A 124334-nucleotide genomic window follows, 5' to 3' on the forward strand; every position below is an offset into this window, starting at 1 on the left:
GGCCTAGGTCGGTAAACGAAAACAAAAGGAAAAAATCTAGACCTGAGCGAAAGTACTCAATACAATACATTTTTCCAATTATATCGGGTGTTAAAACTTCTGTATATTTAAAGCTTTTATTATTAGTATTATTAGTATTTAAGCACTATTATTAGTATTGGAGAAACTACAATTAAAAAATAGCAAAAAGTGCATTTTGGGTTTGCTATTAAAGGGAAAAGAGGAGGTAACTCTAACAAAAATAAGAACTAACTGAAGATGGAAAGTGTTAATAGTACATAAAAAAGCTCAGAGGATCTGAATCATATTACAAAAGATAGGAGTCCAAAAGATTATATCTCAGCAGTGAGTTAAGAATTAGTAAACTAAGTAAAATATTAACATAGGTTTTAAATCACCTGCCTCCTATACGTACAGTACGTGCTGCTTTCTCAAAAAACAGATTAAAAAAGCAGCAGCAGAGTCTGCTGAAAAGACGCAGTTAATGGTTGAAAAGGAGATTTGTTCAAGAAAAGCAAACGCATTTTATAAGTACATAAACATGGATGTTTCTTATTCTGTTGTCCTTTGCTTTGATCTTCGACAAATTCAGCCACAATCAAAAAGTCCAATTCAAGAAGTTTATTACGCGAGACAAATTTGGTTTTATAACTTTTGTATTACTGATCTATAAACTCAAAACCACATGTTCTACACTTGGACAGAGAAGCAGGCAGCAAAAGGCAGTGTCGAAATATCATCGGCTCTCTTTAACTATTTGAAAGAAGCTGATTTTTAGGGCTGTTAAGGTTGTTTAGCAATGGTTGTGTTTCTGAAAATAAAAATAATTTATCCGGAGAACACTGATTAATTTTTTGAAAACACACAAAACATTAATCCTAAGGATTTTATTGTATTTCGGTGTGGGCGGACATAGTTTTTTACCATGACATCTATATTAGTATAGGCAAGGTAAGAACAGTAAGAGAAGATTGGCCACTTCTTGATGCTAAAAAGCTAAGTGAATACTATAAGAACATCCAGTCAATTAGTGAACTAAAGAGAATCGAAATATGCTACCGGATAGAAGAAGAAATTAAACACCTCCGAAGAAAGGGAAAAGGAAAGTCTTGAAAAAATATTGTATTGGTAACAGGTTTGAAACACTACAAGTATGAAGGAAAAGAATAAGAAAGGGAAAAGGAAAGTCTTGAACAAATATTGTATTGGTAAGAGGTTTGAAAACCTACAAGTATGAAGGAAAAGAATCATTCATATATTTGAGAAAGAATGTGCTGTGACTTCCATATTTAAAAAACTGTGGTTACCTGTTTTAATAATTTTTGGCTCTTCTTCATCTCTTATAACATAAAACAGTTATTCCAGATATCGTTATCGCGTTTCGTTTTTTGTCGATGATTATGCTGCCGTTTTCATCTTCTACTATTTTATATTAAGCTACACCTTCAACAACTCCAAAGTAAGAAAACACAAATAACACTTCGAATTATATAAAACAACTAATAGTCGAAAAACGTAGAACTAAAATACCGTCATACATTTTGTAACAGTAAAACAATTTCTATTATTATTTCTATCAAGTATACACACAGTATTGGACATGGATCTTTCCGGTTTTATACATATAGAATAAAGAAGATCGAGAACGATATGTGTCCCGAGTGTGGAGTGGTGGATGACGCGCATCATGTGGTATTCGTAAGCCCTGCATACAATGTGGGGCGAACTTTGCTGCAGCTGAGCCTGGGGTCACCTTTAGGCGAGCCACATGAACTAATGGATAAAGCGATCGAAAACAAAATAATTTTTTAATTGATCATTGATTTTGTGACAGAAACCATAAAACACAAGAAAAAGAAAGAGAGGAGACTGCACCATAGGTGAACTGTTTATTTTAATGTGTCGTATATGTCGCGTCATTGGGGTGAGCCACTATTCAACTCCCACTACGATGCCGAAATCTTAAATAAACTTTATGAATTTTAAATTCTAAATATTATTCTCAAATTTCACCTGTATACTTAAGTTAAGTTGTAAATATCTTAACTCTATAAAATTATAAAACTCGAAACCTCAGGTTGTCACACAAAAACCTTTGATGGTATTGGAACAGTAAATAATATTATAATTCATTTATAATACATTTCATACAACATATCATTTATTTCTACGTTTATACTTAAATGTCTTTATGTCAACTTGGGCAGCCCACTTACAGCCCCCAAAGAACTTGACTACACTGCACAAATAAATTTATATATATATATATATATATATATATATATATATATATATATATATATATATATATTGTTTTGTTTCTACTTGTACCTAGTGTACGGTGTGTGTCTTCTTTTGAAGCAGCCTATTACTAAGTAATGGGCTGTTGTGCTCACTTCACTCATCACCATAATAAGTTCAACGGGTATTTCGTTCGAACCTGTGGCCTTACCATTCTTAGACTGTTTTAAAGCTGCTTTCACCTCGCTTTCTAGCATTGATGGCCCTGTCATGCAATTTATTTTCGGAAGGTTACCTCGGTAGTCCCAGAAAAATTCTTCGATGTACATTTTCCAGGTCACCAACTTCTCCTTAACTGTCGTCGCCAGGTTCTCGTCTTTGTTTATGAGGAGATGTGTGTTTCTCCTCTTGTATTGACCAGTGGTTTCTCGAATCTTTCGGTGGATATTTATATGATCGTGTTTCACTTGCTTCGATTAGTTTACATTTCTCTTGCATCTATGTCTCCTTGGCTCTTTGTATTTCTTTTATGGTTGTTTATATGGGATTAAGCCATGATCGATTGTAATGGTAGTTACCATTTAGTGGTAGTTTTTAACTACAAAAATTTGACGTTTTGATTTCCAGTATGGAAATCGTTTTAAAAAAAGATTATTTATAATTTTGTTGAAAATAATCTATAATCGCCAAAGTTGTTTACGGGGTTATGTCATTTTACAAAAATTTAACATTAAAAATTGACACGCTAGGCCGTGGTATTATAGGCAAAAGCCATGCTTGGCTGAAAATATATGAAGGTGTAATCCGTTATTGTTGGTATATTCTCGTTGTTGATTTCTTTCAGTATTGGCAACCAAAGCCATATTCTGCTAATGAGTTTTCTATAGATTTTTCTTCATTGAGTAATATGAGGGTAGCTTCTATGATTTCTCTGTTTTTCATGTCTGTTTCTTTTATTATGCATCTTTCAATTGTACTCTGTGTTCATTGTCTAAGACATGTTTGCATATCTGTAATTTTTTATGTATTTTTCATGCTCGTTTATCCTGACACTTATGGTGGTCTTGCGGTTTCTCTCACACAGAAATTGTTGCATTTACTGGATTTTTAATAGATGCAGTTCTTTGATATCTCTTGTTTGTTGTTAGGTTTGTTATAGACCTATTTTAAATTGAGCCTTGAGTCCATTCTTGGGAGTGTTTCTGGATTGCTGTAGTGTTTTGTTGGGTTTTCCTTCTTTTTTTTTGGAATTCCTTGTTTATAAATGTTTAGTTATTTTTTGTTAAAACCTTTGTTAGCAGGTTTTTTCCTTACTAAACTGCCTTTTCATTAGGCTAGATGTTTTTGGCTCTATCATGATTTGATGATTCCCTTTTTGGTGTTGTGATTTGAGTTTTAATTTAAATATCTGTTGGTGAGAGTTGTTTTTCCCTAAACTTTGGTTGCAAATCCTCTATCCTCTTTTGTGATTAGCACATCCAGAAATGGAAGTGAATTGTGTTTTACTTTTTCCATTGTGGATTTAATTGATTCTTTTTTAATGTTAATGTCCGCCAGGAATTTATTCAATGCTTCTGGTCTGTAAGGCCAAATGAAGAAGAAGAACAGATTATCTCCATATTTCCACCATACTTTGAGTTGTTTGTCTTGTTTGTATACAATGTATTGTTCGAAATCCTCCATGAATATATTAGCTTATATTAGAGACCTGCGAAAACGGTTTAACTTAACCGCTACCCGACTTTTCAGGGCAACAGTCAATAAAGTCAGAATAGCCATCTTAGTGTCCAACATCCTTAACGGACAGGCGCCATAAGAAGAAGATATTAGATACAAGGATAAGCCCATGACTAATCCGAAGTTTTGCTCATAGAAAACATTATTAGATTAAACATAAGTATTGTCTGTTCAAATTGTTAGTATCTCCATCATAGCTGATACATTCAGTTTGGTTTTTGTTGTCAATGTATCGTATCTCTCAAATTTAACTCTTATTATTTTTAAACATTTCTCCAATGGCACCTGGGTGAAAAGTCTATTGATATCAAAACTGACTAGCATATTGTTTTTATTATAATATATATTTGCTAGGTTTTGTTAAGAATTGTTGTGAGATTTTTATGTATGTTGTATTGTGTGCTAGAGGGTGTATTATCTTATGTCTAGGAGAAACTTAAACAGTCTGCTGCAAGGAGAACCCTTGCCGCTGCTAATACGTCTGAGGGATATATTTTCCTTGTGAATTTTTGGGACTAAGTATAGATGTGGTGTTCTACTGTAGTGTGACGTTAATGTATTTCTTTAGTAGTTTATTAGATGTTCCTTGAATTTGTACAGAGTTTTATATATTTTGAGACGATTACTTCCTCTGTAAAAACCTCAATACTATTAAGTATGAGGAGAAAAATTAAAGAAGCGGCGCTCATCCTACTCAATGAAGAAAAATGTGTAGCAAACCTATCAGCAGAATATGCAGGCTTTGGTTGACAATACTGAAAGAAAACTTCAACAACAAGAATATATCAACAAAATCCGATTAAGAAACTCTAAGACACTCATCTTTAATCATACACAAACATATGCAACATACAACACACGTACGTAATACGCAAATACCTTCTCACACATAAACGCTTATGGAATATAATAATAATGCAGAACACTCATAATAATCAGAATTTGAAGTTCGATGGGGCAAAAAATCCATTCTTATAATGTACCTCGGAGGTAAAAAACACTAGGTCCATTTTCTTACCTTTTCACGAGAGCAGTTTTAACATTTTTAAAATTTGTAATCACTAAATACTCAAATCTTTCTTATATTTAACCAAGATTAATATATTATTATTGTTGTGTATACCCATAATCGTTTTGCCTTCCATGAAGTGTTATATACCTAAAGTTTACCGTTCATTATATAATTTTTTTTTTTAATGTGTAGTTAGACATAGTGTTGTTTACCTCTAACAACTTTTTTAAATAATGTGATATTGCATGTTATAGTCTTTACGAAATAAACAAGACAAACACATTAAACAACCTATACTATCATTTTATTAGATACAAATATTATAATTTTATAATAATTAAGTAAAATTATAAACAAGTCTTAAAATTGTTATAGAGGCTCCATATCATCTTCATCTTCTTGGGGCTAATCGTTTGTGGCTACATCACTATGTGTTAAATTTTGATAAAACGCGTGACAAACCGACGGAACAAAAGACAATAGTGCAATTAAGTCATTGTACTTTTATTTCGTAATTGGTAATGGGATTACTGAGACTTGATTTAATTGGGCTGGAAACGTTACTTACTGTCTTCGATACCTCATAAAGTCCACCTCATACATATTTTGATTATTGAAATCGGTCTTATAAAAGAGCTTTCCAATGTGTTCTTGTTAGATTTGTAGGAAAACACGTCATGTGGATAGAGGAACAGGCTCTATGTGAACATTCTTTTTTCTCTTTACAGAAAAGGAGGTTTAGGTGACAGTTTCTAATCGAACAGCGTTTTGAAGTTTTTGACATCTGCAAGTTCCATATTGTGCACTGTATATTTACCTGATGTTTGCCTAACTAGCTGTTGCCAGTCCCATGGTGTTAAAATGGCCCAATTAGAGAGTTTCTTTCTTTTTCTCTTGATCAAAGCATGAACACTGTCTGCTTCCATATGTGTGCCCTTTCGGTAAAAACTTTTTAGTGATCCTCTTTATTTGAGGGTACGTATGCAGTATCCAAAAATAGCACATTATAATACTTATATTTTTATTTTGTCTATAGCAGTTATCGGTCCAAAGAGTGATGTCCTCTACTTGACTACCTGGAATCTTATTGTCAGCCCATTTCAAAATTGACAAGGCAATTTCATTTGCATCACGGGCCCCTTTCGATTCATGCCACATAACATTGTACAGAAGAATCACTGGCATCATATAATGTAAAAAAATTTAATGCCTAAAGCTTTCTTTTGTAGAAACTAATACAATTGTTTGTTAATGGTAAAGGCAAACATTTTTGGAAATCACCAGATAGTACTTTATGTTTTGGTGACTCTTTAGTAATTATAAAGTCCAATTGTTTTAAGTTATACTGAGTTTTAGATTGAATTAGGTGGATCAGCCTGTACACTGGTTAGTTCATCTGCAGTAAAATTATTTTTCAATAAAGCTGTGAATCTACTGCATGTATCGAAAATGTCTATTTCGGGTGATTTAAACGACAACTTAAAGTCTTTAAATTTTTAAAAATTAAAAATATCTGCGTACAACCACTTTTTTGCTCTTAGCTTTGGATCCACATGTCTTTCATTGCATTTATCAGTGTACAGTTGATACATCTTTTCTATTATAAGTTCTGTGTCCAAATAATTTCTCCTGCTCCTTTCTCTGGAATGATGACTCTCGTACTTTGGAAAGGAATTGATATGTTGATGTATACTATTTAAGGTTTCGGTAGGAGTTTTATTGATTGGTGTTTGTATGTATACCTCTTTGATCAGCTTTTATTTAAGCTGGCTAAATTTTTTTAACATATTCACTACTACTAAATTGGATATACAAAGTGTGTTTAAAAACATAACCTTGCACTCGCTGATTGTTCACTGTAAAATGGTAGTGTAGTATATTATTTTTAGATTTTGTAGAGTTTCGGAATCTTTTTCTTGATCAAAGAGTAGATTGGATGTCGTCACATAAGAAGATAAATTGCTTTTAAACATCTGAAACGTTTGTCTCAGTCCAGTATGAGTTGAAGATGTTTTCGCTTTCGTATTCTGGCAATCTTTCACAGCATTTCATGCAATACATGCAAGGAGGCTTTTACATTTTTTCCAGGCATATTTTCGCCTTTTTTACTTAGTAACTCTTTTCAGTTACTCTTTTAAAATAACTTCAGTATGTTCATTGGAATTGCCTGTATCACTGCTTAGAGATAAATCATCCTTAAGAAGATTTTTTCTTATTGCCCCACTAGTCGTAGGAGTAGTATTAGCTTTCTCTTTTACCTTTGTTTGCGCTGGTTTACCCATACGTCTCACATCATTGTCGTCTGGTTGTGAGCTTTTACCTCTTAGAGGTTCGTAGGTTCACTTCCTTACCATTACCTTGAAAGTTACTGTAGTGATAAGGTGGTTCTAAAACAAATCCAGCCTTGTAATAACAATTATAGGGTAATTTTGCAGGCCTATCATTGGCCAACACAAAAATAATCCTTATAATCAAAGACCGGAATTTACCGAGCAATTTCTGTTACTCTGTTTGAAATTCTATGACCTATACAAAAGAATATACAATACTAAATATTTGAGGTTAGCAAAATACTAAATCAGTGTTATTAAACAATAGTTTACCTGTAGGTGTTCTTTCATTAGTATTATTACATGATAGTAATTATAGTATTTTTTCCCACCAGTTCGGAAACATTTTGTAATTATTTAACAACTGATGTATTGTACAACTTTTAACAATCTAACACTATTGCGAACTAAATAAAATGGTTACAATTATTTTAGTTCATGACAATTCCACCAGGTACCAGGGTACATAACACTATGTCCGGATGGTAAATAACAGTGCACACATTTAGTAGAGGTAAACAACACATGGTGTTGTTTACCTCTGACTGGAAGTGGACTTGATGTTTATTAAAAAGTCGGTAACTTGCCGTAAAATTGTCTCTAGACATAGTATGGTTTACCTTTGTGTAGAGCAAGAAAAGTTATATTCAAAAGTGCAATAATCCAAATTTTGATAAAAATGGACATAGTGTCCTTTACCTCCGTGATACAGATATATTTTCAGCCAAGCTTGGTTGCTGCCTATAACACTGCGGTCTAGAGTGTCAACTTTTAATTTTTAAATTTTGTGAAATAATATAACCCGGTAAACTTTGGCGATTGTACATTCTTTTCAATAAAATTCTCAATAATCCTTTTTGAGAACCATAAAAATGTAATTATCATTACAATTAATTGTGACTTAATCCCATATATAAACACAATATTCCTATTCTCAAGCTTAATCATCTGTTGTAGGTATATGAATGATTTGAAATTAATGGCTTCCACTCGAGATCACCTAGATCAGATGTAAAAAACTGAAGAAAGTTTTTCGAATGATATTAGTATGTACTTTGGAATAGACAAGTGCCGTATTCTAAATATATCCAAAGAAAAGATTTAGTATGACGGGTTCGATATGTAAAATGGCCAAAATATCGAGGACATGGATAAAAATGATATGTACAAATATCTCGGAGTAAAGCAAGCACGAAAAATTGATCACAAGTAAATCAACACCGGGTAACTTCAGAATTCCTATGAAGGGCAAAACGGTTACTTCGTTCACATCTTAACAGCAAAAATTTGTATAAAGCACTAAATACCTTTGCATGTTCCGCGCTTAGCTATTCATTCAAGGGTGTGCTCACTTTCTCATGACCTTTCTCAAGATCTTACGTTCAGTGGCCCTAATGGCATTACCGCCAACGTAACGCCATTAAGGCCACTGAACGTAAGATCTGGAGAAAGGTCATGAGAAAGCGAGCACACTTCCCGTCAGCACTCATTCATCAAGTAGCAAATACTTCCACAATCAAGAGTAAACTCCTTACTCTCAGCAAAACTACACAACTAGAACCATAAATAGCTCCAACACCAGAGCCAAAGAGGTCCTCAAGATTTCATGCCACCGCCTAGGACACATACTCACCAGGCGCCCAAAAGTTAAAGTTTCCTTCCTTCCGGCCAAATGTCTAAACTTCTGTGCCGTAGCTAGTGATTTGCTATGGTACCTCCTCCAGATTGCATGACTCTCGACACTATACCTCCTCCATCAACATCTACGGCATCTACGCACACAACACCAACAACACACACAACTGACTGACTACTGCTTCTCAGCACCACCACCACCACTTGTCAAACCACATTTCTCCACACTTACTAATTGCCTACGTAGACTGACGTCTACTCACACCATTTTTCTCCCTGGCCAGGAAGCCCACACCTTGAAAAGGCGCTCCGCCTAAGCGAGGTATAAATAACTTCATTCGATTCGAGCTATTCATTTGGTATTAATAAGTGGAATAAAAGGTACATAGAAAAACTTCAGCGAAAAGTACGAACACTTCTCATAAAGTCATCCTCGTAGTGCAGTACGAAGACCTGGTAAATACTGAACGACATTATCGCGATATTTAAGGGAAAGATGACTCATGGTTTTAAGTGAAAAATTTGAAAAAGAGATTGGTAATTTAAGAGACATATACTTTAGATTACGAAGTTTGCGCATGAGATGGCACGACAACGCTTTAACTGAAAGAACCAGAAATATGAATAAACCACCTTTCAAGGAAAATGGGTATGTGGATAGATAAAGCTCTGCATTAGTAACATGTCAATGAACTCAACCAAAATCTTTATGGACAATATAGCGTCGAACTATTGAATGCCATCAGGAAAAATATTCCTCGATATAGAAGGTTCCATACTCCCCATACTCCAACCAAAATATCGTCAAATCAAATATCATTATATCAATATCGTCATATCAATATCAAATAACTACCTGAAGTATATCGTCAAAGATCCTTAGATCCAAAACGACAAATGCTGATATGGATGTCAAGTCCAAGGCCTTACCTTGCTATCCATCTTACCGGAGGCTGACAAACATTTACTGTAACTGAAAATAACGAACAGCATGACTCAGTAGGAAAGATCCTTTATCAAGATATAGCTAATAAATCGGGACTTCTCCAAACCAACGATCTCCCATATTATCAATACGTCGCTGAGAATATGCTTGAGAATGACAACTACGAGCTATACTGGAACTTCCCATTTCTAAGTACAGAGATCTGGAAATACAAATAGGGAGACAATGGAGAATGGAAAAGGCCCAGATAGTATTTAGCCCTTCTCTCTTTAGCTAAATCTAAGTGAACATATTTATATAAGACCATGCAAAATGCTGTACTAGTATCGACGAGGTCCAGATCGAAAAGTTTTGGGAAATACTCCAGCATAACATATATCTAGACGGAAAGAGTACCACCAGCGCTTAATCCTTTTGATATCGTAGGTATCTGAGATGAACACATTCACTCTTTAGGGGGAATTTGTTTAAAAGAAGAAGAAGTACTGCACTGGTTTAGATGGGTTTAACTATTGCCATCACTTAAAAAATATTACCATATGTCATTACTTAAAACTTCAATCATCATATATATATATATATATATATATATATATATATATATATATATATATATATATATATATATATATATAAGTATATCTGTTTATTATCGTGTGAAAAAAAATCTTTTAAAACGTTAATAAATAGAAAACACACCAATTAGGTAAAATTTTTGTTCAGCATTTTTTAATTTTACTTGGCTTATATACATTTTTTAATACAAAACCAGTAATGATTGATTAGCCAAAATAAGTGATAAAATTCCTTGTCTGACAAGCATTAGGAATGAAACCGTGTTGCCACTAAACCAACAAACACCCTCTGTCTTACAGATGATCCACTCTTTTACCATTATATTTCTCTCACACTGCTCAAAACATGAGTTCCCGTAACAGCGAGATATAGGAACATTAGGGTTCTTTGTGTTAGTTATTTAATGCGAAATGGTTACCGGAATTCATATTATATAAAATCGTATCAGTGGCAGTCTACACTGCTGTAATTTCGGTAATGTATAATTATTATTTTTGTTATTATTTTTATTTGAATTTTACATCACATAAAAGTTTTTATTTTAATAACACAAAGCTGAATTAATTTTATATATAATTTTGTAGTAGTAATGTTCATTGTGTAATCGGTTAAAAGTAAGATGAAAGAGTTTAGAACAATTTATGAACAAGGTTTACTACATGCGAGAGATATTGTGGATCTTCAATTAACGGAACCGAAGTAAAATTTAAGTATCCGAGATGCGGTACCTTGATGCGGAAATTGAAGTGACGATACTAATCGGTTTAGACACGAAACAGTACTCGATACGTTTAAAGCATGATACTATAACTAACATGTTTGTTATACTATCATGCGTTTAAAGTGAAACTGGCATTAGCTAGGTTCCACTCTAAACAGTTACTGTGGTGCGTACATGTAGTAGTACACTTAGTACGACGGAAAGACAGCATAAAACTGAAAATATATTAAATTTGAGTAGCAGGCTGACCTGAATGGAATTCAAATTATTAATTAAAATATTTGTAAAAGTCAAAAATGTGATTTCTGTACCTTAGTTTATATTTATTGTTTTAATGTATAATTGGTTTAATTTAAACATTTTCACAACCATTCTCACATAGTAAGCAGGATACTAATTCATCATATATGTAAAAAATACCTAATAACTATCGTAGCTTTTCCTTAATAATGCCCATGAAAAGGCTTATATAGTCGGTTCGCTATTTCCAGTCCAAACTGTCTAGTGAATTTAGTAATTATTTTTTTGCCAAGTTAGTAGCTTCTTGACAGACTAGAAGTGTCTGGAAATTACTATAGAACCAAGCACACGTGCTCATAGCCCATATTAATAGTAAACAAGCGTAAATAAAATAGAACTTTACGAATTACCGAAAATCAATATTTATTTATTTATTTACACCATATATTGTATTAATAACAAATAATAAAATTATTTATTGTACAAAATAAAAATATTTTAAGGAAATAAATTCCACAAAATTAAGCAGTCACCAGTCAGAAAATTGTTGTTGACGTTTTACTAGGATGTAATCAACATATACTTTGGTTTTATTACCTTACAAAATAAGTATACTTCGCTATGCAAAGAGGATTTAGCAAGGCGAATACATGATTCTATAAAAAACAAAGCAAATATTAGTAAGATCAGTCTCCAACTAACCCTCAAATATATTAGCATCCATTTCTCCATAATAGTGTCTTTTTTTGGAGCCCAATTTAAAAATTAAAATTGATCATTTTATAAATCCAGTCTCTGAGCTTGTATGTAAAATTATGTACCTACAACACAAATAATTCGATCTAATAAAAACAAATCCTTTATAGGCAGTGGAAATATGCTCTCTGCAAAAAAATATAGTTTGTAAGTTAACTAAAGACCTGGAACAGAACAAAACAACTTATGTCAGTTAATTCAATTAATACTTCACTACTGTAGTGAAGTGAATAGTGATCAGGAGACTGAGACCTCGAAAGCCCTGAAGAAGACATCAGACAGGATGTCGAAAGCTCGGCGTAATGGAAATCAACGCGGTTCAACACCCGGAAGACTGGTGAATTTAATAATAATTTTTATAATAGTATTAATCTTAGCTCTAGGTTTAATTGTACTAACTGCGAAATTCTTTCCGAACATATATACACATATATATATATATATATATATATATATATATATATATATATATATATATATATATATATATATATATGTATATATATGTACATATATATATATATATATATATATATATATATATATATATATATATAATAGCAGATGAATGAAAATTACTGAGTTCTCGGGTAGAACCGCATTGAGAATTTAATACTCGATGTTTCGGCACCCATTTTGGAGCCATTTTCAAGAGAGATACGGTTCTGTCTGAGATCGAGGTCTCAATCTGCCTACTCTTCTTACTCGTGACGTACCAGTATCGTATTCTGTATAAATACAGGAACCGTCAAACGGCACTGAGGTCTCAATCTGGAAAGTCTTTCCTTTTTGGATGGAATGGGGTTTAGAAGTTGTTGAATGCTCCTATTGACTTGGGTTTTGTAGTAGCCGTTTTGTAAGAGTATTTGCCTTATTGAATTGATTTCGGGTGACCTGTGACTGTTGTCGCCAAGTCTTATGGAACGGGAAACAAGAGTGTTGATAGCTGAGGCTATCGGGCAGGGTGATAATGTGACTGGGCATTGAGGTAATTGTTTGTATGAGTAGGTTTCCGGTACACAGAATAGGAAAAACTGTGAGGTGGATTTTTCTGAATAAGAATATCAAGGAATGGCAAAGACGCTTCAGACTCAACTTCCATCGTGAATTGAATACTGGAATGTATTCCATTCAGGTGGGAGAGAAAGAGATCTAATGTGTCTTTACCATGGGACCAAATGACAAAGGTATCATCAACGTACCGTAACCAGCAGGTGGGTGTGAGATTTGATGAGGACAGGGCTAGTGTTTCGAAATGTTCCATGCAGATATCAGCTATTACGGGAGAGAGGGGGATCCCATTGGGACACCTTCGATTTGACGATAAAAATGATTTTGGAATGAAAAATATATATTAGACATGCAGTGTTTTATAAAGAGATGATGTGTCTGTGGGAGATAAAGAGATCTAATGTGTCTTTACCATGGGGCCAAATGACAAAGGTGTCATCAACGTACCGTAACCAGCAGGTGGGTTTGAGATTTGATGATGACAGGGCTGGTGTTTCAAAATGTTCCATGTAGATATCAGCTATTACGGGAGAGAGGGGGGATCCCATTGGGACACCTTTGATTTGACGAGAGAAATGATTTTGGAATGAAAAATATATATTAGACATGCAGTGTTTTATAAGAGATAATGTGTCTTGGGGAATTTTATGTTTAGAGTCACAGGTGGAAATGGTTTCATCGATGGGAATGTTGGTGAATAGAGAAACAATGTCAAAACTAACTAGTATATCTAGGGTGAAATAGAAATGTTTTTCAGAAGATCAATGAAATGAAAAGAGTTTTTGACAAAGGACGAGACGTTTTCGGCTAATGGTTGTAAGGATAAAGCGAGATGTTTTGCCAATTTCTGAGTGGGGCAGTTGTATGCACTGACGATGGGTTTTAGGGAAACATTAGGCTTATGGATTTTTGGAAGGCCGTATATCTTTGTAATTCGGGATGATTTTTCTCTGGATATAAGAAATTTTTTGATGTCTGGAGGTAGAGTAGATATATTTATAACGGATTTGGTCGTTTTTTCTAGATATGTACTGGGATCATTTAGAACGCGTTTGTATTTTGTGAAATTGAGAAGTTCGAACATTTTGTTGAAATAATTAGAAGACTTCAGAATGACGGTGGCATAACCTTTATGGGCCAGAAGGTTGTAAATGTCAGGGTTGTTATAGGTATCTTTGGGGGCCACGTCTTTCTGAAAAACTGATATTTGACGGTAGGGATTTGGAAGTACGCAGAATACTGGCGACTCTTGTCTGGCAACTTCGGCTTGGTCGGAAGGAAGATAAGAAATAACTTCTTCAGTTTGACAAATAATTTTCTCAGTTGGGGTGGAAATAGAAGTGACAGAAAAGCCTTTTGACCGAGCTTTGGTAGCTGAATCGGATATGTAAATATCTAAGAAATTGCGAACAACAGTCGAGGGTGTTGATTCGAAATGGGCTGTGGATTCTGAATAAGTTGGTCCAATTTGCATTTCTGGGTTTGGGTTTTTGTTGTCAGAAATGTATTGGGCTTTTTGGTGAGAAAGACGATCAAAAGTATCCCATAATAATGGATGGATATTGAAAGAGTGAATGTCAATGAAGGTTTTGAAAAGTTGGGAATTTGTTGTATCTAAGTTGCGTCGGGTGGAATGAATTGAATTTCTTCAAATTAAACATCACACTAAATCTTCATCGCTTCTTATAAAGTTAAAAATTTAAACAGAATTTATTATTAAAAAACCTAACTACACATGTATTTGCCTTTAATTTACATGATTAGAATTACTTGTTCTTGCAAGTAAATGCTCTTATGGCACTTAGAATTACAATTATCGCTCATTTTTTTACATTTGCAGCGTTTTTGAATTGCATTGACGACTTCAATTGACTGAAATAAGTGTTCTATCTATTAATATTAATATTCCTAAATGCCAAACTTATTTTTGTCACAATACTCTCAAGAAGATCTTAAGTACCTATTCAGATTACACTACGATTTATATAGATGGATCAAAATTCTTCTTTTTTAATTTCCATTTTCTATCAAAATTTGGAAACCATCATGGGTATGCGGACCCTGTTGACTACCGCTCTAAATAGTTCTGCACTACTGCATTCAAGCCATTCACTTAAGTTCTAAAACCACGATATTCTTCGTCTTCCCACATTTCACTTTAATCGAATTTTGCCTTGCATAATAAGCTGCAATAATGAGTATCTTTTCCCTTTCGTAACATGGCCTAAATACTCAAGTTTCTTCTTTTGATAGTCAATATTATTTCAGCTTTATTTCCTGATATTCGTAGGATTCTTCTGTAACAGCAAAATTCAAAGACAGCCAACTTATTCAAATGCACTTGTTTTAATGTCCATGCTTCCAAGCCATAAAAAAGAGTAGTAAATACGTAACACCAAAGCATTCTTAGGCAAAATCCTAACCTTATATCCCGACAACAAAGAAAATTTTTTGTTTACCGAATGATGCACCTGCTATTTCAATACGTGTCTTAATTTCTTTGGTTTGGTCTACATTTGATGTTATCCATGTTCCTAAGTATTTGTAGGTATCCACGCTCTCAATTACAGTATCCTCAACAATCAATTGGATGTATTGAATTAGTAACATGTAAAACCAGTGCCTAGTTATATATTATGTATATGTAATATATATATATATATATATATATAATATATATATATATATATATATATATATATATATATATATATATATATATATATATAATATACAGGGCTAACCATTCAAGGGCTGTATATATAGTACATGCTTCACCGGAAAAGTGGTTTGATTAATTATTTGGAGTAAATTCTTATTTAGATTTATCTTCTTTCTTCTTTCTTGGTGTACCATATTGTATATATATATATATATATATATATATATATATATATATATTACATATACATAATATATGTATATATATATATATATATATATATATATTACATATACATAATATATGTATATATATATATATATATATATATATATATATATATATATATATATATATATATATGTGTGTGTGTGTGTGTGTGTGTGTGTGCGTGTCTAATTATAAATAGACTCAATAAGCAGTTTTCTGTGGCACGCACCTGATTCGATTAATATTGTAAAGTGCTTGATATCATTTTACAGTGTGAATCTACATTTGGTGTGTTATTGTTTGGATAATTGCTAGTCCTTATTTCCGACCAATGGATTTTCATACGGGCTTCTAAAGGGAAATTATTAATTATGTTGCTTCACCCTACCCAGAACACAAATGACGTTTCATTTGCAATTTTATTATATAATTTTCAATTGTCATTTAACAATAGAAGTAAAATTTTGCAAATTTTGGGGGTTATAAAAATGTATATTTTCCTAATACGCAAAAAATGTATTATAATTTTATAATACAATTCTCATCGAAAGTTAGGGATATTGTTAAAACTTTATTAAACAAAACTAATTTTTAAAGTTAAATGGACAATACAATTTTTTTTTAGTAAATTAACAATACTGTATGTATTTTATCACAAATTACTACCATTTCAACATTTTTGTAAAATTTTAGTAAAAAAAAATAAATACGATAAAATTACTTCTAACAAGCGATTTTTTTAAAAAGTTAAACAATAACTGCTTGCCTATCTTATTTTATATTTTATACCAAATTACGAAAAATATCATTACCAATTTGCATTTAAATTGAAGATGTTCCATGTGCATGTAATGTTGTCCAAAAATTTAAACGATAGTTTAAAGCGAAATTACGCAGCAAAGTACAAAAAATATCATTATCAATTTGCATCTAAATGGAGGATGTTGATCATGTGCATCTTATGCTTTCTAAAATTTAAACGATAGTGGAAAGCACTTGTTGCACATGCAGCGAGTCAAAACCTCAGAAATTTAGAAAAATCTTAGGAAAGAATAGAAACAAGAAGAAGAAACATTTGAGAATAGAGAGTTCTGGTTGTGTTCAAAGATAATAATAAAAAGAGAAAATTATAAAAAGAGTGCAAGAAATGAGGCCAGAAACAGATTTTCAGAACTGTATATAAATGTACTGTTTCAGAACTGTTTCAGAACTGTAAATAGTGTCACCAAAAACGAAGCGGAAGTAGCAGTCTTCTTCTTCTTTACCTGCCATCTCCGCGACGGAGGTTGACAATCATCATGGCTATTCTGATCTTAGATGCTGCCGCTCTAAATAGTTCGATTGATGTGGATCTGTACTATTTCCTCAAATTACGCAACCATGAGAATCCTCTCCTTCCTACACTTCTCTTGCCCTGGATTTTCCCTTCTATAATTAATTGAACTATGTTGTATCTTTCATTACGCATAACATGCCCCACGTATTGCAGCTTTTGTGTCTTGATAGTTTCCAATATTTCCATTCTTTTGATGACTCTTCTCATGACTTCGTTGTTTGTTACATACTCGGTCCATGATACATTCAGTAGTAGAAAAGTATCTTGGAAAGCAGTAATAAAAAAAGATAAAGCAGAAGCGTAATCAAATCTATGCGATCAACTTGATACCAGGAAAGGTGAAAAGATCACTCTCTTCAATCCAGACGAATTATAGTGGTCAGCGTGATGTCGCACATTTGAATATGCCTGTAATTTGATCGATCCATATTCCTCGTAATCTTTGGCCTTCTATCTTTTCTTGGAATAAGTCTTTCCACGATTTCTGTGTCTGCTCTCATAACATGTCTAAAGTATTTTAATTGTTGATGATGGACAGTGCTGGATAGCCGGGTGCTGATTTTTAGCTCATTTAAAATTGAAATGTTTGTGCTGTGATCGGTCCACGGAATTTGTGAACCTACCATTCTTCTACAACAGAACATTTCAGTAGCGTCTATTTTTCTTCTTTCCGCTTGTCTTAGGGTCCAAGATTCACATCCGTATGTAGGTATTGGGAATATTAATCAGTTGATCAACCTCATTTTTAAAATTCGTGAAACTTGAGAGTCCTTCCATATTTTGGCCATCTTTTCTAAGACAACTTTTGCTAGATCAAATCTACGTTTTATTTCTTCACGTAGTGGTCCTGTGATTGTGATCAATGATCCCAAATATAAGTATGAGCTCACAACCTGAAGCCGGTCAATCGTGGTTCTAGTCTATCCACTATCATGATCTCTGCCTTTGATATGTTTAACTGAAGACCAAATATTTGACTTTCGTTTTCAATTAGTCGTATGAGATCAATTAACTCTTCTTGACTTTTTGCAAGAAGAGCTCTGTCGTCGGCAAAACGTAGGTTGTTTATTGTTCGGTCATTTATTGAGATGCACTTTTACGATAATTCAAGCGCTTTTCTCATAATAGGCTCCCCATTTATATTAAATAATTGTGGGAACAGTATACATTCTTGTCTGACACCTTGTTCTGGATGGAATTCGTTTGAGAGTGTGTCAAACACTGAAACATTGTTCCAGTGGTATATTCGTATAGTTCAGTTATAAGCGAAATTAAGTGCTATGGTATGCCTTCTTCTTTTAGTGTCTGCTATAAGTGTTTCCATTTGACCCTGTCGAATCCTTTGCAATAATCTATAAAACAAATGTATAGAGGGACATTGAATTTCCTACATTTTTCTATTATTTGTCTTATGTTCAGAAGATGTTTCCGAGTACCTCTACCTTTGTGTGTGTGTGTGTTTGGTGAGTTGGCTTGGAAACTAGTCCTTTAGCCACAGAATTGTAATGTAAGATATTAGTTTTTAAATAATGTAACCAACTTTAAATAAAAAGTTACATATTAGTTCGTATACTTCTCTACTATCTAAGGAGAGTAAATGGGTGATGTTTATGGGAGTCTGAATTTTAAGTTCTGATAGTTTTGAATACAGCTGATCTGTTTCATACCTATGTTTATCGCACTTAAAAAAAATATGGTTGATGTCACATTGTGATATATTTTCGCATGAGCATACCCCAGAAGGGATAATATTTAACTTAGCCAAGTGAGCTGGGAATGCACCGTGATTAGTTTTCAGTCGAGTAATTGTGGCTGTCAACTTCTTTGGCATTGCATATTTGAAAATATAGTCAACATCTTGTGGTAGGGTAGGGTGGATAGTATAATATTGATTATTTGAATTCGTTGCTATGTTTTTCCATTTTTCTTTCCAATTTATAAAAATTTTGTTATAATAATGTTGTTGTAAGTCCTCCAATGTAAATATGGGAATATAGAGTCCAACATGGGTCGCATCTTTAGCAAGCTGGTCAACCAGTTCATTTCCCTCGATATCTATATGACTTTTAACCCAAATAACTGTAATATCTTTACTATATATTTTATTTTTAATAGCACAAAGAATATTATTTCTTTTATGTTGAGTCATATGTGAGTTTAATCCTTTAATGACCGATAATGAATCTGATAATATTACTGCTTTATTTAAATTGTGTGAATCTAGCCAATCTAATGCTTTTTCGATAGCTACCGCTTCAGCAGTATATATTGAACAATGTGATGGAAGTTTAATTTTCAAAGATTCGCTTTTATGTGGAATGTAAACTGCGCAACCTGTGGCACCATCCTCTTTTTTGGAACCATCGGTATACATTATTACGTGATCATTATAGTCACTCAATATGGATCTAAGTAAGACAAAGTTTATTTGTGGGAATTCTGTGTACTTTGGTATAATGACTTTTGGTTTATTTAATGTTACCTGAAAATTAGCTTTATATATTGGTAATCTTTTTTCTTTGCCATAGATATTAGGATACTCATTAGTTTCTAAGAAAGCATCAGCAAGTGGAGGAGAATTTTTTATGCGCCAGTATTTATTTGAGAGGTTTTCAATAGATAACTCATACAGTTGACTAAGTAGATTATTATTATTTAATCTTAGCTTCAGGATATGTTTAATTGCCATAATTTCTCGACGATTTTGAAGAGGTATTTCATTACTTTCAGCAAGTAGTACAGGGCAAGGAGTAGACTTCATGGTGCCCAAGCATATTCTTAGACATTTAAACTGAATGCGGTCTACAGTTAATAAGTGTGTGTTACTGGCGGCACCATACAGAATGCAACCATAGTCTACAATAGATCGCACGTAGGCTCTGTAAAACATCAATGCAACTTTGGGGTCAGCACCCCATCTTCGATTAGTAACACATTTAAGAATATTAATACCTTTTTTACACCTACTTTTCATATATTCCACATGTTTTGACCATAAGAGTTTGGGATCAAGAAGAATGCCAAGATATTTGTATTCTTTGACAATAGGTATATCATATCCAGACAACTTTATTTTGTCAGGCGTACGAATCCTATGTCTAGTGAATATCATTGTGGCTGATTTGTCAGGGGAAATGGTCAGTCCATGATTTTTTACCCAGTTATTAACGTTTTGCATGATGAATTCCAGAGCCTCCAGGCAGTCAGTATACGAGTTACGCTCTGTATAGATGCATATGTCATCAGCGTATTGGATGCAATTGATTGTGTTGTCAAAAATGCCATGAATACTTGCTGAAAATATGTTGAACAATAACGGACTTAAAACTGATCCTTGTGGAAGACCTGTATGAGCAATTCTAGGACCGTGTAGTTGGTTTAAATGATCTTTAATATATATAACACGATTATTATAAAGATGAAGAGTCGCTATATTTTGAGGTAATCCTATATCATATAGTTTTTTGTGTAAAATGGTTAAATTAACAGAATCATATGCCCCTTTTAGGTCTAAAAACAAACAAGCAAGATAATTGTTTCTGGAAAACGTTATTTGAATGTCGGTAACTAAATGTGATATTGCATCCAGTGTACCAACACTAGCCCTAAATCCATATTGTGTACTTGGAAGGATACTATAATGTTCTATAAGCCATTCTAATCGAGTCTTAATAAGTCTTTCAAATGTCTTGCATATGCAAGACATTAATGATATCGGTCTGTAAGAAGAGGAGAGTGTTTTATCTTTATTAGGTTTAAGAATTAAACAAATAACTATTTCTTTCATATGATCCACATATCTTACATTGAAAAGCCAATCGTTGAAAATTGTTAGTAAACTTTGTTTAGCTATAAGAGGTAATTCATATATTATGTTATAAGTAATTTGATCGCGCCCCGGAGCCGAGGACTTTGAAGACTTGAGTGCAGCCTCAAATTCTATCATATCAAAACTTTCCTGGAAAATATTGTATTTACAAGTTTTACTGTTATCCTGAATAGGAAGGTCAACATATGGCGGAGCAAATTTGTCGAGCAACTCTTCTATTAGTTCATTTGGCAGGGGATATCGTCTTGTACGGTAATTTTTATTCACTAGTTTATTAACAAAATTCCAAATTTTACTGATGGGAGTATTTTTGTTTAAAGTATTTACAAAGTTAATCCACGAACTTTTTTGTTTGTTTGTAAAGAGGAGTTTACTTTTGGCTTGAATTTGTTTGTATTTAATATAGTTTTCAAAATTTGATGCTTCAATGTATCTTTTGTAAGCAACTTTTCGGGAAATGATCATATTTTTGCATTCATAATCCCACCAGACTGGAATTCGAGATTTTGGCTGAAAGGAATTTTTGATATTCATAGAAAATGAGGCAGCATCGTCAATTGTCTTTAACAGGAAGTCAAAACGTTCCGCTGAAGTGATATTATCGGTTATATTTTCGGATAATGTTTTTTCTATATGATCTTTAAAGATATTCCAGTTTGCTGAAGACTCTTTCCATTTAGATGAAGGAATTATTGTACATGGGTGATAGTCCAAGTCGATAGTGATTACTATAGGTAAGTGAGTTGAACCCAGAGTATCGGGAACAGGATCCCATGTGGTGTATCCAATTAGATTTGGTGTAACAAGGGATAGATCCACCATTGATGAAAGTTCATTAGGTCTTGTTACTTTGGTCGGTCTACAGTCGTTTAGCAGAACTAAATTACTGTTATCTAGCGCGTCTACTATACACTTGCCCTGAGCGGAATCCTTCAAGGAACCCCACCTACTGTGGTGTCCATTGAAGTCCCCACCAATGACAACCCTACCACTAAATTGAGTTAAAAGCTTTTCCCAATCTCTATTATTGACTATTACTTTGGGTGGTTTATAAATACAAACGATTACCAATTTAATTTGTTCTATAAAAACTGCACACGTTTCAATACCTTTATTAAAGTTTTTCTTTACATTAATTTCAGTAAAACAAAGGTTATTTGATATGAGGATGGCTACACCACCGTAACCATCAGGTCTATCGCTTCTGATAACGTTGTATCTTGGGAAAGTTGGTGTCTTTTTGATCGCAGTAGGAGAGATAGCTTTACGCTTGTTTCTTGTTTTTTTAATGGTAGGTTGATTTTGATTTGTACCTTCAGGGATGTTAGGGGTTAAGGCAAGGAAATTTTGTATAGTATTGAGGATATCGAATCTATCATTTGTAGTTACCTTGGCGTATGAAGGATTGTTAGCTATGGTTTCTGCCTCTTTAAAGGTAGTGTTTTCTAAAGCCATTATTGATTTTATTTTGTATTGGTGTTTAAATGCAGGACACTGTTTAGAGAGTTAGTGCATGTTTCATTATTATCATGAGTTTGACTACATTTTTTACAACGATTTGATGTTGATTTGCATTGCCGAGCAGTATGACCGAAACGAAAGCAATTAAAACACTAAACAACCGGATATATATATATATATATATATATATATATATATATATATATATATATATATATTGTTCAACATTAAACCTAACCAAGTCTAAATTAACAGTCTTAGGAATGCTATTTCCCTCAAATGTCAAAATGACCATCTGGCGAGGTACAAGGATTGTTTCATTATCCGAATCAATTATTTTCCGTTTTGCCCTTTTTACTTCGACAACATTTTTATCTGAAACAATATTTTCTAAAATATACTTTTCATCCAAAAACGTATCGACTTCCCTAATAATTCCCTTCTTTTGAGTAAAAAATGATGGAATATACGCTACAAGTTTATTATCCTTAATAAGCTCATGTTCAATTAGAGAATTTGCGCAAGTATAAGTTCTAAAAATTACTTTTACCTTATTTCTGCCAACAGTTTTAATGTCTAGTACATCGTGTTTAAAATATTGGTTTTTAAATAGATAATGACCGACACGTATTGGTGATAAACGGGACAAGTTTTTGTCTGTAGATTCTACAAAGACATTATAATACCCTGAATCATTCATTTTATATCTGTTATTTAAATTAATATACCTTTTGTCTTCCGTATCCATTAATGATATATTATTCTGGGGTGGCTCAACACCACCCCCCGATTCACTCATAATAATAAATAATTAGATCCTACCTTTTTTGAAGATCGGTTGGTTTATTTTCAAATTAAATACCTATTAATTTGATAATAGCACTAGTTAAGGACCCGGCACAGATTTATCGAACGATGTTCACCTGTTAACTGTCCAACGAATACTGTACCTCTACCTTTGGTAAATGCAGTTTGCTCTTGGGGATTTCTCTTTGTAGGAAAGTTTTCAGTTTTTCATTGATTATGTGTACCAGTCGTCAGACTATTAATTGGAATGCCCTATTTTATTACAGAGCAAGTGAATCAATTTTATACGGGTTTCTTCTATAGCTTTGAGCATTTCTGCTGTTATCAAATCTGAACCTAGTGCTTTGTTATTCTTGAGTTTACTGATCACCAGTCTTATTTCATTCTCGAATATGTTAGGTTTCTCTTTGATTTCTTCAGGAGTTTGGTGAACAAGTTCCAGGCGTTGATCGTCTTTATATAGATCCCGGCAATATAATCTCCATGTTTCTGCTATATCTTCTCTGTTGGTTCTCAGCGTTCCTGTGTGGTCTCCAGCGGCCTAAGTTCTGGCTTTAAAGTCTCTTGTTATGTATCGTATTTTTCTAAATAGATCTCTTGGCTGATTGTTTTAATCGTGGCTATCAATTCCTTTGCATATATTGTGATAATATTGTTGTTTATCAGCCTTGCATCTTTGGTTTATTTTTTTGTTGAGGTCTCTTAAACTGGCTTTTTTCGTTTCACTATGTACACCACTTTGACAAAGATTTACAAAATCTTTGTTTTGTAAATTACTTTAAAAGTTTTATCTATTATCCAGTGTTTTTGTTTGAGTGAAATATCTACCTTTGGGCGATTAATTGGTGTTGTTACACAATGTTTAATAGTCTCCCATATTTCTTATGATGTACCCTTATCAATAGAGGGCATACTTTTTGCACTTCTTAGAGAAGATCATCTTTCTTTCTTAGTTCTATCCTCGTTGTCTCCCTCCGTTTGTAAGGCGCTTTAAGTTTAAGCTTTACTTTAGCTACGAGAAGAGTATGATGTGATCCACATATAGCCCCTGGGTCTGATCTGACTGGATTAATGATTTACAGCAAATATTTGTAAGGATGTAGTCGATTTAATTTCTAGACCTATCTCCACTTATCCAAGTATAAAGTCGGCGTACATGGTGCCTAAATCGAGTAATTATAATGGAATGGATATTTTTGATAGCAAACTCGATTAAGCGGTCTTCCGTTTCGTTTCTTTCACTTAGTCCAAACTTTCCGAGTACATTCTTCAGGTGGTCATTCTGTGTAGTGTTGTATATATATATATATATATATATATATATATATATATATATATATATATATATACATCATACGTGCTACACTTCTCACGTTGTTTGATTTGATTTGTCATATGCTAGGATTTGGCTATTTCTTTATTTGTACTAAGTTAGAGGCCTTCTTAAGCTTATTAAAGCAAATTTACCATATGGTAGGTTACTTATCATCCAGTGTCATGTAAAATCTCGTATGTTGCTATACGTTCTATAAGAACGAAGATGCTGTGTAGTACCCTTTTGGTAGTCACCTTGTTCATTTTTTTTATCTTTATATATTTATTATATCCTTTGTCTCTGTAAAAATTTGTCTTATACTTAATTTATTTTCATCCATAGTGCCCTACGATATTTCGTAAGTAGGGCATGTTAATCGTCGAGACGTTAATCACACAATACGAAGAATTGCTGATATGCAAGTTCCTGCGAAGAGAATGAGAGAAAGACCAAAGAAGATCTAGGGGAAACGCTTAGGTAGAATATGTCGCTAAAGGAGATGGCTATTGGTATGGATTAAGATAAATACATATGGAGATGTTTTATTGTAATTAGCGAAGCTGAGTCTGCATAGGAATACAAGTATGTAAAGGCAAAAAGAACAATGATCTGTATTTAATCAAATAACAGGAAAGCTATAGAGTAACATTTTCTGATGCCTAATGTACGCTGACTACGCCTGTAGTGGTAATAGGAAATATAGGAAGGGATTAAAAACAAAAACTGGAACGTTGCGATAAAAACAAACTCTTAATAAAAAAACATTACAACTTAGTATGTCAACAACAGAGTTTCTGGAACATTTATGATAAGCGGAAGCTACTATTAAAATAAAATTATATCATTGATATGTGTGAAAAATAATAGTTTTACTAGTTTTACATACTTAGGCTCTGCATTACTAGTATTATTGTATATGTGATAGTACTATTGATATATATATATATTGATAAAGCTGCACATGATGATGATGATATATATATGTATATATATATATATATGTATATATATGTATATATATATATGTATATATATATATATATATATATATATATATATATATATATATATATATATATATCAATAGTACTATCACATATACAATAATACTAGTAATGCAGAGCCTAAGTACTCTACTATATATATATATATATATATATATATATATATATATATATATATATATATATATATATATATATATATATATATATATATATATATGTATATATATATATATATATATATATATATATATATATATACATCTAATAAGATTATGTAGAATTCACAGCTTTAAGCCCAATTTCATCACGAATAAGTTCAGATAGGGATTTTAATGGAGTAGTGATGCGCCTCAAGTAACTTTTCCTACTTGTCAACCTCACCTTCACGTTGGTGAACCCTCTTATTACAAACGAGGCTATGACTGAATATAGAGGGATTTAAAATAGAAAGAGCTTCAAACAATTAAAAAATAAAGCTCCAAGATACGACGGTATAATTGCCGAGCTTTTAAAAACAAGCAAGACAGTAACAATCCCTATAATAACAGAGCTATTTAATAGATGTTTCTATAATAGCAAAATCCCTTAAGACTGGAACGAGAGTCTAGTAGTACTCTTACACAAAAAAGGAGACAAATGTGACCTAAACAATTATAGACCTATATTGTTGCTCAGTCAAGTATACAAACTGTTTATGACAATTATTAATAATCGGTTGACTTACAAAATGGATAATTACCAACCGGTTGAACAAACTGGCTTTCGCAAAGGATTTAGTACATCAGACCATCTGCTAACAAAGAAAACACTGATATAGAAGGCAAATGAGTATCAACTACCTGTTTTTTTTGCCTTCATAGACTGTCATAGACTGACATAGACTGAAAGGCATTTGATAGTATCGAGATGTGGGCTATAGAACAAGCTATTAATAATAGCAACTATTAATAATCGAGATATAGGCAACTAATACATAATATATATGAAAACGCAACTATGATAGTATAACAAGACAAAAATACTAATCCCATCCCCATTAAGAGAGGAATTAGACAATGCGACGCAATATCTCCAAAAATTTTTAATCTAGCCTTAGAAGATGTCTTCAAAATTACAAATTGGTCAACATATGATATCAACGGTAATGGCGACAAGTTTAACCACCCTAGATTCGTTGACGACATCGTAATTATAGCGAGAACATTCAAGGATTTACAAATTATAATGAAGGAGCCCGCAGACAGCTCCCAATACGTTGGTCTTAAAATGAATAAGACAAAAATAAAAACAATGACCAACACAGACGATCTCAGACGTATATATAAGAAGTCCAGAAATATATCTACCTAGACCAAATTCTGAAACTTGACAGAGAAAATCAAAGTGCGGAAACCACAACAAGAGCAAGACTGGCATGAACAGGATTTGGAAAACTAAGTTGGATATTAAAGAACCGCAAAATATCTCAATACTTAAGAGCAAAGTGGTCAACCAATGCATACTTCTCATCATAAGATATGGATGCCAAACCTGGCCCCTAACCAAAGTAAATATGAATAAACTAGCAACAATAGAAAAGGCAATGGAAAGAGCAATGCTAGGTATACGACTGTCAGATAAAAAGAGGAACGACTGGGTAAGATCAAAAACAAAAGTTAAGGATACCACAACAAAAATTTCCCAACTCAAATGTAGCTTCGCAAGTCACACTGACAAAAAAGCAACGTTGGAACGCCACAGTACAACATTGGAGACCTTACAACGGTATACGACCAAGAGGAAGACCACACATGAGATGGGTGGACGACATCAAAAAAGAATAGCAGAAACAAATTGGAATTTTGTTGCTCAGGATAGAAATCGTTGAAAGGTGTTTGGGGATGCTTATGTCCAAAAATGGACTAAAAAGGGTAAGAAGCAGTTCAAATATAATTAATTGTATAAATGTAAATTTTTACATCTAATGTAATCATTTTCTTAGATGTCCTAAAGAAGAAATAAATAAATTTGAAAGTGCAGGAGTATTACTAAATTCATAAGCCAAAACCATTGACTGCCCTGCTCTACAAAAAACATAAATTGCATTAAATTAAATGTTCGAAATGACCTAATACAATATGTTTTTAAAGCCACTTCGTACATTTGCAAACACATCCGTTGTCAATAATCGGCATTCTGTCACAATTCTTTGACGCAACTCTGCAAGATCTGCAGGCGAAGTGGCGTATATTTTTGACTTTAGGTATCCCCATTAAAAATCCAAAGGCGAAAGATCCGGTGACCTGGCCGGCTACTCTATTGGACCCCTTCTACCAATCCACCGCTTTGGAAAACTTTGATTCAAGCATTGTCTTACGTGTATATTATAATGTGGGGGTGCCCCGTCCGGTTGGAAAGTCAGTTCATCCTCTAAAAGATTATTATCAGATTCCAATGTGTCAGTGATAATATATGTGTCAGTGATCAATAACGTCTTCTAACAAATTTAAATAATTTGTTCTATTAAGATTTCCTTCAAGAAATAATGGTCCAATAACGTGACTTCCTAAATTGCCAACCCGTACATTTAATTTCTGAGGTGTTTGTGTATGTGTCTCTATGAATAAATGAGGATTACTGTTGCTCCAATAACGACAATTATGTCTATTTGTACAATAGATGTCGGTTGTTATTTATGATTTCAGTAAATTCTTCACAAAATTGAAGCCGACGATCAGGATCATCTTCGTTTAATTGATGAAGTAATCGTATTTGATAAGGGTGAAATTTATTGGATTTTATAATTCGATAAACACTAGATGCTAATGCACCGCTACATGCCGAAAGAATTTTTAAGTCCCGCATTCTCGCGCAAAACTTGGTGAACTCATCGACTCATGGGATTCTTTTCTTATTATTTTATTCAAAGGCAAATTCACTAATATTATCCGCAAACGTTGGGAGAATAGTACAAACGAATCGCGTAATCCAGCAATTAAACAAATGATGTCGTTTTTAAATAGAAAAGCTCAACTCGAAAACATGCTATCTCAGTAACCTACTGCTAAAAACAATCCATCAAATAAATCAAATCATCGAATACGGCTCAGTAGTCGCGAAATAAACAAGCTGCTACTGCAACTACTTCACAAAAGAGTTGTATTTTTTATGAAGGTTACCATTATGTTAATTCCTGCAGTGAATTCACATAGTTGTCGCCTGTTGAACGTTATGAAGTTGCTAAAAAAGATGGATAGTGTTTTAATTGCTTACGCAAAAATCATCGCGCCTTGCAATGTACCACTTTTAACTGTCGCCTATGTCGTCAAAAACATAACACCTTGTTGTATTTCAATAAACCAAAAAAAGCTTCGAACAACAATAACAATACAAACGCAGACCCACCTATTGCTAGCGTAAATTTACAAGCATTATTAGCTACGGCAGTGGTAGATATCGTATGCGCTTCTCCAAAAAACTTAACTTGGATGGATTTTTGCTAGTGAAATAAATAATGCGTCTCGATTGCTAAATATTTCGTGTAATTTTTCATTAAATAGTTCAATATCGCACATCAATTTAACTCGCTTCTGGAAAATTTGAGAAATTCCAAGCCTCAAAATTTTGTCACCTAAAAAAAAGGTATGCGAAGAGAATTATGAGTGTCACACTACTCGGGATATTACTGGTCGATACGTCGTACGGTTGCAATTTAATGACAGAAATTTAAATTAGGTGATTCATGCAATAGCACAATAGCCAAGATCCTGCTTTGCAACAGGCCTATTCTACTTTTTTACCTAAGTATGATAATTTTAATCACATGTGTACAAATGATGAATATGATAGAAAAAATCGGATTTTATCTACCTCATCACGCGGTATTAAAACAAGATACTCTTACAACAAAACTCGCGTAGTTTTTGACGGCTCTGCAAAAACGTCAAAGGGAATATCGCTTAATGATACCTTAATGGTTGATCCCAAGTTGCGGGGTGAATTATTCTTCATTTTTCTTCGTTATCGTCAACATATATTCATATTGGCAGCTGACGCAGAGAAAATGTTTGGCAGCCGACAAGAACCAATAAAAACGTTTATATTTAATACCGTCACGTACGGTAGCGCTCCAGCATCTTTTTTTTATTTTTTTTTTTATTTCAAATTACATGTCTCGGCTGCTGTGGCCATTGACACGAGGAACTGTATTACAGAAAACAATAAATTAAGTTAGATTGATATCTAAAAAAAAGAAAATAAAAAACAGAACTACAACAGGTGATATAATTTACAGTTTTTAAGGAACTCTATGACATTAGACATATTGTTTTTGGATGTTAAGATATCACATAAACTTCCGTGGATACCATGTTTGATCCGTGCTGCTGCGTACTGGTTACATTCCACAAATATATGGTGTACACTTAGACGGGAGTTGCAATATTGGTAGTTTGGAGGTTCTTCGGGAACCATCAGATATCCGTGGGTTAGCAGGGTGTGCCCAATTCTAAGCCTTCTAATGATGGTCTTCGATTTTCTTTCCGTAGTAAAAATTCTAGGTCCTAAAATGTTTGGTTGGATGGACTTTAATTGGGTAGTGCACCTGTTCCATTGATTTTGCCACATTGAGGTAGATAACTTTTTAATTTCAATGATTATATCTTGAAACATTTGGACTTTTTCATCTGTAAGGTCAGAGCGACGTGCTTCATTTGCTGCGTGGTCAGCATTCTCATTTCCTTTAATACCAACATGTGAAGGATTCCATATCATCGAAACCGAAATGTTTGACTTAGCAAGTGCTGTACATCTTTCGTGGATCTCATTAACTAAAAGATTTGATGTGTAGATTTTTCTAATCGAATTTATGGATGATAATGAATCTGTGCAGATTGCTAAGTTTTTGGTACCCTGCATTGGAACCTCTAGAGCTTTAAGTATGGCGTAGAGTTCTGCTGTGAATATACTGGTCATCCTGGGTAGTCTATACATTCCTAATCTGTTATTTGTGGAAGTAACAGCACATCCGACACTTTCTTCGTCTTTAGATGCATCTGTGAATATTATGTTATCAAACTTGCCTCTATTAATTATGTCGTTAAAAGTTTGTTTCATGAGTATCGTAGAGGTTTCCATTTTCTTATATCTGCACAAATTTACGTGTCAGATAATATTTTTAGCCAAGGTGGAGTATTGGGCTGAATAATGGGGGTGGTAAGATTTAGGTCAAAATTTTCTAAGAGTTGCAATAGAAACTGTAGTGATGAATTGGCAGTAGCTCTACTGTGTGCTCCTGTTAATTGAAAATTTTTAATAAGTTGGAAAGATATATTATTTGGGTTTGCAGAGACCTTAGCAAAATAGGAGTTTAGTAGACGTTGTCTTCTAATATTTAGAGGAGGTTCACACGATTCGACATATATGCTTTCTGTAGGGCTAGATCTGAAGGCTCCAAGGCATATTCTTAATGAAGTGTTTTGAATTGTATCTAGTGATTTTAAATAAGTTTTAGGGGCAGACATATATAATATCGATTAATAGTCTAACTTAGATTTTATTAGGGCTCTGTATAAACTTAATAGGACTTCTTTTTGGCTCCCCATTGTCGATTGGCTAGTGATTTTAAGAGATTTATATTTTTTGAGGCACTGGCTTTAGCTTTTTCTATATGTCTCTTCCATGTTAATTTTTTGTCGAAAATTACCCCTAAAAATTTGTGATTTTCAACTACTTGTAGTGGATGCTCTTTTAATTTTATGAGTGGAAGAGTTTGTTTATATTTTTTGCTAAAGGTAATCACTTTAGACTTTGTAGGCGAGAACCTGAAACCAATTTTTTAGACCAGTGAGAAATGTTATCAATAGTATTTTGCAAAAGAGTGCTAGTGGAGCTTGTTACTTTACCCGAGCAGTAAATAACTAGATCATCCGCATAGATATTATGTTTGACAGGGGGTTGTACTAAGGAACTAAGGTCGTTAACAAGCAGTAAAAATAAGGTTGTGCTGAGGACTGATCCTTGAGATACTCCTGTCTCCAGGATATATGAGGGAGACATTTTACCATTTGCAGAGACTTTGAAACTTCTGTTAGTTAAAAAATTCTCAACAAATAGATATATGTTTCCAGATAAATTAGACTCTTTAAGTTTTTCTAGAATTGCAGGCCTTGATGCTGTGTCAAAAGCACTTTCTATATCGAGTGAGACAGTTATAAGGTCGTTTCTATTAGAGAATGATTCTATGATATCAGATTGAAGAGTGATAAGATTATCCATCGTGCAACGATTTGGACGAAATCCTGATTGAGCGGTATTGATAATATTATGTTTTTCAAGATACCAAAGTAAGCGTTTGTTGACAATTTTTTCCAGGAGTTTGCAAAGTGTGCACGTTAATGAGATGGGTCTAAATGACATAGTTGTATTGGCAGAAGTATCATTTTTCTTGAGTGGAATTGTTATAGCTTGTCGCCAAAATATTGGAAATTGGTTACCTAGCCATATGTTGTTGTAGAATTCTAGTAACTTTATTAGGGTATCTTCATGTAGATGTTTTAGGAATATCGATGGAATGTCATCCGGCCCTGCAGCACTGTTCTTTAGGGAGTTAACAGCTTCGACTAATTCATCGATTGTTAGTGGGAGATTGACAGGATGATCATTGGAATTTGGATTCTTATGTACAACACATTTATTTGTTATGTTTGTTGGTCCAGTACAGTTGTTATCAAGTTTAGATTTATTTAAATAGTATTTGGCAAGTGTGTTTACAATCTGCTGGTCATCAGTTATGACATTGTTATTTTCTATAATGGCTGGAATTTTGTATGTTGTATATCCACCTTTCATCTGTTTTATTTTAGTCCATATTTGACTAGAAGGTGTGTCGGAAGTTATGCTACTGATGTATTTGTTCCATGAGTTCTTTTTGCTTTCTTTAACAATTCGCTTAGATTTAGCTCTTAGTTTTCTAAGATTTATTAGGTCCACTTGGTTTCTAGTTTTACGATATCGGTTTAATGCTGTTTTACAATCTTTTACAGCTAGTTTACATGATTTATTCCACCACGGAACATATTTTTTGGAGGGATCAAAGTAGTATTTACCGATGCATTTTTCAGCGGAAGTTATAATACAATTAATCAACATGTTAAGATCTTCATCAGCAGAATTCATAAAGGAGATTTCATTTGTTTGTTCCTTGACAATTAAGTTAAATAGATCCCAGTCAGCGTGAGCAATTTTCCACTTAATTTGGCTTTGTCTTTGTGAGTTATCATTGTTAGAAATTAAAATGGGAAAATGATTACTGCCATAGATACTTTCCAGTGTTTTCCATGTAAGATGAGTAGATAATTCTGGATTACATATGCTTAAATCAATGGAAGAGAGAGTACCTGTTTGAATATGAAAGTATGTGCTGCTTCCACTGTTTAGAAAATTAAGGTTGGAATTGATTATGATATTTTCAATCATTTTGCCTCTACCGAAAGTATTACTGGAGCCCCACATAGTGCTATGTGCATTAAAATCTCCAACTAAGATAAATGGTTCAGGAAGTTGGATAGTTAGGTTTGTAATTTCGAGAGCTGTCAGGGTGTAATAGGGAGGGATATATACATTGCAAATTACGATTTTATTTGGACACCAAGCAGTAACGGCAACGGCTTCTAGAGTTGTTGTTAAGTTGAATTCTTGGTGGAATATATCTGTAGAAATAAATATTGAGCTCCCACCACTAGTTCGTGCGTGTGATGTTCGTATAAAGTGGTAGCCAACGTAATTTTTAAGGTATGGATTATGGTTTTTAGAGAAATTGGTTTCTTGCAAACAAATGAAATCGGGTGAAGTATCAGCAACAAGCAGTTGGAGATTTTCTAGATGGGGGTAAAACCCATCACAATTCCACTGGATTAAATTGAATGAGAAGAATATTAGAAGGGGGGATTTTTCAGTGCTGCGACCTTTGGGATCGATCGGAAAGGCACTCATCGTCAGTTAGTTCGCTTGATGAAATTGGGTCTGATAAACTTGTGGCTTCAGAGGATTCTAGTTGTAGTTGTTTTTTGATCTTTTTACTCAGACGGGTAAATCGGTTTTTTAGGATCTAACTGAAAGATTTGGATATATAGTATGCAGGTTTAAAAGTAGACTTTTTACATCATCCGTAAGCTTTTTCGCTTCCGAATAAGGATCAGAATGTCCAAAACTATTTTCAAGGAAGAAAAAGAAATTGTCTATGGGTATTTTAAAGGTTTGTGGGTTCTTTTTGTATGCTTCTTGGATTGTTCTCTTGGTGGTTTCGGTTAATACTAATTCTGTTGGAGTATCAGGTTTGTGCTTTTTTTTTTTAGCTTTGAGATCTTTTTTGGGGGAAGCTGATAGAGGGGGAGGCATATCTAACAATGGTTGAGCTTCTTTCTCAGGAATTTCAGGGCTTGTTAGTTCACTAGAAGTTTCTATTTCAGAGTGTCCTCGTTTTTGAGATATTTGTGTTATGGCCATTTGGTCTGATTGTGTTTCAGTGTTGGATTGAGTTTCAGTGTTGGAGTCTTTATTTTCGATTTGTGGCTCTTTGGCATTATGTGTAGAGGGAGATGAAATTTTTACGGATGAGTTGGGGCTTGTTGGTATATATTCGGTTGGGATTGTATTGTCTGTTGGAGGATTTGGACAGTTGGAGGCTATATGTTCTGTTTGTTTACAGATAAAGCAATGTACTTTATCTGTAGAAAGGAAGATTCTGTGTTCATTCCCTTCAAAGGAAATAAGTACTGATGTTTGTAATTCAAAATCTTCGGAGTGATGGTATACGTAAACTTGGCGTCCGAAACTTAATACATGTAAATATTCGTCCCCAGGAATGCCTGCTCTTAAATAGGATATAGGAGATGCGATGCGAAGTCCAAGATTTTTAATGCTATTTTCAACTATGTCATGTGGTAAGAACGGAGATACATTAGATATAATTATTCTTTTAGCAGAGGAAATAAGTCTTCGGATATTTAAAGAAACATCTCCTATCTGTAGTATGGGATGTGAATCTATGAGCTGGTCAACAAGATTAGTGTTAGAAAGATAGATACAAATGCGATTGTTTGATATCCTAGAGGCAAAGGAGACTTGTTTAGGGCCTATTATATCACCTATAGCTTTAACGTAATCGTACAATTTCAGATTTTCTTCGGCATGCATCCCAATGGCTTGATGTTTGCTTGGGAAAGTTGGCCGTGGAATTGTTTTCGCTACTGATACATAGGATAAAACTTGGTTTTGTGTTTGAGACATATTTACTATTTTGGTATTTGGTACGCCACTGCTCACGTAGTCAAAAGAAATTGCGTTTTTAGTTGAAATTATAATTTAGCTTCTATGTGTTATGGTAAAGTTTCAGCTTTTTATTCATTTTAAAATAAAAATAGATTGCCGGCTCTAAGGCAATCCTGTTTAAATTTTTTCTTTTGTGATTTTATTTAGTTGAAACAAAAAACAAACCTCAACTAGTAATGAGTAAATTATACATACATTTATTTGTAGTTGAAGGTACACTTATGTTAATTATTTTTGCACTATGTTTTACTAAGCACGGCAAAATATAAAAAGATTTTACCCATTCGACACCTCGTAGTGGAATCTCCAGCATCTTACTTCGCATTAAACAGAGACTTTTACGGCGATGATCTTCTCACTGATGTAAAGACTCGCATAGGAGGTTCATATAAGATCGCATTATTAAAAAAGGGCAGTTTTCTTCTTCGAAGATGGGCATCAAATAAAAGCTCTTTAATAGTTTATTAAAATAAGCACGCTGAAAGTACTCACATGTCTCTTGACTATGATGCACCGTCAAGGCATTAAGAATTCAATGAAGTTCTCGCGAAGATACGCTATGTTATAGTTCCGGCATTTCAACTATCGAATCTATAAAAAAGTGTTCTATTTTGTCACAAATCGCAAAATTATTTGATCCACCGGGAGTGTTGGGCTCAGTTATCGTATACGCAAAAATAAATATGCAAATTTGCTGAAAATCTGAAGTAGCCTAGAATGAGTCGCTTCCGCTAGAAATTTACGACTTATGGTTGGCATTTCAGGCTCAATTCAAAATCTGATCGAAAATTTAAAATTTTCTCGTTGAATTACAATACCAAATCCCGTCGATATCCAAATTCATGGATTTTGTGACGTCGGCGAAAATGATTACGGCGCCTGTCCTTATTGTAGTTCTTTTGATGCTCGGGAAAATATTATCGTGCGATTAATTTGTGCAAAATCTCGTGTAGCGCCCATAAGCTTAATATCGTTACTGCGATTAGAGCGCTGTACTTCTTGCTGTATATTATGTTTATGATGCGGCGCTGTACTTCCTGCCCGGCTATATTCTACGCCTTAGCAGTCTCTTTTACTGGAAGTTAGCAGTACTTACTTTTGGTCGGACTCGACAATCACTCTTCACTGGATAAATATCCAGCACTATCTTCTTCGCAAATTCGTCGTCAACAGGGTTGCGGAAATACAAAAATTGACTAGTCGGTGGCATTGGCGGCACGTTTCGTCTTTGGACAATCCGGCCGATTGTTTATCGCGAAATCAGCTTCCCTCAGAATTTATAGAAAATAACATTTGGTAAATTGGTCCGTCTTGGTTATCGCGAACACAATCTTCATGTCAGATAGGAATTTTGGATTCGATCGAAATTTTCGAATTAAAATTGGTAAGGCCTTAATCAATAAATTGTATGCAGGTTTTGTTAGATATTAATAATATTTTAGAAAAATACGTGATTGCCTATGTTCGTCGATTTATTTTCAACGTTAAATTGAAGAGAAAAATAAGCGCAATTTAAACGAACTAAATGCTCATGAATTAGCTGCCATCCGGGGTTAATGTATTTTAATTTCTTTCTCCCCTGAGGAAGTTTTGTGAGGGATGAACAAAACTCTACGTACTGTCTCTGAGGCCTCTGGGCTTCGGTCAGTAATGTCTTCTGCTGTGGTTGTATTCTGCTTATCTTTGTTGTTGTTGTTATTATCAGTTGGCGTAGCTTGAGAAAACTGAAAATTAAAAGGATTGTGACCAGGATATATATCGGTGGTGTCCATATGCAGCTGTGGTCCATTTTTGTAGTAAGAATATGGACTGGAATCTTTCTTCTTCTTGTGTTAACTTGTGTAGTTTGTCTAAAGGAGCTCTGATATTAGGCGTTGCTTTGGAACAGTGCTGGTCTTGACTTTTGCCAATGTTAGTGGTTCTTCTTTAATTGTTGTTTTGGAATTCATGTAAACTTCATTATTGGTCCGTAGTTCATATCCTGGCGGTTATCAATTAGATAGGTGCCTTCGAGTCCTATTTTAGTGGTGGTGCAATAGGTAGATACTTTCATGGCCTTTGCAAAAACAACATGATTATTTTTGGATGATCGTTGTAGTGACAGTGACGGTAACAATTTGGCATTGGGCAGCATCATTGATTAACTGGAGAATTTGGATGCTGCATTTGGTTAGGCTGCTCATTAGTCTGGTCATTCTCTTGTAGAAATTTCTCAGGACAGATGAATAATTTGGATTCGCTTCTTTTATATGGTAGGTACATATATTAAAAAAGGTCCGAGTTGTATACTAGGTATGGACCAGGAGGAATGATTATTGTGTGATTATTAGTTGGGAGTGAGTATAAATGGAAGTACGTGAACAACTTGAAATAAAGGATGGGAAAATATTAGTTGAAAATAAGGGTGTGATTCGTACAGTAACCATGAATGTCTATGATTTCGTAGTATTTGGTTTAGTCGTCGTCTTGAATATAGGGAATCTGTAATGCAAGGTGGCGTTCAATCATTTTTTGTACAGTCCGTTTTATTTCTTCAGGTCTGATGAGACCGTTCTGTAAAGTTTTGATTTTTACAAGTGTAATTGCGGTTTGTAGATTCTAAAGTATTTTTTAATTGTTTGCAAATTAAGATTTATCTTGTCAAAGATATTTCGAACTTTCATATAATAACTTAAATTGAAAAGAAATTGGTCTATCTCTGAGCTAATTTTAGTCTTTTCGATTATGATTTCTTGAATGTGTGTAAATAATGAAATTGTTTGGTTAAAATTGATCATTCTTCTCTTATTCAGACTGACTTGGCTATTGATGTTGATAATTATATTCTGTTGGTGATTTTCAAGTAATTTAACGGTAGCGTTGTATCTTTCAGCATCTTTTTGATCTAGATTACCAGAAATGGACTGTATTACACTTCCGAATCCATTTATAAGTCGTCTTCTGCTTTCATATATTGGATATATAACTTCCTCTTTTGCTCTTTGGAGTAGGTACAGTTTTATCAAAGTTTTGTAGGCTGTCAAAATATGGTTGACTAAGTCCATTTTCTATCACCCTGTTGGTGGTAATGTACTGAGATTCGATGGATTTAATTTCTTCTGCGATCTGAGTTCCAAATAGAAGTAGTGAATGAAGTCATGAGTGCTGATCTGTATTTTTGCTTGACCAAATTTAACTGATAGGATCCCTGGATTCAGATTTTGAATTTAAACTTGTTGGAATGCAAATAAGGTGCATCTCTAAAGCAATTTTAGTGTTAGTCTTTGGCTTGTGTTTGATGTTGTTTGTATGTATCGACGTATCTTTGATATCTATTGTCACCAAATTGTTATTTTTTGCAATGCGGGAGGAAAACCTCTGAAGAAGTTTGTTTCTTTTTACTGTTTTTCTAGTGTAAACTTTTGTGCTGGGTTTATAAGTTATTAGTGTTTGTCTTTTTTCAATTATTTTCTCGATTTTTTTCTGTTTGGTTCCTCTAGTTTTTTGTTTATTTCACTGTAGATTTTTTTGTATTTTATCTGTGGTTCTGTGTATAGTTATTTATTAGTATTCCATTAATATCAATATCAAATGGATTTTGAGGATCGATATGACCATTGAGAATTTCGATTGGCCTTTGTTTAGACGATGAATGATATAGATATTCCAATAGAATGATAGATATATCCCAAAATAGCTTATACCATATGTTCTTTAATACCCACAGTCTTCCTTTTTTTCTCTATGTATCCGTAGGTGTTAGGTATCCCAAAATTGTAGAGTGAAAACGTTCTATCATTCCGTTCGATTGTAGATTATTGGATGTTGTGTAGTGAATCGAAATTTTGTGTGTATCGACAAATTCCTCAAAAGACCGTTCTTGAATTCGGTTTCACTATCTGCGATTATCATGTGTGATAGTTCGTGGTAGGTTATGAAGATCATGAAGGCATTAAGCACATTTATTGTGTTGGATCCTTCTATGGGATATGCTTGGTCATCTTTCGAGAATGCACCAATTATTGTAAGAACTTTTTGTCCTTTAGCTTGGAATGTGTCCATATGAATGATTTCTAATGGTTTTGTTGGAGTTGGTGTTACCATAAATTTTGGCTTAATTGGATTTCTGTCATACTTGTTGGCTTGGAACGTATCCCTAAGGTTGATAACTTCTTTGATGACTTTCTTTAGCGTAGGTCAGTAGTAGCGTTTTCTTATTTAAGCTTCGGTTTCGTTAATTCCTCTGCGGTTGGTGTTCCCTTGGTGGTAGTTTTCAATGATTTTGCAAAATATTGTCGCTGAATAGTTTTAATAATGAAATCATAAGCGTTCGAAATTTCTTTACGTGTCAAAGTATTGACTTTTTCATTACTATGTTTCATGTTATATACAAACCAAAATACGTAAGCTACTGCGTTTTGTAAGTTTTAAAAATGTAGAAAATCTGTCAAACATAGTTATCCAATTATTTGGTGAACTATTAACAACTAACAGAGCTATTTTCTTTACTTCAGGTAAATTTTCAATTTGCTCAAAGGTATCAATTCGATAGAAATATATTTTGGGCTTTAGCAAAAACTCAGGTCCCTAAAATTAAAACGAAAATGTTTTTTGATTAAATACACCGCCGGACAAGAGACCCGCAGGACTTAATTGTGATATTCTGGATATTGGCCAATCTATTCGAGACAAAAGTATTATAATTATAGAATTAATCTTTGCATGGTTTTTAAAGGTTATCATCTTTATATCCACAGTCAAAATAAATTTAAAGGTCCTAAACCAACAAAGAATATCAAATAAATTATTCTGTACTTGATAACCCTTTAGTATAAGATCATTCAGCGAATATCCCGATGTAGATTTGGCAGAAAAGTCATATACGACGCGAAGTTTCGTGGATGTTGCCTGCTCTCTAATCACTGCACGATATGGTATAAAGTATTTTACTTCCTTAGTGACATTGTTATACAAGTTTAAAGGTATAACTTTTGCGTGTTTAACTTTTTTATATTCATTATAAAAATTTTAATCATTTTTAAATTTTTTTTTGCTAATAAAAATCTTTGTTTTGCAGTAAAAAAGGAACTGCCTAATTTTTATTTTCCGAAGTGTCGAAGGGGCATTTCAACTTAATACCGCCCTGAATCCGAAATCCGCGTGGTGGTTGGGAAAAGTGTCTGCAATTTTTTCTTCATCAATATGAGACTGCGTGAATGGAAGTTATTCGACTTCCCAAAATTTTTCTAACATTGTGTCGATTTTTGCGTTATTTTATATTTTATTGAACAAGAATTATTAAATATTTTGAAAGGGTGTACTTGCGAATGTATTTCTATATCAATAATTTCACTACTTTTTGTTACAATATTATGTTTTAGACCAGAAATATTTAATTTTTGAAATCTTGTTCGTGCATATTTGACACCTGGACAAAGATTTACAGAAAGACACGATATGCAAACTACTTAAACAATTAGAACATAACGATTTGGCTTTAACAAATTTATGTCTTTACTGTGGAACTAAATTTAAAAATTGTTGACATATATATATCTAATGCGCTCTTTGCAAAAAAATACATGATTTACTATAAAAATTTGTGTCACGACGAGATTCCGCTGAATTTGTATGTAATGTCATATGTCATATGAAATGTCCTTAGTTCATGAAAATTACATTTAGTCATAGTTTTTTTATCGAATAATGTACAATACAAAGAATTTAAAACCTTATTTTTGTCTTCGTTATTAGTTTTAAGCGTTGCTATAGCAATTTCTAAATTTTGATTAGTTACAGATAGAGATTCAATTAATTGTAGCGATTAACCTCTCAGAAGCGTTTTTAAATAATAAAATTTTTGTTGTAATAAAATGTTGTAAACTTGTGAACCTCTTTGGAATTTCCAAAGCAACAATAGCTAAACCCTCCTCTGGTCGACCCAATGGTGATTAGCTGGAAACAGGTAATTTCTCAGGAACAATTCTTTAGTGGCGTAACTTGATGACTCAAATATTTATATCACTCACGACGCGATTTAAGTTTTTTTTGCAACTACAAGTTCTGAAATTAAATATTTAACCCGGCAATAAACAACTTTTACTAGAATGGACTTAAGTTTTATTTTTAGGGAAAGTTTTCTAATAAAAGCAAGATTTCACTCGCACATAAATTGATTCAACTAGTTCCTCATCCGTCTAAAAGTGACCAACAAAAATCAACCCAACTAGGTGAGAATAAAAGGAGATACAAGTATTAACAAATATGTAATGTAATGATCAACTTTTTTACTACAACTAAGTTAAGATCTAGCCAAAGTTTTAGCGCAAAGTTTTCTCAAATTTACACGAGTCCGCGAAACACCACACGAGAGCACTGTTACAGTTTAAATGTTTTACTAATAAAATTATCACATGAACCAAGGATGTATTGATATACTTGCTTAAGAATTAGCGTTTGTGAAACATATAACCTTTAAACTAAAAGCTATACAACAATACTCAATACTCAAAAGGTATACTCAATACGCGAGAGTCTAAAACTCTTAAACCAGAAATGCTTCGCATTTTTAGTCTTAAGTCTACAATAACATATTTACTGTAAGTCCATCTGGTAATTTTCAGGTGCCATTGTGTACATCCTATCGAGCGAAGTATGTGCTAACAATCACCAGGTTAAGTGATCTTGTTAGGTGTGCCATCGTCAATATGTTGTTCTCTTCCACACAAAGGCACAAAAAGAAGTGCAATTTGGCAAAGCAAATACAACTTTAAACTATATAAAATATTCCAAATATTGTAACATTCATTAAAATACGACGGCTGTGTTGGATGGGACATCTGGAAAGAATTAAATAAGGCAAAATACCAAACAAAATGTGATTTTCTAGTCAGTAAATTATTCCTTAGCAATTAGTCCTTAACTTTAAACCCATAAACATCAAAATATATTATCTACGTCTTAAAGGAAAATTCTTTAACTACAGCTTATTAAAAGTGTACTCGGAAAGGAAAGACGACGAATAAGACTAATTCTACGACACCTGAGACAAAAAATATGATCGATGTCCACGTCATGACGTGAAAATAGTTGCTTTGAACCTTAATGTAAAAATTGGCAATCAGCAATTTTTCCAGCCAACTGTAGGATGTGAGAGCTTGCATGAAGAGTCAAATGATAACGGGTTGAGACTAATAAACTTTGCAAGCACCAAGAACATGATAGTAGGAGGGAAAAGATTTCCCTATAAAATAATACATAAAGGAACATGGAAATCACCTGACAACGAAACCGTTAACCAGATAGATCACATCCTAATAGATGCAAGGCATTCCTCCGACCTCATGGATGTCAGAATCTACCGAGGTCCAAACATAGATAGTGACCACTTTCTTGAAATGGCAAAAATCAAAGAAAGAATTTTAAACCTAAACCAAAAAAGATAAACATTTGAAACAAGACAGAATTAACGTTAATAATCTGCGCATTGAAACCGTTGCGAGAGAGTACAGAAGACAAATGGATGAGAAACTAGAGAGTCTGGAAGCGGGGGAAGAATTGTGGACAAAATGTAGAAATATATTAACTGGGAAGGCATCGGAAATGTTTCGGAAAACCAAACCAGTTAGACAAAACGAATGATTTGACGAGGAGTGCCAAGAAGCAACAGCTAACAAAAATAGAGCATACCTAAAGACAAATCAAGCTAGGTGCACAAGAAGAGCAAAGAAGGAATACCGGACCCTAAGACGGGAAGAAAAAAGATTACATATAAAAAAAGGCAATTTAAAGAAAAGCAGTTACAAAACATAGAATAGCTAAGAAATCAAAACGAAACTCGAAAAATCTACCGAAATGTAAAAAAAAATGAGTAAAGACTATAAGTCAATAATAGGAATCTGTAAGAATGGAGAAAGAAATATCCTCAATTCAATCAAAAGTGATACGGCCTCAATCTTTAACCAATGAGTTGAGATTTCGACGCATAACTTAACGGCCATTATATAAAAGAATCAGATAACACCGTAGCAAATCGTAATTATTGGAATCTATTTAACCCAAACGAAAGACCACCTATCACTGAAGAGATTGCCCAAGCCATTAAAAAGCTTAAACATAATAAAGCACCAGGTACTGATCAAATTTGTAATGAGCTCTACAAGAATAGTGGTGACGCACTGGTACCAGCACTGCATAAACTTTTACTTCTTGTCTAATAAAATGAGATCATGTCCTGTGAATGGTCTCAAGGCGTGATATGCCCGTTATATTAAAAAGGCGATTAGCTTCATTGTGACAAGTACAGAGGTATAACCCTGTTAACAACTGCTTACAAAAAACTAGCAAATATTCTCTACGAAAGGCTACAAGTTTACACAGTTGGTATAGTTGGAAAATACCAGGCCAGATTTACTTAAAAAAAATCAAAAATTGACCAAATTCATTTAATAAGACAGATCTCCGAAGCAACATTAGAATTTAAAATTGAAACCTATCACCTATTCGTCGACTTTAAGGCCGAATACGACAGTGTCAAGAGAACAGTACTAAACCAATCAATGCGTGAGTTTGGTATACCACAAAACTTTATTTACATCCGATTTATGAGAATGACAATGTCTAACTTAAAAGCCAGTGTTAGGATATAGGGAGAAAATTCTCAATGATTTGAGATAAAGCATGGACTCAGACAAGGGGATGCCCTGTCTTGCCTCATATTTAACATTGCATTGGAAAACGCAGTCCGAGGCACACGAATTAGAGACGGCGGTACTATTTACAATATATCGATACAAATCTTAGCATACGTGAATGACATTGACATAATAGGGCATAGCAAGTAAGATGTTGAGCAATATTTTCTAGAATTTAAAACAACGGCGAAGCAGGTCGGTCTAACTGATGACAACGAAGACAAAACCAAATACATGTTGGTTACTAAGGATCCTATAGCAAATGAGGAACAGGAAACATCATACAAATAGGGCATACTATGGACTCCAAAAACAATTCCACTGAAGAAATATCCAAAGAAAAACCAAAATTATTATATACAAAAACTGCTGAGGCCGGTCCTCACATACGGGACGCAAACATGAACTCTAACGCATAAGAGTGAAAAACTTGGAAGACTGGGAATATTTGAGCCTAAGATACTCCCAAAATATTTGGAGATATAAACGATCAAGAGCAGTGGCGCAAAAGATTTAATTTCGAATTATACCAACTATTTAATGAACCAGTTATCTTAACGTTCATTAAAACACATCGACTTAAATAGGCCGGATACATTATACGAATGCATGACAACATGATTGCTGAAAAGCTAACGACAGGAATATCTAAAGGTAGAAGAAGCAGAGACCGACCACGAATTAGGTGATTAGATGGAGTTGAGACCGACTTAGGGATACTAGAGATCAGAAGATGGCAACACGTTGCCATAAACCAAACAGAATGGCAACTAATCTTAGAGCAGGCCAGGATCCACACAGGATTGTCGAGTCAAAGATGATGATGATAATGATGACCAAACAAAATAAACAAACAAGCACCTATAGGAAAAAGAACAAGAGGAAGACCAAAGCTGAGATACATGGAACAAATAGAAAATTATGTAATAACCTTAAAAATAAAAATAAATGCAAAAATAAGCAGGGAACAGATCAAAATGGAGAAAAATCGTGAAACAGCTCACGACTCAAAAAGGGTTGTTGAGCCAGATAAAATGATGATGACAGTTTTGCTGTTAAATCACCTTCTTATGCTTATCTATTCTTTTTATTTTTTTAATTTGTGAAGATTTTACTTTATTTTCCTTTATTTATATGATCTATCTATCTATATGATCTTCTTATTCATATATTCTTTTTAATTTCGGAATTTTGTATCGACCCTAGTGTAGGTAATAGGAGTATTTGTTGCTATAAAATTATATTAAAGAAATCGTATTTTTTGTAGTTAAGTTCCAATTAAATATTTAATATTATGTGTTTGAATTTAATTTCAATCTTTTTTTAAAAATATTGATTTTAAGACAATCTGCCGTTTAAATCTAGGTAGGAAAGGAATGAATATTAAAGCTTAAATTATTCAGTGTTAGATATTCTAAAGCTGATTCATTATAAAAATTTTTAGGTAAGTGGTAATCATTAAATAAGCATTACATAATGTTAAAATTGCCCTAAAATTAACAACCAGGAGAAAATCAAACCCATCCTATCTTAAACCAAATGATAAATGATGCTAATAGAAATTCGCGCCTATAATAAGGGTGGTAAACGCGTAAAAGGAAGTGAATAGGTGTGAAGATGAATTTTAGAGGCGCACAAACACGCAAAGTGCCAATCTGGTAACGAGAAGCGTCGTAAATAAGAAGTGGAGGGGAAAATGGGCGTTGCTTAGAGGTGTCAAGCAATATCTAATGGCCATGGACCACAATAATACTATAAGCTCAACTTCTACAACCACTGAGTTTTGTAGGGCTTATATTAATATGGAAAGGTTACAAAACGATGTTTCTGATGATACTGATGATACAGAAATTAATGACGATAGTGTTGATATCGTTTCGACTAATTGTAATGAAAGACATATAAGTGATAACAACAAATTTTCTATTGATAATATATTAGGAATCGGCAGAGGTAAAGACATGTGTGTGGGAAAAGATGGGAGCAGAGACATACAGAAGTGCTTAGTGACTAAGGTTAAATGTTTAAAACCGACAGCTATTCCAGCCTCGAGAAATACAGGTTTGTTAAATTTTATTTTCACTTTTAAATTATGCGTAGGGACTAATCCTTTAATGCTATAATAGTCCAGGCGAGATCTGTTTTAAATTTGACATTTTCCATAGTAGCCTATTTTTTGCTGGAATCACTTCAACATGTAGATTGTACATATGTACATACGTACATACTCACAATCACGATATGCGCCAATCGCAAACCTTGTGCTTAATTTTTTATTTAAGAAAATCTGAAAAAAATCAATAATTTTTGCTTGTTGTGCCCATATTTTTGCCTATCTTGAGAGATATTGCTCGTACAAAAAAAACTTTAAAAAGTAAAAGTTTCTCTTTTTAATTTTACGTAATATATGACTAGCTAGAAATTAAAAATTTAATGTTTATTGTTTAAAAAATGGCAATAAGTTACAGTTTTCATATTCTGTCTAAAAGAACTTTATGATACAACTGAAACGTGGGTTAAATGTGATTAAGATCAGTTTAACAATTTTTACATAATAGTTTTGCAATCCAGGGTCTGCAAAAGAAATTGCGAATTTTCAAAATTATGCTGGACCCAAAATTACATTTACAATTACTTTATACGGTTGACTTTTCTTTATATAAAAGACACAAGCTTTTAAATGCACTTGAAAAATTAAAATCGGTCAATTAGGCGAGCCTTGAGAATTAAAAAGAATTATTAAAAAGTAATAAATTATTTTAAAAAGGTAAAATTTTGTTCATCAAACCAAAATTTATATATATATATATATATATATATATATATATATATATATATATATATATATATATATATATACTGGGGTGCAAAATTAACCGGACACTCATAATTTGACTAAAAACTGACATTTAAAAAAATTTAAGATGTTCCCAATTTAGTATTACTAATAAACAAAATTTTAAAGTCAAATTTATTACAACTCAAGAATTTTACACAGAAAAAACAATAAACAATTCAAAAAATTTGAAAATATGCAACGAAATAAATTTTTTTTTAAATAAAAATTTTTTATGGAAAAGGATTTTTACTAGAGTGTATTACCTCCACGAGCCCTGATTACGGCTTTCATTCGATCAGGCATCCTTCGCATTAAGGCAGCAAAGTCTGCTTAAGAGACTTGCTCTCATTCGTCACGAACGGTTGCTCCAAATCATTCATGGTTACATACTCATCATGGTTACGTCGAATACGGCGTCCCAGAATATCCCATGCATGCTCTATTGGATTTAAGTCTGCATTCCTTGGAGGTCATGGCGAAAAACGAATCCCAACTTCATCAAAGTAATCCCGTGTTATTCTTGCGATGTGCGGACGAGCCTTATCTTGCATCAGACAAAAGTTTTCTCCAACAAATGGGGCAAATGGCACTACATGGTATTCCAAACTTTGCTGAATACACCATTAAGGATTGAAATTGTCCCCTTGAATTGTAACAAGTTCTGTATGAGCCTCTAGAGAAATGCCTGCCCACACCATTATACCACCTCCACCAAATTGAACTCGCGGAGTAAAACAAAATTGCTGATAACGTTCACCAGCACTTCTCCATATCCTAGGCCGCCCATCTGATGAGTACATGTTAAATCTTAATTCATCCGTAAAAAGCACAGTAATCCAATCGTCAACACCTTAATTAAGATGTTCGCGAGCGAAGTGTAAACTTTGCCTCCGATGATCTGCGGTTAATAGAAGTCCCGTGGGTATTCTGGACCTTAATCCACGTTCATTTAATCGTCGCCGAACGGTTTAAACGGAAACTGTGTTTCTATGAACAATCATTTAATCGTTGAATAAGTACGGGTGCTGATAATGTATGATCACGTAACGCTTGTAACCCAAGAAAGCGATCTTCAACTTGACATGAAGTTTTTCGTCTATCTTGACGTGGCCTCCTGGTGTGTTATCCTGTTTCCCAAAATCTTTATTGCACCAGACACTGTATTTCAAAAAATTCCTAAAGCATTTGCGATGTTACGAATACTCCGACCATCATCCTGTAAAGCAACAGCTTGTGCTACTTCTTCTGGTGTCATATTTTTTTAATGCAAGTTTTAAACAGGAGACAATACAAAAACCTACAGCTGAACTTATAATCAGGTACAGTACCAAAATAAACTTAAATTAATACTAAGTCACTATTTCACATTAATAATAAAACATATGTGTAAAAGTGTTAATGTTCGCACAAAACATCTAAACAGGTTCAAACAAGAAAAAAAACGTTTTCGCTAATAAGGCATAAAATACAATAATTCAAACAAATTAAACGTTTTAATCTAAACACCAACAAAAAACAAAAAAATCTGAGTGTCCGGTTAATTTTGCACCCCAGTTTATATATATATATATATATATATATATATATATATATATATATATATATATATATATATATATATAAATTTTGGTTTTTAAAAATAATTCTACCTTTTAAAATACACATTAAAATGAATTTATTTAAGTAGTTCCTAATAATTATTAACTTATTAAATTTGAAAATGTCGTGTATTTGTAAATGAAAAAATTCCCTAGGCTTGCGTTGTTGACCAATTAAAATTTTCCAAAGTGCATTTGAAAGCTTTAGCTTTTCTTATAAATAAAAAATTCATCTATTTAAAGTGCTTATTTTTGGCCCAGTGTAATTTTGAAAATTTGCAAATTTTAGCAGACCCTGGATTTCAAAATTAACATGCAAAAACTGTTAAACCGACCCTAACGAAATTTAGCACACGTGTTAGTCGTATTATAAAGTTTTTCTAGGCGGAATATAAACAAAGCTATGATTAAGTCGAAAATATTTAAAGGAAATACTCCTCTTTTTTGCAATTTTCTCCTAATTATTGCATTTTTTAAACAATAAACATTAAATTTTTAATTTCTACCTAGTCAAATATTATGTAAAATTAAGTAACGAACCTTTTACTTTCTATAAGTTTTTTTTTTGTAGGAGCTATGTCTCCCGAGTTATAAGCAAAAATATAGGCGCAAAAAGTAAAAATTTTCAAATTTTTTCAGATTTTGTTAAATAAAAAAAGGGCACAAGACTTGCAACTGGTGCATATCGTGTTTATTAATATGGACGTGTACGAACTCATCACTGTATATACCCCCATAAAATTATTAGACTCTCCGAGATATAGTAAACTGATCACCGGCATCCTTTGGAGATAGGTAAACTGATCACTGCAGATAGGTAAACTCATCACCAGTATTTTTGCCCCAAGACGCTGGTTTATAATGCGGAAGATTGCCAGTTACCTGTTACACTTCTTGTTTATGTGGTAATTTATTAAATTCAGAAATTATTTTAAGCAAATTGCTTTAAAATAGATATTAATATCGATTTTTTTACGGTGTGGCCTATTCGACGTATCCGCCAATCTAAGATCTGAAAATGCAGTTGTATAGGTTTTCGATAGTGACTTGTTTCCGTTTATATCGGAAATAGTCCTCAACTTATTAAATAATTAGAAATCTATTAATATGACAGAATGAATCAAAATATTTAAGTACAGTATCCTGGCTTTTATAAACGGTTAAAGCTTACTTAAAGAAACATTATGCTGTGAAAATAGTACAGATACATGTAAACTCTGCAGTTTATGTACACCATTGTTTAGTACTGTAGAAGCGTAGATACAAAAGTGAGGATATTGGGATGAGAATGTTAAAAATGGTTGGAAAATGGGAATGAAAGGATTCGCGTGGATTTATGATGCAATGTATATGGGTAGACTGGGATGCCCAAAACATTTAGAGGGAAAAGAGACTCATTACTTACGTAGTTTTCTACCATATAATCGGCCATTTTCATTAATGAAGTCAGGTTAGGGATATCCGCATGAAATCGTTGACAAAACAATCGCCGACTCGTTATGGGTCCAAAAATGACCAGCCAAATAAATGGTGCAGCCACTTGCCGTTGGAATCTCCCCTCTTATAAGTGATTACCAAACCAAGTTTTTGGTTTGGTTAGCTATGGATGGTAAATAATTGCAAGAAAAATTTTGGAACGTATTGAAATGTACCATCCAAGTGATATGTCTCTGCTTTCACCAAGTATCGTAAATTCTCAAGACTGCCAAAAATAATATTTTGTTGCGAATCGTTATCCAACACAAAACATTTATCGCGGTCCGTCTTTAGATTCATCTGTTGGATTTCTTGATTCGCTTTCTCATTGTCTTAGGTACAGGTGACATAAAAAGAAAACGATCGTTGCTTATATTCCTCCGTTGATGTCCAGAGATGTCCGTTGTTGTTATGTGTTCTTTGTAAGAAGAAGTTGCAATCTTTTGGTGAATGATTTTTGATGGCCTCTCTTGAGTTTTCATTTTGCAGGAGTTGCTGATGACTTGACGGTTTAGTTTTCGAAGGTTGTTACGTGATTGTGTTCCAAGACGCAGTGCAGAATATTTTCCGCAACTAAAATAATTATAGAAATATAAACACATACTGGTAATTTCCAGAAAACTGGACTTTATTACATAAAATAAAGTCTTCTTTAGCTTTAAAATTTTAATAAGTTCTTTGCATATTTTTATGTTTCATCTGAAAAATTACTTGATTGAATTCAAAAAATGATCCATTTATGGTTAAGTCAAAAAAATATTTGGATCTCCAGCTTGTATTGCAAAACTTATTACAAGAGTACAATTGCAATTGTACACAGAAATTAGTTATTTATACGAAATGATTTTCCAATCCTGGCACTTTGAATTTTTATTAAAAATATCTAGCAAGAGAAATGTAGAGTATTTTTTAAACTCTAAAGAACAATATTGACATACATTTGTGTTTGGATTTAAACTTCTAAATATGCAGGGTGTTTCACTCTATCACCGTTCACGAAACATGGAAATTTTATCAAGTAAGAAAAATAGTGAAGTTCTCTAGAATTAACTGGTCGATCACCAAAAATTATTTTTGGCTATGCGAGATGTTGCATGTGGCATGATTTAGGTAGTTTTTAATAGAACACTATCTTCAATATTACACCGACTCACACTTATTATTATTACCGTACTTTTCTGAAATGGATAATGCATAAGTAACATACATGTTTTATATACATACTTTGGTTTGTATCTAACAGTTTTCAGAGTCTTTCGCAATTGAAATTTAAAAGTATTGATATGATCATTTTTAGTCCGCGTTGGCTCAAAACGTAATGAGCAGCTCACTATCCATGTTAAAGGAACAAGGGAACAAGGGCAAATGAAGAGAAATTTTTCTAGGCGTATACTTAGTTTTAGCTATTAATAGAATTTTTGCAGAACTCCCAAATAAAAACCAATAAATTACATTTGCATTTAATACATCTATTTTAGATTTATTCTGTCAAACTACCAAATCTTAGCGGTTTGCAATGAGTTTATGGTCTATACCTGCCACGGGGTGCAGGTAGGCCAGTGATGAGTTTACCAATTTTTCGGGGTCTATTTGAAAATCCTTACTTTTATGGCAGTGATGAGTTTGTACTATGTACAAGGGTATTTATGGTAATTGGTGATGAGTTTACGTGTACCCATTAATAGGTACCCTATAAGGTACATTCTGAAGTAATTCTAGCAAACAAATAAACATAAAAAATGCCCATTATGGTCTGCTTTTCAACAGATCCCGCCTGGACTATAAATATATTATCTAATAAAGATGATACTACTACAAAAAAGCCAAAGGACCCGGAGGAATACCAAACGAACTAATTAAAAACGGAACGGAAAAGTTATTCCGCATGCTACATAGAATGTTCGAAAGAGGACTAAATGGAGAAGAAATACCTGCGGAATGGACACAAGCATACATCACATCCATACATAAGAAAGGAAACAGGAAAAAATGTGAAAACTATAGAGGAATTAGTATAATATCGTCGGTAGGTAGACTTTACGGAAAATTATTAAAGAAAAACTAGAAACTGAAATAATAGGAAAAATTGGAGAAGACCAAGCAGGGTTCACAGTAGGAAAATCATGCCTAGATCATACGTACACATTAGAACAACTGATAGAGAAGAAAATGGCAAAAGGTAGACCGGTCCATCTGGCCTTTGTTGATCTAAAGAAAGCATATGACTCAATACCTAGAGTCAAATTATGGGAAGCAATGAATGATCTCGGAATCCGACAAACACTAATAAAAGCAGTTAAAGCACTATACAAAGAAAACAAAGTAGCTATTAAATGTGGAAATAAAGCCTACAATCCATTTAAGACGACAAAAGGACTTCTACAAGGCTGTGCTACGTCCCCTACTCTGTTTAAAATATTCTTGGAAAAGACACTCAAACCATGGAGGAGAAAGTGCGAAGGAATGGGCATACCAGTAAGAGACGAATACCTATACACCTTAAGTTTTGCCGACGATCAAGTAGTCATCGCACAAGATGAAGAAGATCTCAGCTTTATGCTCAGAAAACTAGAAGAAGAATATAAAAACAACGGAATGGAAATAAACTTAGAGAAAACCGAATACCTAACAACAGAAAACAAGGATATGAGAAACCTAGAGATAGACGAGGGAAGACAAATAAATGGAACAGATAAATTCAAGTATTTAGGAACCATAATATCGAACTAGGGAACAACAGAAGAAGATATAAACAACAGACTGAGACAAACAAGAAACTGTATAAGACAACTAAACTCAGTGTTGTGGGATAAGAACATTACGATAAAGACAAAAAAGAGAATATATAACACCCTGACAAGAAGTATCCTGACATATGGGTCCGAAAACTGGACAATAAACAAGAGAAATAGAGGTAGAATAAGAGCAGTAGAAATGGAGTTCCTGAGGAGAAGCTGTAGACTTACAAAAAGAGACAGAATTGAAAACGCAGAGATTAAGCGGAGAATGGGAGTGCAATCAGACATAATCGACTATATAGAGGAGAAGAGACTATCCTGGTACGGCCACGTCAGAAGAGCGGACAGAGGACGCTGGATAAACAAAATCACAGAATGGAGCCCGATTGGAAGAAGAAAGAGAGGAAGACCCCGAAGGTCATTCAGAGATGAAATCGACGAGGCTATGGAGAAAAGAACCCTGCGAGATGGAGACTGGAATGATAGGGAAAATTGGAGAAAACGGTTGAGTGAAGGAAGACAGTGAAAACTGTGGAAATCCTTAGTAGTAGTAGTAGTAGTAAAGATGATACTGTTAATTATAATACATTATAATTATATACATTATGCATGTAACATAAATTATGTTAGATATATAAATAGGCTATTGATAATGTACTTTAGAAAGGAACTACATCGTTAAAGTGGTGCTACCATTGATTTAAAGAAGTGCGCTTTTGAGGTAGGGGTGAATTTGTTCCTATACACTAGGGTGCATTTAGGTCAGTGACGGACTAAGGCTAAAGCGGGCCCTAGGCAACATTGTAATAATTCTGGGCCTATTTTTCAGTCATGAGACATGTTTTGCGTTCGGTAGTTTTGATTCAAAGCATATCATGTAGTTCTATTTAATTATCTGATTTCAAGTAAAAAAAGGAAAAACATAATATACATGTACACAAATTAAATAAACATAATTTATAAAAACAAACAAATATACTCAGATTGCTTAGTTATATTTCCTTTTTTTCGTACTTTTAATTCTGAAAACTCGCCAATTAGTTTGTCATAATTAATAGAGTTATTTAATAACTTTTTTTTCTTTATTAAGTAATGATCAACTATTTATTTTTTATTGGCCTAATGTGAATCTTTCAGCACATTCCTTATTGAAAGGGTTAAATAAATAATTATCAGGATTGTCTTTAAATTTGGGAATGTTGTCCTGAATGTCCTGAATAAATGACAACATGAATACAGGGTAAATAATATTTTCTTTGCTTATAAAAGTCTTAAATTTTAATACTTAATATTTTTTTTATTGTAAAATAGTTTTATGTCCCTCAGATCTTTTCTTTAATATGGCTAATTACAGAATCGTATACAACAAAAGAGTGGAGTGTACCAGGAGACAACGAAAATAATCTGATAAGAAACCAAAAAGATTACATTCTCGTTAACAAAAGATTTATAAATGGGATTAAAGCATGAAAACATATCTTAGTGCTGAAGCAGACTCCGACCACAATTTACTTATTGCCAACTTTAACATTAAACTGAGAAAACAATAGAAAAAAAAAGTAAAATTAAGACCAGATTTGTCAAAGCTTGAGGGTGAAAAATGTCAAAAACAAATAAATGAAGCAAATGCACCAGCATTCACAGACGCTTAAAAAAAGATATTAACAGTGCCTGGAATGAAAGGAAGTCGGCAGTACCTAACGCTGGCAAAACGTTTGTGGGTATAAAAGAAGTGCCAAAAAGGATTAGATGACACCAGATATTATAAAGCTCATACAAAAAAAAAAAACGAAAATACAGAGACACAAATAGAGAAAAATACAAGCAAATGAAGAAACAGAAACGCAGATCAAGGAAGCTAAAGAAGGCTGGATGGATGAAAATTTCAAAGAAATAGAAGAATTTAATATGACATACATAACCTGCACAAGAAACTGAAAGAAATTACGGGTAATACATGGAAGAGAATACCACAAGTTTAAGAAACTAAAATGAAAATTTCCAATTATCTGATTGAAGACGCAATTTATAGAAGAAGAAACACAAAAAACTTAGGAGAAATAAATCAAGAATTTATTTACAGATAATATTGTAGAAATCAATGACACATTTTCAACTGATAGAAATACACGAATTCTAATATCAGAGGTGAAGCAATTAAAAACTCAAAAAGTGGTACAGCGCGAGGTCCTGATGAAATTCCGGTAAAAATATTAAAAATCCTGAATAACAAAAATATTAAGTGTCTAACTAAATTATTTAATAAAATATACCACGGTCAAATTCCTGATAAATGATTCAAATCTTTTTTTTTTACCCTTACATAAGAAAAATAATCCTAAATCTTGCGATTAATTAATTAGCCTCATGAGTCACACTTTAAAAATACTACTCAAAGTTATTCAACAGTGTATATATAAAAAATATGAAGAACAATTAGACAAGACACAGTTTGGATTTAGAGGTGGAATGGGAACAAGAGAAGAATTGTGCGCAATAACGGTACTATTACAAAAATGCAGAAATATAATAAAAACGTATTCATACGTTATATAGATTTTTAAAAAGTATTTGACAGAGTTTAACATTGTAAACTCATACATGAATTAAAACATATACACCTAGATTCCAAGGATATTAATTTAAAAAAAGTCTATATTACAATCAAACATTACCAGTTTTCTTACATTTACATCTACAGAAAAGTTGTTCAAAATTAAATTTCCTATCGAAAGGTCACCTTTTAAAGTTAAAAATGATTTTTTTTGACAATAATATATTTTAAAAAATTAAGCAAAAAAACGGGGAGGGGGGGATAAAGGTACGGGCATTGCTTTACAGAAAAATAGTGTTTACAGTATCCGACACACGATTTTTTAAAGTACGCCACTAACACCATTTTTGAGCCATTTTTCCTATTTGTGCCAAACATTGTTCTACAACTCATTTCTATACAGTTTTAGGTGTACATAATAGTATAATAAATAGAAAGAAAAAACAATTACCTTTAATGTGATCTACTGTAGAAGACTCTAGGACTAATTTTAAACAAGATAGGGTTCTTCAAGATTTTCTACTTTTAACGATTTTTGCTATTTACGGCAAAATGCAAAAATTGCGTACGAAAGCTGCACTTTTTATTTTTAAAACCATTTTATTGTTTGTGGATAGGACAATCTGAACAAAGGCTATTGAATTTTTGCCGTCGAGTTGATAAAAATTAATATTAAAAAATTGATTTCACATGCGTAACACGTTTAAAATCGTTGGCCACTGCAAGCGTTGTTTCTAAGAGTTGATCATTTTACAGAAAAAGTGTTTAATGCATTTTTGTTCAACGTCATCTCAGCTATATTTCTTGTTTGAAACATTTTTTTTTCTACGACGTACAGATTCTTGGTAAATCGATGTTTTTCTTCCTCCAACCCCCTTGCGAGGGGCAGTTTTATGGCGAAGACCGGGACTAGGAGTGGCAACTTGTTTGCACCGTTTTGATGGTCTCAATATTGACATTATCAGCATAATTCAGCTTGTTTGTATGATTTTTAGAGGTTCAGTAGCATTTTCGTTTCTGACGACTGCGACTGGAGTATCATCGGACATTTAGATATATACAAATCGTTGCAAGTATCACAATCTTAAAAACCATATCTTGATTACCGGTAGGATCAGAATATTTTACAATAGATAATTTTAAGGAAGAGACAATAAGTTTTCTTTTTCATTTGGTAATGCATATACCTAAATGTACAAGCAAAAAGGTTATAATGAGAAATTTAAAAAATAGCAGTAACATTTTGAAGAACCGCATGTTGCATAAAATTAGGCCTAGAACCTTTTACTTTAGACCATTTTAAAAGTAATTGATCTTTTTCAATTAAATATACAACTGTATGTACTTAAAGCTACGCAAAAAAATTATAGAACAATGTTTGGAGAAAAAATAAAACAAAATTGCCAAATAATAGTGTGAGTGACGAATTTTGAAGTTTTATTTCTGTACAGCATTGCATATACCTATACCCCGTAGAAAACAGAAAAAAATCGCGTGTATTCCTGTTTTTTTTGCTTCGTTTTGTGATAATATTTTTGTCAAAAAAATTATTTTTTAATTTAAAGAGTTAAAAATTAAATTTCGATAGGAAATTTAATTTTGAACAACTTTTCTTTAAATTTACATGTACGAAAACTGCATAGAATGCACCCAAATTTATCATAGTGCATAGGGAGAAATGAACACCTTTCTCTAAAATGCACTCCTTTAAATGGTAGCACTCTGCGGTTTTGTCAGATTTGGAGGTCCATTAACCATATAAAACTATAAAATCCCTTAAACATTGTAGTTCCTTTAAGCCCTAATTTTTTAAACATAATCAATAGCTTAAAATATATATTTTTTAGTATTACGCAAATCTTGTAGTAAACTGTATTTTACGAAGATTCTTAAATTGTTTGCTTATTTAAGTTAAAAATTATGTTCATATGAGGTTAAGTCACAATATATTGTAATGAAATTAAATGATTGTAACGTATTAACGTTCAAACTATCACTAACAAACTATACCTTATTATCAACAATATTCTTCTTAATATGGAAATCTTAATGAAATGTTTTTATATACTTGCATTTTAGAAATTTGACACGTCCTATGAATAGATCACTAGGCGTTAGTTTCATCATAATTACAAGTAATGTATAAATGAGTTAAAAACAGTTATGGGAATTAACATTTTAATTTGCGTCTAATGAAAATAAATATGTTTTATGATATTGTATAAAATACCTAATGTTACAGTACATTTTTTACAATGTGTTAGTGGTATGGCTTTACAATTTTCTCCTGGACATCGTATCTGCTCTTTAAATTTCTCCATGAAGTGTCCTTTCCCATTGAATTTTATGTCCGTAAATATTTTAGATGTTGATGTTCTCTATCTTTCTACTATCTTTGTACTAAGATTCAAGTTAAGGTAGAGAACTGCTACACATCGACGAAACTCTAATAAATCCATATTTGACCTATTGACTGGTTTTGAAAGAATCCATGAATTTACTACTGCCATATCAATCAATCGTGTGCCAACATGACAACGGAGTCGTTCGATACTACTAAAAATACATTACAAATGCCTAACAGAAATCCATAGTAGAGGCGAGGGGGTTAGTAAGAACTATATAATTTTCTTCTTCTTCAAGTGCCATCTCCGCGGCGCAGGTCGGCAATCATCATAGCTATTCGGACCTTTGAGACGACTGCTCTGAAAAGTTCATTTTGTACATCCGTACCACTCTCTTAGGTTGCGCAGCTATGACCTTCTACGTCTCCCTATGCTTCGCTTCCCTTGGATATTTCCCTGCATAATTAGTTGGAGCAAGGTGTATTTCTCTCCACGTGTATATACATATATATATATATATATATATATATATATATATATATAAATATATATATATATATATATATATATATATATATATATATATATATATAATTATATATGTATATATATATATGTATAGATATATATATATATATATATATATATACATATATATATATATATATATATATATATATATATATATATATATATATATATATATATATATATATATATAAGAGTTGATCAACCTGTACCTATGTGTAATAAAAAATTATTAAAACTTGTTTTATAAAGGATATCATAAAAGTAAAAAACTTAAAATTAAAAGTCTTTCCTATACAACTACATTCAAATGTTGCGTGAAGATGCGTTCTTGACTACGTCATGCGCGAAGCGAATCGATTTTGCAATATTATGTATCATACCTTGTGTTCATTGTACCATGATCGTGTTCTGAATAAATACAAGAAATGTCAAACGGCCCTGAGGTCTCAATCTGCCTACTCATCAATGTCGAGTGACGTGACGACCGGTCTTACCCTGTGTGGCTGCTACTCTCAGTATGCGCAGAAACGGTATGCGCTGACGTAGTCTGAGGTGACGTGGCCTGAGCGGTGTGAGCGGGAGGTCACTGAAGCAGGGGTCGCCATGTTGCCGGTAGTCGTTTAGCGTCATCGCGCGTATTTAAGCTGTTGGCCCGTTTTTTCAATTTCGATAGCTTCACGGATGATTCTTGATTTTAAGGAGCAGATGAGGGCGATGGTTTTTGCTTTTTCAAAATCTATTTTGTGGCCTGTCTCAATTTGATGTTGGGCTAGGGCTAAGTAGTATCGGAATGTTTGACTGACATAGAATGTTCATAAATACGGTTATGGATTCGTCGGTTTGTCTGTCCTATGTATGTACGTGGGCAACCGGAACAAGGTATCTCATTGACATCATGGTCTTTATTGGGGATTTGGTGTTTTACGGATCTGACGAGATTGGAAAACTTGTAGTGAGTAGTGAAGATGGTTTTGATGTTTAGAGAAAGAAGAGTTCTACTGATCTTGTCAGTGACACCTTTAATAAAAGGTAGAAAGATTTTGGATTGATCCGGCCGCAAGGTTTCTTTTTTGGTTGGAATGAGGTTTAGATGTTTTTGAATGCTCTTATTGATTTGGGTTTTGTGGTAGCCGTTTTGTAAGTTTTGCCTTATCGAAATGATTTCGGATGACCTATGATTGTTGTCGCTAAGTCTTATGGAACGAGAAATGAGATTGTTGACAACTGAATTGAGTTGGGCGGGGTGATGATATGACTGGGAGGTGGTTTTTTAATAAGAATAAGAACATCAAGGAATGGCAAAGATGCTTCAGACTCAACTTCCATCGTGAATTGAATACTAGGATGTTTTCCATTCAGGTGGGACATGAAGAGATCTTACCATGTGGCCAAATGACAAAGGTGTCATCATTGTACCGTAACCAGCAGGTGGGTTTGAGATATGATGAGGACAGGGCTGCTGTGCCGAAATGTTCAATGAAAATATCAGCTATTACGAGAGAGAGGGGGGATCCCATTGGGGAACCTTTGATTTGACGATAGAAATGTTTTTGGAATAAAAAGTATGTATTAGACATGCAATATTTTATAAGAGATTTTTAGTGAGAGAGTTTTATAAGTGTGTTTTGGGGGATTTGATGTTTAGAGTCCAAGATAAAAATGGTTTCATCGATGGGAATGTTGGTGAACAAAAAAACAATGCCAAAACTAACTAGTATATCGGAGGGTGAAATAGAAACGTTTTTTAGAAGATCAATAAAATGAAAAGAGTTTGTGACAAAGGAAGAAGCTTTCTCGGCAAATGGTTGTAAGGATAAAGCGAGATGTTTAGCCAATTTCTGAGTAGGGTAGTTGTATGCACTGACAATGGGCATTAGGGGACATTGGACTTATGGATTTTTGGAGATAAGAGATTTTTTGATGTCTGAAGGTAGAGTAGACTTATTTATAATGGATTTGGTGATATAGTTATATATATATATATATATATATATATATATATATGTATATATATATATATATATATATATATATATATATATATATAATTTGCGGTCAATGCATCAACGTTTTCCTTTGAACTTGTGATTCCATCCACTAATTTGTGCGAGAGGTTCTATATTATTAAAATTAGATGCTACAGTAACACACGTTCCATTCTACAAAAAGTATGTCTCCATTCATATCAAATCCAATATCATTTGATCCATGAGCTTATTTTCCAAAAGTTTTTATGTCTTGTATAGGACATTTCGCTAATCTATTTTGCCGCAAGGTTCTTGGTACTCGGTATTCACATTTTTCTATATGAAATAATAAATCTTTGCTGGTAAATAAATTATTAAAAAATACTCAGTTACTGCAAGTTCAGAAATGCAATCTAATGTATTAAGTATTATACTCTTGATCTTAAGATCAAATATTCTCGATCATTTTTGGCGATTGTCTTACTATCAGTATAAAAGTCAGAATTATAACAGTATCCACTACTTCCACAAAAACCCAAAAAATTGAGTTATGTCCATATGATTTCACAATCGGTTTTTTTTATATTTATTATTTTTTATATTTGTTAAAATATTAGTTACTGCGGAATAAATTCTAAATATGATAAAATATAAAACTGTTTATGCAAGTCGCAATAAACACATGTATAATTAAAAAAATGCAACGACTTGTGCATAGATTCACATTCAACTGTATACTGAAATACTGCACATTTTGATAAGGCTACATACCAGTGTCCTATTTACAGATCAGCAAAATTAAACTTATATTGACGATTTAGCAATTTATATTTCTGACTTTTTTAAATATAGTTTATAATAAACATTAATAACAAAAATAATGAAATTAAAGATAAAAAAGGGCTTATATGAAACTTTTATTATTAAATGTGTAAATCTAAACGAGGTCATCAAATTTGTTCGATGTTTATAATTATTTTTATTAAAAGGATATTAAAAAATCTATGGAAAATTTTTCCTTACATTTAAACAAATTTTAAGGGTTAAAAAAAATATATTTAAGTGATCTACTATAAAAAGGACGCTGACCTATAATGCGTTAAGAGCTTTCCTATTGTATGAAATATTGGTTTTGTAAATAATCAAGTAATCAAACAGATTTTCTATTAATTTTTCAATTAAAATTAACCACTAGCGTTCGATATACTTGCGTCATCATTATCGTATCACCGTTATTCTCTTTGAATTTATTTCTATGTCGGATCGGCATTCATAATACCATTTTTCGTAAGGTTTTATCTTGGCTCATGTCAATATTAATTGCCTTTACATGCATGTCTTATTTAACCATCGCTCACCAGCCCTTATTGGGTTTTCATATTCTACTTCTATCGTTAAAGTCACCGATTCTTCGTATTGCATGTTTATCATTCCTATCCATTTTAACTATATTTCCACATGCTTGTATCAATTTTTTAAACTTAGCCTTCTTCTGGTATATTCATTCTTAATATTATCCTCTTTTCTCACTTCACTTATCGATCTAAGATTCTTTCGTTGTTCCTCTTTGATTTTAAATACCCAGCGTACGGTACCGTATTTAGCAGTCCTTATAATAGAATTTACCTTTGAGTTTCATTGAAATTTTTCTGACCACTTGCTTACTTTCATTGTATCCATCTTACCCTAACTCTACTGTATGAATTTCCATAAATTTCTTGATTGCTTTGTAATATCGATCCGAAATATATAAATAATCATTATCATCGTGCTATAGCCCTTAAAGGACCTCGACTTTCTTAAGTTTTCTGATCTGTCCCTTGCTTGAACTTTTCAGTTAGCAACAGCGATCTCCTATGCATGCTGTGTTACTCCGTCTATCCGTTCAGCTTTGGTATACCCCGTTTTCTCATTCCCACTTGTTGCGCTGTTAGGATTTTGTTTATCATGGTCGATTCCGGTGCTCAGAATACATGTGCTGCCCACTGCAGACGGTTTTGCTTGATTATATTGGTAATATATTTTCCACTAAACTTATGCTTGTAGATATTCTGCAGTTCAAAGTTATATCTCCACCATATTCCGTTTTCACATACCGCTCCGAATATCTTGCTCAGTACCTTTGTTTCAAAAAGTAATAGAGGGGATTCATCTGTTTTTGTTAGGGTCGATGCCTCTGATCCATATGTAAAAACATGGACATATTTTATGTAATCCTATTTGTTCTGCCGTTACTACTAGCTCGGTTAGGATTTCACTGGCTCTCGCCCTGGTTCTTGTTTGATGTCAACGTCGAAGCGTAAATATAGTTCCCCTGCTATCGAAATTAGCGCCTCGTAAGACTTTTTCTAAGGCTTTAATGTTACAAATCTGACACGCCAACGTGTCTCTGCCTTAACTCCCTATATATTTTAAATGGGGTTGATGAGTTATTCTGAATTTTTACTGCTGACAGCATTTGTATATTATAAGCATATGAGTTTTATTTGTATTCCTAACTCATTCATAGCATTAAATCTAAAGAGATAAAACTACTATTTTTTAAAATTATTTTACCATTTAAAGTTACGGCCTTATTGGTAGTAGTAACACCCTCTGCAAAGGAACGTTTTAGATACTCATTTGTTCTACTAAACTTTAAATATATTTTTCAGGAGTTTGACTTCACTATTGAAGTTTGTGTTCTACTTTCCTTTTAGTATTTCTTAATTTGTTTTTTACTTTAATTATAACAAATAAGAATTAAGTACTGAGCAATCTTAGTTTCACATGAAATTTATCAGCTTATCCCACATCTCTCTTAACGCTAGTTTTTACTCCAGCGTACATATCTCTCACTTCACATACTCACTGGAAACTCCTTTTTTAATAATTGCCCATTACCAAATCTCTTGAGAAATCATATTATTTGCTTTCCTTAAGATCAACGAAAGAATCAACGGATTTTTGCCTTCCTTTTTATATTTTCAGATATCGAGGCATATAGTGAAAATGTCATGTGCTATCTTTCTTGCATTAATCACCATCATACTACCGCCTTATATTAGAGCTTCTACCTTCCCTTGTCTATTTTGCCAGTTCGTCCTATCCAGTTGCCTAACACTAACCGTTGCCAGTTTGCTGCACCTATTTTTTTAGCATCATCATCTCCACCATTTTTCCCTGTAACTTATGGCCTACCTACTACTTTATCTACTAAACTTTAGTCTATTTTTCATTTGCTCTGACATACGTATTCATTTAGAAGGGTTGCTCTGCTGTGATCTTGCTAGATGTCCTACCCAACGTAGTCTTCCCATTTTATGAGAGATATTACGTCTTTACCTCCAGATATCTGTTTGTATTTGTGGTACATTTTAGTAGTATTGAGTACTTGTACCTCTTTCTCTAAATACTAGGGATGGGAAAAACCTACCTAAAAAATACTAGGTTTTCGGTTAAAACCGGTTTTTTTACTTCGCAATAACCGGTTTTATCGGTTGTTTTTTGTCCCGGTTATAACCGGTTTTTAATTTTTAAAGTAAAAACCGGTTATTAGGTTTTTACGGTGATTAGGATTAGGTTAGGTATTATTTTGGATCCCAATCATAATTATTATTCTCAAGTAATTATTCCAAACAAAACTATAATTCAAATTTTATTTTGTTTTATAAATACAGAAGCAAACTTGTAACCTATTGGATTAAAAAAACCGACAACCGGTTTTTGCAAAAACCGGTTTTTGGCCGGTTATAACCGCCAGGATGTCACCGAATATTTCTCTTGGACCAATTATTATTAATTACTTAACCAGACCTAAAACCACTTTGATATTCCCCAAGCTCCCAATTCCTTTCCATTCCATATTGCCATTTGTTACAAGCTCTTATTATTGATTTTTCATTCAAATATGAGCAAGAGGTTTTCATCTTTCTTAGAGATCGTTCATGTTTCTAATCCATATGTTAGTACTGACAGTATAAGGGTTTTCTATCTTGTTATTTTTGTTTTCTGATTTAAGTTTCTACTTTTTATGTGCTTACGTAGCCTATAATAATTTCTGCCTAAGTATTTGGCAGAGGGGGACCGGGACGCCGTCGTATCTCGTGGTTGAAAAATCTTCGACAATGGTTTGGGATGACCTCAGCGGGGCTGTTTCGCAGAGCAGTCAACAAAACCTTGATAGCCTTGATGATCGCCCCGGACCGGATAAGACACTGAAGAAGAAGAAGTAGCCCAAAATATGTACCACGTTTGCTGGAATTATTCTTCGTTGGGTTTCTTCCGTTATGGGGTTATCATAAGTCATATCTGTTTATAATTTACTTTCTCCCAAATTTGGAACCTAAGGAACGCCAAGATCGCCAAGTATACAAGAAAGTTTTTCATTCACCCAGTTTAACAATTTGTCATGTTCTTTCGTACCGTACCTTAATTTCTCCAGTAGAAAGTTTTAAATAATTTGTAACCATGATGGTAATGGTCGACATAAAACGAAAAGCTTTAAAAATTTTAATTTTGTTTTTTTTTTAATTGAATTTATTCATGTTGTTCATTTCATATTTAACTTTTATTATATTATACGTCATATAACATGTTGTGCATTTTCATATTTAACTAATATGATATAATTTATATGTATCGCGGGAATAAACATATCTATGTGTATGCTATCGGGCGACTGACAAATCATCGGTCCAGAGAACCTTGCGTAAGATCGTTGGTTTCAATACGGATTATCTATTTACATTATGAATTTGTTTTTTACTAGTCTCCATTTATCTCTATTTTTCGTTTGCCTTCTCCTCGGTGGCCTCTCGCGAGTCCCAAAAGAGGTGAAGCAAATCCTGTCTGGTCTAACCTAACCTAACTTAATCTAATCTTTCGTGAACTATTCTAAGGTTACCAATTCGTACACCAATTTCCCATTTTTTTATTTTCGTTTCTAACTTATCCAACTACAACCTCTCATCTAATTCCAATACCTACTCAAAATGCCACAGGCGTTAGTAAAACAGGCTTGACCAAATGGTTACTTCTTAAATATAAAGTTAATTATCGTTTCCTTTACACTTGCAAATTTGTCGATGATGTCGTTATAAAATGATATGTATGGAAATTTTTGATAAGTTTGAAAGTCTATCTTTGGTCATTGTATTGTGCAGGTACGTTTTTTTTTTGAGGTACGAAAAATTCCCTTCTACTGTGACACTTGTGAATGGAATGATAACAATTAAGCACGTTAATTTATAAGATTCTTTGAAAATTGGACTAGTTTCATTCGAGGTTTTTAGAAGATTATTTCTGCTTTCGTTCCTATATACCTACTGATTGTCGTTATATATCTGCTGCAACTCATTCTTCAGCCATTGCAAATCAGTAAAAAAATCTAACATTTTTAAATTGTTAAGTGCATCTACAGGGAATTCTTTGGTATATTTGTACCTTTTAATATTCATTTACTGTATAAAAGGAATCTTTTCAAGATTTATTTCAAGGTTATTTGTTGATTCAGAGTATCTAGAATAAAATGCCTTATAACTATCGAAAACTTCTTCTTGTGTGGCTCTTATTCGTTTGCGTTCATTACCATTTTAAGTATTCTTCTTAACTAAGTTTGCCGCTTAGCAGGGTGTACGTATTTGATATCTGGCCAGTTCAAAAGTTTATATTGAAAGATTTCTTTCTGTAGCACTTCAAATAATATATCCTTATGGCCAAAGATATCATTTAAAATGACCACCAAGAGGAAAAACTCAAAATTCTCTAATCTACCCAAAAAGCCATCGCTTTATGTCATTTTGGATGGTTTTTGATTTACCTACAAACATAGGTGCTATTTTCTGTAATGTTCCTGAATATCTGCAGGAGGTATAAATATAAAGACTTCCAAAAGTACTTTCAAATTCACAAGGTTGCTAGCAGTGGCTTCTTTGTGAAACCAGTTTTGTTCAATTGTGCCCTTCCACTTTCCCATTTAAGTGACGAGACATTTTAAGTGGGAGGTCTCAAGTTGTTTAAAAAATCCTTCTTATAACAAGAATCATTTTAAACTATTTTTATTTCAATACTTATAAAAGTCTCGGAAATACAATATTCAATTAAATTGAATCAATAACAATTTGACATTCAACGGAATCAATTGCTGTACATGGAAGCCAGCGAAAAATAAGAAGTGACGTGATCTGAAATCGTGACGTTGCTATAGCGATCAAGCTAATGACGCGCTGAGGTGGCCAACCCAATTCAAATCACGTGTAATAAAAGCTTTTGACTTGTAGGTAAGTGGAAAATAGAATAAGGTACCCCAGAAAGGCTTCATTAAAAATAAAGGTATAAAGAAAAAATTGCGTTCTGCCAAATTTTAGCTGGTGAAGTCCCGTTTTACTCTCGTCATAGGACGAGCCGCCACTGCTCCACATTCAACCTGCAGTTTGATTAATAGAATTAATATAAGTTCTCCAAAGATCAATGCTTTTGTCTCGTCTTCCATTTGCAAAGCTCTCATTATTTTGTCTTAGAGCGTCTATTCTTTTCTTTCTTTCAATGACATTTTAGCTTTTATCTTTTTATTTCTTTGAATTTCCTTTAATTTAAGGTTTAAGTGCTATATGTCTATGTCTGGAACTGGCCGAAACATCTATTTAATATCAAGACAAAAAAAATAACGAAAACTTAATTAATATTCTATTTGTGTAGTATTACTCAAAATAACTGCAGTCTCTTTTCCATACTAAAGGTTTATATGTTAAGGCTAAAACTGTTCCGCAAAATATTTTCAATATATCTTAAAAAGATACTATGATCTTTTTTAATTGGCTTATTACTATTAAACACCTACATCATTGAAAAAATGTAGTGGTGTTTCATCATTACGCTTTTACATTTCCTATTTTTTTATGGTGGTAAATTGCTTTATTTGTATTTAATTTATATTCTTCAAAATCTTACACGTCACCACAGTAAAAATTTGCCTGGTCTATAAAAACACGGCGGTCATTAGACTAGAAGAAGTACTGCTTTGGAATTTTTTAGACATCACGCAAGCATTTAATAAAGCTTAGACACCCATCAGCATCATTATTATCTTTACTTTTATCCCTATACGGGGTAGACTTCTCTAATTACACTTCACACTAAGTATTTATCTTGGGTAAATAATTGCTTTTCTAAGCTTATTTGTCACTATATATTGGCTTAAGACTTATAATATTTTAGAAGGAAGTATTATCAACTTAATTGAGAAAAGTGTTTTCATTGGGGGAATGGTCTGTGAGATCTTGGGCTATGAAGGCAGAAGAAGGTATAAGTTCCAGTACAGACTTAGAAGTTGCCTCGAAACCAAAACGCAACGATATTTTTGAGGACAGAAGTTTTTTAAAATTATTTTTAACTGAGCTAAATAAACTTCCATTCCACTATTGTCGGAAAACTACAGATAGATTGTATCTGGAACAAATATTTCAGTTATGGGTTGAACAAGATTTACGGGAAACAGTGCAAAGATCAAAATCATAAAGTACTTTCTTTAAAGCTGTTCAAGAACGTGGCAAACCAGATGAAAATTTCTTTGTTTCAGCCTCGCAAAGATAAATGCGATATTTGTTTTATGTATAAAAATGGCAATTTCGAACAAGAAAATTACGAAAAACATATTTTAAAGAAAAATTTGGCAAGATCTGAAAAAGAACAAGACAAGGAAAAAGCATTAAAAGGAGAACGGCATTTAATAACTATGGATGTTCAAGCAGTGAAGTTGTCGCCACAAATACCTGCAAGCTCACTTTATTATAAGACTAAATTGTGTTGTCACAACTTTAGATTTACATATTGTATAACTCGGTAACAAAACAACTTGTTTGCTATTGGTTTAATCGGACAGAAGCTGAAGGCCAAGCTTCAACCTATGCCTCTTTTTTGCCTAGAGGAAGAATTTTTGAACAAAGATAAATTACCTATAATTATTATATTCGGACGGCAGTACTTCCCTAAATAGAAATTCAATACTTTCTAATGCCCTACTCTACCTAGCTGACAAATATAAGGTATTTATTGTTCTACAATTGCTTGAAAAGGGTCATACGAAAGTGTATAAGACCTTCAAGAACAAGTAATTCAGATTACCTAGTTACGGATATTCGTGCGATTAAGTACAAAGATGGTAAAATTTCATAGTGGACTTTTGTGATGAGTTTCAGGAAATACCAATCCGGCCTGATAAAGTTGACTTGGCAAAGATAATAATAGAGCGAACGCAAACACATGAGCCATAAGAAAGATCAGATGCATCACAGAAACTATAAAGTTCAACAAGGAGAGAATCATTAAACTTTACATTACGAGGTACCTCGAGATCATTTAATTAAAGCAGTTGCTCGTGAAAGGATAGTTATTAAGTATGAATTTGTAAAGGTGCCGATTGATATTACGGTATCAACCTTGCTTTTGTTAAATAAACTTCGTTTTGTTTTCCACCTCCATAATCCATAACTCCATAATAAACAACTCCAAAAAGGGGAACTAGTAACAGAAAATAATTCGAAAGAAGCGATATATAAGTTAAATGGACAACGGTGATAGTAGAGAGACAAAATATATTATAAAATTGATGAGTGTAATAAAAAACAAAAAGTGAGATTAGTACACCACAAAGCTAGCATTGACTACCAACTCACCAAAACTGTAACAAACCTGATTGAGACGTTCCCTTTGTATACAGAAAGTCGGATTAAATAGAATATATTTAACAAAAACATTTACAGAACAAAATAGAACGGCTAATTAATTTAAAGGCCTATATTGAAATTATAGAGGGTCAGGATTAATAGGAATGATTTCTCTGAACCATTGATGTGGAAATAACTCCTTTCGCAGTCCTGCTGCTTGCAAAAAATAGGAAACAGACTTACTAAGAGAAGTGCTAAGAGAAATAAGAAAAAATAGAGAATATAAAGAAGAGATAATATAATTAAAAAGTCAGAGCTGAAAATAAAAGAGAAAGTAGAAAATACAAAGAAACGTCTAAATGAGGTGGAAAATAGACTGAAAAGGCTTAAAAAGGAATAAAAAATAAACAATATTGTAATAACTGGGTTAAAGATTGATACAGATAAATAAAAAATAAAAGAAAATATGACAAATTATATAAAAATACAACTAAACGAGGAAGTAATTGTAGAAAGAGCAATGAAACTAGGGTATAAAACTTGTTTGCCACAAATAAGAGATCACGTGGAAAAATATAGAAATTTGCAAAAAATAGTCAGCTGAAAAATTTAAAGAGGGGAAAGGTATTTCTGAATGACGATTTAACAACAAAAAAAAAGGAAATAAAAAATGACATAACTAAAAAATGTAAAAGAAAAATGGTTGAAGGTAAAGAAATAGAACTAGTAGAGGATTTTGAGGCAGCAAAATTAAGTATACTAGCAATATTAGACCCTAAGAAAAAAACAAGGAATAGTAAATTTATTATATAGTGAATTACCATAAGACAGAAGAGCAGCTGCAGAGTAGGTAGCAGTGTAGGATATCAGCACTCCCCTGGAACATAGTTATAGACACCCTATTTGACCAACTCAGCAGCAACGGGTTCTACACAATAGCCTATTTAGATAATATTTAGATAATAAAGCGGTAAGTTTGAGAACATACTATGTGAGAGATTACAAGTACTCTCCGACTTATATAAACATGGTGCAAAAAACACTCACGATCTATAAATCCTAAGAAGACAGAAATGGTCCTATTCACCAGTAAAAAAAGGAAATCACGGGCTTAATATCCCCAAGGATTTGCCTTAATCGCCTTTATCTACACTACTGTCATTAGGCCAATGCTAACTTACGGAGCTATTAGCGGCGATAAACAAACTCCAAATCGGAGGATGGCTCCAAAATCGAAGAAAGATCAGGATACGGGATATACTTTAGATCGCTAAACCTAAGAATAAAGTGGGGTTTGGGCAAAAGTACCAGCGTAGTTAAACAGAACTGGCTGGTATCTCCATAGCTGCAAAAAAGATGACCCAAAAAGGTATAACCGTAAAAACTATAATAATCTACACAGATAGCAGACAAGCGTTATTAACCTTAAATAGACCAGGTGTCACATCAGGGTTAGTAATGGAGTGTCACGGGTCACTAACTCAAGCTTCCGAGGGTAATAACGTCATCCTTAGGTAAGTTAAAGGACACAAAAGTAATAAAGGCAACCGCATTGCTGACCAATTAGCTAGCAAGGCAGCAGGCCTAAGATTCTTATGAACTGGGGATCTTTTTGGTTGGTCAACTACAGTTGACGGTTGGTCACGTTGACAGTTGATTTTTTAACTGGTCATTGTCAACCAAGCAAACACCTTCACACACTTGAGCTAGTAGACACACCTCTATGCAGGAAGTGTGAACGAGAAGACGAAACTGTAGGGCATGTTCTATTTGAATGTCCGAAGTTATCGTTAATACGAGAGTACGCGTTCGGCGAGCCCTGGCCTAGGTATTTTCACATAGGGGAGATGTCCCACGGTGACTTCTCAATCATGCTAGAAATGGCAGGATGGACAATGAGATAAGGACGACAGCTGCCTAGGGAAATGCAAAATGGGTCAATTATGGCCTAAATGCTTTAAGACTTAATTCGTCCTCCCTACTCTAAAGATACAGATACATCCCGGTCAGTGTTAAAGACGAACAAGGATTGGTATTCTTCTTTCGAAGGAAGTTTGGTCGTTTGGTATCACGTTACTATTTTTATCTTGTAACAAAAGATACCGTCCATGACGAACCCATTTACCAAGATGTATAGGAAACATTACTTCGATAGAGGGAGCACATGCTAGAGTCCAACGAGTAAAAGTAAGCCATGCCAAAGCTATAATACCGCCAACTGGATTGGAGTAATATCCGAAATATGGTGGAGGAATTTGTTAAAAATACCGAAGTCCAGGTACTAGTCTTTTGCAACCCGCATAGTTACCGGTGCGGAGCAAAAACCGTTCTCCTTGCCAATTTTATACAACTTTAGGACATCGCGAGAAGCGGTGTCTTGATGATAAAATTCAGTTTTTTTAGAAAGAATATTTCGAAAATGATTTTACTATAAACAAAGGAAATTAAATTGTAGAATGTCAGTCGATAAAATAAATTTGTAGGGTTAAGTAAATAAATGTTATGAATTAATTGCGTTTTTACTGTTAGTGTTAGAAGACTGTAAATAAAGTAAAATAAGTGTTAGAAAACTGTAAATAAATTACAATAAACATTATAATTGTAAATAATTCAGATTTCTTTGATCAGCGGTGTAGAATTTAAAATTTATTTTAATTCATTTTTAGGTCTTTTATACCAATCAATACTTGATCTTCAAAAGTTTGACAGTGTAGAACCTTTACCATTGGATACAGAAGTACACGAGTATGGTCCTCCTAAAATATCACCTAGTGTTTCTTCAGATTCCTCGTTTGTTCACTATCACCTTCAACAAGCTGTATCACAACCGTCTTTACATTATACCAGTTGGTTAGGAACTCAAGAAGCAAAATCTACTAGTCATATTTTTGGCTTACAAGGTAACAGAACCATTCAGTTTAAATTTTATACTTTAAAAACTATTTTAATTGTTAACTTTTGGCCAAAATTTGGAAATTAAGGAAAAGAAAGGAAATTAAGAAAAAAGGGAAAAATTTGTATGTTTATGTTTATGATATAAATTTAAATGGCACTGGAATCGCCCATTTATAACCTAAGACTCCATAAATATCAACAAACTGTAAATGACATAACTGACAATTATTTTCTTATCTCCAACTATATTTGTGGAAAGCCTTGTTTTTGTATCCATTCATAATGTTGCTTGCATATCATCATACGTTTTTTATTGCCAGTTAATGTATCTTTGTGTCTTCTCCGAATTTTTTCGCGATGGGGTGTTTTGGTCTATTTCCTGTTTTGTCCTTCCTGTCTCCGATCAAGATAAATTCACATTGAGTTACCAACTACTAATAGTACGTTGCTTAGTTTGCCCTCATATAGATCTTTTTTACTACTACTCTTATCATTGTTTAGTGACTGTGCTGTAGAAGATAAGTCCTTTGTCTCTTTCATATGTGTTGATTTTACTGTACATATAAATAATCCAACTCAATCTATTTAACTCTTATTTTCTATTTCATTTTGGTAATAACTTAATCGATTTTGATATTTTTAAGTTCTTTTATAATCTCTTCTATTTTAACTCAAATTCCTTGGGCGTTTTAGATTGCAATTTTTATTAAACTTTTTTACTATCTTAGTAATATCTGTCAAATGTTTAAGAATAATAACTGAGATTTACGGTAATCCAATTAAGAATACAATTATGTTCAAACGAAGAGAACCATGTAATGTATTATCAAGGTATTTTCCCCTCTAGATAAGTAATTCCCTCTCTTTTGCTTTGCTAGTTTTGATAGAATAACAAGAAAAGCATAATTAATTACAATTATAAGAAAAACAAAACAACAACAATTAAATGGATTATATATTGATACTTCAAAAATAGCTGGCAGAAAGGATAAAATGATAATTAAAGAGCTTTGTATTTGATCAATTTAAAGACGTTTAAAGACGTTTAAAGAATTGTATTTACAGTTACCCGTCATAAACTCGAAATTTATATGTATACAGAAGACCACCTATTTTACCTAGAAAACAAATATCAATCCTACAAAATACACATAAATTTTCTTAGAACATTGCTGGGTGTGAACTATAAAAATCTTGGGTAAGCTATTAACTGCTTAAATAAATATACGCTTAGCCTGTTCGCATCAGTGGCTGCTGTAGACAATTTTATAAATTTCCTAAAAATTTTTGAGTAGTTTGTTTCATTATTTTAATGTCGATTTTAATAATTTTATGGAGTATAACTACTAACAGTAGGATTATCACTCAATATGATTTTATAACCGACAAAATATTCGGCGTGTTTGTTGTTAAAAGGTTAAAGATAAAAATATATTACCTAAGGGCAAATTTAATACTATTAGCTGTAGCTAACTAATGTAATTATACATAAGCATCATAAGAAAATATGAAAATGATGAAAATTTCAAATATTTAGGACCAAGAATAACTGATTTAATTTCCATTCAATTTGAGAAGAAGAAACTAAACAAAGCCGATAATAGAGCGTCTTATTGAGGAATGATCACCTTTCAATAAGCGAAAAAACAAAAAAAAAACGAATACTAACGCCTGTTGTCTTTTATAAAACCCTGACTGGCAATATCTACACCCTGATGCACATCATTATTCTGCACAATTAAATTCTGAAATCAAAACAATCTCAAGATTTAAAATAATGACAGATGAGGACCATAAAAACGAGAAAATGCACAAAGTTAAAACAGTTAAAAAAACGTCTAAAAAAAACCAATTGGAAAAATGATCCTGCTCTATATAGAGAGCCCGACAAATAAAATCAGCAGAGTTCTAAGAAAAAACAAAATAGAGTCTGGATTTAACTTCGACAGGAAAATCTCAACAATATTATCACCCGCCAAAAAAAAAATGAAAAGTCGAAAAGTATACAAGATACTCTTTGAGAACTGCAACAAATTGTACATCGTACATACCAACCAAAGAATACAGGGAAGACGAGAAGAACATCGACATGTCATCGAAAGAAAAGAGATGACCTCATCTTTAGATAACATATCATAAACACAGGACATAAAACAAACTTAAATGAAACAGCGATTCTAGCCAACATTGACAATAGGAACAAATGTGTAATTAGAGAAGCAATAGAAATTGAAAACCATCCAAAACATTTAAATATAAGAGATGATACCTAGCGACTCTCAACCGCATGGAAACTAATTCTGCAAAAAAAATCGTCCAATCGCACAACTAAAGACACACAACCGATCACAAGAGGCGCAGCAACATCTTTAAGTACTGCACACAACAGCCTAAAAATGTCCTGTCGAGGTGACGATATATATATATATATATATATATATATATATATATATATATATATATATATATATATATATATATATATATATATATATCTTTAAGGAATATGACTGTTTAATTTAATATAAAAAAAGTGCACTCGTAAGAGAATGGGATGTTTTCGGTCAAAGAGTTATCTTTAGTGCTACTTTATCTATTTATTGAAGACGTTTCGCCCACTGTTCAATGAGCATCATCAGTTCTAAAAGAGTGTTATTAGCGATACATCTAATATACAAAACAATTAAGTAAATGATCTTACCTTTAAAAGATCTGTAGCATTAAAATGTTATTATTGTGAAGAAACATTAAAAATTAATCTACTAAATACATCAGCAAAAACACAGAAACACAGAACGCCGGAAGATTCCCAATTTAAATTTTAAATTATAAAATCTATCAAAAAATGTAATTGTCAATTTTGAAATGTTATATTAACAACGACACGGCTAGGGTTCTTGATATGATCATAACAGTATGATCATGACAGTTTATTACAAATTATCTGCGATACATATTCTACTTAAAAATACAGATGGGCAAGTAAAGTCTTGCTTGATACAGAAATGTAAGGCATTAAGTCCTTGAGGTCTTGAATTTTTTTATCTGGTAGTGGAATTCTCTGATTGGTTAGTGGGATTGGCGTAACCTTGCGGGGATTACTGCTTGATGCAAGCCCAGACAGTTGAGCTGAACGTTTATCCCATGTTGCTTTCTTTCTGGATAATTCCATTACCTTAAAAAAATCTCAATCAAAAGAAGTTTTATAAGAAACTTTTGAAAGTGTGATAATGTACCCATCTTATGTGAAGCCAGGAAATATTTTCATTGTCATTCTTTAGTTTGCAATGCACGTAGTGAGTTTTTAGAATTTGTGACAAATTCAGGAAATCTTTTTGTTCCATTTCTATAAATTAAATAGAATGATTTCTCGGAACCATTCTAATTAATTTCGCCCAGTCTCTGGGTACTTCTATTTTGACAGTTGTACATTTCTTGACTTTTTAAATAGCTGTATGGATCATATCCGCTTCTTGATGAGTATGCCCCGGTTCAAGAAATTTATGATTAATAACAAGATTCCTTTTATTTCTGTTAAAATCTTCTAACAAAAGAGACAACATAACAGCAACATAAATATTTCTTGTTTGTCCTGAACAGCAGTCACCGTACATGTTAATTTTATTAATATTTGCCGGTAAGGATTTGTAATAAGGATATATTACCTCAAATAGTATGCTATTACTTGTCCCCCTCTAGCGCCTATTGATTCATCGCAAACGTAACAAACGGCATGTTTATTTTTATTTATGCAACTGTAGACAGTGAGATTTAAAGTCCATAATGATCTTTTTTAAAATAAAATATTGTTTTGAAGCATGGGTGTAGCTAAGCATTTTTCTAAATGACATGACACAAAGATAAGATCGGGAGATTCCCTGAGTCCTCTATTGTTCAACCTGATTATGGATGAAATAATAAAAGTAAGAACTAAAAAAGGATATAAAATGGGAGAAAAACAATTTAAAATAATCTGCATGCAGACGATGCAATACTACTCTCTCAAAGTGAAGAGGATTTACAACATATTCTGCACTAATTTTATATAACCGCCAGAAAATTTAACATGTTAATTTCCTCAAAAAAGACAAAATGCATGGTTATAACAGCAAATTTACTAAAATGTAAATTGGAGCTGGAAGGTCAGAAAAAAGAACTAGGCATAACTAGAATAAATATCTAGGGATCACATTATCTAGCAACGGAAAGCTCGAAACTGAAGGGATAGATCAAGTGAATAGAGCAAACAGAGCAAAATAGGTAAGAAATAGAAAAGTAGTATGGGACGATCATATAAGCCGAATGACAACAAATAGAGTAGTAAAGACGACAAGAGACAGTTCCCCAATAGGAAAACGATCAGTAGGAAGACCACAAAAACGATGGAACGACAACTTACTGGAGGCACATTGAAAAGCAGACAGAGTCATGTCTATATCAAAAGAAGAAGAAGAAATGACAAAAATGTAACACTTTTAGAATTACAGCTTCAGAATTTATCTTTTTTTTTTCTCCCTGTATGCTCGATCTGATATGGCAAGATGCTGGGTACAATTCTCTTTATGAATTGCTTGTTCTTGCAAATCAGAAGTTGTACCAATTAATAAATTATACCGATCGCACTTTGCACAAGTATCATTAGGAGGAGGGTGAAATGACAGGTTAAATTATACCGAACTTAATTTAATCACAAAAATAACTTTAAATCAATGGCAAAAACTAAATCACATCGAACACTTTATCTTCAAATTTGACATAGAGACTACACAAATCTCAAATATAAAATAACCCTTAAGCAAACGTTGCGATGTTACCGGTGCAAAAATCATACATTTAAACAAGAAGTGACTGTTACAAACTAGGCAGTTCTGACATTAAAAATTTAAATCTTAATAATGCCTATATTGACTTGCATTGACTTGAATGCATTTATTGTACAAATTTTCAGTTTAAACAGAAAACCTATGTGTACATAGGTATTTCTAGTACTAATTTTAAACGAGATTTTGAGAGATAGGTATTTCTTCATTTTATGAAAATGTGATTTATAATTGACTTAAAATTGACAAAACACACAATAAAATTAACTTTTTCAGTTTTTCATTCAGCAAATATCTTAATAATCTTAATTACAGACGCCAAATTTTAATCAGATGTTCAAATTTAATCTCAGAGTTTCTTTTTGAATGATAAAATACCTTTGCCTAATAATAATGTAAAAACATACAACAAGAGCAGGAGGAAATAAAAGAAATACCAACATGTTCGACACAATTAAAATATATTAATAAAATACAAATTTTATTACACATATAAATATCACTCCGTCTCTGTTCTGATAATTAAAAAACTACTCAGCCAAAAAAAAATTCGCTTTACTAAATGACCTATACTACCTTACATAGCTTATACAAACAAACAACTTTATAAATTTAATTATTTTCTGTTCCGTTTGAAAACTTTATATTCCTGTAATATTGTTCTCAAATTTTAATAAACCGATTCACTCTTAGTTTCTCTTTAATTCTAAAATTGACCCGGATACTCTCTTGTCAATTCGCTAGGTAAACTCTCTTCTTGATCTGCTCCCAAAAATGAATCTCGATCTCACGTCCTAACCAAAACTCTTATCACCTTTTGGATACTAAATTCTCCTAGCCTGAACTTCTCTCGATGCAATGATAATTTATTGAAACTTGTAAATGCTGTTAACATTAACTTCTGCAGTGCTACCATTCAGCATACATGGAATTGCCACTGCTACTACTGTTTTAAACACTTTCGAAAACAAAAACTACTTTTTAATTCTTACCATTTAATTTTCTGTTACCGTTCAAAATCACCGGCATTCAATCTCTTTTTTCTTCAGATGTTATTCCTTTTGCGACCAGGAACAAATAGCTTTTTCTCTGCTTTCAAAATTACATCAAACATACTTCTCCCCCCTCTCAAATTTCAACTAATGATCTTTTAGTATTACAAACAAACACAGAGTTCCTCATTTTGTTAAACGCCATTTTTTTTATAATAACTGTATATGTAATTGTTTGGAAAACTCACCTTACAATTACAGTAACCTATATTTTTAGCAATTTTGCGAAATCAATAATTACTGATGAAGTAGTAAAATTTTAGAGTAAGGATATTTGAATCATCAATTTGTAGGTTGAATTAGCAATAATTCAATTGTATTGTTTCAAGAACAAAATATGATTGAAATGTCATATGTTGGTAGTTTAGATTTCTGTCCTAGGTGGCGCTAGGAGTTATCGTCCCGGACAAATTTAATTTGCGTGACGTGTCATCCTAGCCTTTTATATAGTAAGATGTGGGTTAATGAAATTTTATAACTGCTTATTACCGAATTTTTACTATTTTTTTTTTAATAACACCACACATTTAAGTTCGTTAAAATTTGAAAAATCTTAATTTTTTCTTTAAAAATTATATTTAATGATTTTAGTAACTTTGAAAATGTGTTAATTAAATATAAAATAGAATTTACTCATCATTTACATTTTCATTATTATTTTGTATTTTTACACTTTTAGTGATTTATCACTTACTATAACTTTTGTGGCCACTTGATGATGATGATGATTTTTAATATTAAGCATAATTTTAAAATAATAATAATAAAATTTTAATATTAAGCATATTAAGTAAAACTTTCAAAATGTATTGTAAAATTAATTGATAAATAATTAAACATGCTATGCTAATCAGTGCTAAATTTTTTTATAGTATAGTATAACTATACTAGTTTGGTATAATATAACTGTGGTAAAATTTTGATTCTTAAATCTTTGATTATTCTATACAATAGCTTACTCTTTAACAACAATGAAATATTTTACTTTTGTTATAATAATATTTTTTTATATCCCAATATACGATATATCTGCATCGACACTGGCACGTATTTATAGAGTCACATTTTTTTAACATCTTCAGAAAACAGGTGTTTCCTGAACTGACCAGTTTAAAGTTGCTAATCATTAAAACACCAAACAGAAGCATACCGTAGAGAACGATTTGGGCTCAATTAGAATAGTATATGTGTAAATCTTAATTTAATGTTCCATAAACAAAAGAGAGATACCCAGAAAATGGCTCCGATCTTGCTAAAAGCTACCCGAAAAAAAATATCGGATACTTCGAATACAACCGAAATAACTAATGATCATTATTAGAAAGTGTTTGCTCTCATTGTTTATTACTATACAGGGCAATCTGTGAATTTGGACTGAAATTTCTATTCATTATAACTTAAAAAAACGGCAAGTTCGATGTGTCCCATGTTTTGGCGTTATAGTACTAGACTTGAACCTTGAAAATACGAATACCCTAAAAAAAATTATTGCTAAAATCAATGACTAGACCACCCAACTGTCGTGACCGACAACGTTGGGCCCGAAGGTTGGTGTGTGTGTAGACTTGTTGACCGAAAAAAAAAAGTTATCACGTCCCGACTTGACAGGTTGGATAATGGATAAGTCGGCTCTCGGGATGTCGGTAATAGCTATTTGTATAACAAGGGAGCAAAGTGCTACTTTTTCTACCGAGAATGAAGTTTACTACCCGACGCTTAAGGGGCGCAGTAATCATTCAAGGGTAGAAAATGCACTTTACTCCCATCTTATGCATATGATTTTTCCACCTCCCTCAAATAACAAGTCATTTTGTCATTTTTAAATAATTTATTTATGTAACTATCAAAATTTAATAGAGAACTGAAACTAACAAGTAGGTACAGTATAACTGTATTTTTACAATTGCATGGTTGGGCAATTATTTATATTAATGAACTTTGATAAATAAAGGCAGATATCGAGCACAGTTTTATTAATTAAATCTTGCCCAAGTTTTTCGCTCTCTAGAGCATCTTCAGGAGCATCTAAAATAAGTCAAGAAACGTTTTTTTAAATGAAGAAATTGATTAACCTCGATAAAAACTCGAAGTTAATGGATGATAAAAGTTTGTTGTGATTAACGTTTTAGACCTACTTCATCAATTTTGGGCTATCCCACCGATTTCGCCCACCGGTCGCGAATTCAATGCTTTTTCCACATCCAAAAGGAAGTGCTATGTAGTATATATGCGTTGCATGCATCACATACTATTTATATATAATACATAATATATCCCGCGGCGACGGTCGCGAGTTCAATGCTTTTTCCCCATCCAAAAAGTGCATAACGTCGCTAAAGAAGCTTTCACTTCAAAAATGAGCTGGAACGAAAAATAAAAACATGGGAGAAATAAGACTAGTACTATTCGAGATACTGCTATTGAAACACTTGAAAAAGTTAAAAAAATTTAGCAATTAAAAGACCTGTTGGCAGTCAAACGAAAAAGAAGTGTATTTGTTGAAGTCCAACCTTTGACTCCCTATAAAAGGATAAATAGTCCATAATATAATTACTTTTTTTCAGTCTTACAGTAATATTGTTTCTACATAAGATTTTCTTTATCTTAAAAGATACAGCTCTGACTTTCTCTATGAGTATTCTAGTTGCTCATGTCTCAATTCTGATTTAGATTACAACCAAGATATGTAATACTATTGGTTTTCTTCATTTGTTCTTCATAAGCTGTTATCACTTCTGGTAGTATGGGCGTTTTACTGACAACCATTACTTTTGTCTTTGTTGTGTTTCGCTTCAGTCCATATTCATTACACGTTGTGGTAATCGTATGAATCAGATGATAAGGATCTTCGTAACAATTTGCAATTAACACCGTGTCATCAGCGTACCTCAAATTATCAATATTGACGCCATTGGTTTTGATACCTCATTGAACGCTTTCCAATGCTTTATTGAAAAATTTTTTCGAATAAATGTTAAATATTAATGGGGACAAAATGCAGCCCTTTCTTACTTCTCTTCGTATTTGAAGTTCTTCAGAATTATCCTGGCCAATCTTAATGTTTGCTCAATGATGCGAGTAAATATTTTTTATGATAAGTAGGACTTTATCATCAATACCTACCTGTTGAAGAGTGGTTATCATTTCAGTAGGTGTATTTTACTCGAAGGCCTTTTCAAACTCAATAAAACACATAAAAACTAGATGGCCGACATCTTTGCATCTCTGTACCATAACCTCAATACTAAATAATGCTTCTCTAGTTCTGGCAAAGAGCATGTCACTAAATTATTTTTCTATTTTTTGGTACATCCTTCAGAACAAAATTCGAAGAAATATTATAGCTCAAGTTGGTGGTTCGGTAGTTATCTTTTCGCATTTGCCTTGTTAGGTATTGTCACAAAAGTTAATTACAGCCAATCCGTTGGTATATAGATAGTTTTATTAATTTTCAAGTTGAAATGTAAAAATGAAGACAAAACAAGTGCATATACAAAGTTTTATTAAAAAGATGAACGATACATCTTTTATCTGAAGTTTCGAAGAACTTTATTATTTCACTCGGTATTTTATCCAGTCTCGTCGCTTTTCAGGTCTTTTCAGCTAATACTATTGCTCGTTTAATTTCGTCCATAGTTATGTCAGGTCCTGCCACTACTTATTTAATTTTACCATCGGTCTTTCATCATTAAACCCTTCGCGGCACGGGTGCGTGTCTGTGGGACAAGCCAATCATATTTTTACAATTTGCAAATAGACCCGTCAGTTCTAACGCGCGGGCGCTTGAGTAGCTGCATGAATTACAGCCATGGTACAATGAATACACAAGGTATGATATTGCGCATGACATTTGACAGCTGACCCAGGAGTGTGACGTAGTTAAGATCGCCTGAACAACCTCGAACCCATTATTACAGCTTAACGTACACATTAATTTTGAAATTATGGTTAAAAAGTGATCTAATTTTTTTTTTAAATGTTTTGTTTTGGTTATAATTGAATAAAAAATATATTTTCAGTAGCGTAAAACCTTTACTTCTCCTAGAGATTTTGGCGAAATATTTATTTTTGTTTTCATACATATACTAATAATATAAGTACTCTTTTTGTATGCAAATCCCTTGAAATTTAAAAATTTTCTGCAGAGAAAATATTGTGAATAGGTAAATAGTAGTAGATTTGCTTATTCTGATTCACTGTCACTTACTTCCAAGCAGTTTTACTGAAATAAAAACAAAATAGAGTACAATAGAGAAAAATCTGTTTTACAATTCAATATGGTATTTTAGATGAGTTATAATGAAATTTAGTAAAATAAAAAATATACACATTACTATAACCTACCGATTACTTTAAGCAAAATTTACTTATCAAACAATATAATAATATGAAAATAAGACACAAATTAGTTCAAACGCAAAACACAATAAATATCGACTTCAGACGACTTTACACCGGCAAGACAGAAAGCTTGTATAAAAACAAAAGTTCAACAATAATATCGGTTATCAATGGTGACTATTGCAAATTGCAAGTTATGAGATAATAAATATATTTTAAAGTAACTCAATACTGACTGAGTCATGTATTTTATAATAGAAAAATAATTTAGATTTATGCTTATATATGTGTCTTTATACAAATGGTGTTTAGTTACTATTTATTTATACTGTATAGTATTTTTTTGTAAAACTGAAAGTTTTTATTTGCCATTGTATATCTGGTTTTGTACCTTTTTCAAAGTACCTACGCTGTGCAATTGCTTGTTGCAATAGTGACAATGAAGATAAAATCTTCGGGTTTCATACATTTCCTAAAGATAGTGTGACCAGAAAACTGTGAATTATATCTTGTTGTAGAAAGGATAATTTTAATTGTAATACTGCAAGAATTTGTTATACACATTTTAAAACTGAAGATTACCAAAGAAATCTACAACAGGAACTTTTAAATTACGTTTCTAAAAAGGGTCTAAAACTCAAACCTGAGGTAGTACCTAGTCTTTATTTGCCTAAATCAACTTCGGCTACCCTTTTAACCAACTAAAAGAAACGCGTACAAGGAGGCGAACACAGAGAGTCCAAAAAGTATGTTGAGCAGCTTCTTACTACTTCTAGGTCAACGACGTAAGTCTAAATCTTTATTTTTATTAATTATTAGTCATGAAACCTTAAATGGTTTTTTCATATCGATTTGTTAAGTAAGAAACTAGCCTCAGCCTGCTATGCAATTTGCAATAAGAACTGTTTCCGAGGAAATCAATTTAGCATCTTCCAAAATAACATATTTTTCTTTGTTAAATCATGTTATCATTATTAAAATATACAATGTTATCATTATTATAAACAATACCAAGATACTTTTAGGTGTGAATATTACACTGCACAAACTCTCAGAGACTTTAGAATCAAACTACGGCCTGGCGCATATGCTACTACGCTGTAATTCATGGTACAATGAATACACAAGGTATGATACATAATGTTCCAAAATCGGTTCGCTTTCGCATGCAGTGCATTTTTGTCCACGAGACACTACCCGAGCTTTGCAGTTACAATATCAAGAAGCGGTACTTTAACTCAAACTATTACTGTAACTTCTGTTGAGAAAATTTTATTATTTTAGGTAGTGAATCGTTTTAAAAATGAATCCTTATTTAGCAGAAATAGCTAAACTACACAAGTTGTATGATGAAGTAGAAGCTGAGGATGATTTAGAAGAGAAAGGCTTTTCTGATGAAGAAGACAACATCTATGAAACATTACACTATGAAAGTGACACAGAAGAAGAGCTGGATTTTAAAGATACTCCAAAAATTTTGGCTAGCACTTGCATCAGTAGACATATAGGCATCTTTATTATACAGCAAAAGATGGTATTACAAAATGGAATAAACATGTGACAAACCAGCAAGTGCGAACTCGAAGTCACAATATAGTGTCACATTTGCCTGGTCCCATAGAAAGTGCGAAAAACGCTAGAACGCCTACAGAAACTTTTCAATCTTTTTTTGACGATCAGATGACCAACCTAATTGTCGAAAATACCAATATTTATATCTCTACACTTGTAACTCGTTACAAAGACTACTATGACGTGAAATTGACGAACGTAACAGAAATGAAAGCTGTCTTTGGATTGCTGCTTTTAGCCGGAGTTTTAAAAGGAGTTAGATCATGTCTGAAGGAGTTTTGGTCAACACTAGCAACGAAAGAAAAAAGATTGATAATTTAGCACCGATTCGACAAATGTGGGAAACGTTTGTTGGCAATTGTAGGAATAATTACAGCTTAGGAGAGTATGTCACGGTAAATGAGTTGCTCTATGCATTAAGGGAAGATGTTCATTTCGCGTTTATATCCCAAACAAACCTGCAAAGCATGGGATTAAGGTATTTGCAAGGGTAGACTCAAGAACATTTTATGTGTCAAATTTAGAAATATACGCAGGAAAGCAGCCAGAGAGACCTTTCGCAATGAGTAATAAAACTGAATCCTTGGTACTCAGGCTTTGCGCTTCAATATTAGGATCAGGTCGCAATTTAACATCTGAAAATTGGTTTACCACCATACCTCTTGCCAGTGGCGCACCCAGAATTTGTCTTAGGGGGGGGGGGTTTTGAAATTTTTTTATGCTACCTCCATGTTGAGTCCCTACAATTTGGGTTTTAGTTTAATTTAAAGTACTCAAGATAGCAGTTCCAAAGATTTAGGTATCTATTATCCTACCTACCAACTAAAACCACCCTCTCTTACTTATGCGCAGTTGACTGTCGCACGTACCGTACTCCGAAAGTGGGATGGCTACTGTAAGGCTGACGACATTTTTGGAACACTCCCTTATCTTATCTAGATCTTATCTATTGTTCTGAAGCTATTTTCTTGTGGCATTTTAAAGTAATTACTATTTTAATGGAAATAAGCCAAAATTGAAGGTTAAAATAAGGTTATTGACGTTTGACATTAATCGAACTTGTAAATACAATACATTTTGAAGACGGCTATCGCCGTATTCCCGTTCTCCTCCGGGAATCCTCCCGGTGCAAGGCATGCTCCTTCTCCAAACCTGTCGATTCCATCGCTCTTCTAATTCCTTCATTTCAAGAGCGTCGAGGTCTACCTCTTTTTTTTCTTCCAGGGGGCTTCGATTTGTGAAGTTTTTGGGGCCAACGTTTGTCAGACATTCTCAATTGATGTCCAAACCATTTTGAACCTCTTCTTTCTATTCTGTCAATGACCGTTTGTAACATTTTTTTAATTAATATATTAAATTAATTTTACTTCCTTTTACAAATCTGGATGATACGTTGATGGTCGTGTTTACGATCAGAAATTTTTATTGGAAAACTACCGAAATATGACTGAAGAATCTACCTAAGTACTTATTTAAAGACGCCGGTCTGGCGAATCCTTAGTTAATCCTTTTCCGGGTTCTTTGTCATAAATTCGGTAATTGTCGTCGAACGCCCGTTGTAATGTTTTTCGGGAAAAACCTAATCTAGGAGATTTGATATTCCATCACGTTTGTAGGTAGAAGTATACCGTTATGTTCAATGTTAATTAGAACCTTATCTTCTTAGAAATAGATACAGGCTGGCCTATCATTTTTGGGGGGAAGATACCCTCACCTTTTCTTGGGTAGCTTGGTAAAATTTGAGAGGAACCAAGTCACTTATCAGTGGGCATTCGTCGAGTTAAGACGCCTAACTCACATTATCGTATCTGCTACCTTACCGTCTCTGTGCATTTTCTTTATAAGTGTGTATACACTTGCTTATTAGAGTTTTTTTATCTTACACTATATTAGTTTAAGTATAGTTGAAAATCACCTTTAAGGGTAATTAAATTCAGTGTTTAATACCAGTACAGTATTAACTTCAGTGACTTAAAGCAGCAGTCGCCAGGAATTACTGTAAGTTAACATAATCTTAATATCTCCACCTATCCGGGCAAGTCATATGGTATGTCATCATATCATCTTCCATTATCTGGACGTATCTAACGATAATACATGTCTTCAAATGTAGTTGAGAGTAGCTACTGAATTTTGCAGTCAATTAAAGAACATTCTATATTTGTTTTGTTACGAATCAAATAATCGACTTAACCAAGTGCGGTTTGGTTAAATTTTTATGTTTTCACTTCAGTAACTTTTTTTGTATTTTTGTAAATTTAGATTTTATTAATTTTTGTTATCTTTGGTTTTTGTTATAATTTTTTATTCATTTTTTTTGCTGTAATATCTCGAGATACGCCAAAACTTTATTTGTGCATGCTTGTGTTATACTTATATCTTTATAAAGATATTTTCTAATTATATTTCTGCCTATTTTTATATGTATACCTACCACCATTTCATAGTTGTTTGTGTATTTTTATTACTTGTGTTGCATTCAGCAGCGTCGTAATTTTGTTGTTGTTTAATATATTGTTATTGTTTTATGTATGTATTTTATTTGTCGACTCCTAACAACGTTCCCTGATATATTTGCTTTTTACCTTTAAATATAACTATACCTTTGACCAGTAGAAAGATCAGGCTTATTAAGTTTCGTAGGTAAGTAAGTGTAATACCTTGTATATTTATTTTTTGTTTATGTAGAGTGTTGACCAAATTTATTCAATAATTAACTGTGATATCTTTTCTTGGGTTTGATCTCTGAACCTAAATATCTTTCCTTATCTCTTTTCTTTTCTAAGGTTTCTTAATTTTCTCCTTAAACCCCAAAAAATTAAGTGGCCCCCTGTTCCCTATCTTATCTTATCTTTGGTAATTTTACCCATCTATCTTTTTGTTTATTTCTGTATCTTTTCCAATATCTCTTATCGTATCTTTACTTATTTCGTCCGTTGGACCCATCACATTTTTATGTCCCGGCCTTTTTACCTAATCATTTTCGTTGCTTTCTCTATACATTTATATACCGCCCAAGCTACGAGAACCCTCATCAGCTTCCGTGTTCTATTTCTATTTATTTCCTCTTCTATTTTGCTTTATCTCTATCTCAGTATTCTTTATTTTCTTCTTGCGTTCCGTCTGGTAAACACACTACAAAATTTTTCCAGATTTACGTATAAATTTTGGAATTAAACCTGATCTTTCGTTGGTATATTTGTACTATTTTTATATTTTTTTATTACCTGTAGACTTAAATTAAAAAATGAATAATTTTGAAGTCAATTTTCTTACTTCAGAGGAAATTAATTATGAGTTAAAAATCAGAGGAACTGTTACGAGTAGAAAAATAAATGAAAAGAGGAAAATCCTCAAGAGATTGTTAGTTAGGGATAACAGCAATCAATTATCTTTAGATACCTTAGATTATGATAACGAAAAGACTGCCATTAAAAATTCTATTGATAATATTTCAAAGTTAGTTGAAGAGTTTGAAGGTTCTTCAACAGATTCTTGTTTTCGCCAAGTCAAATCACGACTTATTCATTTGTTAGGTAGAATAGATCGTCTCCCTGTTCCCGAGCCTTATTCTGAGGAATCTATTTCTTTACGAAATGAATCTAATGCTACCTGTTTGTTATTGGAGCAAGAGATGAATGATAAAGTCATTCCTTTAGCTTCTAGTCCTTCTTCTGTCGAGTATGTCTCTCCTGCAGCTCCGCAGATAATACATGTTTCTTCTCCTGATTCAAATATCTCCAAATATTCCATATTTAAATGGAATGTTAAATTTAATGGTGATCCCAAGACTGTGTTTGATTTTATTGAACGAGTTAATAAGTTATCTGAGTCCCGTAATGTCCCGAAAGATATTTTATTTAATTATTTAATTATTGAATTTTTTTCTGGCGATGCCGCGGTGTGGTTTCGCAGTATTAAGTCCTCAATAAGTTCTTGGGATGGACTTGTCGAAGTTCTTAAATCCACTTTTTTATCTCCCGATTTCGACGAAGATCTTTGGGATCAAATCAAAGGTCGCAAACAAAAACGTAGCTTACCTGAGCATATTCCTCATGTCATTTTAAAAGACATTAATACCGTGAGTGAACTAACTCAAATTGTCAAGAAGTTGGAAGATGCTAACCCTTCATTGTCGGCCAAGTTCTTCCAAAATTCTAAAATCTCTGTTGTCGAGAGTGATACTCCGCAGTCGAAGCGTCATTCTCACAACAATGCCTCAAATGCCATATCGTCTCCATCTACCTCTAATCACGTATCTAATTCATCTAATTCGAATGATAAAAACACTTCGAAAATCTTTCTATTCTGTCAATGACCGTTTCTGCAGCATTCATGTTATTTCTTATAGATTCGTTAGTCTTCCTTTCCTGCCTTGATATTCTAGCACTTCTTACATTCACCAACAGGAACATCATATGTCCAAGAATTAGACTGAACAACATATTACTACCAGTAAAAACAGAAGTCAAATACCTGGGAATGACACTTGATCAAAAGCTCACTTGGAAAGCACACATCTTGGCAAAAAAAATCCAAATCAACATGAAAATACGTCAAATGAATTGGTTAATAGGCCGAAAATCACAGTTATCCACAGATAATAAACTTCTCTTGTATAAGTGCATAATAAAGCCTATATGGACATATGGGGTGCAACTATGGGGCTGTGCAAAGCCTTCTAATACCAAAATCATTCAGAGGATCCAGTCCAAAATACTCAGAATGATTTTCAATGCGCCGTGGTACGTTAGTAATAAAACACTACATGATGACTCTGGAATACCGTTCGTTGAAGACGAAATCAGCAGACTAACAAGAAATTATTTAGAACATCTGCCAGCCCACCCCAACGAGGAAGCAAGACAACTACACCTACAACCAGAAGTCAGACGAAGATTGAAGAGACAGTGGCCAACAGACTTTATTCACTAATTTTAATTTTAATTTTAATTTCCATTTCAATTCTAGTTTCAAATTATAATCCTACACTGATTTTATTTGTTAGTGTTAGTATTGGGAGTGTTATCAGTGGATAATTTCTCCTCTCATGTGTTTGCAATACTCACATTTACTAATAGCTTGTAATAGCAGATTGTAAATTTACAAATTTAATAATAAAAAAAAAATTTCAGTTTCTCCCAAGCCGTTCTTAGCAATGAGTGGATCTAAACATTTAAATTTTTTCACTTGTTTGATTTCCACGTCCTCGTCTATCAACACTTCAAACCTTGCATCTGAACCAATAATTAAGTAAATATTCTGTTTTCTTCATGCTGACTTGTAACCCCCATTTTAAATATTCTCTCTATAGACACTTTATCATAAATTCTAGATCATAAGAATCTTGAGCTAGGATGACTTGGTCATCCGCAAAGTTTAGGGAGAACAGTACGTCATTTCCTATGGGGATTCCCATTCGCTGGCAGTGGTTTTTCCAATTTTGGAAAAACACAACACACGGGTTGAACACAACTCGTGATAGTCCACAAGGCCGCCGCAGATACAGTCCTGTAGGCGCATGCTACTCGCAACAGACTCGTTCTGTCTAATTTTTTATAAGCCTAATATTAGGTATCTATATCTAAATATAATGAAAAATATTATTAATTATTGCGTATTTATACAATAATTATTGTGTTCTACATATTTAAAGTGGTAATTTAATTATTCAATCAGCGTTTTGGATTTTTTGTATTGTGTGTGAAAGACAAGTTACATTTTTCTACTATTCCTTATATATTGTTTACTTTATATGCCCTGGGGGGGGGGGATTTAACCCCCCAAAACCCCCCCCCCCGGGTGCGCCACAGCCTCTTGCTAATAAACTTCTAGAAGACCATAACATAACTGTAGTTGCTACCATCAGAAAAAACAGAAAAGAAATTCCACTGGAATTTTTAAACGGTAAATTACAACCAGTGAATTCTTCAATATTTTTTTTGGGAAAAATATTACCTTAGTATCACATATTCCAAAAAAAAGCAAAGTGGTTCGTGCTATCTACTCCCTACATACAGATGGAAGTGATTCTGAAACTGGTGAAAAAAATAAACTTAAAATTATCACATTTTACAACATCACAAAAGGTGGTGTAGATTGTGCTTATTAAAAACCAGCTGCCTACAATATTAGCAGGAACACTAGCAGATGGCCTATGGTAATATTATATAATATAATAAACATTGCCGGAATCTATTGACATGCAGTTTACAACGCAAACAATCCCGACGAAAATTTGGCCAGGAATATTCATCTCAAAAATGTTGGTCTTGATTTAATTAAAGAAAGCATTCATTCTCGAGCGAAAAACATGCACTTAAAACGAGAAACGCGTGCTATTGCACAGCGTTTAACGAGTTCAGAAGTGGCTATACGACAATCAACTGACGGTGTACAACATGGAAGATGCTACTACTATCTAAATCGGAAAACAAGATATTGTTGCAAAAAATGTAGAAAATGGTTTTGCCTGGAACATGTACAGATGTGTCAAGATTGTGTTACACAAAATTTTGAAGTTGGAGAAATATTTGCAAAAATTTACCATTGTTGTCTTTTTTTGAGGTTTGCTTGTATCAGTTGCAAATAAAGAACTTTTGTTTGTTTAAATTGATAAAATATGTTTTATGTTATACAAGAAGGTAGACCATAAAAATTGTATCATAAAAAATTGTTTTTTTTTCATTTTTTGTAAAATATTTAAATACATAATGTGTGTCTCTTAGACACCATCCGACCTTTGGTGTAAAACAGTTCTTCAAAATACTCTTTCTATTTTATCCAAATCAGTTATAATCAGTTACAACCCGTTACTTTTTATTTTTTTTATACGTTTTCCCTATAACTCTTTATTAATTTTCTAATATTTGTTTTCGAAGAATGATTAATTGCAGCTTGTATTTTAGGCCTTATTTCTTTATTATATTTTTTATGTATTTCGACGTTTTGATTATTCAATTTGCGTCTTTTGTCAATTACATTTAAAATCTCATCGTTTAGCCACTGTTGCTTTTACGTTTGATTGATTTTAGCTGGAGTTTGGAGTTGAGGTGTCTATAATCGTTTTCTCTAGATTAGATTACTCTAGTTTGTTTCAAGAACAAGTTTCAAAGGTCTAGTTATTTAAAAACAATTTTAACTTCCTTCTGCCATCAGTAGGTTGTTGCCACTCAAGGCGTAGGTGCTTTTTTCGAGCTAGGAAATTTTAGGTTCCCCTAAATAATGCAATCCCTTATCATTGACCTAGTGTCTTATTAATTATAATTTTAGTTACCCTAATTAAGGGTTATATTTAAGGGTAATTAAGGGTCTTTATTACTCTAATTTAGTTAATTTAAGGGTTATATTACCTTATTATGTGGCTAGTTCCAATTACTTTATAAACGGTTTTCACTGATGACAGGATGAAAAAAGATGTGAAAATTAATAAATCCGTTCAAATTTCCTGTAATTCATTCAAAGTATCTTTGTAATTTTTGTAATTGTTTATTCTGCAAAATTGACATCTGTTTTCCTAACTTTTCTATTTCATTTTTACACATCGCTAGTTGCTTCCTCAAATGTGCAACTTCAGATTCTGTAGTTTCGCTTCTGTGATCACTAGTGTCAAATCGATTTCTTATCTACTACGTATCTACTAGTACTTTCTAGTAGGACTATGTGACAGGCTTCTAAACGTCTTAAGTCACTAAAAATTTATTTAGAAAAAATATAGGCAATGATATTCCCCATACTTGGAAAATATGTGGAATCTTACAGTGTGGTTAACTCTATATGTTTTTTTAAAATTGTATTCTTCTCATAATTCTTATTCTTTTAGGGTCTTATAGTGCTTATATTGGTTTTGCATTACTATACAAAGTATTTAACCAGGTATGACCATTTTTATTTCGATATCTCTATGAAATCAACACCATGTAGGTATATAAAGAAGTAATACATAAACAATTATTTGTTTTATATAATAAAGCAAACAATATATTGTAGTTTTTAAATTAAGTTTAATTAAAACAATTAACAAAAATTTGTATACAGGATGAATTACAAAACAAATTTACGATTTTCTCAATTTTTCTAAATTGATTACCCTATATTTTAATTTTTAGAAATGTTGTATTTATGATACTCTTTCATTTTTATATGGCATTCCCTATACAATATTGTATTTCCCTATTCCAAATACATTCAATTATTCTAAGTAGAAATAAATATTGATTATTGAGTGATAATAAAACAAAATTATTTTTATTCAATAAGTAACTAACAAAAAATATAAACCATAACAATATGCAATGAATGTATTAATAAATGTGATATTATTATTGAAATATCATATTTCCTTAACCCTCCGTTAGTCGATGTTAGTCAGGAAAAACTGAGCAGCAAGAGTCGCTACGGTGTCTGTGACCAACAATTAAAAAAAATACTTATTCCTATAAAACTCATACAAGTATTTTATATTGTGTATAGGAATAAATTAAAAATATATTTGAAAATATTTTATTGAAAAACAACAGATACAAAATGAAAAACACTAGTATAAAAATATATTGTTATTTGTAATATAAAATTAAATTTAAAAAAACAGTTCGTAATTTTTAGGTAAGAGGAATATAGATTAACTAAAAAAATAACTCAGGCTTTTAACAAAAATATAAAGTAAGCATTTCACTTGATTTAGTAAATTTTATATAGATAGGGGCATTTTATGTTGTAGCGTCACTCGGGAAAGCTGACATATTCCGTGAATATGTTTAAGGCACATGAATTTTTTGCATTTTATGCATGAAAAGCGAGCAGACCTGTTTTTTTTTGGTAGTACAAAATGCACAACAACCCTTTGTTTAATTTATTTCTGAAATTGCAGGAGTTATATCTGTGATGCCGCAAATTTTACGAATTCGGCATTTGAGGCTAACTGGCAGATTTGTAGTAGTAACTCGACTTTTTAAATAGGGCTATATAAGCTCATTTGCAAGGTTTCTTAGAAAATCACGTCGTTTCACATCTTTCTCATTCCTATTGTTTTGTATTGAAGATAACCATTCAATTAATGCCAGATATATTTAATATGGTATAGAATATAACCATTGGCCAAGGCTTTGTGCTTCTTGAACAGTTGTAGTTAGCACTGAGCTGGTCTAACATGTCGACTTCTATTTTCGTTGAATCATCTAGGGCGATAATTTCTGGTTTATTTTGATTACTCCTACTATAATCAACTGCATCATCATGATGTAGTGATAATACAAGCAATACATTTTAATTTTTTTTTAGGAATATGAGAAACTAGTGTAATATGTTGATTAAAACCAAACATACTTAAATTTACATGGTGCTTTGGTTTTGTGGAAGCGACATAGTCAGGCGGAACATTTTATACTTGATCCATTAGTGTTCCAAAACTCATCTGGATTCACACGATCACCTTTCAGATGTGCTGCGTAATAAATCAGTCTATATATTTGTTCGAAGGTCAGTGCAAGAAATGAAAAACAATAAGTCCCCCGGAGGCGATGAAATGGCGGATGCCTTGAAAGTGGCTGGAAAAAGATTATGGCAGGTCCATGCCAAACTATTCACTAGATGTTTGCAGGAAGCAATAACACCAACCCAGTGGTATAACGCAGAAATTATCATACTTTATAAAAAAGGGGATGCTACCGACCTCAGGAATTACAGGAACATAAGTCTATTTTCACATATTTATAAACTATTTACAAAAATAATTACGAAACGACTAGAATAAATTGGAATTTTATCAGCCCATAGAACAGGCGGGTTTTAGAAAAGGCTATGGAACAAACGATTACCTACTGGTAATAAAAAATCTTATAGAAAAATGCACTGAATATAATAAACCACTAGCTTTAATATTTGTCGACTATGAAAAGGCATTCGACACCGTAAATCAACAAAAAATGTTGGAAGCCTTGGCAGAATGCCGAATTGACTATCGGTATATAAATATAATTAAACACATATACCAAAACGCAACAGCCAGTGTTAGAGTGGGTGATAGTCAAACCCAGAAATTCCCGATACAACGTGGAGTACGCCAGGGGAACACCATATCGCCGAAACTGTTCACTACGCTTTTGGAATATATATGTAAAAGGGCAAAACTGACCGACAAGGGCATAAACATAAACAGAGAAAAGCTTAGCCATCTAAGGTTTGCAGATGATATTGTACTAATAGCTGATGGGATAGATGAGGCCAAACAACTTTTAAATCAGCTTTACCTTCTCTCGCTAGAAGGAGGATTGAAAATAAATATATCTAAAACCCAGATGATGACAAATCTTGTAGTCAGCGAAGATATATGCGTAGGAACAAGATCCATAGAACAGGTAATGGCCTATAAATACCTAGGTCATGAGATTCGCATAGGAAAAGATAACCAAACCGTTGAGCTTCTCCGTCGTATAAGACTGACTTGGGAAGCCTTCGGAAAGCTGAACCATATTTTCAAATCGTCTGATATACCAATATGCCTTAAAAGAAAAACGTTTAATCAGTGTATTTTGCCAATGTTAACTTACGGTGCGCAAACGTTGACCATGATAAGGAGAACAGTTCAAAAGATCCGTGTGTGTCAAAGGGCGATGGAGCGTGCTATGTTGGGCCTTTCACTACGAGACAAGATCCCAAATCGCCAGCTACAACAAAGAACAGGAGTGACTGATGCAGTAGAGAGAGTAGCAACACTGAAATGGAACTGGACAGGTCACGTGGCCCGAATGACAGATAATAGATGGACAAAGCGGATACTGGAATGGAGACCAAGAGATCTCCCGAAGCAGAGGTCGTCTACCAACACGTTGGACTGACGATCTAAAACGTTGTCATAGGAATTGGATGCAAGAGGCACAAGATTGAAATAGATGGAAAATTATGAGGGAGATCTATGTCCAGCAGTGGATAAGCGAAGATTGAATGATGATGATGATGATATTTGTTCGTACTTTCCACAATCATTTCTAACATAGCGTTATTCACAAAATATTTCCAAATATCACTGGGAGTCTTTAAGTCACTTGTAGGTAATCTCGACATCGGCAAACGTACTACCTAATTGTCTTGTCTTGTTCTAACATTTCTCGGTGAAACGGCCTTTTTCCATCTGATAACCTCCATCTTTTTTAATAAACGCTAAAGTATTACTTCCACTTTCTTCTTCCTCATCTGTCACATCTTGTTCCGATTCACTTCCCTCATCAACAATATACTTTTCCTCGTCGGTAGGAACCATTTCCAACCAACAAGCGTTTTTGTTTGGCTTCAAAGGACATATAAATAAGAATTGACAAAAACTTACCGATAAAATGCAATAATAAGATGCTAAATACTTACCTGACCTGCAAGTTATGCCAACAAGTAATAGCTACACCGTTAGTCGCACCGAAAATATCTATAAAACTTGCACAATTGTATCCAGGTAGGTACACTAACTAGATAATTCTTTGGTCGGTGTGTGACACCGATAGCGACTAACGGAGGGTTAATGAAATACAAGATACCTAAAACTCATACAAGATTATATGTTTTGTATAATAATATAACAAGATTATTTTTATTCAATATATAACTTGAAGGAAAACATTATACACTTGACGTAACAATTTTTAGATTGTTATGTCAACAATATTCTAAGCCAGGAATATTTCATAAAACATTTCTAACTGCCGATTGTGACGCGCGCAGTAAATAAAAGGCCATTTGTATCAGTTACAAAGGTTAAATAGCAGGTTTTAAAAAAATGACAGTTTTTATATTATTACCCTTTTTATCGGTCTGTGTGGCTTGTCTTTATTGTTAAAAATGGATTTTCTCATAGAATAGTTAACAGATATGATCTGAGTATTAGAAAACATGTCAAGAAATTTCTTACTTGCATATATAATATATCACGAGCGATATCCTGAACGGAGGAAGCCAAACGCAAGAGCTTTAGAAAAATTAATGGATCGTTTTCTGCGCACTGGATTAGTGGTATATGAAAAAAATGAGAGAACCACAACTGTTCTAAGTAAAGAAAAGGAATATGATGTACTAATAGCTACTACTGAAGATCCTCACATCATCACTCGTAAAATTTCACGTCAACATGATAATATTTAAACTTCAGCGGCAAAAATCCTTCGTAAATGTAAACTGCATCTTTAACGCATACAGTTACATCAATCATTGACAGCCAATGATTATCAACGCAGATTAGCTTTTTGTCAATGGTCTCAGAAGCAAGTGGAAAAAAACCGATTTTTTTTTATTTTGTGCTTTTTGGAAATAAGGCTACCTTTCACAAAAATGGAACGGTGAATCGGCATAATTTTCATTACTATGCATCAAGTACTCCCTACTTTGTCAACACTCATAGTCAAACTAGGAAGTCTATAAATGTTTGGGTGGTATTGTTGGCAATTATGTGATTGGCCCACATTTTTTTGACGGTTGTGTGAATGATGCCATATATCTGGATTTTCTAAATAATCATTTGCCAATACTACTGACTGCGAAATGTACCGCTTAATATTCGACAACGAATGTGGACGTGGACCTCTCAAATTGTTATAACGCTGCTTATAAACTCCTCACGTGGGACACAGCACAACAAATCGGTGATTGGGTGATTAATTAACTCATCAAAGACTGCCCAATAGCATTTTGAGCTCAAATTCACCTCTCAAGAAAAAAAAATTGCCAGCTGAATCAAGAAGATCTGTGTTTTATCTTCTTCTTCTTCACGTGCCATCTCCGCGACGGAGGTTGGCAATCATCATGGCTATTCTGATCTTAGATGCTGCTGCTCTGAATAGTTTATTTGATGTGCATCCATACCATTCCTCAAGTTACGCAACCATGAGATTCTTCTTCTTCCTACACTTCTCTTGCCCTGGATTTTCCCTTGTATAACCAATTAAAGTAGGTTGTATCTCTCATTACGCATCACATGCCCCAGGTATTGCAGCTTTCGGGTCATAATGGTTTCCAATACTTCCATTCTTTTGTTGATTCTTCTCATGGCTTCGTTGTTTGTTACACGCTCGGTCCATGATATCTTTAGTTCTATACACCCACATTTCAAATGCTTCCAACTTTTTAGCAGTCGACGGTTAAGTGTCCATGCTTCTATCCCATAAAGCAGAGTCGACAAAATATAACACCTTGCCAGCCTAACTCTCAAGTCCAATTTTAGTTCTCTTGCACAAATTACCTTTCTCATTTTATTGAAGTTTGTACGTGTGTTTTATAAACAAGACTAAAAATGTTTATATCATCAATAGCGACGCAAAAAGGTTGAGAATATCTTTAGTGGTTTAACATGTATAAGTGGAAATGGAAATGCTAGAAAAACCTCAAAATTAACCCTAACAAGAAGATAGTGTAGATTATAAATGAGTTTAAAGGTTTAAAGGTAAAAAGTAGTTTACCAAGTTCAAATTCTTAGAATTTAGAACATTTAATATTTGCAGAATTATTTAATTACGACTTAAGTTCGTCCTAATTTCGTCCTTTCAAGATTTTAACAGTAGAAGATTTATAAGTGGAGATTATTTTTATTATGTACATTACGATCATTTCTAAGAAGCGGATAGAATAATGACAGCAATGTACTTGTGAACTCTTTATAATATAATAATTATAATAATGTATTGTTTTGTCCAAATAATTATTAGTTACTTAAATTATAAAAAGCCACTTCTGTATACCGAAAATGTTAATATAATGTTAGCGTAACCAAACAAATATTTAAAAACATTTTTCACGTAATTTATGTCTATTATTTTGCATTTAAAAAAATCGTCAATACCACATTGTTGCTAAATAAAAAAGATATTAAATTTATTGATGTTTCTATTCAATTATTAGATAGCAGCCTGTGTTTAAGTTGATAATTAATAAAGCAAATAAAAATCTTTATTTTTATGATTTTACGTTTTTAGGTATCACATAGATTGTTCACTTATTTAAATTTCAGTCAGAATAAATAATGTTATATTCAGATCCCGTATAAAAAAAATTACAAAGTAAGCATCAGTCTGGACGCAAAACTTCAATGGAAAGAAAGTATGAAAAAGAAAAGCAACTGGAATTAAACACAAGAAAGTATATTGGCTATTTTAACAATAATCGAAGCTATCCACCAATAATAAATTGCTCCTAATAAACAAATTCTCAGTCGGATTTGGAGTTAGCACGTACAAGTTTAGGGTTATGTCGCTGAAAGCAATATCCAACTAATTTCGGAATTCCAATTACTCAAATACATGCTTCATGGTCCATCAGAAAGTATTCTAAGATTTAGAAATTAATAATGTTCGTCTAAACATGCCTAACTGTATGCGTAATCACAAAGACCTAGTTAACAGCTCCACAAGCACCTGAAGATTGAGGCTTTCCAGCTGTTAGAAAATAAGAATCATAAGACTTAGAAAACTTAATAAAACCAAGACTTATGAGATCTGAAACTTTAAGGAGGGGACTACAGCCCCATCAACAACACTTAGTTTACAGTATGACGTCAGACAGAAAGGCATCGGTTTTATGTGGTTTCCCGAATTTATTGCACAGTTACATATATCCCTAGATAGGTAAGAAGCACAGTATACTGTACTATACTAAACGCATCTAATGTGCCTAACATATTTTCCGGATGAAGTTTTAACTTTAGTAGACCGAACCAATCCATCCTTACCGGGATATGTCTCATTCACACGAGCAAGTGATCAACAAAGAGGAGAAGAATTTTCGTCGCGTAAGATAACCATTGACCTGTATATTTCTAACAGGTTTACACCATTTAGCTCGATGTTTTAATCGATGAAGGTACTTACCTTTTCCAAAAGAGTTACCCAGCTTAACAAATTTTCTGGTATATATTTTAATCTATTTGAATTTTAGTTAGAAATATCCTTTTCCGGATGAGCAGTTAAAGCAGCCATAATCATTTGGTTCATTGTACTGTAATGAGAGAGGCCGCGAATTAAAAATTTCTCCTATTTGGGTCACGATTGTAAAGAAAACTTCATATCCAATGGTGAGATTTCTAATTAGTCGGTGTAAATGGCGCTTTGTGTTTTTACAGCGGCTTCTTGAAACCTGCCCAATTTGGTGCCTACTATAGTCCCAACTATAAATTTAAACTCTATTCTATTTGTTTCACAGAAATCCAAGATGCAATGAGAGTTTGCATTATTTACAAGGAAGTAATGCAATCCAATGAATCTGTTCAAAAAAATTTGTACCACTCTCACTCCATATAATGGCAGGATTGCCCCTAAGTAATATAAACCTTTTCAATGCCATTATATAGGACTCGGCTGACAAACTGGTAACAACTTCTAGATGTACAGCTTTTGTCACCATAAATATAAAAACACGGCGATATAACGCTTTTCAATAGCGGCTTTGCGCAATTTGGAAGTTTTTTACATGATCTGCATAGTCAACACTGATTTTAGAAAATGGTCTACAGATTTGAACTCGGTCTGATCTGCATAGTGGAGGACAGCACAGTACAAACAGCTGTAAACAGAACAAGAACACACCAGCTACATGTGCTGTATGTGGAGGAGATCACCCAGCTAACTATAAAGGATGCGAATATTATCGTAATTTAAATAGAAATAAAAATATAGCACAAACTACATATAATCATCCCCAAAATATGTCGCAAGCACGTAACAGAAACTTTATACCCAATACAGTAAGACCAAATGTAAGCTATGCTAATGCAGCGAGTAATAGACAACCACCTCCTGCTTCTCCTTCAGATAACCAAGATTCAAACACTATTCTTATGAAGTTTTTAGAAGAATTCAAAGCCATGTTTAATTAAATCTTGCAACAAAACAGCATGGTAATAAACATGCTAAGTAAACTCATATGCAAATAAAATTCTTTCTACGAATAGCTGAATGAAACGCAAATGGCCTGCTGAATCATAAGGACGAGGTGATAATATTTCTACAACAAAATTTTATAGATATATTATTAATAAGTGAGACACATTTTACAGACAATACGTATTTTAAAATACCTCATTTTCTAACTAACCATACTAACCACCCAGACAAGACAGCCCATGGAGGTACAGCAATCTTGGTCAAACAATCAATTAAACATTTCATGATGGAAAGTTATATAACAGACTGTATCCAAGCTACAGTAATTAAGGTGTGCTCATTACCTTACGAAATAACAATAGCAGCAGTATATTGCCCTCCACAACACAATATTAAAAAAACCGATTTCGGATCCTTCTTCAATACTCTAGGTCCAAAATTTATCGCAGCTGGTGCCTTTAATAGTAAACACACTTACTGGGGATCAAGATTAATAACAACAAAGGGGAGAGAGCTCTATAGCTTAATGCAAGAAAATAAATACTCATATTTATCAACAGGAATACCAACGTACTGGCCAACGGGCCCCAAAAAAAGACCAGACCTCTTAGATTTTTGCATCATAAAAGGAATATCTAACACCTTTATGGACATAGTTCCAAGTTATGATCTATCTTCAGATCATTCACGAATTATGGCAACAATTAGCACCTGCGTTATAAACAAACAACCTACTCCAAAACTGCATGGACCTAGAACAGATTGGAACCTTTACAGAAAAATACTGGATGAAAACATTAAACTAAATGTAAGACTAAGAAGCCTTTCAGAAATTGAAGCAGCTACAAACAACCTTATGACATTATTGCAAAACGCTGCAAAAGAAGCGACACCGAACGATACAGATAAAAATAAAATCAAGAATAGAATAGATATTCCACTAGAAATTAAAAAGCTCATTGCTGAAAAAAGAAGAGCAAGAGCCAAATGGCAACAAAGTCGGAACCTAGTGGATAAAACGTTTTACAATCGCTTAACCAATAAATTAAAAACACAACTAAAAATTGCAAGAGAAGAGTCAGTCAAAAAATATGTAACACAACTTAATAGATACGACCATTCAATATGGAAACCAATCAAATCATCCTTAAAACCTCAAACAATATCGCCACCAATAAGAAAAACCATAGACACACAGAACCAATGGGCAAGAAGCGATAAAGAAAAATCAGAATTATTTGCTGAACATTTAGCAACAGTATTCCAACCACAAAATAATGAAGAAGATCAAGAAATTATTAATTATTTAAACTCGGAACAACCATCAGTAAATCTAATAAAATTAATAACACCCAAAGAACTTAAAGAAGAAATCTTAAGACTAAATATCAAAAAGTCACCGGGAATTGACCTAATAACACTAAAAATGCTAAAAGAATTACCAAAAAAAGGGTATAATAATCCTTACATATATATTTAACGCAATATTAAGATGTAATTATTGGCCTAACAATCTCCAAATTACTAGAAAAACTTTTAATAAAAAAAATAGATCCAGACTTTACAGGTGCAGATTGGATACCAAATTATCAATTTGGATTTCGACGAGAACACTCAACTATCCAGCAATGCCACCGAATAACCCATTGCGCATTAGAAGCAAAGGAATATTGCTCAATGGTATCACTAGATGTACGTCAAGCTTTTGATAAGGTTTGGCATAAAGGACTTCTTTATAAAATTAAACAAATATTACAACCATTCTTTCGAATACTTACATCATACTTGGAAAACCGACAGTTTAGAACAAAAGTAAATGGAGAAATATCCAAAATGCATCCCATTAAGGCGAGAATTCCACAGGGCAGCGTCCTGGGACCTTTATTATATATATTATATACGTCTGATCTACCAACTTCACATAACGTAACAATTGGTACATTTGCAGATGACACAGTAGCACTTACAAGTCACAAACACATTAACATAGCTACACAATAACTCCAAGACTATTTGTATGAGCTTGAAAACTGGCTAAAACAATGAAAAATAAAAATAAATGAAAACAAGTCAACCCACGTAACTTTCACTTTACGACGAGAAACATCACCACCAATATATATCAACAATGAGGAAATACCCAGGACTAAAACAACCAAATACCTAGGGCTACACCTGGACCAAACCCTGTGTTAGAAAGAACACATCACCAAAAAAAGAAAACCAATACAACTAAGACAAAAAGAAATCAATTGGTTAATTGGAAAAAACTCCAAGCTGTCAATAAATAATAAAATTCAAATTTATAAAAGGGCATAAAAATATAAAAACTGCATACAAAAGCTAAACTCTTTACCTTTAAAACTTAAACTAGTCACTTGTATCAAAAGATATTGAATTTTTACCGTCGACCTGATACAAATTTTATTGAACATTGATTTCGCGCGAGTAACTGACATGCAAAATCAACGGTCGTTTCAAGCGTTGTTTCTAAGAGAACGGTTCATTCTACAAAAAAATGCTAATCAACATTTTTGTTTAGAAATATCTCAGCTATATTTTGTATTTAAAACATTTTTTTCTACGGTGTACAGATTCTGTGTAAATCGATTTTTTTGCGTCGTTTTTACACACTTGCGGGCGGGGTTTTAAAGGGAACTTTTTTGCATCTTTTTTGGGGTCCCAAAATTAGTATGGTCCACAAAATTTAGCTTGTTCGTGTCATTTTTAGAGTTTAGGTGGCATTTTCATCTCTGACGACTGGAGTATAATAGTCCAGTTACTGTGGCATTTTCCCTTTAAATTTTTTATAACTGCACCGATTTATCTGAAATTTTTACAGTGGGTAGTAAATTACTCAAAAAACATAAGTTATATGGTGCCGATGTGTGCTTCTACCGCTAGGGTGGTTGGCACCCCATCTAGGGGGTTGAACTTTTTACACTCAAAATAACCCCGGGAATTGATAGAGAGTCAAATTATAAACAAAAAATGTCATATAAATTTTTTTCGCTAAATCAATACTTTTTGAGTTATACGCACTTGAAAAAGTAAACTTTTCGCAAAAATAAAACATGTTTTCAAATGATTTTGTACGAATAACTCAAAAACAAAGCGTTTTATTGAAAAATCTATAATGAACAAAAAAAAAGCGTATAAAAAAACAAAGAGATTGTTTTATCAATAAGTTTTATAAGTACAATACTAAGCGATTTATAATTGTTTGAAGATGACTTTTTATTTTTGGGATACTATACTCGATGTATTTAATATCAAATATCAGAAAATGGACATCTTTTTTGATAAAAACTCATACAACACTTTTTAAAGAGCTAGAAAAAACCTGTAAAATGAGCTATGTTAAAAGCCATTTCGATTAAAACAAAGCGAAATACGAAGGAAAGAATTTGAATTACTCTAGCGTTTAAAAAAAAACGAGCAGTATAAGTAACACTATTTCGATCAGAATTGAAATTAAACGTATATTTTCTACAATTCATTTTTTTTAGTGTTATTTATAAGTTTTAAAAGTTTAGTCTGTTTAAAATGCGTATTTTTTGCAAAAATCATGTTTAAATTAAAAAATCTTTTTTTTTAATTATCTAAAAATTTACATTTTTTCAAAATAAATCTAAAGCTATAAGAGATACGTGAAAAATGGTTCTATACCAAAATGTAGTTTTTTTTCTTAACAAAAATTGATTTTTTTATTTTTGTTGTAACTTGAAAAATAATAAAGATATAGCCGATTGAAGTTTGAGATACAGCGGCTGACACACCTGTAATCAGCACTTTGGCCCTTTACTATTTCAAAAGAAAGAATTTTAACATATTTTATTCTACTTACTCTCGTAGCTTTTGGAAATAACCTTCAAAATATTTTTTTAATGGACACTGTAGCTTAAAAATTAACGGAGTTATTCTAAAAAAATTTTGAAGCATGTTATTTATATTTTGGAACATCAACTTATTTTCTGTATATATAAATGCTTTATTCAAGTATATTCGAAAAACTGGTAACAGACACACTAAATCTCACACAAATATGTATATAATACATACATACATACATATATATATGTTATGTATAATATAATACATACATACATACATATATATATATATATATATATATATATATATATTATATATATATATATATATATATATTATACATGTATATATATATATATAAATATATATATATCTATATATATATATATATATATATATATATATATATATATATATATATATATATATATATATATATATACATATAGAGGCACCTCTAAACTGAACATCTGCTTCAGAGAACTAACGAACACAGAGAAGCGACACTCCTTTGAAGTTGCGTGGGCAAGCCGCCAATGAGTGCCAATGACAGGAGTACTTCATATCTCGAAGACATTTTAGAAGCTGGGAGATACTGTACAATTTTGCTGTATGGCCTTGCCAAAGCCACCCACATGAACAAAATGAATAAGGTCGAAGATTATTCATCATTACTTGAACAAATGCGATACGAATCCTTTATTAAAGCCACAACTAAAAATAGTGCAGTTAAATTATCATCTCTTGTACCAACTGTAAGTGCCCTGGATGAGCATATCAAAAGAGTTTATTTACAAACTCAGATATGGCTTGAAAACAAAGAGATTGATATAACGGATTGGGGATGGTTCAAGAGTGATGATATTTTACAACCAATAAAAATAAAAGACTAGGTCTATTTTGCAATGCTACGTGTGGAACATGCTCTGGCGACAATTGTCAAAACTGTCCTGCAATAGACGAAGAGATGGAGTTAGAACACGACGAGAATGACGTTTCAGACAATGAATAATTTGATATATTGTAAATAATTTTTATTTTTGTAAATATATTTTGTATACTTTCTAATCTAAAGTATTTTCATGCATAATTTTTTACAATAAAAACATCATGAGTACACTTAATTTTTTTATTTAGACATTTACCAAAGGGGAATTTGTTTCGTGAGCATAGAGGTGGTTTTTAAGGGTTGAAAATAAGCAACCAATCAAAATATATTTTATTGATAAGAAAGGAATTTTTGAATATAAATGTACATTAAAAACTTTTGAAGTTGTTTAAAAAGATTTTTTTATATATTTTGACATAGGGGTAGTTTTTAAGGGTTGAAGTGTTGCAATCAACCAAAATTATTTTATATAAGCAGAGAATTACATTAAATAGATGATATAAATGCACTACAAAAGCGTTTGAACTTGTTAAACGATTTTTTACAATCATTTTTATTAAGACGGGTGGTTTTTAAGATTATTTAAGGGTTGAGAATGTACACAATATCCATTATTATAATTAACAATATTTCAGTTACCTAATTTAACACGATTTAAATCCATAAAATGCTTTAATATAAATTTTTTTCATTATTTTCAATAAGGGGTGATTTCACCCCTTAAAAATAAAAAGCTCACCTAGCGCGTATATAACTTTTGAAGAGGGAGGTAAGATAAGCCTAATTCCAAATTTTTAGCAAAATCGATTCAGTTATAAAAAATTTAGAGGTATTGACCTCTTTTCCTCCACAGTGATTGGAGTATAATAAATTTTATATTTTATAAATTAGTGTTGTATTATTTTACCTTGACATTTATTAAAGTGGCTGTATCTTATAAATTAATTGTTTTAAAAAAGCATTGTAAAAAAGCTGTAAAATAGGTATTTCAATCCATTAACTTCCACTTTTTTAATCCAATATTATAATACAAAAACGTTGAGGAAAAAGGTTTAGTGACCCTATCTAAATATCCAGAAAAATCAAGAAAAAATATTTTCGCTATTCCGGTTTATTGGCTATAGCATTCTAATACATAATATCAATTTTCATTAAAGAGTTTTAAATCGTTTTGAAGCAATTTTAAAAAAATTGGTTTTGTTTTGTAATTTTAACACCTGTGAGTTATTTTGGGTGCACTTTTACATATATGTAAGTTGGGGTAGGTCAGAATACAGACCAGGTCTACTATTGTCTAGATGTTCAACCTAAGTTAAAGCCTGGGAGCACGATATAGATATTTACCAAATTTTTGTAGAATTTCGATAAGCTTATGACAACATAATCATAAATAAAATTTACTTATTATATAATTATGTGAGAATTTAGTATACCAAGGAAATTGGTACAATTAGTTCAAGCTCACGACTCACACAGAAGCGCAAGTATGAGTACAAAACTAATTAAGATCCCTTCCAGATAATTAAAGGACTAAAACATGTAGATGGGCTGACTCCGACTCTTTTTATGTATGGAATATCTTAACAAAAATGTCTGTAAACTAAAAAACATAGATTTTTAGTAAGTCTAAGCAGATTATGATGTACGCAGATGATGTAAACTTGATGGAACGAACCGTAAGAGACATCATTGAACTTGATGTTAAGCTTAAAGAAAATGCGAAAGAAATGAGGCTAGACGTTAACGTAGATAAAACTAAAATCCTAATAAAAGCAGGGAAACACTAAAACTTGCGGAATTTGGCAATAGATGAAAAAAGTATAAACACAGTAAAATATCTCACATACTCGAGCATACAGATAACTGAGGACGGCAGGGAGGGGAAGGAAATATGGAAAACATAATGCTTGCTAACAAAGCATACTTCTCTTTGTCGCAGGTGTTTGGATTAAAAGAAATTTCTAGGAAAGTAAAGTTAAAAATATATAAAACCATCATATGACTAATAGCAACATATGGCACAGAAACATGGATTATGACAGAAAAGATAATAAACTTTATTGATACTTTTGAAAAAAAGATGTTAAGAAGAATATTGGGACCCATCTTCGACAATGGTATCTGAAGAATAAGGTTCAATCACGATTTATTTCAATATTACAAATATCTCTATTCAGGTATATTTATTCGGAAGGACAATAACAGAACACCAGATAATATACTTAGTGGAACTATGGTGGGACGTCGTCCAGTAGGAAGACCAAGGGAGAGATGGGTAGACGAAGTGAAAATCGATGCTAAAGAGATATTGTGGGTAGATAACAAAAGGAGAATAGCCAAGGAAGGAGAAGCTTGGAGGTGGATGCTATGGGAGATTAGAGTTGGCGTGTGCTGCAGCTTCATATTAGAGAGAGAGAAAAAGAGAGAAAGAGAGAAGTTAGGTCCAATCGGTCTTATTTTCATTCCTAAAAATGGTGGTATAATTTATGGCTAATCTTTTTGTGACATCCTGTATGCGGAGTTGACTTTATTCTGCGGAAATTAAAAAAACAGTGATATTTTTATGCTTTATGTTATGTGATTGTCAATTCTATAAATAGAATACACTTGCTGATTAGATTCATATTATTATCTTTAAAATATACTGTTTTGGCCCTCCAGTGAAAAAAAAAAAAAAAACGATAAAACAAATCAGAAAACTATATTTCATGAACAACGAAGATCGTAAAATATCATTAATAAATATAATTGGGAAACAATTTGTGGATTGTCCGACCGACACGTGACCATCAGCAACCCTATTAAATTCTGCACGCAATTCAACCATTTAGAGGATCCCCGTCTTCGACCATTCTTACATTTTCCTGAACTTCGTTTGTTCTCAGCTATAATGAACAAAAATGTTCCTATGTTACATTATTAATTACAAAACAGTCCTGTTTTGTTCACCTAAGGAGGGTTTAAATGATAAAATCCAGATAATAAATGGAACTATCAACGAGATTTAAGGAGTTCATTTGGAGAAGATATTGAGATAATTAATTCAGTCCTATGAGTGAGATTTTCAAATTAAATAGTATTATTGACTTTTGTTTGTAAAAGTTTACGGCGCCCTTATTTTGAATATATTATTAGTTTACAGGAAAAATAGGTGTATTCATAAAATTTTCCAGACGCATACGTTGGAAACCTCTTTGTAATAGAAATTATATGCAACGGGCATATGGTAACTTATACAGTGACTTTGTCAGCAAAATTTGTTTTATGGTGTTTATATATCCAATTTATGTTTATTTTTAAAGATAAATATTGTAGGGCCAGGGCAGAGATGTCAGTGCCTTAACCACGTTTGCAACTGTTCGGAAATATTATTGTTTTAAACGGCAAAAACAAGTCACAATTTAATATTTTATACCTCTACTACAATTTTAAGTGCCGTAGTTAATACTAACAATGTTATCCCAAGTGAGTACCACTTTATTTCGTAATATTTTTGTAATAAGACAAAATAACTTTCAAATAATACCTACCTAAGAGATAAGAAAAATTCCAATTATGTCTTGACAAGTTTTTGAACTGGCCACATGACTGGATCAATTCTGAAAAAAAAAATGAATAAATAAAACAATAATTCTACTTACAACTCTACTTAACAGACTTACTCAGAAGCCGTAAATTATTTTAAAAAAGAACAAGCCATAGTCTTGTCCAGCATTGAAGATAAAAAATGCATGATTATATTGTAGCTGTTAGATCACTAGTTAGTCCAATTAATGTAATTTTTGCCTCTAGATTTCCTAATAACAGGATATACACATACCTTTTTATCCAAAAACACTATTGATTTACTTCTTCCTGCTTATAAATATATTGAAATAAATGGATGTCTAGTCAAAATAAGAAAACTTATTATTCCAGCCCAGAGACTTGTTATATCTAATGCATATCCTATAATCCCGAATGAAATACTTAAACAAGAACTACAAAAACTTATACCACGCTGTTTCCACAATGATTTTTCTCCAAGTAGGTATTCATGAAAGCGAATACAGGCATGTTTTGAGGTTTAAAAGCCAATCGGTCATTACACCTTGTAAAATATATCCATTCTTGACTCTTTTATCACAACTCTTCTCGATTCCATCGCTGTTATAATTCTTTCATTCCATGAGCGTCGAGGTCTACCTCTCTTTCTTCTTCCAGGGGGCTTTCATCTGTGAAGTTTTTGGGGCCAGCGTTCGTCAGGCATTCTCAATAGGTGTTCAAACCGTTTTAAACCTCTTTTTTCTATTCTGTCAATAACCGTTTCTGTAGCATTCATGTTATTTCTTGTAGATTCGTTGGTCTTCCTTTCCAGCCTTAATGTTCTAGCACTTCTTCTCAAATAATCCATTTCAATTGCCAACAATCTTCTCTTCAGGTGTGCATTATTTGTCTATACTTCAGAGCCATAACAAAGAACTGATTCAACCATGGTTTGCCCTATTCTTTTTTTGTTCCTTTTGGAAATGTTGCGATCCCACCATAATGAGTTCAGATATCCTACAATTTTACGTCCCGGATTAATTCGGTACTTAATTTCGGTTTCTACCAAGCCGTTCTTATCAATAAGTGCACGTAAATAATTAAATTTTTCCACTTGTTTGATTTCCACGTCCTCGTCTATCAAAACTTTAAACCTTGTATCTGAATTGGTAACTAAATATTCTGTTTTCTTCAATAATACAAATTAAACTCCTTAAATTACCTCTTAGATTTAACTCAAACCACATCATCATTATCTAAACCTTGTAAACCTAATGATAAAATACATCAACCTATGGAAACTAACCCCATCCAAACTATATCTAAGGATAATCCAAACTCTTCGCCGTAATCAAAAATAGTATACACCAGGACATCAATAAACTCAACACTTCGTCTTCTGAAATTAACAAAGAAAATCTGAAAACGGGCTTACCAGTTTATAATATCTCTAAACAATCTAAACAAAAAAAGTCCAAAACTTCTTCCAAAACCTCCCGAGAAACCTATCTCTATTCGTAGTACATTTCAATAATATATAATTTTATTTAAATTATAAAAATTGTTTCACTGTTATATACAAAATTCTACATTAAAAATAATATAACCAGTGGTAAAGATAAATAAACTTAAAAAATGATCAAGGCATGACCAATTCGTTTATAGTTAAATGGAACATAAATTGGTTTCATACCCATTATGAATAGTTAAAACTAATAAACAGCGAACGTTCTTCTAGAATTCTTTATCTCCAAGAAACCTGTTTTAAACAAACCAACATAATTAAAAAAAATCAATGTTTTAAAAAAATAGAACAGCCCATCAAGCTACATTTGGTGGAAGAGCTACATTTACAATAATTAGTTGATTTGTAATCCAAACCAATCGCACTGAATACTAATTTTGAACGCTGTAGCAGTGTCTATGACCAAAAAATATTAACATATTTTATCGCAAGGTTTAGGATTATTTTTTTTTGGGTATGGGTAAATACTTAGATTTTACCAAGGAATTAGGAATTTTACCCTCGTGGTATATTTTATTAAATAATTTAGTTAGATACTCAATATTTTAATCATTCAGAATTTTTAATATGTCTACTAGAATTTCATCTGGCTTTACCACTTTTTTAGTTTTTAATTGCCTGTTTCAACTCTGATATTAGAATTTGTATATTTTCATTAGTTGGTAATATTTTATTCATTTCTTCCATATTATCTGTAAATAAGTCCTTGATGTATTTCTCCCAAGTTTGTTGTTTGTCTTCTTCTGATAATTGGAGATCTCCATTGTAGTTCTCCTTATAACTTGTGGTATTCTCTTCCGTGATTACCGGTAATATCTTTCAGTTTCTTATGTAGGTTATGTATGGTGTTTTATATTAACTTCTTCTATTTCTTTGCAATTTTTATCCATCCAACGTTCTTTAGCTTCCGCGATCTGCGTTTCTACTAGTTTCCTCTTTTGCCTGTATTTCTGTATTTTTGTTTTTCTTCGACGAGCTTTATAAAATCTGGTGTCATCTAATATTTGTTGATATTTGGTTCTTGTATACTTCCAAACGTTTTGCCAGCGTTAAGAACTGGCGCCTTTATTTCGTTCCAGGTACTGTTTTTTTGTGTAATATCTTTCTTTGAAGCTTTTGTGAATGCTGGTTCACTTGCTTCATTTATTTGTTGTTGACATTTTTCACCCTTAATCTTTAACAAATCTAGTCTCGATTTTACTTTAGTCGTTTCCTGGTGCACTCCAAGGATGCAGACTTCTTGGTGGTAATTGATTACAGGTGTTTGTGATGACTAGTTCTTTCTCTTGAAAATATTGTAGTAATCAGTATCCTTTTTCGTTTTTTATTCCTACATCATAATTTTCTACAATATCTTCTACTTTTCCTTTACCGACTTTGGCGTTAAAGTCGCCCAATATTACGTTTTTTAATGTCTTTCGTTAGATATTGTAAATTTGAATAGATGTATGTCATTATCGGTGCTGCTTGATGCTGTGCATATATTTTTTTTAAATTTTGTTTATTTACAATCTTCATCCTTACAGAGCATTAAGTAAATGTGTTTCAGATTTTGGGCCCGAAGGAGAAATATCCAATGATGTTTCATCTTATTCTATTTGGTTTAGTTTTGAAGTAGATCTTGGTGTCAAGTTCTATCTAGTCTTCTAGTGGCTGGACCGTTGTTAAATAATTTTCTTAGTAGCTCATTTTCATAGTGAATATTACGCTTATTTTGTGACTTCGTGGCTCGATGGATCTCTTATCTGATAAAAGGAATTTTTAAGTCGTAGTAAAGTGTTTGAATACTTACGTACCATGGTGTATCCACTATCGATCTTAACACTTTAGACTAGATCCTTTGGACAATATTCAGCGACGTTGGCTTTGCACAGCCCAATGGGTGAAATCCGTAAAACAAGATAGGTTTGAGTATGGCTTTGTATCAAAGATTTTTATTTTTGATGCTAAGTTTTGATTTATGTCCAAGGAGCCAATACATTTGCCGAAATTTTAAGTTGGGCTGTCTTCGTCTGTTCAGGATATGTTTTTTTCAATTGAAACGTTGGTCAAGATGGAGGCCAAGGTATCTAGCGTCTGTTACTATTGGTATTCTTACATTTTTCATTCTTACAGGTGGACTTTTGTTCTCCTCTTTGTATACCAATTACTAAGTATATTCAGATGATGTTGCAGGTTTTGTAAGGCTTGTATGAAATGTTCGGTTACAGCTAGTATTGATACGTTACGTCGTCAGCAAAGGAAGCCATTGTAGTATTATTAGAGTCTGGTAGATCAGCTGTGTAGAGTGAGAAAAGCAGCGGCCCTAGAACACTACCCTTCAGAACTCCGGAGTTAATAGGACAGAGGTTGGATTGTTGGTATTTGAATTTTACATATAATTTTACAGAGATTTGATATATAGGATTTGGGTAGGAAGAAATAGTTACTGTATAGTGTACTATTTTTACTTTGTAAAGCAGACCTCTATGCCAGAGTTTGTTAAAAGCTTGTGAGATGTCTAGAAATGTAGTGTTGCAGTATTTCTTTGTGTATGGTTTCTTAAGCTTCTTAGTCACCTTCCATAACGTCTGGTCATTTTCTGTAAGGTTCGTAACGTAACGATCGAAGGTTATGTTGTTTGCGGTTTTGATGACTACCCCAAGATGCCTACGTAGTCTATTGAATATATGTAGTTCTATGTTGTTTTTAGATCTTTGCTAGATTCTACTCGCACGATGTTTTTCAGCAGTTAGTTGGCGAATATTCAGGGCAATAATTGTGGTATGTTTTGGTTTGCGTTCAGTTCGTGGTGTAGATTGCCATGCCGCTTATTGTACAAGTGTGATGAAGTATTGAGCTGCTGTATCTATGTTATGTGTAGATTTTATCGGCAGATGAAGATTGGTGTTTTATTCTAGATATATGTTTGAATATCTGTCCAGTTGATGTTTTTTAGCGTGACTCGAGGAGGTGGTTGATTAGTTATGCAACTGTGGTACTTAAGATATTAATAAGTGGTGTACGATCCGATGAGGGATCATAGCTGGATTCTATTACAGTTTTTTCTGGGCAAACCTTTGCTTACGTAGTAGTCCAGTAAATCTGGAAGTTTTCTGGGGTCAATTGGCCAGTACGTAGGGATTTCGTTGGTATGGAAATCATAGTTATTGTCTGTCATTGCTTTAAGAAGATTACGACCTTTTGTTGTTGTAAGTCTTGGGCCCCAGTGTGTGTGTGTTTCACATGTCATTCTCCCTCGGCGACAAAATTTACTGCCAAGTAATTTAAAGGAGGCTTTGTATTTATCTGTGAAGATTGCTTGACGAGGTGGGCTGTATATTGCAGATATGTTAAAGTGCCATGGTGTTGCATTAACTTAAACGACTGCTGTTTGTATGTTTTGCATATTTTGGCAATTCATGATGTGATATGCAGCTGCGAATGATTACTGCCAAGCCACCATGAGCTGTACCATCGGGGTGAGGTGTGCTGTTTATGGTATAGAGTGAAATATTAAACGTAGTTAGATCGTTAAAGTAGGTTTCTGAAATAAGCAGAGCATCGATTTTATTCAGGTTGAAGAAAGTGATTACTTTTAGCATATCGTTAAGCAGGCCATTATCGATCTATGTGTCAACTCTAAGTATGTTTAAAAATTTCTTTGGTTAATAACTTGTATTAATAATTTTAATATCATACTATTTTGACTCCTGAGTTACGACATGTTTTTGAACTCGTTTAGGAATGTTATTAGTTTTTGTCTTATATTAATTTTAGGTTCTGATTCGTCGTTGCTTTGACGTGCTGTCACGTTTGCATATGTTCTTTGATAGTTTTGTAGGGTGATGTTTAGCTGATTTGTTTAAGTACATACTTGTGGGCTATTGAACGTAGTTATATCGTTCTCTCAAGCTGTTGGTTTCCTCTTTTTGGCGTATGTCTGTTTTCTACTAGTTCACTGTAAACTACACGTCCCTTATAGTTAGCAGGGAAATCTTGTCTGCATAGTGCATACTTAGCTGGAGTGTTTCTAGGTGATTTACAATCTTTTGTATCATGTGTTTCTCCACATTTGATGCAGTATTACGGTTTAGTGCAATATATTTTACTATGGTCGTATGCTTGACATCGCATGCATTGGATGATTGGGTTTTTCTTATTTGGTGCCTCGACTGCTATTGTGGTATTACGTAAGAATTCCAAGTTAAATATGTCTTTGTTGTTAGTGTTGGGTTCAAATTCTATAAAAAATAAAAATAAAGGTTCCTTTGTGTGTTGAATGTTAGCTTTTTCTAGTTTCTTTGTTATATCTGTTGTGGGTATCGAATGATGGATATGTCTTAATACCACTCTGTGGGTTGGTTCTGTCTTTATTTGATAAGTGTGATAAACGATTATTTTTTTCGTAACTTTTTTATCAGTTTACGATAGAAGTTATCGACCAAATCTTTAAAGTTTTTGATGCCATATACGAATCTTGGAGGTGCTTTTGGTATTTTCTGTTGTTTTTCTGTTTTAGTTTCTTCAGGGCTCTTGGCAATTGATAATGCACTGTATCGATTTTGCATTTTTGTTCATGGTGAGCTTGAAGAATTGGGATCGTCATTTTGTTTTCTACATTTACGTTTTTTGACTACTTGCCATGAGTTTTATTTTGAGTTTCTTGGTCGTTTCTGAATGTGTAATTGCAAGTTTTCGCTTTATGTTTGAGGTCTTTTCTACAGTAGATGGGTTGCTTAAGTTGTAGTAAATTGGTTGGGGTTGTGGTGGAAATTGTTGTGGTTGTGGTGAAAGAGCGAATTTTGTGAAAAATTTAAGAGAGGAGTATATGTAGTTTGGTGCATATTCGGATATGTATTCTTTGATTATAGGGAATAAAGTTAAATACATAGGATTGCAGTGTTTTTTTAATCATGATTCCTATATGATGTAAAAGTTTTATTGTGTTCTGCTGCAAATTAGCTTTTACTGGAAAATGCTAGATATTTGTTTTAAAGTGAAACCAACGCTAAGAAATATGCACAGAAATATGTACAGATGCACATACTTAACATTGTCGTTGAATATACAATAAAATAATTCGGTAGGAATAAAGAACTACGTGTAAATAAACCTAAAATTAATTTTGGTTTAAAAACTATTATTTTTGTTTTTGTTTTAGTTACACTATGGTGGGTAAGCGTGGGAGAACATTAACTTGACGGTGAAGCAGCAATGCAGAATACTATTAAGGCTGTATAAAGTGGCTGTATAAAAAACTAACTGATAATTTATCTGTTTTCATTGAGATACTAGTGGACCCGACAGACTTCGTTCTGTCAAATAGATTTCAGTCAAGAATAGGCGTTCACTACTGTACATCAAGAAATTTACTACCAACATCTTTGTCGCTAAATATATCACCAAGTACAGAGAAACCTATCCAAAACTTATCAAAACAGCTCAAAAAATGTACTATTAAAATCGTCTGCAAAGCTCTAAAAATATTGCAAAAGAAACTTGGTCCATAATAAACGATCTTCAAAATAAAACTAACACAGCTCAATTACTTTCTCTTCCAAACACTGAAAATCTAAATAAGTACTTCGTTAATGTGAGTAAAAATATTACATCAACTATTTTGCCACAACAAGATCCCATTTTCTATATCCCCAATTCAATACAGGTCTCGAATTCATTCTTTATAAGATTAGTTGATAAATCTGAACTAATTCAAACAATCAATAGTGTCAAAAACAAATCTTCCTGTAGTACCGATGAACTATCCATAAAAATCTATTTCCAGAGTGCCTGAAGATAGCAATTATTATTCCTTCTTATTAGGGTTGTGAAAAATCGAATTTCTGCAACTATACACCTGTTGCCTTACTACCTTTACTATCCAAAATTATTAAGAGACTTAAAAAAGCCCGGCTTATGCCACTTCTCGTTGAAAATAACATTTTATCACAAAGTTAGTTCGGCTTTTTATCTAATAAATGTGCTAGCAATGCTATGTTTTATGTACTACTTGAGGTCTATTAAGCACTGAAAAATAATCTTTACAGTGCCTTTTTTTTTTGACTATGATGAAGCTTTTGATTGTTTAAATCACGACATTTTGATAAAAAACTAACTTTCTAGATACTTCGAGGTAATTCTTTAAATTGGTCCAATCTTACTTGAGAAATAAGAAACAACTAGTTAGAGCAAATTATACTGACTCTAGTCACAAAAGCATTGTATGTGAAGTACCACAGGGTTCACTATTGGGTCCTCTACTTTTCTTTATTTTTATAAATGACATCACTAACTTAAAAAGCGATGGAAACATTTTTCTTTTTGCTGATGATACCAATATCACCTGAAGAAACTCTAATATTCCATTTCTCCATAACTTCTGATCTACTTAAAATAAAAACTTGATCCGACTCTAATTTACTCACTTTTAACGTCGATAAGACAGTAGTGTTATCCTATAAAGGAGCTCTTTAACCATTGCTTCTTAATAACAGCCAGATCAGTATCGTTGATTCTGTAAAATTTCTTGGTATTTTTATATCTAACAAACTTAAATGGTCCCTTCTTATCGATTTTTTAAGTAAGCAACTAGCTTCAGCCTGCTGGCTACAAGATCTGTTTCGAAGGTAATCAATTTAGCATCTTCCAAAATAATATATTTTTCTTTGTTCGAGTCTCTTAAATTACAAAAAAGAGCAATACCGTATCTTTTCGGTCTCAGTAGAATAAAACATTACAGAAGCTACTTCTGAAATCTCGAGATTTTAACGCTTCCCTCTTTATATAATTTAGAAACTGTTTGCTTAATTCGTAAACACCTACACAACTTTACAAAATGGAGGGCGGGCCACTTTGGTTGACAGCACAAAATTATTCCTTTTGATTGGCCAGATGCAAGTAACGCACTGTAAGAGATGAAAGTTGGCCAACTCTTCCGTCTAATTTAGTCTTAGCTGACATACACACCTAGCTGAATACACACAATTTCTCAATTTCGATAAACAAAAGAGAAGCTATATGGTTTGCAAAAACTAAGAGCATAGGTACATACCCAGATATTAGTATCAAACATCAGACTATTCCATACAAACATCAAATAAAATATTTGGGTGTAACTCTCACAGAAAATTTAAATTGGAACCCACATATTGATAACATTAAAAGTAAAGCCAGTAAAGGAATCAATATAATGAGGTCCATCTGTAAAGTTTGGTAGGATGGAGACCCTACAACATTCCTTATCGCATATTATAGACTGGTAAGATCTCATCTTGACTTTGGTAGTATATTTTTTAAGCCACCAAGCAAGCAAACTCTACAAAAACTAGACACCATACAATATCAAGCACTAAGGCTAATTCTAGGATGCATGAAGTCAACCCCCACTGCAGCCCTGATAGCAGAAACAGGGGAGATGAGCCTAGAATTTAGAAGGAGATGGCTAGCAACATAATTCATGTCAAAAATTTATGACTACCAAAAGCATCCACTGTTGGAGTTAACACATGAAGTAAACCAGGCATGTAATCACAACTTTGGTTACTGGGGACAGAAAGAGCGTCCATACTTAGTAGAAGTATTAAATTATTTAAAACCATATAAAAAAATAGTCTACAAAACAGATGTGATAGCTGACTTCATACAAAATTATGATACCTTATATTATGGTTAGATCCCTATAAAACAAGTATTATTCAAAATACAATATTTAAAATAGTAACTAAGAAATTGTCTAGAAAATATATTTTTGTTTACACTGATGCATCAAAATGCGCAATTCATTAGGAAACGTAAACTGGTTATGGAATGTATATCTCTGACATAGATTTTTTACTTTCATCCAAGCTGCCTTCAATTATGAATATATATGTACAGCAGAAATACTTGCCATTAATAAGGAGGTAACTGTATGCCTAAATAGGGGCATCAAAGATTGTATTATCTTTAGTGATTCTAAAAGCGCTATACAAAAATTAAATTGCACAAGTATTCATTCAAAATGTGATTATATTGCACTACAAACAAAAAATATTTATTGAGGCCAACTCTACTGGTAAAAACTATAGACTGTGCTGGATTCGAGGTCATTCAGGAATAGAGGGAAATGAACATGTGGATAATTTGGCAAACATTGGCAGGTGTCTTAAAATAACTCCGGAGATAAAAGTAAACCACACAGAACTCTGGCCAGCTCTAAAAATAAATATAAAAAATAAACACAACACTCATTGGAAATCAAAAGTTTAAATTAAAGAAAAATGGTATTCAGAAATACAATTAACGTTCCCAGAAAATGGTTTCGTATATTCCCATACATAGATAGAAGACATGTGATAAATATAATAAGAATAAGAACAGGACATTGTTGCACAGGCTCACATTTATATATATTAAGAGTAAAAGACCACCCATACTGTGGATGCGGAAAAATTAAGGATCTTGACCACATTCTTCTTCAATGTCCATTAAGAAAATCCAAACAATTTAATCTGAGAAGTGAACGTACAAAATTAAGAGTACTCAAAAATTAAAATGCTCAAAATATGTTACAAAACCTTACTTTTGAACAACTAAAGGCAGTGATTAATCACTTAAACATTAACAAACTAAATTTATGATAAACTCATCCCGACCCTACATCTTTTAAACATCCTCCAATTCTAATTCTCTAAATTTCCGGTGTTGTGCTATTTGTTTCAAACTAATACTTCTCATCACCAGTGAAATATATTTAGTATATGTATATACTCTTTATTTATACGGGCTCTGTATACAATTGCCTAATCTCATTTGAAAACCAAGTAGAAAAAATACATAAATTGTAACGATAAAACTACCAAAGAGAATTGAAGTACTATTGTAAAAATAATACCTCAATCAACCATGGGAGCTTATCGTCTATACCTTGCGTAGCTCAGTATCTCAAGGGTGGGTTCGACTTGTCTTAAACTAGGGATTAAACCTGAGTTCTCAGTTGATAGCAAATAAGACAAATTTTAACCAAACATATTTATTTAAAAGAATAAAAAAACAACAATTAACCCTGCCAAAAAATCTTAACAGTTAATAAGTGCTACTTATTGCTTCGATGGGCTGCTTGTGGGTTCTAGCTGTTAGGTCCTCCAATTAGAAGTTGTGGTTTCTGAAGAGCTGCAGTCACATGTGGCTGTATGTCCTGACTAAGTTGTAGTGTAGTATAGTTATAGTAAAAACCAATATGACCAATAAATAAATTCGATCTGACCAGTAAATCCAATAAAGTTGTTGAGATACCAATAAACCCAAGAGAATTTGTAGACCATAAAAATGAGTCATATAATAATTTTTGCCTTCTTTTATAAATTTAAAAAAGAGGCAAAAAATAATCCCACCACCGTAAAAAAGTTGTTTTGACAGAAAGTGGGAGACTAAAAGAAGTTAGCACAGATGTCATAGGATGTTGCTATAGATATCATGAAACTAGCTTGTCTGTCAACAGGGAACAGAATGGTCGCCGGGCAAAAAGAGAGAGGGCGAATATTTATTCTACGGGACAGAAACAGAGAGAAAATAAAGACAGAGGAAGAAAAGAAAAAACAGAGGACGCCAACTACTTTTAAAATAAAAAATAGTAAAAATTAAACTGAAGATAAAGAAATTAATAAATTAATAAAGAAATTAAAATGAAATAATTATTTAAATATAAATTAGTAGAGGTGACGTTTATAACGTTACAAAATAAACAATACAAAAACTTTGGCACTTTAGTTGTTTTAGGTTTTTTAGTGTTGCAACATTGCCTAGATCAAGACGAGCTGCAATACTACCAAATGCACTGGCAGATGCACAAGGATGTGAGCCAACAAATAAAGAAAAAAGAAGAAGAACTCTTCCGTTTCAATCCGTTTCACGTGCGTTTACGTTCATTTATAAATAAGAGTACACAAAATTCTGTTGATCTTTTTCCAGTGCGTCTACGTTTACAGTCTGTCAAACTATAAATCCATCTTTAATCAGCAACATCTTTCCTTAAGTTACCAAAAGCCTACCTTTACCCAATTTTTAGGTACAAGTAACTAAAGTATTTTTATATATTTAGGTATCATATGCAGCAACTTAAACTTGTAAGTTTGTAAGGTTTTATTATACAATTTGCAATTTATTTAAATTGTGTAATGGTTTGTTTATTTTATTACCTTTTATTTTGTGATATTGACGATTTATGTAATTTCAGTAAATTTTAAATTGGTAGTGTTATTTTTCTGATTTTTTGCAAGCTTTGTCCCTAAAGTGTACAATTTTCTAGAAATAGAAATAGACAATAAAGCCTATTTCTATTCTATTCTATAGACATGCATTTTTTACCGAAATTTCATTAATTTTTCTAAAATCGATACAGAATACCTACATATTTATTGCGTTTTTTATAACCAAAACTTCACGGACGATCTTCACGGACTAATTTTATAGTATTTGTTCTGATATTGTCAAAGGTCGTAGTAGAAACCTCAAGTACATATCGGTAGCAGATCCAATCTTTAAAACTTACGTGTTTTTTAACACTTTATTAATTTATCTGTTTATATAATTTTTTATAAACGACAATATTTTTTCAAGAAAAATTGCCATTAATAGATAGTTGCTACAGTGTATGTGGTTTGTACACTAGTCCTTAGCTCCTTTGGATAAACTGATTTTATTAAAATCATGTTATAATTTCGTTTCATTTACTAATACACTGTTACATTTCACTATCCACTTTGCTTAGCAGGTACTAACAAAAGAGCTATGAGTTCTTAAAACTCTTTCAGCTTTAGGCCCTTTAACTAACACTTCTCTCTATAGCACACTGATGTACGAAAAATTATACTACTTACATAAACTAGTATCAGTTAACTCTTAAAGGAAAAGTTTTAGAGCTATAAAACTTTTGTGTATAGCTTCTTCTTGTCTCAATGAGAAACACTATTACATTTTTAAATAGTTAGTCGAAGGTAACCAAAGTAACATATAACTCTGTATCGAGAGTAGAAGTACTGAATGTTTTCTTTATATGTGTATCTTTATATATTTTTTTTGTATTTTAGCTCCTAAGCCATGTAACCGACGATCCCGTAAACCAGGATTAGATCGAAAACCACGCCAAGCATACAGCGCTAAGCAACTGGAGCGACTAGAAAGCGAATTCAAAATCGATAAATATTTGAGTGTTAGTAAACGTATGGAACTTAGTAAAGCTTTAAGTCTCACCGAAGTACAGATTAAGACTTGGTTTCAAAATCGAAGGACCAAGTGGAAAAAACAACTTACTACACGACTTAAAATGGCACAGCGGCAGGGACTCTTTCCTGCACACTATTTTGCTCCTACAGCGATGGGACCATCATATTCGTCAATATTTACACCATATTATTCCTCCTTGGGATGTATGTTTGGGGTAACACCTATAGAAAATTCTAGTACGAACGTTGATGCCACCAGAAGAGAAAACTGAAACTGATTATTTTTAATTTAAAGCTACAAATTATAATTTGAATAATTTTACATCAATCTGAGTTTTATTTTTATTAGAATATTAAATACCTTAACGTGTAATTAGATAGTAAAAATATTTATTGTGATTATATTTCTTAAGACAAATTTTTTTAAAGAAAGTGATTTACATAATTTTTATTTACTTAAAATTATAATAATTGTTTTAATTGTATAAAAAAACAATGTAAATGTATATATAACTATTTGAAAATAAACACTTATTTCAATTGTATTAATCATAAAGTAGATACTTTGTCCAACTTAAAATGATATAAGAACTGGCAAATAATACGAATTAATGAATATAGGAAAGAATTTAATATTTTGCATTGTTATATTTCTTTAAAATCACTTGGTGAAAAGAGCTCACAATATTACAATACGTGTTTTTAATACTTGGTCAAATCTTTCCAAAGTTGTCTCGATAGACATACACGTCGTGACTGCACTTAAATTTAGCAATTTGAAGCTTCAAACCTGTACATGCAAATTCGTAGGCTCCTTTTAAATTTTTCTTTCAAATGTTTATTGTTCATCAGGCATGAACGTTCTTTTTCCGCAGACATGCAATCTTGAGGATCTTGAGGATCTTGAGGAAGCTATTAAAGTACATATTCCAATCTTCTTGATTATCAGCGATGAACATTGAAAATTATTGACAAACAGTTGTGTTATGTCTTTCGACTTCTTAATCAAGCTCACATGTTTCCATACATTCAAAAATATGTTCAATTCAATTAATAGTAATTAATTTTTGATAAATATTTTATTTCGTTCATTTATTTTTTAAATAAAATACGCTGCTCATGACGTATATGCATGTTTTTTTATATCAAATTAACGCTAATTTTTTCTTAATATGATGATATAACCCTAGTAACACAGGACGTCTTCTGAACGTCCAAAATACGTTCAGTTTTTGTCCTAACGTAACTGGACGTTAAACGGACTTACTTGAGACGTACGAAGTGGGACGACGTACTTCGGGTGGGCTAAATATGGACGTTCTCTGGACGTCCGTACTCGGAAGTTTTCTGGACGTCCGACATTTACCAATAATTATGGGATCAAATAGCAATATCCAAAACATGTTTTTGTTTTTAGGTAAAGTGTAAAAAGCTTTTGTTTCTAGCTAATTCGTTACAATTGTTGTATTATTTTAGTTACCACGATGATATAAGTTTGCTAGTTCTAATAAGTAAAAATATGATTTTTATCAACAAAATGAATCTTGAAGGCATCTTTTTGAAGATATACATGTGTGACAAAATTATGATATCAATTGTCAATGTCATGCCATACCTATTTAAACAAATGGCACAGTTAAATTATGAATGCTTAAAAGAAATAAAAGAATTCTATTTAAGCAATATACAGTGCAAATGGTGTGAATTAGCAACTATTTTTGATGCTTGCCTTGGTTAAAGTATATTGTTAAAGTTTTGGCACCATTTGCTACGTTACTTCAGAGTTTGGTTTTTTATTTTATTACAAAAAGGTAAGTCTAATTCTACCTTAAATTAGTTATGTTTAAAAGAAAACGATTTGTTTCTAAGCCTCATCAACAGAGAATGGTTACGAAAAAGGTAGAGAATATTGTTGAAAATATTAATAACCTCGATATTCCATATTTTTTCAACCTTTCTTCGGAATCCCTAACAGATCTTTTTGAAGAGAGTTTCAGTTTAAATAGTTCAGATTACAATACTTCCGATTTAAAAATTTTATCAACGTTTTTATCATGTTAAGTACCTAAAATAATCCAAATGGACCACGTGAACAACCATTCTTGTTTATCATCATCATCATAAGTGGCTCGACAATCCGTTGTGGATCTTGGCCTGCTCACAAAGAAGTCGCCACTCCTGTTGATTCCTGGCAACTTCCCTCCATCTTCTAACCCCTAGAATCTGTAGGTCTTCTTCCACATCATCAATCCATCTCATTCGTGGTCGTCCTCTGCTTCTTGTGCCCTCTGGTTTTGAAAATGTTAATCTCTTCGTGTATTCGTTATCTGACATCCTAACAACAACAATTCTTGTTTATATCCATTACAAATTTCTTTTTTCAATGAAACTGAAAAAGGGTCTAAACATGGTGGTAACGAGAATTCTGGAGAACCTTATAGAGATGTTTTTAATTTTTCTAATAAATTATGCAACTGGACTTTGTCCTGTAAAATCACAGATGGTTTATTAAAAATTCATAAAGGAGTTTCAGATTTTTCTCATTTGCCATTAGACGCTACACCCATTCTTGCTTCACCCAGAGAACTTAAATTTGAAGATGTTTTTCCTGGAAAATATTTCCACTTTGGTGTTAAAAAAATACTCTGATCCATATGATTCAAATTTCAAAGGTGTTTTTGTATTCGCAAAAAACAATGTTATAGAAATATGTGTAAATTTTGATAAAATCTCACTGAAAAGTAGTTTAGTACTCAGTTTTATCCTATTTTGTGTAATTTGTTTATGTATCCGAAAATTGTAGGTTTAATAGGCATTTATCATAGTTCTGAGAAACCAAAAGCTGCAAATGAATGTTTGATTGATTTTGGAATAGAATCTGTTTTTTTTTTATTAGATAGTTTAGCTAAAATAATTAAGCACGGATGATCAAGTTTGTGAGGTAGTTTGATCACTATTACATGTTGATTTATATTTTAGGATAACGAGCTGTCCAAAATTGGTGAGGAGACCATAAACGAATTTGTTAGAAGAAGTCTTAAGAAGCTGACCAGCAATAAAATTCTAGGAAAATATAGTTGGCTAGGGAAAAAGCAATATAAAGCTTTTGAAGACACATATAGCTATGATTTTAAAAGGTTTGTAACTTGTAAACATAAATCACTTTAAAGTACATTTAAGAATTTACATTATCTCTTAAGTGGCTATATACAGCCCATGAAGCATATCGTTAACTGTGTCTTATATGTAATTTAGATGGCAAAACGTAACAACTCTATAAATGTTCAGGTCTGGCTATGAGGTTGCTTTAAGAACTACAGCCTACCTATATATGAGATGAATATTTGTTGTATTAGACATGGCTATAAGTGTAATTACTGCTCATTTGGTCATTAGAAATAAATAGCAATGGTTGGGTTCTTACGCCACTCGAAATTCATGTGTTTAATTTTAAGCTTTTGAATGATGATTTATTCACAATAAGCAAAGTATAATTAACTAAATCTGAAATTAATTTGTTCAATTTTTGAATGTACATTAATTTTGTTTTCAGATGCTGCTTGAAAAAACTCCAAAACCAGCGGTGCCATGGGGAAGGAGATTGAAACTTGATAATGAAATATCTGAAGTGATGTAAAGAGAGGCAGATACTGAAATAAAAATATAAATTAAATTTAATTTGCATGTTGCATTAGCAAATATTAATTTTGTAATGGCTAAATCGTGTGGTTGGTGGACAGAAAGAAACAAGTCAATTTTTGAGAAACATTTTTATTTATTAAAAATAGGTATATAGGTTTATTGACGTTTCAATTTCCACTTTGGAAATCGTTCTCAAAATACAAACATTAGTAAATTAAACAAATTTTGTTTTTTTTGTTACTTGGTGAACAATTCTTCTAATAATTTAATTTTATCTGACTAATTTATATTGACAATTCAGACATACAGTATACATTTTAAAGTAGACGACTTTAAAATAATATTGCCAATATTATCGAGTTGAGTTCCTGGGACGACTTTACTTAGTAAGATAGTTCATTCGATTACATTGAATCAACTTTAACTTGAGAATATCCGTCAGAAAAAATCATAGCATGTAATTCGTCTTTAAAAAGACAACCACGTGCCATGATGACAGTAAAATTCTCCTGTAAGTGATTCAATAATAAATTATGAGGGAAAAACCAGAAAAAAACCTCATTATACCCGACATGGTAAGTATTTGGTCGTACATTTAGTTTACCATCAATAAACACCAAATTCTGATTTTATATGTTTGTTATTTAAAAAACATAAATGATGTATCCTCGATATGTTACTGACTTACTAATACTGGTA

The 124334-nt window shown here is 32.7% G+C and overlaps 1 protein-coding gene across 1 annotated transcript; it reads left to right on the forward strand.

The window, feature by feature from the left end:
- The first annotated feature begins 45578 nt into the window (after nucleotides 1-45578).
- LOC140438278 (uncharacterized) lies at nucleotides 45579-120453 on the forward strand. The gene is made up of 3 exons (XM_072527973.1): nucleotides 45579-45874; nucleotides 71173-71406; nucleotides 119859-120453. Exons 1-3 carry the CDS (start codon nucleotides 45616-45618, stop codon nucleotides 120263-120265), a joined length of 900 nt encoding a protein of 299 aa, XP_072384074.1. The 5' UTR covers nucleotides 45579-45615; the 3' UTR covers nucleotides 120266-120453.
- Nucleotides 120454-124334: the final 3881 nt, after the last annotated feature.

This window comes from Diabrotica undecimpunctata, chromosome 4 (genome assembly GCF_040954645.1).
Source record: "Diabrotica undecimpunctata isolate CICGRU chromosome 4, icDiaUnde3, whole genome shotgun sequence".
NCBI lineage: Eukaryota > Metazoa > Arthropoda > Insecta > Coleoptera > Chrysomelidae > Diabrotica > Diabrotica undecimpunctata.

Bases quoted from the DNA above. Each gene is read 5' to 3' on its own strand.
- LOC140438278 (XM_072527973.1), top strand. From the start codon at position 45,616: ATGGAAAGGTTACAAAACGATGTTTCTGATGATACTGATGATACAGAA. The intron at 45,875-71,172 runs GTTTGTTAAATT...ATTCATTTTTAG, and splicing joins TCCAGCCTCGAGAAATACAG to GTCTTTTATACCAATCAATA. The intron at 71,407-119,858 runs GTAACAGAACCA...TTTGTATTTTAG, and splicing joins TCATATTTTTGGCTTACAAG to CTCCTAAGCCATGTAACCGA.